Source organism: Molossus molossus, unplaced genomic scaffold (assembly GCF_014108415.1).
Source record: "Molossus molossus isolate mMolMol1 unplaced genomic scaffold, mMolMol1.p scaffold_m16_p_2, whole genome shotgun sequence".
NCBI classification, from domain to species: Eukaryota; Metazoa; Chordata; class Mammalia; order Chiroptera; family Molossidae; genus Molossus; species Molossus molossus.
In genome coordinates this window covers 453,641-597,819 of record NW_023425355.1, presented here as the reverse complement: position 1 = coordinate 597,819, position 144,179 = coordinate 453,641, and the positions used below count along the sequence as shown (strand labels likewise).

Below are 144,179 nucleotides of genomic sequence, written 5' to 3'. Positions count from 1 at the left end.
TGATATTAATTTAAAAATGAGCTTATGACACCTCCAATAACCAGCCCAGACAAAGGACCCTTTGAGGGCCTCTGGGCATCAAGCAAGGCCCAGGGAATTAGCCCTTACTGATGATAATGTTGTTGAATAATGAGAGAAGTACTGAGGGGGTGAGATCCAGAACAGCCCCTTTTGGAGTCTTGCCTCCACTTCGAGGCAGAGGAACCCAGCAGACCCTGTGCCATACCGCCAGGGAAAGAGACGGGAGACTCCTGGCTCTTCTCCCACATTCCTCCCCCCACCCCCAAGGAAGAGGCGGAAGTGGGTGGGTTGGCGGTGGGTGCCCGGGATCTGGCTCAGCTTCTGCCGCCTTCTCTGCCCCACCTGGGGCCCTGCTGCTCCCCAGTAGCCAGAGCTTTGCTCCGGGAGGAGGGGCAGAGGGGCCTGGGGGCAGCAGGTGCGCAGTCCGGGAGCAGCAGGCTTTCTGCGAGGTCAGGAGGAAAGAGCAGCCCACCGCTCCCCCGCTTCCTGAGGGGCGCTGGAAGGAGCCGTGGACGAGAGGGCTGAAACGTCAGGTCCCCTCCGGGCCTCACTTCCCCACCTGTAACACAGGCCCCAGACCAGCGCCTCCCAGAGCTGGGGACAGGGGGGAGCTGATGCGGGAGAGGGGGGCACCTGTGCACTGCACACTGCCGCCCAAAGGGGAGAGAGAGCACCCCGTTCTCACCGAAGGAGGCCTCCTCTGGGTCCAGCTGTGCTTGGGGCTGGGGTGGGGGCAGGCCACCGTGCTCGTGGGGCTGCAGGACGAAGGGGGTGTCTGTGCGGCTGTGCAGGGGCGCGGGGTGGAGAGGAAGCGAGCGAGGAGGAGGCGGCTGGAAGATCGCAGACGGACAGCCGGACACTGGCCCGTGCCAGGCTTTAAGGCACAAGGGGCTGCAAGGCTGGGTCCCCCAGAAGACGGCCCCTTGGGAGCGGGAGGGGCGTGGAGGCGATGCCCTGGCCCCTCCTCGCCCCGCTCGGGCAGAAGAGAGCAGGCTGGGGCCCCTGGAGGGGTGCTGGGCGGGGAGCACATGGAGCAGGGCCGGTCCTGGGACTGCCCGGTCCTTCCTACCACTCCTGGCCGGAAGTCCCGCCAGCTCACAACGGCGAGCTCCCCTGAGGGGACGGAGTCAGCTGCTGGAGGCTCACCGGGCCCGGGTGGGACCCGCGCGCCGCCCTGGGACCGTCGGGGACAGCTCTTCGGGGTCGGGGCGGGGCGGGGCGGGGTGGGGGACGTCGATGGGGGCCAGGGTGGCGCAGAAGCGGTGCCGCTGTGCTGAGCTGCGTGGAGGCGGCGGCCCGCAGGCCCGGCCCGGGGTTCGAGGTCCCAGACAGGGCGAGGGCGAGGGCGGCGGCTGCTCTGGGCCCAGCCCGCCCCCAGGCCCCTCATCCCGGCTGGCCTCGGGCCTGGACGGCTGGGGACCGCCACCAGCTGCTGCCCCGCGCCGCCCTGGAGGCCTGGGGGCCAAGCTGGTCGGGCCGGTCTCCCTCCGCCCGGCCGGGCCCCCTGGAGGCCTCTGGGCCGACGCTGCAGACCCTGGCGGCGGGCGTCCAGGAGCAGCTGAGCCCCGACACAGGCGGCCGCTGTGGGTCCGTGTGGCTCCGGGACCGCTGGGAGCCGGGGCTGGGCCGCCCGCCTCCCTTCCCGCCCGCTCCCCTGGGCGCGGGGCGTGGTTGTCCGGGGCGGGCCGGGCCCACTCGGAGCAGCAGGGACACGCATCTCGGTGGCGCGTCTCGGGGCGATGCCCGGGGGGCCACGGAGGGGCCGGAAGCGACAGCCTCCCGCCCACGGGGACCCGAGGCCAGCGGCTGGACCCGGAGCAGCAGCCCGGGCCCTGTTCCGCCCCCGACAGCCCGATGTCCATCCCCAGGCACCCCCGGGGTGTGGGGTGGCCTGGGGACCTGGTGGACATTGGACGCGTTAGCAGCGCCTCCCGGATCCCCGGGCCCAGGGCGGCGTGGGCGGGCGTGCGGGGGACAGAAGGGTCGCGGTCCCTCTGGTCTCTGCGCCCATCCCTGGGCCGGGGCCAGGGTCTCGGGTGGGACCCGGCAGCCGAGGCGCTGGACGCGGCCCGACGCTGGGGAGGGGTGAGCAATGGGCCACTGTTACCCGGCTCCGGCTCCCCCAGAAACCAGCGCTGAGCAGCGACCCGTTCTTCTGGCGCCTCGGGCCCCACGGACGCCCGTCGGGGGCAACGCTGAGGGGAAACCCTGTGGCCTCCGTCCCGGAAGGGGCCCCTTGCTGTCTCAGAGAGGACCGAGTATTTGTGCTATTTGTGCACAAGTCTGTAGCTCCAGGTCGCTGTAGCCTGTCACTGGAGTCTGGGAGTTTGCCCTGGGACACTGAGGAGGAAAACAGATCTTGGAAATAGGTCCAGTAGAAGGCCCAGGTAGAGAATCACCCCTCTCTAAAAGGAAGGAACGTCTTTCTTGAATTTCTTCAGCATCTCCAGAGCTGGGGAATATGCTGATTTGAGAGCGTGGAGATCAGTAATTCAAAGGGTAGCCAGCTCACCTGTCCTGGGAGGATTAGAAGCAGAGAATGGGCACTGGAACATAAGACCAGGGAAATGATCCAGGAGAGTAAGGGGAAGAGCCCTGGACAGTTACAGAAAGTGGGCAATGATATGATGCATCCTTTCTTCAGGAGGGCTAGCTGTGTGTGTGTGTGTGTGTGTGTGTGTGTGTGTGTGTGTGTGCGCGCGCGCCTTAAATCAGCTGGCTGTGTTTAAAGGACTAGCAGAGATGCCAACACCACCTCCCTTCCTAGGCCACCCTCATTCTGAGCTAGGCCGAACATCCCTGGTGTTGACCAATGGAAGCCCTAGACCCTTTCTGGGGGGCATTCTTGGCTTGGGAGGTGAGAATTACTGACAGTATTTCAGGTCTTCCTTCCTAAACCTTCTCAAACTAGCCCGTTTTCAGATAATAGAAGCCCTGTACTTATTTTCCTCTTTGAATGAAAACAGCTTCATTGTTTGTTCTGAACATAAAAATGACATATTCCATAAGTATTGTTTAATGAAAACAGAAATATATGAGAAAGTATGGATACTGTCCTCCCTCTATTATTATTTTTTTTTGTAAAATAACAACAACAACAAAACAATATATGTGCATATATCTATATAGAATTTTAGGAAGATGGAGAAAATATGGAAGGATATACAAATTTTTTATATAGGTTACCTATGGTAGGGTGGGGAAGTCATGCTACCATGGAAGAGGGAAGGCAGAGAAAAGGAAAGGAAAAAAAGCTACATTTAAAAAGGTATATATGAGCTGGCTGGTGTGGCTCAGTGGACTGAGCATCGGTCCCATGGACTGAGGTCCTGGTTTGATTCCCGGTCAGGGCACATGCCCGGGTTGCAGGCTTGATCCCCAGTGCGGGGTGTGCAGGAGGCAGCGGATCCATGTATCTCTCTCACATCGATGTTTCTATCTTTCTCTCCCTTCCTCTCCCTCTAAAAAATCAATTAAAAAAATAAAAACAGGCATATATGTGATCACATTTATGAACTTATGTGAAAAAGATGCAGGCTCATTGTAGGAACTAACAACAATATATCAAGGTGCAAGAATTAAGTAAAAGTTTCCCTAAATCTTAATTCTTAGCAATAACCTCTAATAACATTTGGTGTGTGTTTTTTCAGCTAGACATACTGTTCTTCATCCTGCTTTTGTATTTTTAAGGAAAATGTTAGTGAAGTACATCATACATACAAAGAAATGCACAAAACATAAATGTACTGCCCAATGATGGTTTTTAATGTTAAGCTGCCCCTATAATCAGTGTCTAGATCACACATAACAGTCCTTGCACCCCAGAAGTCTCCTGTGTCTCTTTTTAGTCCTGTCACTCCCCAAGGGTAACCACTATTATTTCTAAAAAAAAAGCACAGGTTAGTTTTGCTTTCTAAAATTTAATCATAAGCATGTATACTTTTTTATCTATATTCTTTTGCTTGAGGTTATATTTTAAAATTTATTCATATTGTTCAGCAATAGTTCTTTTTTCCTTATTACCATATAAAATTCCATTGTTTGAATATATTAGTTTATTCATCCATTCTATTGTTGATAGACATTTGGGTTGTTTCTAGCTTTTGGATATTATGAAGCTTTTATGAACATTCTTGTACTTAGTTACACATTTTTGTTTGATATATGTCTGAGAATAGAATTGCTAGGTTTAATGGTATGTTTTTATTTTCAGCTTTATTGGCTACTGCCTGTTTTCCAAACCGGTTATATTGTGACAGGTAGGTGAATTTTCCAGTTGTTCCAGCTCCTCAATAATGCTTGATATTTTGATTTATTAAAAAATCATTCTTGCCCTGGCTGGTTTGGCTCAGCGATTAGAGCATTGGCCTGCGGTCCAGAGAGACCCAGGTTCGGTTCCTGCTAAGGGCATGTACCTCGGTTGCAGTTTGTCCCCGGCCCTGGTTGAGTCATGCGGGTGGCAACCACTCGATGTGTCCCTTTCACGTGGATGTTTCTCTCTTTCTCTCTCCCTCCCACTCTATCTGAACAAAATATCGAAAAATGTCTTCAGGTGAGGATAAAAAACAAAACAAAACAAAACCATGATTATGGGAGTGTATTAGTATCTCCCTTTTGTTTTAATTTGCATTTCCCTGATGATTTATGAAGTCAAACACTTTTCTGTATATTCACTGGCCATTTGGATATCTTTTGTGAAGTGCATTTTTCATTCTTTTGCCCATTTTTAAAATTGGGTTGACCTTTTTTTCACATAGATTTGTAAGGATGCTTTTATATTCTGGATGTGCATCCTGTGTCAAATATATCTACTGTGAACATCTTGTCTGAATTGCTGGGTTGCTTTTCAGTCCTAGACACTCCTTTTGAACAAAGAGATGCTTATGACTTTAATGTAGTACAATTGATCAACCTTTTCCTTTATGGAACCAGCTTCATACGAGACTGCCTGGTTATCTATTCTATCATCAGTAATGGGAATTATAAAAACTTTCATGTTTCCATGGCCTGGCAGGTGTGGCTCACTGGTTGAGCGTTGACCCATGCACCAAGAGGTCGCCAGTTCGATTCCCAGTCAGGGCACATGCCCAGGTTGTGGGCCAAATCCCCAGTGGGGAGCATGCAGGGGGTGGCCAGTCGATGTTCTCTCTCATCGACGTTTCTCTCTTTCGCTCTCTCTCTAAAATCAATAAAGAAAAAATATTTAAAATAAAACAAAACAAAAAACTTTTATGTTTCCAATTGGAAAACAGTTTTATTGTTGCTTCAATTTGCACTTATTTACTTAAAAGTGAGGTTGAATGTTTTATATATGTTAATTGATCATTTAGACCTTTTCTATAAATTGCTTGTCAAGTATTTTCCCTCAGCCCTGCAAGTAAGTCTCCTAGGCAGCTGTGGTTTACCAAGGCCTGCCTTACTTGTTCAGCCCCTCTCTCCTGCTTGCTCATCCCAGATGTCCAGCTCCATCTTTCTGATCTGTCATTTCAGAGACCCTGCAAGTAGCTCACCCTTGTCATCTTGTGGCTGGCTTCTTTGCTCTCAGCTTGTTTTATTGTGTGTGTGTGTGTGTGTGTGTGTGTGTGTGTGTGTATCAATTCCTCATGTCACACTAATGACTTTCCAGTGGCACTATCACACATTTTTTGAATGACTATTTAGTGGGTGGGGGGTACAGTGGTGAATGAAATAGACAAGGTCCTGCCCTAGTCGAGCTTATAGTCTGTGTTGTTATTCAAAAAGTCTGATTCTGAGATGCAAGATGTCAGCAGAGTCAGTAGGAGTTACACTCACCTCCTCCCAGGACCAAACTGGAATTACAACTAAATTGTAGAACAAGCAACCTGAATAACCAACTGAAGACTAGCTGAATAGAAGTCTTATGTCTAAGGATTTACAGAAGAAGCCACATTGAGACTGGTAGGAAGGGCAGATATACGAGAAGGGCTGGCTCTGCTCCCGTGAGCAGCAGCTGAGATTCTGGAGGGATTTCCTCTGAGAGGGGTCTCAACCCCATGCTGGGCTCCACAACCTGGAGCACTGTACTGGGAAGAGGAACCAACATAACATCTGGCTGTGAAACCCAGCGAGGATTCTATCCACCTGGGTGAGAAGGGAGTCTGCTAGAAACCCAGGCACCTTCTTGAGGGGCCAGTGCAATAAATCTAATTTGCAGCCACTCACCATGGGCTCCAAGGGAGGGAGGGCAGCTCAGAGTGGACTGGAGTCATACAGGAAGAGACTGTGTTGTGGGGTTTCCGGAAGAGGGCTGGACGAACAGCCACAATGTCCTTGTGCTGAGTCACTCTCCCACACTGCCCACAGATACTATGTTCCTGGTTTGAACACACCCCTCCATATAGCATTAGCCTAGGGTGATACACTAGCTCCACCCTGATGACTCCCTGAGACCCTGCCCTGCCAAGCTTGTATCCTGTAGAGGAATCTGCTGGTTGCAGCCAGTCTGTGTTCATGGTGCACTCTTTCTGGGAAGGATTTTGAGGAGGTCCAGGGACACTCAGAGTATCAGAGATGCATAGGGAGAGACTGAGTTGTTTAGTTCTAGGGCAAGGGCCATTTTCTCCATCATGCCACGACCAGTGCCACTGTTCTTATGCAGAGCCCTTTCTCCACGCAACTAAATCTTACTCTGTTTTAGACTGATGAACTCTACTGACCTCACCCTGATGACTCCCTGAGATGCCACCCCACTACAAAGTCCCCAGACCCCAAGCAGGTGTCAGTTGGCCTTGCTGTACCCTGAGACTTTTGCTGAGTGGCCTCAGACACAGCACTGACACCAAGTTTGAATCTCTATCAAACTGGTAAACACCCATCACCCCTACCTGGTGATTCACTGAAAACCTACCTCATGTAACTTGAATACAACCAGAGACTCTTTCAGTGACTGACTCAGCATGTAGCAGGCAGGCAAAGGCAGATCTTGAGGTGCACTGAGCCTTTTGCTGACCTACCTCCAGGCTCAGTGCTGGTGAAAGCTAATATTAGTACACACTTTGGCCCCTCCTATGTGCACCCAGGACCAGCAGAGGCAGTCACAAACTGTGGATCACTTTGTAGTTCCTAACAGGTAGCTCAGGGCCAGTCACAGGCAACACCTGACATTGACCTGCACCGGAGTCCCTCCCAGGAGTCCCCAAAAGCAATATACTTGGTGGCAGGCTTTAGACCACCTCAGAGCTTGACCCAGTTAGCTTCACAAGCAGCACACCCAAAGGGTGATATCAGTAGGGACCAGACCCTGTTGAGGCAAATTCTGCCTCATGGGGTCAATCCTCACAGTCAGCCAGATTGAGGGTCCACCTCATCCATGGATGGGCCAACAGCAATCAAGTCTCAGCTACAACAGGAGTGCTCCCATAACCCACCCAAAGAACACTTCTTGGGCACCTAGCTCAGGTGAACAGGGACATCGTGCCACTGAGCCCTACAGGACACCTACTATATAAAGCCACAATACCAAGATGGAGAGACATAGCAGATCTCCCTAATACACAAAAACAAATACAGAGAGGCAGCCAAAATGGAGAGACAAAGAAACATGCTCCAAATGAAAGAACAGGAGAAATCCCAAGAAAAATAACTAAATGAAATTGAGGCAAGCAACCTATCAAATACATAGTTCAAAACAATGCTTATAAGGACACTCAAGGAACTTAGGGGAAAAATGGATGAATGTAGTGAAAATTTAAACAGTAGTAAGCATAAAAATGGACATAGAAACCATAATAAAGAATCAGTCAGCCCTGGCCAGTTTGGCTCAGCGGTTAGAGCATCGGCCTGCAGTCCAGAGAGACCCGGGTTCGGTTTCCGCTAAGGGCATGTACCTTGGTTGCAGTTTGTCCCCGGCCCTGGTTGGGTCCTGTGGGTGGCAACCAGTCAATGTGTCCCTTTCACATCGATGTTTCTCTCTCTCTCTCCTTCCCACTCTATCTGAACAAAATATCGAAAAATGTCCTCAGGTGAGGATAAGAAAAAAAAGAATCAGTCAGAAATGAATATTACAATATCTGAAGTGAAGAATATGCTAGAAGAAATCAATAGCAGATTAGATGGAGTAGAGGACTGAATCAGATATTTGAAATACAAGTTAGCAGAAAACAACCAATTAGAGCAGCAACAAGAAAAGATAATTTAAAAAATGAGGCTAGTTTAAGGGACCTCTGGGACAACATGAAACATAACAACATCCACATCATAAATGTACTAGAAGGAGAAGAGAGCGAGAGCACAATAGATTGAGAACTTATTTGAAAAAATAATGACTGAAAACTTCTCTAACCTGGGGAAGGAAAAAGACACACATGTCTAGGAAGTGCAGAGAGTCTCAAAAAAGATGAACACAAAGACACATCATAATGAAAATGGTAAAGGTTAAAGACAATCTTAAATGCAGCAAGAAAAAGACAATTACCTACAAGGGAGGTCTTATAAGATTGTCAAGTGATTTCTCAACAAACACATTTTAGGCCAGAAGGCATTGGCATGAAATATTCATGTGACAGTGCTGAGAGTGAAACCCGAACTTGCCTACTCCCAGTACTCTCTTACCACAAAGTGACATCCTAACTTTTCACCAAATCTTGATGGTGTAAGTCCTTTTGTTGTTATAAGTTTTTTACTAGATTCCAGAGTTTTTCCAAAGCTGATTTTGAGTTTTTCTAGCTCATTAGTTGCTTTTGGGAAGGGTGGTATACCTGAAGTTCCTTACTCCATCATTTTCAGTGACCGATATACTCACTATACTTGCCAAAATAAACAGTTGTGAGTGCTAACGTGTAGCTTGAAGGCTGAAGTGCCTCTAGAATTTCCAAATAAGCAGTTTTTAAGGGTGGCAGAAGGGACTGATTAGAGGAGAGATCTGGGGTACTTTTCTTCAAACTGTGTTTGCAAAGCACATTGCATAAAAATACCTATTGTCAATATCATATGTGTGAAAACTGATAAAAATTGTGGGGCAAGGTGTTAAATCCTTCCCAGGACTCTCTTGGTACTGATTGAGTAGCAAGTGGTTCTTTGATTGGGAAGCTATTTTTGATACTACATGTCAGGATGGGAAGATGAACCTGATCAATCACTTTCTTGAGAGGGGAGTCCAGAAAACTAATCTGAATTTGGAGTTATCCCAGGATTTATTGAGCTTTCCTCTATCATTCTGCTCTTGGGCTGAAGAAGGTAGATAGCCTATAAGGACTTCTCTCAGGTTTATCCCCACTCCAGTCCCCCCAAATCCACAGTCTTTGAGGCTTGTTGAGAGCCACCATGCTCTGGAACTGGCTGTTGTGAACAGATGCTAATCCAGACCAAAAGGAACTCTCTGTCCATACACATTGATGTCTATGGCCACCAGAGGGCAGCTGAATTTTGGAGACTATTACTGCTCTCCCCCTACCCCAATAATTTTGGATGGCAGCTTCCAAATTTCTTCCCACACATTTGCCCTGGAGCCTGAAGTACACTGCAGGCAAGTTGGCAGCTTCTCAAATCACCCAGCTTAAACATAGTCATCAAGTTACCCCTCAGGTCAGGAAAACAACCAAGTCTGGCTGTTGTGATTTAGAGTCTTGGAATATCAGTACTGGGAGGGCTCTTGGGGAATACCTGGGCAAGAGTTTGGAGTTTTTTGTTTTTGTTTTCTCTTCAAATGAAAGGTATAATGCTTTTGGTTAAAGGATAGGGTGGGGGTTGACAGTGGCCCAGCCCTGTCCTGTAATGATGCCTCAGAATTCTAGGACAGTGTTGTCCAACTTCCAGTCACACCCAGAGTACCTGTATCATTTTTACTGTATCTACCAGCCAATGTGCTAATATTTATTTAATATTTTTTAAATTGACTCACTCTTTTTTTAAAAAATAAATTCAGCTGCATCTTATGTAATATCATAGATTTAATATCCTAGGCATAATTTTTCTAATTCATATTAAAGTACATGCACAGCACCTGGCCAGTGTGGCTCAGTGGATTGAGCATCATCCCATGGACTGAGAGGTCCCAGTTCAATCCTGGGTTGCGGACTTGATCCCCAGTAGGGGGCGTGCAGGAGACAGCCGAACAATGTTGATGTTTCTCTCTCACATTGATGTTTCTCTCTCTCCCTCTCTCTCTAAAAAAAATCAATAAAAACATATTTAAAATACATCCACAGCTATTGAAGTTTAACATTTGTTTCTGGTAATACCTAAAATTGTCTCATGTGCTTGTATTACACTTTGGAAAATGACACCAAAGAGCACAGTTGTGACAGTACTTATCCTAGTTTATTCTATTGTCAGGTAAAGACATTAGAGATCCAGAAGAGATAAAGGGCTCACCCAAGGTGACTCAGTGACAGTGCTGAGAGTGAAACCCAAGTTTGTCTACTCCCAGTCTTTTGCTCCTTTCACTATACCAGATTTCAAGGGTATTGGGAAACCCCTCCACCATCTAGTCTGTCCTATAGGAAGGAGGAAAAGAAGGAGGGAATGGATGAAGAAGAAAAAAACTATTTGCTTACTGAATTGGGACTGGCACAGAAGATGTGGTTCAGGAAAGCCAAGGCAAGTGTGAGGTACATGATTTCCCTGTCTCTCTGGGCCAAGTACTTGTGAGGCCCCATCTTCCAAAGCCTGGTCTCATTTGCTCATGTGCTTGAGGACACAGAACAGAGCTCACATTCTAGTGGGTGAAACAGTTCAGTAAACAGCTGATTAAAGTGCTGGGATATGGAGCACAGAGAGATGCAAAAGCACAGAGAAAGGCTTGATGGGAGTGAAGAGGGCAGGAGAGAGGGCACAAGCCTTGTCTTATATCAGTTTAGCAGCCTTACTGCACAGGCTCAATTTTCTCTTCACTCAACCATGAAGACTGATACGTATTCAATACCTTTCAAAGCCCAAGGTTGGATATCTAATGCCAGACAAAGGCCATGGCCATGGCCATAAATTTCTTTGCTTTTTTTTTTTTTTTTTTTTAAAAATCACTGATACTTTTCACCCATGTCCCTTCCTTTACCCTGCTCTTTCATCTCGTATGCAAACACAGAACCCACCCTCAGATGGGAATAAACAAAATGCATGTGGCCAGAAAGTCAACTCCAAGAGTATTGAGCTCTGGGCTGTGGCTCCTCCCATCTCCTTCCCTGTTCAAACCTGTTCATGAGGCATTTCAAAAAGGAAGTATTGGAAATGGGTCTGTAACTGATTAATATGCTCTAATTTTGGTAGCTCTATTTGGCTTTCCCTAGTTGGATGAGAAGCTGGGGACCCACTTCTATCCCCTTCATACATGTGATACTTCCCCAGAAATCTAGACATAGGGATTTTGCTGTTGATTGGCTGTCAGGGCCCTGAGGACTACTTTTACTACCATCTCTGCATGCCCCCTTATACCCACCCCCAAATCTCCTAACCCCTAAAACGAAATCTTCTAATAGGAAAAGGGCCTGCCATATTGTTTCTTTCACAAGTACCCCCTGGATTGTATTCTGCCCAGCCAGGGAGGTGTTCACCCTGAGGGAGCTCTACTGATGTAAGTGCCAGGCTTGGCCCCTCTGCTTAAACTGGGGTTCCCAGTCAATGATTAGGGAAGGGGCAGACCAGCCACAGCACCAGACTCATCTTCAACTGTCTCTGCTCACCTCTTTCTTCAGGATCCTTCTCCCTGTTTGTAGTTTTCTCCCTGGTTCCTTCTAACTCCATTTACTTCCCCAGGCCCCTAAAGTACTCCTACCATCACCAATTTGACAAATTCCTTTGTGATGAAAAAAATTTCTGGATGGAGAAGAGAGAACCTAAGTTCAAGTCTTGGCTTTTTCACTCTTTAGCTGAGTAACTTGGAAGACAATAAGTTCACCTATCTGATCTTCAATTTTCCCTTTGCAAAATGGGCTTGATAATCTCAGAAATGCCCACCTCAGAAAATTGCTGTACAGTTCAAAGGAAATAGTGGACATGAAATTGTATTATAAAGAGCCAATCACAATGCACCTATGAAAGGCTAATTGAGTAAACTGTTTGTGGGACTGGTGTTTTGAAAGAGAATAACTTGAAGGAAGCAGCCACTAATGGAGCATTTTTAAACATCAGGGAAAGACAGAATAGAAGGTGGAGGCTCAGGCCACTTTGTTGACTTATCATTCACTTGAAAACCAATTATTAAACATCTACTATGCATTGGAGACTCTTCTAGATACTGGAGATAAAAATATCTGTCATGCCCGGCTGGTGTGGTTCAGTGGTTGAGCATTGACCCCTGCACCAAGAGGTCGCCAGTTCGATTCCTGGTCAGGGCACATGCCCAGGTTGTGGGCCTGATCCCCAGTGTGGGGCGTGCAGGAGGTGGCCAATCGATGTTTTCTCTCATCGATGTTTCTATCTCTCTCTAAAAACAAATAAAGAAAAAAAAATCTCTGTCACCATGGAGCTGACATTCTAGGAACATGGTAGAGACCTAAGAAAAATAGCTCCTATCTTCCCAGCCTTGGAAAATGAATCCAAGGTCTAGTTTTGAGCCTCAAGGCTATGGAAGCATTTTCACTGACTTGATTTAATCCATCCTGTACAAAGTCTGTCTTAACATTAATTAAACAATATCAACCATTTGCCCTATGCAGATCTAAAGTAATATACATCATGTATTCAACAACAAGTATTTAATTCAACAAATGTATATTAAATGCTCACATGTGCTTGTCACTCTGTAAGTGTGGCAATAGTGAATGGAGAAGGGTGTACAGAATTAAATAAGATGGAGTTTCTGCCTTTGAAGAGTTACCAGCCTAGTAAGGAAGGTAATTTACAGACATAGGTTCCGTGACACAAAGCTGTAGTTGATCTAACAAATAGTTTAAGCCAGTAATGGATGAAAAAAATGCCCAATAAAAGTGAAATTTATAATGGACTATAAAGTGCTATAAGAATTCATTTATATGGCTTAGGGTATGGAGCAAACTTCATCAAAGAGCTGACATTTGTGCTAGACCTAGAAAGTAAAATAGATTTTTAATAAGTAAAAAGGAAGGTAAGTTACCCACCAGAATGGTCACAAGTAACAGGATGACAATTCCAAGAGGATAAAAAATTTTTAATAAACATATGTATCAACCTTTTCATCAAGGAAATGAAATGAAAACTGCAATGTTATTTGCACCAGAATAAATAAAATGAAAAAGGTAAATACTACTAAGTGTTGTTTAAAATATGGAGGTACTAGTGAGCATGCACAGTGAAATAATCACTTCAGAAAGTTGGCAAAATCTACTAAAATATTAAAATATGCATGCTTTATAACCTAGTAGTTCTACTTCTTAAGTATACATCTGTGGGGTTGGGGGGTTGGAAGATGGACGTTTTTTAACCTTGTGTTACGCACTCTCAACCTTGTGTTAATGCATTCTTGGAATCCTAGTGGGAAGAGGGGGGACCTGGCCCACCCAGATGTATTGGGTACTTCATTTGCATGTGAATAGGTTTAAAAAGTTTTTTGGCTTCAAGGTCTCTTCCCATAAAAAGTAAGAGACAAAGCTAGGGTGTATGTTTGCAGTAATGCCATCTCAAGGAAATAATTTACTTAAATCCACTTGTGACCTGCAAATAAATGGGACTGCACCCAGAGATTTGGAGCATTTGCTACCTTGCAAAGCTCCCCCTCACTCCAAGCAGCATGTGCTTGTAGTTTCATTGTGTTGCACTGATCCCGGCAGGCAGTGAGACAGCATACATCTAACAGAAATGCATAGATGTGTACAACAAAAGACATGTTCATAGCAGCACTATTCCTTGTAACTAAACACTGGAAACAACCCAAATGTCCATGTCCAAGTAATGGACAATGAAAATGAATGAATTATTACTGTACACAACATTGATGACTCATAAATATAATGTTGAGAAAGAAGCTAGATACACACAATATATGATTCATTTACATAAGGTGTAAAAATAAGCAAAATTAATCTATGCTATTAGACATCAGGACAGTGGTTACCACTGCAACAGAAAAACAGGTTGTAACTAAGTCAGCACAAAGTAGATTGCTGGTAATGATACGGTTGCTGGGATATGGGGCTGGTTAAATGGGAGTGTTCTATTTGTGAAAATTTAATGAACTTTACATACCTACTTTTCTAAATATGACAGATAACAATAAAAAGCAAAGAAACCAAGGCAATCCAAAGAAGGAAATGGAAGTATTTTCAACAAACAGTACAAGAATAATTAAATATCCATATGAAAAAATGAACCTCAACCCTTCCCTTACACCACACACAGAAATTAATTGGAGATGGATCATAAATCTAAATGTAAAATCTGAAATTATAAAGCTTTTAGCAGAAAACACAGGAGAATATGACTTGGGGTTAGGCAAAGATTTCTTTTTTAAAAAATTTTATTTTATTTTTAAAATTTTCTTTTTTATTTAATTAATAAATTTATTTTTGTTACAGATGTTTCTCCTCCCCCCCCCGCTGATTCCCCTCTCCCCCTCCCTCCTCACCCTGTCCCCAGCTTTGTTGTCCATGCCCATTGTTCATGCATACATGCATACAAGTTCTGTGGTTTATCTCTCCCCCACAACCCCCTCTTCTGGGGATTGTGTCTGTACCCTACTTCCATGTCTCTGGGACTACACTATAGGCAAAGATTTCTTAAACAAGTCACTGAGAGCAATACCCAAATAAGAAAAGAAAAACTAAATCAGACTTTATCAAAATTTAAAATGTCTGTTCATCAAAAGACACTGTCAAGAAAATCATAGACAAACCGCAGACTCGGAGAAAATTTTACAAATCACACATCTGATAAAAGACTGGTATCCAGTATATGTAAAGAACTCCAACAACTCAATAATAAAAAATGAATAACCCTATTACAGAAAGATATATAAATGGTCAATGAAAACATGAAAAAAAAAACCTAAACAAACCCTCAACATTATTAGTCATAAGTGAATTGCAAGTTAAAACCACTATAAATCCACTAGAATGACTAACATAAAAATTTTTAAAAAATGAAAATACCAACTATTGGTGAGGATATGGAGTAACTGAAACTCTTATACACTGTTGGAGTGTAAAAGGGAACAACTTCTTTTGACACAATTTTGGCAGTTTCTTATATAGTTAAATATACATCTTAATATATGACCTAACCGTTCTACTTCTAGGTATCTACCCAAAAGAAATAAAGATATGCCCATGAAAAGACTTATATACAAATATTCATAGCTGCTTTATTCAAAATAGCCCCAAACTACAAACCAGGTGTCCATCAACTTGTGAATACAATCCAAGTACAATGGAATATTATCTAGTACAACACAGCTGAATTTCAAAAGCATGTTATGAAACATGCCATATTCAAAGGGTACATATGGTATATTTTTCCATTTATATAAATCTCTAGAAAAGACACAACTAATCCGTGGAGGTTCTCTCAAGGATGTGGTGGGAGTGTGCTTAACTGGGAAGGGGCTTTAGGGAAGATTCTGGCTTGATGGTAATGTTCTATATCTTTAAAAAAATTTTTTTCTTTATTGATTTTAGAGAGAGAGGAAGGGAGAGGGAGAGAGAGATAGAAACATCAATGAGAGAGAATATTGATTGGCTGCCTCCTGCATGCTACCCACTGGGGATCAGGCCCACAACTTGGACATGTGCCCTGACCGGGAATCGAACCAGCGACCACTTAGTGCACGGGTCGATGCTCAACCACTGAGCCACACTGGCTGGACAATGTTCTATGTCTTGATAGGGGTTCAGGTTACAGAGGGATGTACATTTGTCAAAACTCAGTAAATGTGCCTTTAAGATTTGTGTATTTCATTGTATGCAAATTTTACCTCAAAAGAAAAAAAAAGCTACAAAAAACTTGAACTCTAGTTAATAATATACATACAGAAATATTAGGAGAAAGATGTGTAGTAATGTCTTCAATTTACTTTGAAATACGTTAGAAATAAGATGGATTGATAAATCAATGGAGAACTGGATAGATGGACAGATAAGTGACAAATATAGTAAAATGTTAGTGGTATAATCTATTGGTGGGTATACAGGTGGTAAAATTCTTTCAATTTGGTTCAGGGGAATGGAGAGAGTTGAGAAAAAGGAGACCAGAGTATTTGGGGGCAGTAATGTAGGAAAGAGCTGTGTGCTGCTTCTCTGTGGGAAGTGGCCCAGGAGCCAATTGGAAAGCTGGGATGGCCCAGATAATAAAGGGCCCATGTGGCAGCTCAGGACTTTGGACTTTCCCTTTTAGGTAGTGAGGAATCATCTCAGATTTGTGAGCATTTGAATGACATAATAGGAGGTAGTATGACATGCAGAAATGTCTCATAGTTAGGAGCTAAGAGACAAGGGTTCTGGTCTCACTCAGGGAATGATATGGGGTAAGTGGGTTAACATCTCCAGGTCTCAGCAAAATTCAACAAAGTGCACTAGTTCTTTGTCTCTTCCTCCATCCGTAGAAAGGCCTTGGGAAAACTGCGTTTAATCGGGCATAGAAGGAGCTCTGTAAATATGTACATACTGAAGGAGAAAATCAATTGCCTCTGCTGTGCCCTTACCTTCCACCCAACTCCCTTGCCCCTGCTCTAGTTGAATGATTTTTCCTGCCCTTTAACTGTCATTCTTTATCTGCGAGGTCATCAAGTTGTATTTGAAACTTGACCCCTGAGCCAGAGCACACCAGTCACTGTCCTGTAATTTAGCTGTTGATACTGATTCTGGCCCTAAGGCCCACCACTGTTCCATCTTTCTATCTGTTACTCTCTAGAAACTTCCTGTGTAAGGGCTTTGGGTCCTAAAGGCCCTAGGTCTGTGGCTACCTTGGAGTTTGAGAAGTCACAACCATAGAGGTGGACCAGGCAACGTATGAGAATGCAAGCACCACAATGTCTCCTTCCAGCCTTCCCTCTGCTACCCTAACCTCACCCTGCGCCACCCTACCCAACCCTCACCTTGTCCTCCTTTGGTCTCTATGGTAGTTAGTGTCTTTACCACTGACCTGGTGTCATGGGAGTTATCTTTCTGGATGCATGTGACTTATCTTTTGAGCTAGATGATGAATTCTTTATTTTTGATCCTCACTGGAGGATATTTTCCCACTTATTATCAGATAGAGTGGGAGGGAGGGAGGGAGAGAGAGAGAGAGAGAAACATCAACATCATAGAGCCACATCAACTGGTTGCCTCCTGCATGACTGATCAGGGCCAGGGATTAACTGCAACAGAGGTACGTGCCCTTGACCAGAATCGAACCCAGGACTCACTGGTCCGGGGGTCGATGCTCTAACCGCTGAGCCAAACCAGCCAGGGCAATGAATTCTTATAAAGCCAAATGAGAGGGGGCAGGCCAAGGATATTGTAAGGCCAGAATACTTCTTAAACTGAACAAAACAAAAGACCTACCAAATGTAATACCCCAAAGCCTTTACTGAAAGAAGTCTCTCCGGAGAAACATCTGTAACAAAAATAAATTAATAATAAAAAAAAGAAGTCTCTCCATGTGGTGAGGAACTCCCAGATCTTATCATGTTTCTGACATTTCACTTTCCCCTGAAATTTCTCATTGATTACTATCCTTTTACAGCCTGACCCAAGCATGGACACAGAACCCTATGCTCATTAGAACAGATGAGACTAAGCTAAAATAGTCAAGAAACTAGATAAGGGAAGGAGATGGCAAAAAGGAAATGAACACCAACAGCACCACAGAGCTAGATTATCTGCCTTCAAAGACATGTCGTGTTCTTTTTTTTTTTTAATCCTCACCCGAGGACATTTTTGCATTTATCGTCAGATAGAGCAGGAGGGGGAGAGGGGGAAGAGAGAAAAACATCAATGTGAGAGAGAAATATCGAGTGGCTGCCTCCCACACTACCCAACCAGGGTCGGGGACAAACTGCAACCGAGGTACATGCCCTTAGCAGGAACCGAACCTGGGCCTCTCTGGACCTTAGGCCAATGCTCTAACCCCTGAGCCAAACCGGCCAGGGCATGGCATGTTTTTTAGGGCTAGGAAGTACGGGTGTATAATAGTTGCTCAATGAATATTTGTTAAGTGAATAAATATCTATCCACAATGGAAGTCATACACAGTTTCTGCCCTCAAGGAGCTTTGGTTCTAGTGGAGACACGTTAAATGAGTAATTTTAATATAATTCCATAAGCGCTGTGTTAGAGACATGTGGAGCTTAAAATCACAGACTCAAGCCAGATTGCCACAGTATGACTCATAGGTTTTTGGGCAAATGATTTAATCTTTCTCTGTATCAGTTATCAAATGATGTCCTTATCTTATATATATGTATATCATATTGCCTTCCATTTGATTTTGGAGTAATTAGAAGAAAAAGCTTAGATTATTTATTTTTATTCTATTTTTTAAAATGTGTTTTTATTGATTTTTTAGAGCTAGAGAAAGGGAGAGATAGAAACATTGATGTGAGAGAGAAACATGATCGGCTGCCTCCTGCATGCCCCCTACTGGGGATGGAGCTGGCAACCTGGGCATGTGCCCTGATTGGGAATCGAACCTGGACCTCTTGGTCCATGGGACTGCCACTTAATCCACTGAGCCACACCGGCCAGGCAAAAGCTTAGATAACTTAAACATCACCTTAAGTAAGGGCTTTTCTCTCTTTAGGTTTCAGTTTTCCCATCTGTAAAATGAGGAGATTGGACTTTGTGGAAGGTCCCTTCCAGATCTGACATTCGATGTTCTAGATTTTGGAATTGAATCAATGCCAAAGAACTAGCTTGTTTTCTTTTTCCCATGAAAGCAATCTTCAAACTATCTTGCTCTTAACATTTACTGAACACTTACTACATGACAGGTGCTAAGCTAGATGTTTTTCACATTTCATTTCTAATCCTCACAACAAACCCAAGAAATGAGGCTTATCTCTATTGTTTACAGGCTTTGTTACATCAAGTGGCTAAATGTATGTATGTATGTATGTATGTATGTATGTATATAGTATGTATTTAGAGTACCTTCTCTGTATCAGATATTGTGTTAAATGCTAACGAATCAAAAATAAATAATGCTGACCCTCTTCTCAAGGGGTCACAATCTATTAGAGGATACTGAGATGTAACAATGATGAGGCCCGTTCTCACACTGCATTGTACCCATACATCTGAGACGCCTCTATTCCAGCCCCACCAGAGTTCCACTTCTCAGGATAAGACACTTTTTAGACAGGGTATAGCACAATGTTTAGCACATAGTAGGCTCTAATAAATATATCTTTAATGAATAAAAATAAATGAATAAAAGGCTTAAAAATCCAATTCTGTTTCTCTCTTGGATATAATCATGAAACCAATCCATTTCACCCATCCTCAAACTTCAAGCTTTGCTGTTCTATGCTATCCTTCAGAGGGTTAAGTATTTCTTGTTGTGTTTTCTCTATAATGCTCTATGTCTGCTCTAATAATGGACCAACTATTGAGCAGAATTGCTTCCTTAGCATTCAGGAAGCAGGCTCCATTAATATGGCCAATTGATTTGTTTTTAATGCATCTATTATTATGAATAGCCTGCTGGCTCAAGCTGAAATCAGGTTACATCCAATATCTTTTCCCTTCCATGCCCCCACTTTGGCCACCAGAAAGGTATCAACATTCAAATTTATTTCCCGGTAATCGGGATTCTCATCAGTATTCTTTCATGATCATGGACAACAAAACTGAAATTTTCTGTGCCTTTGGACTTCTTTTGTGGCAAGTAGAGCATTCTGGCTCCTTTTTACACTCAATCTCATTTGGCTCTTGGATCCAAGGTGATGCTGTGTTATCAGAACCCTTAAGTTACCCTCATAGAGATGAATAAATAAAAGTGAATGAAGGAGGGAAATATTTGTACTCACCTTCTTGAAAAACCTCTCAATGTATCATTAATTCTCAAGTAGTTAGGTTGATTTAAGCACAGGGCAGCGGGATAATGCAAATACCTACTGGGTTCTACTTTAGCCAGAAAATTCTGTTGGAGAATAGAAGAAGCCTGAAGCAAAGTGCCTTTGGCGTGAAATAGAGAACATCAGGGATAGAGGGCTTCCAGAGGTCATCTGGTCCAATGAGCCCCAAGCTCGAATTTGCAGACCCCTGACAGTTTGTGACATTTTCATCAGTCTGCTGATACATGGGAAAAATTGTTACCAACTAAACTTTTTTAAAAATTCTCACCCGAGGACATTTTTCCATATTTTGTTCAGATAGAGTGGGAGGGAGGGAGGGAGGGAGGAGAGAGAGAGAGAGAGAGAGAGAGAGAGAGAGAGAGAAACATTGATGTGAAAGGGACACATTGAGTGGCTGCCATCCGCACGACCCAACCAGGGCCAGGGGCAAACTGCAACCGAGGTACATGCCCTTAGTGGGAACCGAACCCGGGTCTTTCTGGACTGCAGGCCGATGCTCTAACTGCTGAGCCAAACTGGCCAGGGCTACCAACTAAACTTTTTAAAGAAAGACTTTCCTTAAAACAAAATAATATTGAATATAAACTGCAATGGGAAAATTAAAAAGAAAAAAGACTTTCCTTAGTAAAAGACTATGTCCTTTTTACATTTTCTATTTTTCAGTATTAAAACATCATTTCATTAATATATGATGATACATGTCTTCGCATGGCAACATTTTTATGTTGGTTCCCAAAGTTTTGGGAGAAATTTTAGAGAAATTGTACTAGTCTTTTTTTTTTTTTTTAATTATTCTTTATTGATTTTAGAGAGGAAGAGAGAGGGAGAGATAGAAACACTGATGAGAGAGAACATGGACTGGCCGCCTCCTGCATGCCCCCCACTGGGGATCAGGCCCACAACCTGGGCATGTGCCCTGACCAGGAATCAAACCGGCGACCTCTTGGTGCAGGGAGGACACTCAGCCCCTGAGCCACACTGGCCGGGCATGTACTAGTCTTTGAGATCCAAATTTTGGGTTATTGTTTTGGTGTAGTGGTTTAAAAACTTTGTAGTGCGTCAATATTACCAGGAACTTTGTTAAAACTATGTATTCCTGGCTCCCACCACCAGATATTCTGAATTGGCAAGTATAAAGTTGGGACCAGGAGTCAGTACTTTTACAGAAGAAAAATAACAGACAGAAAGCCACAGGCACCTCTGACCTGATTCGGCTCCTAATTCCCCATCTCAATTAACACTGTTACCATCCTTTCGTTTACTCAGGCAAGAAATGTCAGCATCATCTTTGCTTCTTCTTTTCCCCTCACTACCCAGACCTGTTCTGTCAACTCTACCATAACAGGGGTTCATCGAGCTATCCTTTTGTCTTCATCCCAGAAGTGAGGACCTTATTTTAGACCAACATTTTTTTTTTTTTTACCTAGTTCATTGCTTAGCTTCCTTACCTCTTTTCTTTCCAAGACAGCATCTTTCCACACTGTTGCCACAGTTTTCCTTCTAAAATGCAGACATGTTAGTCTCCTACTGAAAAATCTGAAGTAGCTCTCTTGTATATCCAAAATAAAGCCTCTACTTTCCAGCACAGCATTTAATAACTCTTTGAAGTCAGTATCAACTTCATTTTGTAGATAACAAAACAACAGAAAACCCGAGTTTCGGAGAGGGAAAACAACTTGCTTAGGATCACACAAGTATGAAGTGGTAGAACCAAGATTAGAATCCAGGTCTCCTTATGCCAGTACTCTAGCCATTATGTTATAACCTGTGGGTCGCAACCCCTTTGGGGGTCGAATGACCCTTTCACAGGGGTCACCTAAGACACAACAGTAGCAAAATTGCAGTTATGAAGTAGCAACGGAAATAATTTTATGGTTGGGGGGTCACCACAACATGAGGAACTGCATTAAAGGGTCGTGGCATTAGGAAGGTTTAGAACCACAGCATTATAAAGTACCTTCTAAAGAGGAGAGAAAGGGTAGATACTGTATGTGCTGTTAAAATGGTGTGATGGCCCTGGCTGGTTTGGCTCAGTGGTTGGAGCATTGGCCTGTGGACCAGAGAGTCCTGGGTTCGGTTCCCGCTAGGGGCACGTACCAAAAAATAAAATAAAAAACAAACAAACAAAAAAAAGGTGGGATAGTGGTTACACAACCCTGTCTCCTGTATGAGACACATATTGTGAGCAAAAATCTCCATCTTACCTATTAATAGGTTTGTACACTTGAACAACCGACAACATCTTAGAGCCTGTTTACTCATAAGACAGACAAATCATTCCAACCTTAAAGGCTTGTTATGAATACTATATGAGATCATGTATGTAAAGGGCTAGGTTCACAGGAGCATCTCAATGAGTGTCATTACCCCTCCTCTGCCCCACTCCAGTGATCTAAAAATCCATTTTGATAATGAGAAAAATAGAGTTTAGACAGTGGGTCTGGGATGGGCTACAAGACTCCAGGGTCTATTCCTAGTTCTGGGTTTGCAGATCACCTTTTTCAGGGTCTTAATCGGGTTCCATGCAAATGGAAACCAAGGCTAGGACTCCCCTGGGAAAACAGTCATGTGTATGGTGAGATCTCTGACTAAAAGCAAATATTAAGCCTTAGTGCCAATAATATCCATGGCTGAAGCAGTGTGGATTTTGATTAAAATGCAAACGTTTCCTGGGAAAGGCAGCATATATAGGGCAAAAGTGGGTTGGTTTACAGTTGTTCGTATGGAAAAGAATACAATAATTAATAAGTAATCAAACAAGAATAAACCCTGTTTTGCCTACTCACAACTGTAAACGTACTTTTGCTCCATCCTCTATATTAACTTTTTGGCCTGATCAGCTTTCACTTATCTGTTTCTATGAGTAGAATCCTTCTATGGCTCTGTGCTTTGTCCCTCTTAGGCAGCCACCCCATCCCCGGTTAAAATCCTTCTCAACATTCAAGGCCCATGTAAGCCACCATCTCCTCAAGAAGCCTACTGTGATGGCTAAGCCGGATCCCGCCTCCCCTTCCCTGTCTCTCCCCCTTGGAGCACGAAGTCCTGGAACCCCTGTGCCGAAGATCAGGGGGTGTGAGAGCTGCGCTGTACGGAGACCTGTCTTGAATTCCAGCTTGTACTTGACCTCGCTGAGCCTCAGATTTACTGCTTGGAAAAAGCAGGTGGTAATAATACCTCAGGGCAGGAAGAGATATGCTGTGTTCGCTGGAGCAACACTTGCTGTGCTGACTAGCATGGCCTCTGTGATTTGCGAATTTGGCCAAGTCCTCTCATGAGACGCCAAGCACCTGGGACACCTCTGTCCTTGCACCCAGCTCAACCCGCCCTCAGGGGCTTAATGACTCCATTCTCTTGAGCAGCTGTTGCAACCCTGATCTGCATTTTCACCGGCCCTGCAGTTTGTCACCCAGCAAGAAGGTTAATGAGATGCTGAGTGGAAAGGGCTTGACGCTCGCTCGCTGGCTGGTGAGAAGCGGAGTAGCCTGGTAACCGCACCGCGGCCTCATGATTAGTGCATTAGACGAGGCCCTGCGGGGAGGCAGCACTTCCCGGGACCGCTGGGCTGACCCCGAGGGCTGAGGCCGAGGCAGCGAGCACTCCGACTGGGCCGCCGCGGGCCAGATCACCCCTCCCCCGCCCTTCCCCCAGGACCGGAATGCTCTCTGGGGAGCAAACTCTCTAACCTCGCGGGGCTGGGGCCTCAGTCTGGGACATGTAGAGGGACTCACAAATCTTATACCAGAAGGGGGCGGTGAGGGCTGGGAAAACATCCCTCCACTAGCGGCTCCGAATCCTGATCGGCCCAGGCCTGGGTGACCAGCCCCGCCGGGATGTCGGGGGGCCGGGCGGCCCTGGCCCAAACTGGAGGCTCAACCTGGAGCCGATTCTAGTTCTCCAAAGCGGGACACACAGCCGGGAGGAGCCCGAGCTGAGCTCCGGCTCCTTCCCCGCCTGGGCCCGGCCCCCTCCAGGGCCACTGCACCTCCCTGCCTTCCTGGCCCGGCCCTCTAACGGCTTCTTTGGGTTCCAGGTTGGCGCAAACAAAGCCCTGATTGACTGCGGAGAGGGGCGGGCCTCGCGGCTGGGCTGCCTCCTCCCCTCCGCGCCCAGCCTGGGATTTGCCTGGAAGGGCGGGGGCGGAGGGGGAGAGACTGGAGAGGGGGTACCCGGGGCGCTGGGGGTCTAAGCCCTCGCGCTGGGGAAGACGCTGTGCTCCCGCTCTGTCGGAAGCCTGGGCTGTCCCCTCCACGTCGCCCCCTTCAAGCCCATTGTGTGGGGGACATAGGAGCTCCCCAGGGCAGGGTGTGTGTGTGTGTGTGGGGTCTCTCACCGGCCAACTGTCGTCCTGAGGTCCCCAGGGCCACCCCAGTTCCAGGCTGCTTGTGTGGAAGGACCGGGGGATCTCCCCTAGGGACTGAATTCACCAATACCCGTTTGGAGCTTGCGGGAGGAGAGAGGAGAGGGACAGGATAGTTCGTGCTCTCGTTTGTTCCCTTTTAGTTCTCCCTTTACTGGACATCTGGACAAGGAGGACAGGATTTAACCATTTTGAAAGGGCGCCGAGGGACGCAGCGGCAGCTAGAGTAGGTAGGCAAGTATGACGAGGAGGAGGAAGGGCTGGGAAGAAGAGAGGCTGTAGCGGCTGCCGGTTGAGGGAGGAAGAGGTGGGGGTGGGGGAGGAGGAGAGGGAGGAGAGAGATGACACGGGACAGGAGGAGGGGGCTTGGAAGGGGGAGGAGAGGGCTCGAGGGACCGTCTGTCGCGGGACGGGCTAGCCAGCTGGAGCGAGGAGCCGGGAGGAGGAGGCAGCGGCAGCAGCAGCAGCGTTTGGAGTGGCAGCAGCAGAAACCAGCACCAGCCACACACAGGCTCCTCCGGCCCGAGCAGCCACAGTCCCCGGGCTGTGATGGCGCTGCAAAGCTCAGCAAGCGAGGAAGCCAAGGGGCCCTGGCGGGAGGCAGACCAGGAACAGCAGGACCGGGTGGGTAGCCCGGAGCCGGAGCCGGAGCCCTTGCCAGTGCCCCCGCCGGAGCCCCAGCCGGAGCCGCAGCCGGAGCCCCAGCCCCTACCAGACCCCGCAACCCTGCCGGATCTGGAGTTTGAGCCTGAGCGGGTGCACGAATCCGAGCCCACGCCCACCGTGGAGACCCGCGGTACGGCGCGCGGCTTCCAGCCCCCCGAAGGTGGTTTTGGCTGGATGGTGGTCTTCGCTGCCACCTGGTGCAACGGCTCTATCTTTGGCATCCAGAACTCCGTGGGGATCCTCTACACCATGCTGCTGCAGGAGGAAAAAGAGAAAAATCGCCAAGTGGAGTTCCAAGCAGGTGAGTGGCCCCGAGCGCCCCACCTGGCATTCAAGGCAAGGGTGTCTGCGCCCACTCCTACCGACCCTATACCTTCTGGTCCGAGTAGCCCTTCCAGCGCGTCACTTCCATTCCTCCCCTTGGCCACTGCCCATGGCGCTGCTAAGCTAAGGCGAGGGTTCAGGGTCTCCGGGTAGCCTTGGCTGTGGAGACTGAGGCGCAAGATGTACTGGGTGGGACCTGGGACATTCATTGATCACAGGCCAGGAATGAACTTTATTGTCCTGGGACACATCCAGATGCATCTTTTGGGTTTGAAGTACCCTGACCCTGTGTACCGGGGAAAAATATTTGCAGAATGTTTTTTTTTTGGGGGGGGGTGCGGGGGAGGCGAAGTCATGGAGAGAGAAGAGAGTTGGGAGGCTAGGAGAACTTTAAAAGAAACTGTACCGCGGACCTGTGCAAGCAATCCTTGTTCCTGTACGGGGAGTGGACACTTTGGGAATCCTGGTGACTCTGAGTGAACAGTCAAACACATGGCAGGCGTGTGCGTCTGCAGCAGAGAGAGGAAGAGAGGGAGGGAGCGCTAGTGGGGGTGTGCGCACGTCTCTCTGCCCGCGTTGGTGCCGGCCCAGACGGCCCGCTTGTCCTCTGCCACTCTGAGGGAGCGAGTGGATCTCTGTGCCCTGTGAGCTGAACCCCAAAGCTGGCAAGGGGCGGTCTCCGAGGTCTCCAGCCCAGAGGGGCGTGAAGCGCCGGCAGGCTGGGCCCTACGGCTCACTCCGCACCGCCCCCAACTTCAGCCATGCCCTCTCAGGCGCCCCGCGCCTCTCCGCTATCCTGGGGGTGCCTCTTTCAGCCGTGGGCATTGCCGGCCTCCACCTCGCCCGCTTTCGTGTGAGGTCAACCTGGTCCTTCTCCCCAAGACCAGCAGGGCCGGGGGGCGTAGTCCTCAGGCCCTAGGCCAGCGGCCAGAAGACCGCGGGCTTGTGCGCTCTTTGCATTTCGCCCACTTGTGAGCTCGGAGAAGTCAGAGGAGCCGTCCCGTTTTCTCGGCAAATCCACCGGCAAAGCCCTCAGCGGTTCTGCTGACGAGTCTCAGGAGGCAGCAGGGGGCTTGGGAGCCCCTTTCCTCAATGCTGGCTTCCTCTGTGGCTCCTCAGGACCTGCTGCATTTGCTGCCGCTGAAAGTTTTCCGCTCAGACTATGAGGCTTCTCGAGGTCGCCCTGAGCTGAAGAGCTGCCTCCCACCCCAAACACCCTTCTGCTGCTCTCTGAGGGGGCTTGGGGGTTACTTAGTGAAAATAGAAACCCTGTATTCTAGGGCGTCCACCTGTGGGTCCCCTGGGCCCTTGGAGAGCCTCTCCTAGGTCCTCAACCAAGGACTCTTGTTTTTTTTGTTGTTGTTGTTGTTTTTAAGTTTTTAGCTTCACTGGGCTGCGCTTGAAGAAGGGGTTTGGGGCTCTTGGTGCCTCTGATCTTGTGACTCATTGATGCTAGTTCGCTGGCCTCACTTGAAAGCCTCAGGCCTGACCAGGATGCTTTGGTGCCTGAGTGGAGCGGGTCCCTGGACTGTATGGAACAACTTCTAGGGGAAGTTCCTGCCACACTCAACCCCCAGACTACCTTTTCCTGCTTTGATGCACTTCAGGGGCTCGGGAAAGCAGCCAGGACAGGGCCTCGGCTGTTGTCTAGGTTACCTGGGAGGGCACCTGCTCAGTATTGCTCTGTGGATGAAGGCAGCCTGTTGGCTTTTGGGGTCAGTGGCAAAATCTGGGCGAAACTTCATGAGAGATAGTGGGGGATGGGCTAAAGCTAGGCCCTGGCATTCATGCGGTATAAGCAGGCCTACAGTTGTGGCCTTAGGACTGTGTAATAAAACTTGGAAAAACCACTATTTTACCAGGAAGAGGTTCACTGCTGGGGAACAAACTTCAAAGTAAGTGATCATAGGGGACTCACAGGGAGGGCTGGTTGGGACTTTCCTGTCAAGACCTCACAGTGCAGCTGGGAAGGGGGGCCTGATGGGCTGTGTGGCTGCTGTGTACTTGACACGGACTAGGTCCACCGAGGGGCTGGGATTACTGGTTTAAATTTTCCTGAGTATAGGTCAGAAAGGGACAGAAAGGAATTTGGTATGTCCCCAGGGTCTCAGAATACTTTGGCTTGGGTCCTTGCTGGGATGTGTCTTGAATTCATGAAAGTTGTTTTTGATACTGAAGGCCCTTGGGAACACCTCAGTGTTTAATTTTAAAAAGTCAAGAACACCCCTAGCACATTCTGAGCTCCTAGAAAATCTCATCCTCAGCACTACCTTTCCTGAGCCCCTCACCTTTCTCAAGCAACCATTCAGATCCTGAGGTTCCAAATGTTGTTCTGCCTCCATACACTTCCCACAGTTGACCCCAACTTTCCCCGCCACCTGTGTCACAGCACTGTTTTCTCCAAGGGCTGGAAGAAGCCCACAGAAGCTTGCTAAAATCTTTACCAGCCGGTATTTGCCCAACGGTTATTCTGGGAAACACAGAAAATCCACCGCCACAGTCAAGGAGGTTGGAGCATTGTCCATTTCTATTAATGTTTGACATGCCTTTCAACTCTAAAATTTTCTGAATTTAATGTTTGGAGGCAACCCACAACCAAAATTTTCTTTGGCTAGGCCTGATATCTTCACAGCCTTAAAGCTGTACTGATTGGCTTAATGGGTCTAGGTTTCTGAAGACGATTTGGACTGTTGTGAGGGAGTCCCAGAAAGATGGTAGTTTTCATGTTTGGGGCTAAATCCACATCAGAGGGGTTTCTGAGCATGAGGAAAAGCCACAGAGAGTAAAAGGGAAGTGAAACCCAGGCCATTCTAGAGCATGCAACATCTAGTCTCTTTGTCCCTTCTCTTCACTTATTTTTAAAGGAAAGTCAATTTTCCTTGCATCTTAGACCTGGGAAGACTGGTAGGCAAAAGTTTCCTGAGACAGAAGCAAATGACCAAGGTCTAATTTAGGGAGGAAAAAAAAAAGAAGAAGACCAGGAGAGAAATGAACCTACACTTTTTGCAGAGCTCGTGGGAAATTTGGGAATCCCTCAACCCAGACCAAGCAGCAGGCAGGACAGGGACAACCAGGCAATTTGATGGAAAGTATAATATGGCTTCCTGGGATGAGAGGGGAGCCTCTTGAAGGAAAGAGAAGCAAGGTGGCATTGGTTGCAGGTCCCAGGTCATTATTAAAACTCCAAATGAGTTAGAGCCGGGGCAGGGTTAGAGTTGGGGGTCCAGGGAACAAAGCAGAACAAACCAGCGTTGTTAGCATTGGCTCCAAGTTTAGGTCTTTTTGAATGTGCTCCATAGTAAACCCATTAGCCTGCACTTTCCACCTCTACTGCCAGTCTAACACTGAACCATAAAACGTGATGGGAGGAGTCTTTTGTTGGGCACTTTATAAGCATGGCCCTTGCAGGCTCCCAGGTGGGGAGAGTATGGTTAGGGCTCTCGCCACCCAGGAACAGGGACAATGGTCAAGAAGGTTGGGCTCAAGCTAGTTCAGGCTCAAGGATTACTCTGTTGAAGACAGAATTTTCTAGGCATGGGAAAATGGTGCCCTCTGTCTTTTGGGCAGAGTTCCAAGGATGGGTGAAGCCAGTGGCACATTAGACTTTCTTTCTCTTCCTCATTTTAGGGGCTTTCATTGCTTGGTTCGGTGTCTCACCGAGCTAATCATTAAATGCTGAATCTGGGAGCCAGATATCTTTTGAACAAATGTTTTGTCTTTGGCTGAAAGCTTTTGCCTACTGTCCAGAGAAGCTAAATCAGGTAGGCTTAGAGCCTGCTATGGAGCTTCAGGCCACAGGGCCATTGGCCAGGCATCTTTCCAGTCAATCTTTCCTGCCTCCTCCTCAATCTAACTGGGTCCCAAACTGAGACATTGACTCATACGGGAAGGGATGAAGAAGAGAGATTGGGCTATTTGGAAGCCAACCAGAGAAGATACTTGTTTGAGTTGGAGTAGCTGGTTGAGGCTGCATTCTTGGCTCACTGTCTAGTAGCCTCAAATGCTCATTCTACATCTAAATGTGGACCCCAAGAGGCTGGTGATCTCAGTAATACTAGCTAAGCAGTGACTATGAGTTAGATGATTTTTATTTTTTATCCTCACCCGAGGACATTTTTCCTTTTTTTGTTCAGATAGAATGGGAGGGAGAGGAAGAGAGAGAGAAACATCAACGTGAAAGGGACACATCGAGTGGCTGCCTCCCACATGACCCAACCAGGGCCAGGGATGAATCGCAACCGAGATACATGCCTTTAGTGGGAACCGAACTGGGCCTTTCTGGACCACAGGCTGACGCTCTAACCACTGAGCCAAACCAGCCAGGGCGAGTTAGATGATTTTTGTTCTTGACTTGCTCTGTGACTTTGAGCAACTGTACCTCAGTTTCTCAGTACCTCAGCTTATCTATCTGTTAAATGAGAGGGTTAGACTAGATGAAACTTCTAGTTCTGCCATTCTAGCTTTCTAGAATTTTGTGATATTCTTTACATTCATGTGGCATAAATTTTGATTCATTAAAACAAATATCTGCCTGAATGAGGGTACAGATGGGTTGAGAGAAGATTGGGAAAGCAATGGAAAGCCATGTAGATATCATTTTCCCATGTGTGTGTAGACTATGATGCTGTTCATGTGTACTGATGTAGTTGAAAAGACCCAAGGCAACTCTGGATGTACAACTGCTTCTTCCAGAATGCCATGCTCAGCATAGAACTGGGACTCTAAGAGGATGCCCTTGACTTGGCCTGCTGCAGACTAGTAGACTGGGTCTGTATGCTGCTGTTTCTTAGCAGTTGAGCATATTCCTGAAAAGCATTAAACTGCAAACATTCCTGTAGGCCTCACTTTCAATTCCTCTCCTGAAACTTAATTTCCCATATCTCATTCTCATTTCTCAGAAATTCATGGTTACTATAACCTTGGTTTGCTGTTAGTTCAAGATAGAAGAGTAAGCCAAGATTCCTAAGTGTTATACAGTGGTTTCCTTCAGGGGGCTTCAGATAGAGGATCTTTATAGCTGTCTCAGGACTGCTGCCTGTGTCCCATTGTGGTGGGTATGGGAAGGCTACCTCTTGTGATCATAGAGAAGTCCCTCTTGGTTATCCACAATCCCCGGTCAACTGGAGCTTCACTGTCAACATTTGCAGAGATATGGAAAGGATGACCTCTGAACCTTTTGAGCAGACCAGTTTCCCAGAAGGGTGTGCTGCCTTTTCCATCAGCATCTTTTTGTTCTGTTGCATTTTGAAAAAAAGAATCATTTACTCTTTTCAGATTGTGTGAAAGATGGAGTGGGATTTCCTGTTTTGAAAAGATCTGTTTCACTTGGGATTGAATGAGTAAACCTTAGAGAAAACCCTTTATTAGTAAAACCTTAGAGAAAAGGTTTGATTAATAATGCGCGCACGCGTGCAAACACACACGCACACACACAATGTACACCTCAAGCCATGGATTATGAATACTTTACCTGAAAAAATCTTTTGCCATCTGTTTATGGAATCAGATTTAATGTAACAGAGGCTTCTGTAGGGGTTATGGGGGACTAGCACAAAGGACTTAGACTGGAAAATTTGTCAGGTGAGAGTGATGAAGAGATATGGCCATCCTGGGTTATATCTTGGCCTGTACCCCTTTGCAACTCTCAGGACTCAAATGGAAGAGGATTGAGGACACTCCAGCCTTCTCCCATCTTAAGGGTGAAAGAGGATTAAGCCTAGGGATATTTAGTCACTTGCCCTGAAGGTGGGTGCTGTGGTAGCTAATGTGAAATCACTTGCCACCTATTTGTGGGTGGTGAATGTGGCCCGTTTGGGTGACTTGAGGAAGTACATGCCTCTTCATTGTGATAGTCTAACCCTCCTTTATCCTATACTTTGTTCCAGTTTCTGGGGTTTGTAGGAGAAGAAAGGATGAAATTGGCTGTCCCTCCCAGCATTGTTCTCTCTCTTCTCTTTCTTTACCTTGCTCAATTAGAGGAACAACTGGGGTTTTGGATGTTGTACAGGCCCAACTTCAGCCTGAATCTCAGGCCCAATCCTACATATCTCAGAGGCATCTCTTCCATTTTCTCCTTTCTCCTCTATCTTATTCTCCACTTTCTGGGGTAAAGGTGACTTTCTATGGAACACTCAAAAGTGTGGAAGCCATCCCTTCTAGATTTTTCAATAAGATAGGTGCTATGAAACTCTTTTTGTAGCTCCCACACCTCTTTTTTTCATAGCCCCAGGGCCCCAACCAAGGAGATAGTATTGTAGCAGGTCTTATCCAATAGTATTAAAAATGTCCTGGTCAGTTGTACCCCTTTTTCTTCAGATCCTCACTATCCTTGTCTCCCATCTTCTGAGCCAACTGGACCTCCTGAGAGTTTAGATGATTGGTTTTCAGTAGCTTCATGAGTTCTGGATGAAACAGAAGTCTTCATTCTATTCTGAGCCACTATCATCACTCTTTTTGCCAAAAAATATTGCAGAATTGATTATAAAGGAGTTGTAGAAGGAAGGGGGGAAGTGAAGCTCCCACATTAGTTGTTTCTCTGGTTCTGTGCAGCTGAAGGGAAAAGGGAAAGGGAACTGTCACTATACAATTGGTCTCCACACAGTCTCTGCCCAACTTATCTTCTGGATCTTACCCAGGTTTAAAGGGTATGTACATGCAACCATGTGTCCAGACCTGTGTGTACTGTGTATAGCTGGGTGTGTGATGTCTGTCTGGGCCAATTAGCTCAATTGCTTAGAACATGGTATTTATGAGACTGAGGTCACAGGTTCAGTCACTTTTTCAGGTCACTGAGCTTCTCACAAAGAAAAAAACTCTTCTGTTTCCTACCTATGTGCCTCATGTCAGGTTGCCAGTAACCCCAAGGGGACTGAGTAGAGGTATGGAGACGACTTTCTATAAGGCCTCCCTGGCACAAGGGAAAAGGCGCAAAGCACACATCCTAGTGTTACGTACAATAATAATAACAACAGTAACAACTAATATTTATTTAGCATTTAGCAAGTATCTCTGTGCCACTTTGCATATATCAACTTATTTTAATTCTCAACTACCCTAAGAGGTAGGTATCGCTATTTTCCCCATTTCTCAGATAAAGAGACAGAGGCACAGAAGTTAATCACCTTGCTTAAGCTTATATAGTAAATAATGGCCGAGCCAGGATTTGAACCCAGTGAGTCTGAGTCCAGAATTCCTGCTTTTAGATAGTATTCAATGTATAGTAAAAATGGGGCAGAGGCAGCTGCTAAGGGGGCCACTATAGTTTTTTATTCCTGTAGCCTCAGAGCATCTTTATGACTAAGGGATAAAAAGAGATGACCACCTATCTCACTGTACCCAGAGTCATGATCCTTGGGTCCAAAAATGGCCAGAGAAATGGTCTCTTCCTAGTTATTTAAGCCTGAACAAGTCATATCAGCATTCAAGTCTTCATTGTTCTCATCTGCACAATGAGATTAACAATATTTACTTTTGTTTTTTGTTATCCTCACCCGAGGACATTTTCCCATTTTTGTTCAGATAGAGTGGGAGGGAGAGAGAGGAAGAGAGAAACATCGATGTGAAAGGGATACATCGAGTGGCTGCCACCCACACGACCCAACCAGGGCCGGGGACAAACCGCAACCGAGGTACGTGCCCTTAGCAGGAACCGAACCCGGGTCTCTCTGGACCACAGGCCGACGCTTTAACTGCTGAGCCAAACTGGCCAGGGCAACAGTATTTACTTTTATAGGACTGTGAGGGTCAAATGAAATTGTATAGGTGAAAGACCTTTGTCAATTTTAAAAGGATCAATGTTGTTGTTATTATTATCCAGTAACCTTACCCAGCCCCTAGAAATTGAGTAGTTGTACCTTTCTCTAAATCAGCAGTTCTAAACCTGTGCGTCGCAACCTCTTTGGGGGTTGAATGACCCTTTCACAGGGGTTGCCTAGGATATAACAGTAGCAAAATTACAGTTATGAAGTAGCAACAAAAATAATTTTATGGTTGGGGGTCACCACAACATGAGGAACTGTATTAAACTGTCATGGCATTAGGAAGGTTGAGAACCACTGCAAATGTTTTTGAAAGAGGAATTGACCTCTCCTCCCTACCTTCTACCTCCCCACTCCATTTCTTCCCCATCTTCCCTCTGTATTCTTCTGCCACTTGACCCGGGTGTCCTGTATCTAAGGACTGGCTGTGTTCTTTTTTGTTGTTGTTCCTCAGTTTTCTAGGAGTACAAGGGGGGAAGGGGGGAGGGCAAATCCCAGGTCATATACATTCAAGGAAATAAGGCATATTGAAATATTTGTAGCTCTTGGCAGGAACTCACAAACCTCTCTGAGTCAAGGCCTGAGCTTTTTTAGTAAGAATTATTAGGAATTGGAGGTGGATGCTGAGTGGAGTCACGGTGTCACTTCCTCCTGGGGGTTTCTCACGGAGCTTCTGTTCTCCTGCAGGTAGTGGAGAAGAAGGAAAGGGATGTTTAGGGTCAGAAGGTCTCGGCCAGGGGCTTTAAACATGGAAGCGGTGTTGCCCTGGCTGGTTTGGCTCAGCAGTTAGAGCATCAGCCCACGGACCAATGAGTCATGGGTTTGATTCCGGTCAAGGGCACGTACCTTGGTTGCAGTTAGTCCCCGGCCCTGATTGGGGTCGTGCGGGAGGCAGCCACTCGATGTGTCCCTTTCACGTCGATGTTTCTCTCTCTCTCTCCTTTCTGCTCTATCTGAACAAAAAATGGAAAACAGGCAGCCTATCGATGGGCTTTGGAATCAAACAGCAATAGAGTCACTTACTTACCACATGGCCAAAGGTTTTAGTTTCTGAAGGCTGAGTTTTCTCATGTATAAAATAAGAATAACCATAATATCTGTCACTATTGGTGTGGATGACACATATAAAAAACATCTAGCATACAGCCTGGCACTTAATCAACAAATAATGAATGTTAGTTGTTTCTCCCCTGCTCACAAGCCCTCCCCATATCCTCCACCTGCAATTTAATTAATGTTCATTTCAAGTTAATAGCTGTTTATTATGTGGTAGGCTGGACCTTGAGTGAGCCAGAGAAGGAAAAGTGTCACTCAAGAAATTTATAATTGCTTTGAGAAGACACACCATACCCAAAAATCATAAATCACTGTTAAGTAGTAAAAACATGTGTATGTATACATAAAATTGAATGCAATTTTTGTGTGGTGATGTGTAAAAGGAGAGATGAGTATGAGGGCCAGAGGAATCAAGGAAGGTTTGCTGATGGAGTTATAACTTGAAATGGAACTTAGCTAAGTGGAGAGGGAGTCTGAATTGAACAGTGGCTCGGTGAAGGTTGAGAACTGGACAGTTTGGTAGTTTCTCAGAGTCTGGGTCTTTGCCCTGTCTGGGAGTCCAGTGAGTCACTGTTTCCCATTAGGCCCTTAGCCAGCAGGTGGGGTGGAGTAGAGGGGCAGGAGGAAAGAAGAATACTGAGGATATTTGGAGAGGAGGGCATGGGGAGCTGGGGGAGATGTTTGGGCATTGGGCCACAGAATAAGTGCCTGCAAATGGCTTGTGGTATAGCCTGCCCAGCCCACGTCACCTGCTCTTCTATGTCAACAGCCCAGGCACTTTTTCTAAGAGATCCAAGAAGAGGAATAAAGGTTCTGAGAGAAGTGGCAGCAGCTGTCAGCCCCTGACCCTGCGTCCCAAACTGGATTCCAGATGCTGTGAGCCCCAGAAAAGGGATAGACTATTGAGTGATAAGGATCTCCTCTTTGTGTGGCACATTGTACTTTACATCTTAGCTGATCTTCTTTTTTTTTTTTTTTATCCTCACCCGAGGACATTTTTTTTTGTTCAGATAGAGCAGGAGGAAGAGAGAGAGAGAGAGCGAAACATCGACGTGAAGGGACACATCGAGTTGCTGCCACCTACACGACCAACCAGGGCCGGGGACAAACAGCAACCGAGGTACATGCCCATAGCAGGAACCAAACCTGGTCTCTGGACTGCAGGTTGACGCTCTAACCGCTGAGCCAAACCGGCCAGGGCCTGATCTTTATCCTTGCAACAGAGAGAGTTACAAAATAAAATACTCAACTGAATCTCATAATGTGCCACCATTTTTGATTACAACAAGTGCTATGTTGACGGGCCCTAAAAAATGAAAAATCAAAGTGGTTTGTATTACTTACGGAAAAGTTCACTGCAGGGAAGTGCTGTATAGAAATTCATGTTCCCATTTTATAGTTGTGGAAATCAGAGAGAAGATTGAGAGCAAGTCACTGGCCTGAGTTCATATTCTTAATATTTAGCACAGCTGAGACTAGAGTCCAGGTCTTCTAATTCCATTTTCCATGGGTGCTGAGATAGCAACCTGGAGTTTAAGTGTATGGGTGAGAAATACTATGATATGATGGAAAACAAATTAACAGACAATTGGGAATCAAAAAGTTAAGAGGGATAGAAACGAGGGTCATGGAAGAAAGAATCTAGGCATAGCTAAGGCCTGCTAGCACTGGATGAAGAAAAATCACTGGACTGGGAGTCAGGAGACCTAAGTTCTGCTTCTGGCTTTGCTAATGTCTTTATAAACCTCACAAGTCCCTTCCTATTTCTCGATCTCCAAGAGACTTAGTGATGCCTAAAACTAACTGTTTCCATAAACCAAAGAGGCCTCCTTGAAAGGAGGTGAGCCCAGCATTTACCTATTCCACCATCTTGACCGAAGTCCTGGGAGGATCTGTTTTACATTTTCATCAGAAAAGTTATTCTCTTACACTCATTAACTTACCATTTCCCATCACCCCTGAACTCTTGCCAGGAAGTACCCACAACCACATCAAAATCACAACTAATTATAGAACAACTACCCTTGAGAGCTACCTGAAGACTATATGAACAGAACTCCTATAATGAAGGATATAAAGTAGGAGCCATGCCCTGGCCAGTTTGGCTCAGTGGTTAGAGCGTCAGCCTGTGGTCCAGAGAGACCTGGGTTTGGTTCCGGCTAAGGGCATGTACCTGGGTTGCAGTTTGTCTCTGGCCCTGGTTGGGTCGTGTGGGTGGCAACCACTCGATGTGTCCCTTTCACATCGATGTTTCTCTCTCTCTTCCTCTTTCACCCTCCCACTCTACCTGAACAAAATATTGAAAAATGTCCTTGGGTGAGGATAAAAAAGAAAGAAAGAAAGAAAGAAAGAAAGAAAGAAAGAAAGAAAGAAAGAAAGAAAGAAAGAAAGTAGGAGCCACGTTGAGACTGGTAGGAGGTGTGGAGACTGGAAATGGGCTGGTTCCACACCCATGTGGTGGTTGAGATATGGGAGGGAGACCTTAGCTGTGGAGGTTCCCCCTGACGAGTCAGGGGTCCCAGCCATACACCAAGCTCCTAAGCCTAGAGCACTAGTACTGGGAAGAGGAGTCCCCACAACATCATTCTGTGAAAATCAATGTGGAGTCTATGCAAATAAGAAGAAGGGCTGCTGTAGACCCATTTGTCCTCTTAAGGAGCCCAAGCACAGAGTTACTCAGTCATGAACACTCACCTTAAGCTCCAGCGAAGGAAAAACAGCTCCAAAAGCTCCAGGAAACTGAATTGTTTGGCTTCAGGGTGAGAGCTGCAGGGTCACCTCTCTCTGGAAAGAAGTGCTAGCAGGTGGCTTTGTTTCTTTGTTAACCACATCCTCACTGAGCCTGAAGCTGCAGGTGGGTACCATATCTGACTATCAACCTGGCTAAAAGCTCTCACTCCACACCAGTGATTTCCTGAGACCCCATCCCACCCAACTCGTGCACCAACCTGAACCTCTTTCAGTGGCAGTTTCTCACAAGCCACTGACCTGCCTCAGCCCACACTGCAGACTTTCTTAAAATCTTGCAAAGATCCACAAACCCCAAACAAGCAGCAGCTGGCCTCGGCGTGCCCTGCACCTCTTGCTAAGTGGTCCCAAGCCTGGTTCTACTGGTACCTGACCTCAGTTTGCAGCATACTGTCTCCCAAGTGCTTCCAAGCCCAACACAGGTAACTACCAACCGTAGATCAGTTTGTAGCTCCTAGCAGAAGGCTCCAGGCCAGGCACAGGTAGCAGCTAACCTTTGCCTACACCAAAGCCCCTCCTTCAAAGCCCCCAAACCAACACAAACAGTGACCAGCTTCAGACCATAGTAGGAGCACCAACAATTAGCTCCACAAGTGACATTCCCAAAGGATGGACTCAGGAGTTATCAAAGCCCTACTAAAGAAAATCCTGCTCTGTGAGGTCAGCCTCTGCAAAGCAATCCATCCAGTCCTCACAGCCAGTTTTTCTGAGAGTCAATCGCACCCACTGATGTGCCAACACCAATCAAGGCTCAAATACAATAAGAGGACACATATAACACACACAAGGGACATCTCTGTAGCATCTGGCTCAGGTGACCAAGGGGATTGTGCCACTGGGCCCCACAGGACACCTACTACAATACACAACACTGAAAAGATAGTGAGCAAATATACCTGATACATAGAAACAAACACAAGGAGGCAGCAAAATGAGGAAATAAAGAAACATGCCCCAAATGAAAGAGCAGGACAAAATCCCCCCCCCCCAAACAACTAAGTAAAATGGAGGCAAGCAGCCTTCCACATACAAAGTTCAAAACACTGGTTATAAGAATGCTCAAAGAATTTAGGGGAAGAATAAATGAACTCTGTGAGAACTTAAAGAAGGAGATAGAAACAGACACGAAGAATACAATAACTGAAATGATGAATAGATTTGAGAAAATCAACAGCAGATTAGTTGAAGCAGAGGACCAAATCAGTAACTTGGAAGACAAGGTAGCAGAAAACACCCAATCAGAACAGTAAAAATAAATCAATAAATCAATAAATCAATAAATCAATAAATCAATAATAAATAATAAATAATGAGGATAGTTTAAGGGACTCCTGGGACAACATCAAGTATACAAATATTTGTATCATAGCAGTATCAGAAAGAGAAGAGAGAGAGCAAGGGATAAAAAATACCTATTTAAAGAAATAATGACTAAAAACTTCACTAATGTGGCAAACAAAATAGACATACAACCAAAGAAGCATAGAAAGTCCCAAACAAGATGAACTCAAAGAGGCCCACACCTATCCTTTTCAATTATTCAAAAAAATTCAAGAGGAGGTAAGAGTCTCAAGCTCATTTTATAAGGCCAGCATTATCCTGATTACAAAACCAGACATTACAAAAAAAGGGAAATTATAGACCAACACCCCTGATGAACATAGATGCAAAAATCCTCAACAAAATATTAGTAAACTTAATCCAGCAATATATGAAAAAGATCATACACCATGACCAAGGTTGCAAGGTTGGTTCAATATCCTGGGATGCAAGGTTGGTTCAATATCCACAATCAATTAAGATGATACACCATATAAACAAAATGAAGGATAACAATCATATGGTCATATGAATAGATGCAGAAAAATCAAGCATCCATTTATAATAAAAACTCACAGCAAAGTAAGGATAGAGGGAACAAACCTATAACAAAGGTCATTTATGACAAATCCCATAGCTAACATCATACTCAATGATGAAAATCTAAAAGTGTTTTCCCTTAGTGTAAGGAGCCTCTGGAACAACTTCAAGCGTGCCAACATTCGCATCATAGGGGTGCCAGAAGGAGAAGAGCGAGAACAAGAAATTGAAAACCTATTTGAAACAATAATGACAGAAAACTTCCCTAACTTGGTGAAAGAAACAAACATACAAGTCCAGGAAGCACAGAGGGTCTCAAACAAGATGAACCCAAAGAGGTCCACACCAAGACACATCATCATCAAAATGCCAAAGGTTAAATACAAAGAGAGAATCTCAAAAGCAGTAAGAGAAAAGCAGTTTGTTACCTACAAAGGAGCTCCCATAAGACTGTCAGCTGATTTCTCAAAAGAAACTTTGCAGGCCAGAAAGGAGTGGCAAGAGATTTTCAAGGTAATGAAAAGCAACGACCTACAACCAAGATTACTCCATCCTGCTAAGCTATCATTTAGAATTGATGGACATATCAAGAATTTTCCAGACAAGAAAAAGCTAAAGGAGTTTATCACCACCAAACCAGTATTATATGAAATGTTGAAGGGTCTTCTTGAAGGATAAGAAGAACAAAAACATGAACAATAAAAGGGCAATAAATACATATCTATCAACAATTGAATCTATAAACAAAATGAGCAAGCAGAACAGAAACAGACTGCTAGATACAGAGAACTTTTTGTTGTTTGCCAGATGGGTGGGGCTGGGGGGGGATGGGTGAAAAAGATGAAGGAATTAAGAAGTACAAATTGATTGTAGACTGATGAACCTCAAAGAGAAGGGGGGAGGGAGGGCGGGATGAGATAAACCAAAGGACTTCTATGCATATATGCATAACCAATGGACATGGAAAATAGTGTGGGGAAGGCAGGAGGGGGGCAGGATTGGGGAGGAGGGGGTCAATGGGAAAAAATGGGGGATATTTGTAATACATTCAACAATATAGATGAGTTTAAAAAAAGTGTTTTCCTTAAGATCAGGTAGAAGACAAGGATGTCCACTTTTCCCATTTCAATTAAACATAGTATTAATAATCTTAGCCACGGCAATCAGAAAAAAATAAATACAAGGTATCCAAAATAGGAGAGAAAGAAATAAAAATGTCATTAGTTGTAGATGACTTGGTACTGTATATAGAGAGCCTTAAAGATTATACACACACACACACACACACACACACACACACACACACACAAATACTAGAACTCATAAATGAATTCAGTAAAGTAGCAGGATACAAAATAAATATCCAGAAATCAGTTGCCTTTTTATATACCAATAATGAAATATCTGAAAGGCAAACTAAGAAGGGAATTGTATTCAGAGCATCAGAAAATAAAATAAAATATGTAAGAAATCATTTAACCAAGGTGGTAAAAGACCTGTACCTGGAAAATGATAAGATACTGTAGGAAAAAAACAAAACAAAAACTCAACAAGATACAAATATATGGAAGCATATATCATGCTCATGGATAGGACTAATTAACATCTTTCAAATGACCATACTACCCAAAGTAATCTATAGACTCAATGCAATCCCTATCAAAATACCAATGACATTTTTCACAAGACTAGAAGAAATAACCAAAAAAAGACCCCAAATATTATCAATAATCATGAGAAGAAGAACAGAGTTAGAGGTATCATGCTGCCTGACATCAAACTCCACTATAAGGTGATCGTAATCAAAACAGCATGGTACTTGCATAAAAACAGGCACATAGACCAATGGAACAGAATAGAGAGCCCAGAAATAAAGACACACCTATATGGTCAATAAATTTATGACAAAGGAGAAAAGAATATAGAATAGGATAAAAACAGTCTATTCAATAAATGGTGTTTGGCAAATTGAATTGATACATGCAAAAAAAATTGAAACTAGATCACTTTCTTAAGCCACATACAGCAATGAACTCAAAACGGATTAAAAATTAAATGTAAAAAAAAATAAAAATTAAATGTAAGACTTGCAACTATAAAACTCCTAGAAAAAACATAGGTAGTAAACAAACTCTGACATTGCTCTTAGTAATATTTTTTATGTCTCCTCAGGAAAAGGAAACAAGAAAAAATAAAGAAATGGGACAACATCAAGCTAAAAAAATGCGCACAGCCCTGGCCGGTTTGCTCAGTGGTTAGAGCGTCGTCCTGTGGTCCTGAGAGACCTGGGTTTGGTTCCCGCTAAGGGCACGTACCTCGGTTGCAGTTTGTCCCCGGCCCTGGTTGGGTCGTGTGGGAGGCAGCCACTCGATGTGTCCCTTTCACGTCGATGTTTCGCTCTCTCTCTCTCTTTTCCTCTCTCTCCCTCCCACTCTATCTGAACAAAATATCGAAAAATGTCCTTGGGTGAGGATAAAAAAAATAAAAATAAGAAAAAAATTAAAATAAATAAAATAGATTTAAAAATGCGCACAGCAAAGGAAACCATCAATAAAATGAAAAAACAATCTGTATGAGAGAACATATTTGCCAAAGATATATCTAATAAGGGGTTAATATCCAAAATTTATAAAAAACTCATATAACCAAACACTTAAAACAAACAAACAGCCCAGCCGGTATGGTTCAATGGATTGAGCATCATCTCATGCATCAAGAGGTCACTGGTTCGATTCTCGGTCAGGACACATGCCCAGGTTGTGGGCTCAATCCCCAGTAGGGAGAGTGCAGGAGGCAGCCGATCGATGTTTCTCTCTCATCCATGTTTCCATCTCTCCCTCTCCCTTCCTTTCTGTCTAAAATCAATAAAAACATTAAAAAAGGAACAAACAATCCAATTAAAAATGGCATAGAACCTGAGTAGACATTTCTCCAAAGAAGACATACAGATGGCCAGTAGATATATGAAAAGATGCTCAATGCCACTAATCATGAGAAATGTAAAATAAAACCACAGTGAGATCTCACCCCACAACTGTCAGAATGGCTACCATCAATAAACCCATAAACAACAAGTGTTGGCAAGGATGTGGAGAAAAGGGAACCCTCGTGCACTGTTGGTGGGAATTCAAATGGTGCAGCCACTGTGGAAAACAGCATGGAGGTTCATCACAAAGTTAACAGATGAATTACATATGACCCAGCAATGCCACTTCTGGGTATTTATCTGAAAAAATCCAAAGTGCTGATTCAAAAAGATATATGCATCCCTATGTTTCTTGCAGCATTATTTACAATAACCAAGATATGGAAGCAACCTAAGTGTCCATTGATAGATGAGTGGATAAAGAAGATGTGGTACATATACACAATGGAATATTACTCAGCCATAAAATTGAACATGGATGGACCTAGAGATTATGATGCTAAGTGAAATAAATCAGACAGAGAAAGACAAATACCATACAATATCACATATATGTGGAATCTAAAACATAAAATGAACAAACAGAACAGGAATAAACTCACAGATACAGAGAACACACTGATAGTTGCCAGATAGAAGGGTTTGGGGTGTTGGATGAACAAGTTGCAACACTCAACAAATACAAATTGGCAGCTTACAAAATAGTCACTGGGATGTAAAGTACAACATAGGGAATCTAATCAATAATATTGTAATAACTATGTATGGTGCCAATTGGTAGTAGAATTTTGGGAGATCACTTTGTAAATTATATAAATCTAATCAGTATGCTGTTCACCTGAAACTAATATAATAATATTAAATGTAAAATGTAATTGAAAAATAAAAATTTAGAAATAGAGATATAAAAAGTAGAAAAAAATTTAAATTAGAAGGGAAAAAAAAGATGCTGCCAGATTTGAGAAAAGATGTGTTTCAAAAAGGATAGCTTTCCTATGGTCTCTACGTATTTTCTTGTAGATTTCCCTCTACGAGAGGCAAAGAAGGAACGTGTGTGCACATATGTGAGCATGTACCTCGATGTGAAGCTGAGATTTGGTAGAACAGATTATGACATGCTGCAGCAACATACCTGGAAGTCTCTCCTGAATATTCTCCACTTTAAGACCACTTTTCTAAGACCTTGGCTTTATTTTTACAAAGGGGTTTGTGTCTTATGGGTGAGGGTACCATTGAGAGTCCTCTCATGGAGCCCTTTTGAGTGAGCATTGACTCTGGAGCCAAATGGTTTGGATAAACACGGTTTGTTTTTTTGTTTTGTTTTGTTTTTTGTTTTTTTTACTGTCAAATTCTGAAACAATCCATTAAAGCTATACTTTTTTTCATTTTGAGGTGGCTCTGCTTCACTAGTGCCCCAAACTCATACTTAATCCACCTGTTGCATATTTGTGTATCGGCTACATCCACCTCTAAGCTCCTCCCTAAGTTCTGGAAGGAACCAATGATTGTGGATGGTCTACATATCCACACACAATAGTTTTGAGCCCAAGCAGCTCCATCCACAACAGGGTGCTCTGTGTCCCACCTTTTAAGTACTAATCTTGCCAAGCCCCATGACCTCTTTGCCTGTTGGGACCTCCCATCCTGTTACTTGGAATGAGTTATTTTCTGGGGCCGGGAGGAAGGGAGGAGATAAATGCCTGGAAGTCCCAATAGGGGATCCCTGTGGGAATTTCTAAACATTAGCAAGTTAAAATTCTGGTGACAAGTTTGAATGGCTGAACACAGTCATAGTAGACATAGTAGAGAATGGAAATGGTGAGAACCTCCTGCCTGCAGGTGGCTAGGAGACAGTCTCCACTCCCCTGAGCCCTGACTTCTTGAAGAACTTCAAATCAGTGATTATGGAACTTTAGAGTCACAATCAATCATTATCTTCATTACTCTTGAGCAGGTTTTAACCATCCAAATGGTGAACAACAGGACAGTTGCGCGTTCCATAGCCACAGTGCTTTTTGCCTTGACCTAGATTCTGCCTATGTAAAGACTAGCTAAACGGAAGTTTTTCTTAAATCTGCTAGCCAACCATCTGGAGTGACCTGGTGGCCATGGTAAGGGAAGTTAGCAAAATGCCAGACAGGTTCACTAGCTACCTTGCCCTGCGATGGCACCACTCATATTCAAGCCTAGCTAAGTCTGTGCTAACTGCCCTCCTCATAGACGATCTCAAACATGGAAGGCTCAGATGGAACTGGTCAGACCAGATGTTGGGAGCCTTTGGCTTTTAGAAAGAGAAAGACAGTCAGCAAAAGGAGAGAATAGGAAGGGACCAAATCTACTGTCCTAGCTTCTCACCCCAAGAAGTACCCCCCCCCCATTAGCTCCAGGGTATCACCAGTAAACACCTGCTCAAGTAGGCAATGGCTCATCTGTGTCTCATGAGTAGAATTGGCTAGTGTCTCCAGGCAGGGCCAGTAACCTGCAGACCGCTCTCCAGACCATGGCTCAACAGAGTGTAATTTGTTTCAGCACTAACAGAGAAGATGACCTTAATGGGAGGTCATGAAGAAGATCCCAAAGTTCAAATCCCCTTTGCCTCATTTCCCCCTGTGCTCTGTAGTATTGAGGAAGGCAGAGGACTTGACATCAGATAGACCACCCTTAGGTTTCTGGCTTTGCCATTTACCTAACCTGCAACCTTGGCAAAGTCACTTAACTTCTCTGAGCCTCCCTTTTCCTATTTGTAAAATGGTGGCAGAGAGTAATAATTTCTATCTCACGCTCTCGTGATGAGGTTCAAATGAAAGGACGGATGTGACAGTTCTTTGAAAACTGCTTTGAAGTCCCTTTGCCCTTGCTGAGGCCTCTTCTCTGCTTCCATCTTGTTTGCAGATTAGCACAGCTGCTGACAAAATTCAAGCTGCAGTATGTGCTATCCACATGTGTGGAGAACATGAATCTTTGTTCAGTTGCCCTCTGTGAATAGCACCACAACTCTATTCTGCACAAAATAATTATAGACTTGTTTTCAAAGAGCTGACAGCATTTTTCTGTTAAAAAACAACACAGTTAATCCAGCCATGAAAATAGTCTCTCTCTCTCTTCCCTCTTCTTTCCTTTTTTTTTTATCCTCACCCGAAGACATTTTTCCTTTTTTTCTTTTGTTCAGATAGAGTGGGAGGGAGAGAAAGGGAGAGAGAGAGAGAGAGAGAAATCGACGTGAAAGGGACACATCGAGTGGCTGCCACCCGCACAACCAACCAGGGCCGGGGACAAACTGCAACGAGGTACATGCCCTTAGCGGGAACCGATCCCAGGTCTCTCTGGACCGCAGGCCGATGCTCTAACCGCTGAGCCAAACTGGCCAAGACCCTTCTTCTTTTTTAAACTCCTTTTTATTCCAAGGATCTCTGAGCCTGGGGTTGGGTGGGGCATAGAGTGCATTTGCCTCAGAGAGAGTTTGGGGTCATCAGGGCTTAATGTTTGGGAATTAAACTGGGTGAGACCAAAAGGAGGAGGTTAATGCCCACTTTGAGGCCAACTAGAATGGCACAGTGCCCCAGCTTCCCTTTAATCACTGGGATATGGGCCAGTAAACTGTTTGCTTATAGGCAAGACTGAAACACTAAAAAGAATTCCTAGTTATAGAATTGAGGAGTTGAGCATGGTTAGAGAGCAAGATGGTTTTCCAGGAAGAGAGCAGGCCCAGGCCTGATGTGACAGGATGGGCTCCATCCCAGGGTGAAGAAAAGTTTAGGTAGGGCTATCAGATAATTTATCATCCACACTGGAATAATTTTGAGAGTGAATGGGGACACTGCTAATATTATGCTGAGACAACAGGCATAAACCAGAATTGTCCCAGACAGAGCAAAATATTTTCGTTTAGGCTATATTGCTCCGGCTTCTCATGAAAAGGCAAAGTGGAAGGGCTCCTCACAAGATGACTTGAAAAGTGTGTGTGTTTGTGGTTTTGTACATTTTGTCTGTCCAATTTTTGAAAGACTTGTATGAATGTGAGTGACAATGAGTATATGTAACTGTGCATGTGTGTGTATATGGACACGGGAGTATATAAATATGGATGTGGTAAGGATAAATGAGAGTATGTGTGTGCACATGAGCATTTGTAGGACAGAGCCAGGCCTGACCCCCTGGTTGATAGAGTTATAGAATCCTTACCCTCCAGAGAGTAATCACATAGACCACCACCTCATTTTACACGTGAGGAAGCTGAGGCACGTATAACGAGACCTAACTTTACTATTTGCTTGGCAGTGGTTGAGGTTAGACTAGAAATAGTCACAATAATCCTGATTGGGAGCCTATTGGCAATAAAGTGGTTTGTTCAAAATAAAACAGCTACTAATGAGGTAATTAGAATGCAACCATAACTCTGCTTGATTAATGGTACTAAATCCATTTACATGTAAAAGAAATTATTGAGAACCCACTGCATGCCAGGCACTATATTAAGATTTTTGGATTATTTTATCTAATCTTCAAAATAGCCCTTTGGGGGGAACACTCCTCTCTTTTTTACAGATAAGGGTGTTTAGGAACAGAAACATTATGTAACTTATGTAAGGTCAGGTGTCAGTGTAGCATTAGTATAACCTGTTAATTCCCAAGCTCAGTGTGTCTCCTCTGTGGATATCAGATTCTCCATCTAGATGATTCCTAAAGTTCCTTCCAGCTCTGATATTCTAGAGGTCAGCAACTCTATGCTAATCTTTCCCCATGAATTCAAGCAGCCTTGAGTCACTTGGCTGAAGTTCCCTGTCATGTTCCCATTCGCACTAGGGTCTCTCCATGTGTGGTACAGAGGAACAGTGGACAAGTGACTCCCAACCAGCTCAAGTTGAGTTGACCTGGGGCTCTCAGTTCCCCCATTCCTGGCCCCAGAGCCTAGGTGAGGTGCTTTCTGTAACAACCTCCAGAAACATCTCTTTGGCTCTAGATCTGGTCATTGTAACTCGTTCCCTCTGTGAAAAACAGGAAATATCTCCTTAAATTGACAAATAAGAAAATCCCGCAAAAGGGGACCAGGGAAGCTGCCTCCATGCCACATGTGACTGTGCCGAGATGAATATTTTGTTTTCTGCCTACTCCATTAGGCTTTTTCCTCTTGAAAGCTCCTGATGAATTTCCCCTCCCTTTCTGAACCTTGAGCAGCATAAGAAAGCAGTGTAGCTCACACACTGATATTAGTCAAGGTCTGGTACCTGGTAGAGGGGGCACTGATATATCCCTTCAGAGGATTACCCAGATGTGCCTACTGTTTAGGATCTGGGATGAGCCAAGTAATTTGTGGAGGTAACATCTGTGGAGGGGCTGTGGTTCAGATACTGTCCCATTCCCCTTTACCTTCCCTCATCTTGATGCTCTCAATCTTCCTTTTCTGTACTGCCTCCACCTCTAAACTTGCTGTCTGGGTACCATATCCTGGCCCCCACTGCTCCACTCTTGTTATTTGGTACATGGGAGGGAGCACTCCACAAGCAACCAGAAAACATGGGTTGTACTACTTACGATCTGCAAATTTCACCACTATCTCCCTGTGTCACTTAACTGCCCAGAACCTCAGTTCCCTCACTTGTAAAACACCAAAAAACAGACTGTATTTTAAAGTTTGACTTGAAATTAAGTGAAAAAAAATGTATGCAAATATATCCAGGACATTTCCATTGCTTGTTTTGAGGATCAAATGAGAGGATAAACTGAAAATACAGAATAAACAAACAAACAAAAAAGTTGCTGTTCACATGGGAGGAGTTGCTGTTATTAATACTCCCTGTTCCCTGGCTGCCTTTCCATACACACAATAATTCAAATTTACCCAGCCTGGCTAAAGTCCTGTCCCCCTCTTGTGTTTGCTCTGCAGGCTAGGTAGTCATCTGCTTCTGAACTGTCTATGTCTATGGTGGGGAATCACAAGGTTTCCACAGAGTCCTCTTTCTTTTCCCAGGGACAAACTTCAGCTGGGATTTCCTGCATAGAAAGGCTTTGTTGTCTCACCCACAGGAGCAATGACCATCTGAAGCCAATGCAAACTAGTAGGAGACATCTATTTGGGAAGATACAGTTTGTCTCAGGATGTTATTATTAGCCCATTATTGTAGATGAAGAAACTAAAGCTAAGAGAACTGAAGTAAAGGGCACATAGATAGTAAGTGGCAGGTTCTAAGGTGTGTATGTGTGTGTGTATGTTTTGGTGTGTTTTGAGGTGAGAAGGAAGTTCATTTGGATGCATATGAGAGGTGAGAAGTCTGGATTAGCTATTAAGATAACTATCAGTCTCCAAGAGTCAAATAAAACCAGGCAGCAAGCCTAATAGCAATTAGGCAGTGCACCAAAAAGATACTGACTGTATAGTACCTTTACATCTCCTTCTCTATTTGGCTTGGGCTCCTGCAAGAACACTTGTTATATTTCACATTTTGCTAGGTGATGTAATTAGAGGGTCAAGGGGAGACAGAGAACTAAGCCTCATGCCTCATGTCTGTATGAACAGGACCAACGATTCAGTACAGTGATTTATAAGGGAAGATGTAGTTATCCCAGCAGTTAACACAATGCACTACAGATAGTAAGTGTTTGATAAATGTGTAGTGAAAGAAATGAGGGCAAAAGGTAGGAGAACATGGGCATGTTTGGGGAAAGTTTAATGCATTTTGGACAAGAAAATCCAAATGGTTCGTACCTGTTACTCTAGGCATGCTAGCTGAAGCCAGGATCCTTTGCTGACTTCTCAGGCCTTATTTGCAAGGCTGCTTTAAAGGTGTGATGTACTTAGATTTATTTTCCAAATCATTGTTTTTAACAACCAAAGTCAGAGTTTTTGGCTCTTCCTTTGACTGCTGACTATGCCCTTCTGCCTAAGAAATCCCACAGGAAACTTTCAAGCTGCATTTTACTCTAAGACACCTGGCTAATGAGCCTCCCCTATCCTTACCATATCTATGGACTCTGATTTTAGTTGTTGGGGCCAAGTTCCCCACCCCTCCTCTTTTCCTTGGGACCAAACAGGTTTCTGAATTCCCGAGTAGAGCCACACTCTCATCTTTTGGCTAAGTCTGGAATTCCCAAAGCAAGGTGTGCCTCATTGGCACTCCAGTTGTAGCTGAACAGGGTACATTTTCTGGACATTGACACTGTCCTTCCTTGGGCAGCCTGGCCTCTTCACCTCCGGTTTGCAGACTCAGCCCAAGTCAATTCTCTGCTTTTATTCCTCTTCATAAGAAAAGCTGGCAGTGGAAATAGGCACCTGTCTTGCCAGCTCAATGACACCTTTGGATGAAGCAAGCAGATTGCATCTCAGGTTCAAGTGGATTCTAAATCACTGTTGCAGATACAGCCCTTGGATTCAGCCTCCTGCCTCCAGTCATGCCAAAGAGATGAAGGTCTCTGTCTATTTTCTTACTGTTGGAAGTTCAGATTTTGACCTGGGGCCCAGGTGAAGATGAGGATGAAAGAATGACAGAGTTATCTAACTGCATTTGAGAATGCATTCCTCCCTACCTGATCTTGTCCCAACTTGTAATGGAATACTTCTCCCTTTGCCCCCCCTCAGTAAGTTTTTGCCCTTCTCTTCCTAAATAAGTTACTGAGTTATTCAACTAAAAGGTCCAATATTTAAGAGACTACAGGTATGTCCTTTGGGTCTGACCATGTGATCAGTTGCAGTCTTTGTGCATTTTCAGAGAGGCCCATGAACTCCTTGTGTGAAATGTGCAGACCTCAGTCATGTGAAGGCAGTTGCAAGATAAAGACTTTGGATGATGACATTGATAATCATGATAAAGTAATTGGTCCACACTTGACTTAGATTCATATAACGTTAGGGCTAGCAGGTCCTCAGCAGTCATCGAGACCAGCGGTTCCTGAACCTGGCTAACCATCCAAATTATCTAGGGAGTGTGTTAAAAATACAGGTTCTCCTGAGCCAGTACATGATAAACCTACTAAATCAGAATGTCTGAGGTGGGGCCCCAAATCTATATTTTAACTTATTTTATTCAGTGATTCTGATAATAGGCTAGGTTTGGGAACTGCTTGGTTGAATCCTTTTATTCTTTTTAGATGAGGAAACTGAGGCTCAGAGGGGCAGTGGCCTTCAGCAAAGTGGCCATACAGGAAAATAAAGGCAAGCCATTTTGTCTCAGTTATCATCACCCCTTCCTTACATAGGACAGCCACAGTACTCTTCCTCATTCTGCCATTATTTATCTTTTCATGTCTCCAGATCTGTGAGTACTTTGATGGTAGGAACATGTTCGATCCATCTATAAATCTTCCAAGTTCTTGAGCTAGATCCTTGAAGCCAGGCTTCCAACATGCCAGACAGGTTAATGTTCTTAGTTCCTGTACCTCCATTTTCCAGGAGTAAAAATTGGGGCAGGAGCCACAGTGACCCCTTCCTTCAAAATGCAGAGCCGACTGCAAAGTTTCAAGTGTGTGTGCTGCCAGGGATCTGTCCAGAGCTGTGTGGGAGCTGGCAGCCCAGTTCTTGTGCTGAGGGAGCCGGAATGTCTAGTGGCAGCAGGTTACCTGAAGCTGGAGCTGAGTGTCTATTTGTTTATCTCTGGCAATTTTGGCCTGATTCCCATTACAGTATTGCCAGTGGCAACCTTAAGTGCAAGGATAATGACACGCTTTGAAAAATGCCTCAACGTCAATTACCCAGCATTGAGACAACTCCTGGGAGTTGTTCCTTCATGTCCACATCTTAAGCTGTGCTTATCACTCTCACAGCCTGATTCTGCAGGTCTGCCCATGGCTTTGGCCTGCTATTCTTCAGGGCCAGGGAGGAAGTAGCATGAAAACCGCTGGTGGAGGGCTGACCTGTAGTTTGCAATTTTGTGCATTGAGATGAGCTCAGTGCCCAGCTGGTAGGAGGAAGAAGCAGTGACTGTCATTAGACACAGATTCTAACCTCACTACTGCTATGTGAGTGTGCAATAGACCTTCAGCCCTCTAACCCCCAGTTTCCCTACCCACACATGAGGAGGTTGGACTGAGAACCTTTCAGTTCTGATTTAATGCTACTAATTCAAAAGCCAGGCTATAGCATCAGGGAGGGGCACCTAATGGGTAATACCCATTTCCTGACCTCGTGGTGCCCTATTGATCTCACATCTTGAGTTCACTCTTGAAAGAGATGTGTTATTATCACAGGCTCAAGATATGACTTCCAAAGCAGTTTGCATAATATGTTCATGCCCTGCCATGCTGGCTTTAGTAGGATTCATCTAGGCAACATCTCAGTGCAGGCTGGTTCCACTGCACTTTGGATATTTCAGCTTCTTGAAGGCAGCTAGTTCAACAGAAAACTGCTTTTCCACTGGATGTGGGTGCCTGAGGATATAGCTGACTCTGCTTTTCAGGATCCCCTTCCCAGTTCTCTCTTGTGCTCTCCAACATTGTGAGGCTTTTTAGCACATTGACTCTCTCAATTACATACCCCTTTAACTGGGTCACCTGCTGGCATTGGTTCAGTGCCAGCAGCCTGTGGTTTCTCTGACTGGAATGGCCTTGATTCATTCTGTTGTGGGTAACTCTTCTGTTTAGCAGTTTTGCTCTGGGGATTTCTTCTCTGCCTAACCCTCAGTGTCCGAACAACCACACTCTCCTCCTCTCCACCCCGTGCCCCAATCTCCTATGGTTAATGGGATGATCTTTGTCTTGGAACAGGGCCCTGTGGTCTACCAGGAAGGCCCACCTTTCTTCTTCCATTGGTGACAGCAACAACTAGCTTGGGAAACTTTAGCATCTGCCAAAGCCATGACTAATAAACTGATAATCTAACCAAAATTCATGTGTTTCCTATGCAAGTCAGCATTAAGATAAATTCTCTAGTCACCTCCTTCCAACTAAATTGCTTTCCTTATGCCCTTCCTATTGAGAAATTATAGACTTCCCTATTGTATGCCGTGGGGCCTAGTACAAAGTCTTGGCTGGCACATAATAGATACTCAGTAAATATTGGTTGATTGAATAATGGCTGAACAAATGAAGACTAAACAGACCTAAAAGTCAAAGGAAATAGTACTAGGTGAGTCAGGAGACCTGGATAAGCCCATCATTTAACCTTGGGCATATCCCTTTCTCTCTGTAGAGTTGGATGCTGAGCTTAATAGTCTTTTATGGATCTTCTATTTCTGGCACTTTATGGCTCTGATCTATACTCCTGCACCAAGTACCTCAATCCCGAAGAAGTAAAAGAAACCTCCATCTAGTCACCAGATAGTGTTGGGTTCATGCTGATAAGAACAACAACAACAACAAAAACTAAACTATGGATTTTGTATTAAGCCAATTTCAGAAAAGCTACTGCCCCCATTCTAACAATTGGGGATTGCTGATTGGGTCTTACTTCCATGACTTAAAGGCACAACATTCAAGGTCCCCTACTTTTTGATTCCCTACCCTGTCTTTGATGGCTAATGAGAAATATGTTATGTAAATGGTGTATCCTGGGCTCTAGTGGTGGTTGAGGTGAGCATGTTCCTGGAGATCAGGGAGTCTCAGTCATGGTAAAACAAAATTTTTGTCTTCTTTTGCTAGTGCATTGGTCTTGATTTTGAAGGTCTCATCTAGCCATAAAAATATATACAGGCCTACTGCTAGATTAAAGGAAACCAGGCAGAAAACCAGAAAAGGTAGAATCTCTCTTAATTAACCTTTCTTTTCTTGTCCCTCTGGATTGGATTTCCATAGAGTTCTGTGAGTGAAGCGCATGAACTTTAAGGACTCTTTTTATTAAGGATAATCTTTAAGAGATCTTCCAATCCTGGAAACCTATGATTCTCTGATTCCAAATATGTAACAAGTATAAAGGTGGTTTGTTTTGTATATGTTCTTTGAGTGTGGTAATTCAGGCTGGAATTGGGGTTAGGCAGTGACCATGTGGTTATATGGTGAGTTTCAGAAGGGAGGTAGAAGCTGCTGTTTAAGGAAAGGCAAAGCATATTTATCAGACAAAGAATGTATACTGCCTAAAACGTATAATCAACAAATTGAAAAGCAGGTCACCTATATCTCCCACACTCCCTCATACATACAGTTAGTCTCCAGGGTCAAATACCAGATTTAAGTAGATAATCTCTGAGATATGCTTCAGTTCTACTGTTCATTCTCTAACTCTGAGATTATCTAGACTTGCAGTACACTTTCCCAATGAGAACCCTGTGGTGACTTTCAATTATCTATTCCAGGCAAGGAACAAATGACCAGTCACATGGCTACACCTTGGTAGGCTTGGTCATAAACTGACATGGAAGGTTGGTGGTCAGTGATAGGTAGCTATGAAGCAGGAAGAACTCTTTGAATCCTTAGGGCCTAGTAACTCAAGAAGAGGTCATAAAGGAAGTGTGTGTATGTGTATAAGGATGGAATTTTCTCATATCGATGTGCCTATTTGCATTGATACCTACTGAACTTGTTGTCTAAAACCCCTAGGTATCTCTCAGACATGTCTCTATTAAGTCATTGCTCCCTTATTCTATACTTGTGCATGTTGGTTTTTAATCCAAGTATTGTAACTGTCATTTATCTTTGTTACAATTTAGCTTTCACGTTGACTCCCCTTTTTTGAAATCCACTTACACATTCCATCCATTATCATTGTCATGCATGTTTAAAATTGGCTTAATTGGCTTGGAGAGAACTGCATTTAAACTCCACATCCCACATAGCTCATGGTCAGCACATCATATATATTTTTCCAGACCATTCCTTTACTGCTCATTTATCTTTTGTCCGTCTGATTCTCATGAATTCCCCACTCCAGCCGAGCTGGTGTCCTCAGTGTTTTCCTCCCTGTACCCCAGGCATACTTCTGCCTCCAGGCTTTTGACTACACTAAGCTGTCATCTTGTGATACCCTCCTTGCTCTAATCTGTCTTTCATGACCTAACTTAAGTCACTTCATCTTCCATGATGCTTTATTCAACAGCTTTAAATCACATTGATCTAACCTCTGAATTTCTCAATTTCTATTGCATTTCCTGTATATTGCTTCATTTTCAATATTACATAAGAATATGTATGTACAAGTTAATATTTTATTGTCTGTATTGGAGGTGTTTGACTGAGTCATATGAGTGGGTTGTATGACTGCCTGGGATCCAATCCAGTTCTACAATTTACTAGTTGTGTGTCCTTGTGCAAATTACTCAGTCTCTCTGGGTGTCTCAGTTTCCTCAAAATCAGAGTAATAACTGTAACATTGCATAAGGTCGACTGGTGGTTTAAGTGATTTGATATATATGAAGTGCTTAGAACTGTGCCTGGCACATATAACCACTCAATAAATATTAACTATCATTAGGATTATATACCATACACTTTCATATATTTTATCTCTCTTGATCTTGGAGGAGGTTAAAGTGGGCATTGTCATCCATCGTTTATAAATGAGTAACTGAAGTTTGAGAGATCAAATGACTTGCTGAAGGTCATACAACAAGTGAGCTGTCTTGGGGTTAATGGAGATTAACTATAAAGTAAAGCAGAAAATGCTAAGGGCCATGGGCGGGGAGACCCTGGGAATTTAAAAGTTCTTCTGGCTAGAGAAGTAGGTAAGGCTTGCTGATGGTGATGAGTGAGCAATGAGGAATGGTTAGGATAGGACTGGCCTTGATGAGAGTCTATCAGGCCATTCCAGACAGAGGAAGCACAAGTGAGGTGAAGGAGTAGCAAAGGAGGTAGGGTGTTGCTCCTCCCACATTATTCTTCTGGTATGAGGGCCTGGGTCAAGGGGAGAATAAATCTAAAGAGCAAATACCAGGAATAGTTCTGTGGCAGAAGTAGGAGTGTGCTGTGTAATGGCAAGCCAAGTTTTGGAACTGTATTCTAAAATACCTACTCACAAAATCCATTAATGTTTGTTTATGGCCTTGAGCTCTTACAATCCTGGATTGATTACCTTTGGCAACTCGATCAGATAACCCAACTGGCTTCTTGTAAAAGGTATGCAATGCCTGCTCAGTTCCGTGTTAAGCTCTAGGAGAGCAAGAAAAAAGAAGAACCAAGGTCACCCTGGCTGGGTGGCTCATTTGGTTGGAGTGTCATCCCATACAACAAAAGGTTGCAGATTTGATTTCCAGTCAGAGCACATACCTAGGTTGCAGGTTTGATCCCTGGTCGGAGTGTGTATGGGAGGCAACTGATCAATGTTTCTCTCTCTCTCATCAATATTTCTCTCTTTCTCTGTCTCTAAAAAATCAGTGAAAACATATCCTTGGGTAAGAATTTAAGAAAAGAAGAAGAACCAAGGTCTCTTTTCCAAGGAACTTCCAGTTTAAGTAACTGACTTATGTGTGAGTTGTGGTTGTGGCATGGTGAAATTGTTATTTAATGGGTTGTGTTCTGTAATTTATGAGTAGGGCTGTGGGGAGAGGCAAGGAATGAAGAAACTGCCAGGAGGCATGAGGGCACCGGTTGGGAAAGGAGGTGTAGGGAAGGGAGATTAGCAATTGGTTTGTAGATGGGAAAAGAATTTTGCTCCCTTCTCAACTAAGACAGCAAGATATTCTTTAAGTCCAGTGTGTGGGCTGAGAATCATGGCCAGGCTTGAGCTTGAAAAACAATGACTTGAAGTATGAGATATCATGTACACTTCTACCTTGGTTCCCTGAGCCTTTGGCTCCCCAGTGGGGGAAATAATAGGAATGAAGAGGACAATGTAGTTGAAGTTTCTGCTCCTTTGGATGCTGCTGCAGACACATTTGAGCTATCATTATTATATGATGGGAAAGCTAGATGTCAAGTTAAGATCATTATTATTACTACTACTAGTAAGAATAATGACATTAATAAACATGTGTGCGATGCCATCAATGGGAGCCTATACTTGGGCACTGCTCCTAACTAGTGGTGCTCACAATTGAGAAGGACCGAAAGACAGTTTCCATGAGTTCCAATTTGGGCTCTATCTGGGTAGTCAGTCAGCTCCCTGGGACCAGCCCTTTCCAGTCAGCTGGATTAACAGTACCCTTTTGAGCCGCCTGAAGCAATCTTTCGCCTCCCCTCCCTTCTCTTGCCTGGTAAATTCATAGAATTTTAAAGAAGTTGGAAGGACCTTATAGGTCATGAAGTCCAACTCCTTTGTACTGGTGGGGATATGGAGGCTCAGAGAAAGAGATAGGGACTTGACCAGGGCCACACAGTAAAGCAGTGTCAGAAACAGGGCCTTGACTTAGGTCTCCTGGTCCACATAGGCCCCGCCCCATCTGTTTTCAGTTCTCCCACATCGAGTCTGCTTCCTAAGCACCAGACATTTAGGGAGAGTTAGCACAGGGCAGGGAGAAGGGGGACACTGGGCACCAGGACCCCTGCTGCCTGTTCAGCTCTTTTCCTGCTGTCTTACTGGCTCTGGGCTCATAGTTATGTGTAAGCTTGACTTGGCCAGTGATGAAAAAGTAGAGATGTGTATCTTTCCCCACACTATCAAATGGTCAGAAAAGTAAGATTTATCAAAATATTCTGCTAGTGCCATGGCTGGTTTGGCTCAGTGGTTACTGCATCAGTCCTGGGACCAAAGTGTTGTGGGTTCAATTTCCAGTCAAGGACACATACTTGGGTTGCAGGTTTGATCCCTAGCCCTGGTTGGGGTCGTGCAAAAGGCAACGAATCTATGTGTCTCTCTCACATCAATGTTTCTTTCTCTCTCTCCTTTCCACTTTCTCTTAAAAAAAAATCAATGGAAAAAATATTCTCAGGTGAGGATTAACAAAATAATTTTCATTAGTAAAATGAAACAATACTAATACTAAATAAACAAAACATCCTATTGGACATACTACATACACCAATCTTCAAATAATCAGGCTGGAAGGGATTATAAATAGTTGTTTGGCAACATAGGTACTTTGCTATGTTGTGAGTAGTTTGATACTTTCCCTTTGTTAGATTTCTGCTCCCTCCTCTACCTCCTTCAACCTATGACTCAGTGCCCAAGAATGTCCTTGTTAAATCTTTTAAGCTGGTATTATGTGAGCTTTTAAAATGTAAAATCAAAGCTACAGCAATAAAGAAATCCCTTTGGGCCAGTGTTGTGGAAGAATAGCCTATTCTGTTCATTACAGTAGGTGGTGGGGTACCTAAAAAGCCAAGATAAGATCCAATCCCTGCCTCACCAGAGATATGACTAGATCCTCTCAAGCCACTTAGAGACGTCTGCTCTGGCCTCTACCTGTAACTGAGCCCTGACCTTGATCCAGGGTTTGCCCTGCCTCTTATCAAGGCCAGAAACTGGGAGACATCCTGGAAAAGTGAGGACATATGTGAGCCACTTACCTAAGTGGCAGAGCCCCTAAACTCGCAATAACCCAGAATTGTAGTGGGACAACCTAAATTTAAGTTGTCCCACTACAATTCGCATTCATCAAGCAAGTACAATAATACCTATGAGGCAGATGTGTGGAGTAATTCAAGTTAGATATGTGTGTGTGTGTGTGTGTGGGGGGGGGGGGTAACAAAATGTTAGGTCCCTAACCTTTCCCTTTCCTGATCCCAATAGCCGCACCCTCTGTTGCAAGATAACAGTTGCATGTGGCACCCTCTCTTACTCTTACCCTACCTTCTTGGTCGTTCTCTGTTTTGCTCTGTTTTCTCTAGACCTGGATGATTAGGAGGCTAGAAAATCAAAGCATAAGGGGTGTCTGTAGCAAGAAAGAATCTGTACATTTAGGCTACCTGGAAAGGCTCCTGGAATTGAATGACTTTGATTGACAAGTAGCATGAGTGGTATGAACATGTTAGCCCATGACAGAGGGCAGGCCATTGAAAGAAAGAGCTATGGCTCACAGTTGGTCTGATTTTAGTGCTTCAGGCAGATTCTCTGGTCCCTGTTTTCTCCTGTCTTTTTTCTCTACAGACTCAAGGCCTCATCCGGGCCTGTGGATATGCTGAAATCAGCTGCAGTTGGGTAAAGAAGGGGTACAGTAGAAGCCAAAATTGGAGTTCTCTGCACCCAAGAGAGTGCCTTTTAGACTTCCAACTCCAAGAAGCCTTATTGACCAATGGTCTTGGCTGCTGCACTTTGAAATCCATCCTAGCATTTTCACTGAGGCACATGCTACACAGCAGAAATATTAAAGTTGGCTCCTTCCTGAGAGACACAGATCTGTTCTCTATATCCATCAGCTCCATTTTGTATATTCATTTGTTTCCGTTTTTTAGATTCTACATATAAGTAAGATCATACGTTATATTTCTGTTTGACTTATTTTACTTAGCATAATGCCCTCAAGGTCCATCCATGTTGTCTCAAATGGCAAGATTTCATAGGTGTGTCTTTCTTTAGTCCAGCTGCAGTATTGCCCAAAAAGCACTCATTTCATCTTGATCTCCATTTTGGATTGAGAATCAGGAAATGTAGCTCCAGGTTTGCCACTGATGAACCTTGTCACCTTGGACAAGTGAGTACACTCTTTGCTCTATGACCTTCTCTTTCTGGGCCTATTTTTCTATGTTTCTTCAGTTCTTTTTTTATCCAAATTGCAGTGTTCAAGTTCTTCTAAAGGACAGCAACATGTTGGAAAAAGGAACGTGTGTGTGTGTTTGTGTGTGTGTGTGTGAGAGAGAGAAAGAGATCTCCTGTTGCAGCTTGTTTTCAGCTTTGCTTGATGATTCCCTCACACGCAGTGTTAGGCAACACATATGGTGACCTACATTTGCAAGAAGGCTCTCTTTGGAGTTATAATGTTTACCTTGCTCCTTGGTTTGTAAAGGGTCTGCCACTAAATGACAGATACAAATGTATGTAACAGAGGATCTGTGGCTCTGGTATTACCAAATAAATTATAAAGTTGAAAGGCATTCTCGTTCTTAGCTTTATGTTGTTGGAAACCACCCTAGAGATTTAAAACTTAATCACTTCCAACTGCTCCTCAGAGAGACTCAGCCTTAATACCATTTCTAGCCTCATCTGGAGAGGCCAGGATGCTTTGTTCCAAGCTCCTGGTTTCTCTAAATCTAATCCTGTTCCTTTCAGTGACCTTCACTCTCTCCTACCCTCAGTGGAGTGTCTCTTCCTGCACTCTTCATCCCAGGCCAGGCCAGCTCCTTTCATAGCTGTCCCTCCCCCTGAACTCCCTCTTCCTGTCTTCTCTTCCCCCTAGTGGCGGAAACTCCACCTCTATTGACCCAGTATCTTTGAAGAGGGTCCGGAGCTGCCCCTCAGAGTTTGGGTGGAGCCCTTTGAAGGCATCCAGAGAGAGATTAGTAATCAAGGTTGTGCTTTTTGGTTCTCAGGCTCCTTTAGTGGCTCGATGTCTTCTTCATTTGCGGTGGTGCTTGTACTGAGGTGCTTGTTTCCTGGGTAGTCTCCTGACTGCTAGTGTTGCTTCACCCAGAGCTCTTAGTTCCAATTTTGTGTTCTTGTCTCAATATGTCACAACTTCACTACCAAACCTTTCCTGCAGACCTGTGGAATATGGTCTTCTCCAGAAGGGAAGAAGAAGGTTCACAAGCCTGGAACACTATCACCAAAGAGAAACAGGACCCAGGAGGGTGGACAAGTAGTTGTGCTTAGGACTAGTACAGCAGAAATTCATTAGTGGTTCAAGATACCTGTGAAGAAACTAAAGAGAAAATACCATCGAAATAAAAGCCCTTCAGAAACACCGCCCACAGGCCCAACACAGAGATCTGGCCTGGGATTCCCAAAGATCTTGGGCCACCAAATTCTGCTTCTGTCTTGTGAAACCATGTGCAGGTCCCTTCATCTCTTCGTGGGTTGATTTCCCCACCTATCAAATGAGAAGACTGGTCTCTATCATTTTTTAGGACAGATAGTGAGATAGTAGGTAGCCTGGGAAAGGGGAGATGTATACAAAACCAGAGATTATTCAGAACCCCTCAGGAAGTACAGAAGAAGAAAAGGATGGATGAAGAGAAAGTAAATGATAAAAATTATCAACTTCTAGTTGCAAGTCTAGAAAAGTATGCATTTAGCTTTTGTAACTTCTCTAATGGTGACAGAAATAGAGAAGAGAGTTGAGTTAGCCCAACAGCATCTGCTACAATGATTTTTTTTGCTCTAAATCTGATGCCATTTTACAGCAAATGAAGTTATAATTGATGTACAATAAACTGTACATGTTTAAAGTATAATTTGGTAAATTTTGACAAATATATACATTCATGAACTCATTGTAATAATCTGGATAATGAACATATCCTTTCACCACCAGCCCCAGGCAACCACTGAACTATTTTTTGTTACTATAAATTATTTGGAATTTTTAATAATTTTGTGTAAATGGAATAATAAAGTATGGATTCTTTATGTCTAGAGAGTCTTTCACTCAGCATAATTATTTTGAGACTCAAAATAATATATGTATCAATATTTCATTCCTTTTCATTGCAAAGTAGTATTCCATTGTGTAAACATAACATAGTTTGTTTATTCATTCACTTGTTGATGGATATTTTGGTCGTTTCTAGTTTTGGACTATTACAAGTAAAAATGTTGTGAACATTTATGTACAAGTCATTTACAAATGCTTTTTAATTTAACTGATTACTTCCATTTTCAAAATGTTTTTAGCAGAAACTGATGGCAAATGTTGTATTTGTGTTTCTCTTTTGTGTTCAAGTTTCTTTTGGCAGTTTTTGGTGGTGATGTTTTACATCCTTTTGATGTAATTACACATTGCTAACCCTATAGTATCACTTCCCCAAGCATGAGCAACAGGTTTCTGAAAACCTATGTAAGAAGAATTTAAGTTGAAAATCTTAACACTCTCTATATAAAGAGTTGTCATGGGGGAAAACAAGAGGCAGAGCACTTGTAAATATTACATATTTACTAAAACTAATCAATATAATATCAAATGAAGACAGTATTAATTTGTTTTTAAACCCACTGTCTTAGACAAAGGCTATGCTCTTTACCAAATTAGGAGAGACTAGAAGCGGTACATGAGACACAATTCTAAGATAATTTCACACCTATTGCTCTGCCATTGAGCCAGGGAATATAGCAACACAGAGGAAACTGGCCTTCAGGGCTGAACTGGCCCATGGCCAGCAAACAGCTGTTGTTTCAGGAAAGGGGTTCAGAAAGTAATTGCATGATATGCATCTGCTAATATGAATGTTAATAGAATGGGATATGAGATCTAGCTCATGTCTTCCTTTCAGGCCTCCCCAAGGAAATGGCCAGCTTTTATTTCATTGTAGTTTATATATCCTTAGTAAAATTTAAAATGGCCCCCTGAAGTATTTGGAAACCAAGGGTGACTCTCAGGCTAGAAGAGACTGTGGCTTGAGGAGATTTTGCCACAGTGTTGAAGGGGTAGCTTGAAATGGGGCATCCAAGCACAAAAATTTTTCTCTGAGCTCTGGAGTCCCTGTGTGTGTCCTTTAGAATGAGTTACTGCACAGAAAGGTAAGAGCAGAATCCTTCAGAAAGTATTGACTCGTCAGCTGCTATAATCCCACAGGTTCTCGCTGCCCTTGGTCTCACCCTCCAGACTCTTCCCCTGGGCCTCAAGTCCACTCAGACCAGCTTGAATAGTATTTTTCTATGCTGGGCTGCTAGAGAGGCTGGGGGGTGGTGTTCAGCCCATCCTGTAGGTCGGAGGCAGTGTTTATGCACCAGGGCAGACCCCAATGGCAAGCAGGAAAGGACTTCAGAGAGCTGGAGAGAGACCTAGTAAGCAGCACACTGTAGTTTTCTTCCTTGGCCAACCCCATATTGCGCAATGAACAAAGCAGTCAAGAGGCTGTGTGAGGGGACAGGATAAAGATGAGGAGGTGGTAGAGGATATCTGGATCAGGAGCCCCTGGGGCTGCCCAGGCGACTGACTGATCTACTTACAAACATTAGAACTTCCCCTCTCCGGCCCTCCCAAACCCCAGGGACTGCAGACTGCTTTGCTCTTCTAGACCAGGAAGAACATGATGTCCTTATCTAGGGTGAGAGGGCTGGTCAATACCACCTCTGAGGAGAGATGAGAAGGGAACAAGGAGACCTGCAAACCCAGCAGGCAACACTATTGGGGGAAGCCTAGGAAGAAGGGTGCAGGCTCCATCCAATGCCCCAGGGTTCCAGGAGTCCGGATGGGCGGTGGATGCAGACTCCATACTGTCTCACCAATGCTTCAAAGCCCTGGTGCTTGGAGCTGGTGCAAACGTTGTACTTTCATTGTCTTTATGAGCTTTTTCTAGACCTGGCTCCTAACTATAAAAGACAAACAGCTGCTTAGGCTACAGAGTTCTCCACCTGCTTCCCTGACTCCCTACTCATCATTCTTCTCATCTGAATGTATTTTTATGTAGGTATGCTGCAGACCTATGCTTCTTCTAGGGTTCAAATTTTCTGTACCTCTCATCACAAAAATTTGACCTATTGTACCTGGTGAAAACAAAGTTGCCCTTCTCTAAATTACTTTACCAAGCTCTACCCTGGCCACAGCCACTCTAAGCACCAGCTCAGTGACATTGGAGACACAATAAAACATCTGTTAATAGGGTTCTGGAAATTCTGGAACTTGTGGTTTGGGTTAAGACCATGATGTTATCCTGATATAAGTTAGGATTGCCATGGGTTTAGCAGGGTTCAGAAGCCCATGCCTTTGTCACAATACTCAATACTTAGTGATATGGCCTTAGAGAGGTTTTAGACTTTTTACCCTAGATTTATAGCTTTTTAGCCTGATTCTGCCAACTCAGATCATTTTATGGCTATGGCATCAATGAAACCAGATACTTTCCTGGCAAAATTGATGGGTTTAGTTCAATTTGACAAACTTTCCCTCCTGGGCCATCTATTTTCAAATATTTTGTTTACCATTAAATATATTGATTACATGATCATTCATTTTCTCATCTTATTAGCCTAAGTCTTAACTGCCAGAATGGTAGAGATTATGATAGTTACAGCAAAAAAAGAAAAAAAACAAACTTCTCAATTTAGTGAACATGGGTTACATGCCACCTTATCCTGGATCAACTTAGAATTTCTTTGAGGGTTTTGGATTAATTCAAATAGTTCTATCCTTCCCTGGACTCCCTTTTTACTACCTTCTATTACTCTCAGCCCTGTGGGTGCATGAGGGAATCAATCCCTGCCACCTTGCCTGCTCCACCCCTACTTGCTGCCTTCAAATCTTGTTCCCAGTTTCTGTGACACCGCTTTCCAAGCAATGGCTCCCCTGAGAGTCAACCCAAGCACCAGGAGGTAGCCGGTTGGCTTACTGGTCAGGGCACATGCTCAGGTTGTGGGCCAAATCCCCATTGGGGGGGGCATGCAGGAGGCAGCCAATCAATGTTTGCTCTCATTGATGTTTCTATCCCTCTCTCCCTTCCTCTCTCTCTAAAATTCAATAAAGAAAAAAATATTTAAAAAAAAGAATATAGTGCCCTGGCCGGTTTGGCTCAGCGGCTAGAGTGTCCGCCTGCGGTCCAGAGAGACCCGGGTTCGGTTCCTGCTAAGGGCATGTACCTCGGTTGCAGTTTGTCCCCGGCCCTGGTTGGTCGTGCGGGTGGCAGCCACTCGATGTGTCCCTTTCACATCGATGTTTCCCTCTCTCTCTCTTCCTCTCTCTCCCTCCCACTCTGTACAAAAAAAAAAAAAAAGAATATAGTAACTGAAATGAATAATATACTGGAAGGAATGAACAATAGATTACATGTAGCAGAAGACTGAATCAGCAATGTGGAAGACAAGGTAGCAGAAAACACCCAATCAGAACAGCAAAAAGAAAAGAAGTTATGAATAAGGCTCTTATAAACATTCTTGCACAAAAAAGTAAAATAAAATAACAGCCTTATTGAGACAAAATTCACATGCCATGCAATCAACCCATTTAAAGTGTACAATTCAATGGACTTTAGTATATTCAAAGAATTGTACAGACATTACCACAATTTTAGAACATTGTCATTTCCTAAAAAGAAACCTATACCCTTTAACTATCGGCCCCTCAAATTTTCCATTCCCTATCCCAGTCCTAGGCAAACACTAATCACCTTTCTATTTATGTTTTTGCATGTTATAGATATTTCATATAAATGGAATTACACTGACTTCTTTCACCTAGCATAATGCTTTCAAGGTTCTTCTATGTTGTAGCATGCATTAGTAATTCATTTCTTTTTAATCCTGAATAGTATTTCATTGTGTGGATATATTATATTTTGTTTATCTGTTCTTTAGTTCATACATATTTGAGTTGCATCCACTGTTTGGCTATTATAAATAATGCTGCCATGATAATTCATGTTCAAGTTTTTTTATAAAGATATGTTTTCATTTGTCTTGGGTATATACCTAGGAGTAAAGTTAAACATTTTTTTAATCCTCACCTGAGGATATTTTTCCATTTATCTTCAGATAGAGAGAGAGAGAGAGGGAAAGAGAGATAAATATCAATGTGAGAGAGATACATCGATTACTTGCCTCCTGCACAACCCCAATGGGGGTGGGGTACAAACCGCAACCAAGATATGTGTCCTTGACCAGAATTGAACACTCAACAGTTTGGTCCACGGGATGACGCTCTAACCACTGAGTAAAACCAGTCAGGGCAAAAATTTAACATTTTAAAGAACTGTCAAAATGTTTTCCAAAGCAACTGAACCATTTTACATCCCCACCAGAAATGCATGAGGATTTCATTTTCTCCTCATCCTCACCAACATTTATTTTCTTTTTAGGTAATAATAACAATTATTATTATTATATCCATCCTAGTGGATATAAAGTGGTATCTCATTTTGATTTTTAAAAATTTATCATCATTGTTGAAAGTATTACAGATATCTCCTCCTTTCCCCCATAACCCCCTGTACCCTACTCCCACACCCACCAGGCCGTCCCCACACTATTGTTTGTGTCCATGGGCTATGCATATATGCATATAAGTTCTTTGGTTAACCTCTTCCCACATCCCTCCTTCCCTCTGACATTCGTCAGTCTGTTCGATGTTTCCATGTCTAGATCTATTTTGTTTGTCTGTTTATTTTGTTCATTAGAGTCCACAATAAGTGACATCATGTGATTTGTAGTTCCCTAATTATGTTGGGCATATTTTAATATATTTATTTGCCATTTGTATAACTTCCTTGGAAAAATGTTTATTCAAACATTTTGCCTGATTTTTAAGACTGTATTTTTAGAGAAGTTTTGGGTTCACAGCAAAACTGAGCAGAAGGTATAGAGATTTCTCATATATCCCTTGCCTCCTGCAAACACATAGCTTCTCCTACTATAAACATTGCACACCAGAGTGATATATTTATTACAATCAATGAACCCACATGGACACATCATTATCACTCAAAGTCCATAGTTTACATTAGATTTCCTCTTGGTGTTGTATGTTCTATGAAATCTGATGAATGTCAAACTCCTCTGCTATAGTATCCCCTATTAGAGTATCATATGGAATAGTTTCATGGTTCTAAAAATTCTGTGTGCCCTACCTATTCATCTGTCTCTTTCTCCCTGAATCCCTGGCAACCACTAATCCTTTTACTGTCTCCACAGTTTTACCTTTTCCAGACTATTATACAGTTGGAATTGAACAGTAGGTAGCCTTTTCAGATTGGCTCCTTTCACTTAGTAATATGCATTTAAGATTCCTCCATATCTTTTTTATGTCTTGATAGCTCATTTCTTTTTAGCCCTGAATAATATTCCCTTGTCTGTGTGTACCACAGTTTATCTATCCATTCACCTTCCAAAGGACATATTAGTTACTTCCAAGTTTAGGTGATTATAACTATAGCTGCTATAAACAATCATGTGCAGATTTTTGTATGGACATATGCTTTTCAAATCATTGAGTTAAATACCAAGGAATACAGTTACTGGATTATATATGGTAAGTTGCATGTTTAGTGTTGTAAGAAACTGCCAAACTGTCTTCCACAGTGGCTGTACCCTTTTGCTTTCCTACCTGCAATGAATGAGAGTTCCTGTTGCTCCACATCCTTGTCAGCATTTGACATTGTCAATCTTTTGGATTTTGGCCATTTGTATAAAGGTGTAATGGTGTCTCAATGCTTTCATTTGTAATTCCCTAATGACACACAATGTAGAGCATCTTTTCATATGCCTATTTGCCATTCGTATATCTTTTTTGGTAAGGTGTCTGTTACCCATTTTTAATTTCTGTTTGATGAGTTTTAAGAGTTCTTTGTATATTTTCTATAACAAACAGTTCTTTATCAGATAAGTCTTCTGCAAATATTTTTCTTCTAGTCTGTGACTTATCTTCTCATTCTCTTCATAGTGTCTTTCACAGAGCAAATATTTTCAGTTTTATAAAACTAAAGTTTATCAATTCTTTCATTTATGGATCATCTAAAAAAATCTTCACCATACTGAGATCATCTAGATTTTTTCCTATATGATTATTATTATTATTTTAGTTGATCCTCACCTGAGGATAATTTCCCATTGGTTTTTAGATAGAGGGAAAGGGAGGGAGGTGAGGGGGGGGGGAGAGAGAGAGAGAGAGAGAGAGAGAGAGAGAGAGAGAGAGAGAGAAATTGATGTGAGAGAGACACATTGATTGGTTGCCTCCCACATGACCCTGACTGGGGCTGGGGATCAGACCTACAACCTAGGTACATGCTGTTGATTGAGAATTGAACCCAAGATCCTTTGGTTTGAGCCAAACCAGCCAGGCTTTCCTATATTATTTTGTAAGAGTTTAGAGGTTTGCATTTTACATTGAGGTTTATGATTAATTTTGAGTTAATATTTGTGTGAAGGATGTAAGGTCTGTGTCTAGATTCTTTTTGTCTAGTTGTTTTGTACCTTTGTTGAAAAGACTATCTTTGCTCCATTGTATGGCATTTGCTTCTTTGTCAAAGATCAGTTGACTATATTTATGTGGATCTATTTCTGGACTCTCTATTCTGTTTTATTGGTCTGCTGGTCTGTTCTTTCACCAATACCACACTGTCTTGAATATTGTAGCTTTACAGTAAGTCTTGACGTTGAGTAGTGACAATCCTTCAACTTTGTTTTTCCCATCAATATTGATTTTAAAAGAGAGCAATACAATTTTATTATTGATTAAGCATTAAACCAAACTGTAATGTGCATCATGAGCAATCTGTTAAGAGACTGCAAAGACAGAAAGAAATTTCACCATTTTATGTAGACAAGCAGATACAACCTATTACATACATGTTCTCAAGATAAACACTAACTAGTCCTCAAGAATACTTGACAGCGCTATCTATCATACATTGTTCTTCCTAAATTTACTTGGTAGTTGCAATATTCTTTTTCAATATTGTGTTGTCTATTTTGGGTCTTTTGCTTCTCCATATAAACTTCAGAATCACCTTGTAAATATCCACAAAATAACCTGCTGTGATTTTATTGAGATTGTATTGATCAAGTTGGGAAGAACTGACATTTTGACACTATTGAGTTTTTCTGTCCATGAACATGGATAGGATATCTCTCCATTTATTTAGTTCTTCTTTCATGAGAGTTTTGTAGTTTTCCTCATATAGATCATTATATGTATAGATTTATACCTAAGGATTTCATTTTTGGGGTGCTATGTAAATGGTATTGTGTTTTTAAACTTCAAATTCTACTTGTTCATTGTTGGCATATAGGAAAGTGATGGACTTTTGTATATTAGCCTTGCTAATAATTGCTTATTAGTTCTAAGAATTTTTGTCAATTTTTTTCAGATTTTCTACATTGACAATTATGTAGTCTGATAACAAAGACAATTTTATTTCTTCCTTCCCAAACAGTATACCTTTCTTTTTCTTGTCTTCTTGCATTAGTTAGGACTTCCAGTACAATGCAGAAAAGGAGTGGTGAGAAGTAATATCCTTCTCTTGTTTCTAATCTTAGTGAGAAAGCTTCTAGGTTCTCATCATTAAGTACAATGTTAGCTATAGGTTTTTAGTAGATTTTCTTCATTAAGTTGAGGAAGTTTTCCTCTATTCATAGTTTGCTCAGAGTTTTTATAGGTGAAGGGTGTTCAACTTTTTCAAATACTTTTCCTCTATCTATTGATATACTCATTTGGTGTTAGTCCTTTAACCTGTTGATGTGATAAATTGCATTAATTTATTTTCTACCATCAAACCAACAATAAATCCCACTTGGTCATGGTCTATACATCTTTTTGGATATTGTTGGATTCTATTTGTAATATTTTGTTGAAAATTTTTGCACATATGTTCATGACAGCTATTGGTCTGTGGTTTTCTTCTAATGTCTCCATCTGGGTTTGGTATTAGCATAATGCTGGCCTCATAGAATGAGTTATAAAGGATTCCCTCTGCTTCTATCTTCTTGAAGAGAATGCCGAGAATTGGTACAATTTTTCGTTAAATGTTTGGTAGAATTCACCAAGGAACCCATCTGTGCCTGGCACTTTCAGTTTTGGAAGGTTATTAACTACTGATTCAACTTCTTTAATAGATACAGGCCTATTCAGATTGTCAATTTATTCTTTTGTGAGTTTTGACAGATTGTGTCTTAACTGCTTCATTTTATCTAGGTTATCACATTTGTGGCAAAGAGTTGTTCATAATATTCCTATATTATTCTTTTAATGCCCATGGGATCTGTAGTGATGTCACCTCTTTAATTTCTGATTTTAGTAATTTGTGTTTTCTCTTTTCTTCTTAGCCTGGCTCAAGTCTTATTACTTTAATGAATCTTTTCAAAGAACCAGCTTTTGTTTTGTTGATTTTCTTAATTGATTTTCTATTTTCAATTTAATTGATTTCTGCTCTAATTTTTATTATTTTTTTTCTTTTGCTAGGTTGGATTTAATTTGCTTAGATGGTAGATTAGATTTTTTATTTCAAATTTTTATTCTTTTCTAACATATGCATTTGATGCTGTAAAATTTCCTTCAAGCATTACTTTCACTGCATTCCACAAAGTTTGATAAGTGGTAATTTCATTTAGTTCAAAATATTAAAAAATTTCTTTAAGCATGATTTCTTTTATCATTTAAACATGTCTATTTATTTATTTTTATTGTTGACATTATTAGATGTTCCCCATTCCCTCCCTTTATTCTTTTAATTCTTTGAACATATTTCTAATAGCTGCTTTGTGATCTAAGTCCAACATCTGGCTCACTCAAAAGTTTCTATTGCCTGCTTTTTTTCCCTGTTTATGGGTCACATTTTTCTATTTTTTTGCATGTTTCATAATTTTTCCTTGAAAACTGGACATTTCAGGTAATATAATGTAACATCTCCAAATACAGTTACTGACTTCTGTACTAGTTTGGTGAAGTTTATCTTGTCTCTGTGGTTCACCTCAGAAGTCACAGCCTTGGACATGTAACCATTATCACTACCACCAGTGATAACTGTAGTTTTAACACAGCCTTCTGTTTCCTTCACCCAGATGCCCATTTAGCTTCTGGCTGATCTATTTCTAGTAGTATCAAACCCAGCTATTAGCCTCCACTTATTGCTTCTTAATTCTACTATTATCTTATCTTAACAATGCCCATGGGCATAAATTGCTGCACAACCCAATCCAATTAAAGTTGCACTCCCAGAGGAGCTAAATAGACACCTCTCCAAAAAGGACATACAAATGGCCAAGAGACATATGAAGAAATGCTCCACATCACTAATCATCAGAGAGATGCAAATTAAAACAACAATGAGGTATCACCTCACACCTATCAGAATGGCCACCATCAACAAATCATCAGACAACAAGTGCTGGCGAGGGTATGGAGACGAGGGGACTCTAGTACACTGCTGGTGGGAATGCAGACTGGTGCAGCCACTATGGAAAACAATATGGTGTTACCTCAAAATATTAAAAATGGAATTGCCATTTGACCCAGTGATCCCACTTCTAGGAATATACCCTAAGAAACCTGAAACACCAATCAGAAAAGATATATGTACCCCTATGTTCATAGCAGGACTACTGACAATAGCTAAGATCTGGAAACAGCTTAAGTGTCCATCAGTACATAAGTGGATAAAAAAGCTGTGGTACAAGTACACAATGGAATACTATGCAGCTGTAAGAAAGAAAGATCTCCTATCCTTTGAGATGGCATGGAAGGACCTGGAGAGTATTATGCTAAGCAAAACAAGCCAAGCAGAGAAAGACAAATATCACATGACCTCACTTATTTGTGGAATATAATGAACTAAAAAAACTGATGAACTAAATTGACCCAGAGACATAGAGGTGGGGTACAGACTGACAAGCCTCAGAGGAGGGAGTTTGAGGGGGGAGAGATAAATCACAGAACTTACACGTATGTATGCATGACCAATGAACATAGACAACAAATCTGGGGATGGGGGGGAGGGGAGGAGGGTGTCAATGGGGGAAAAATGAGAAACATCTGTAACAAAAACAAATTAATAAATTAAAAAATAAAAAATAAAGTTGCACTCCCTTGCAAGGGCAGGTTCTTATCAGTTTTTGAGGCTTGCTGAGACCGTAGTATGGTTCTTCTTAGTTCCGTCTGTCAAACTGGTAGCTGGTCTAGCACTCTATAGTTGCTACTAGAACCATGTTGCTCCCAGTACCCTCTTAATTGCCTACCACCAAGAGCTTCCATTGTTTCTGACAATATCCTTAGGCAAGAACTTCTTCACTCTCATTTTCAAATAAAGTTAGTCCCTTTAGAGAATTCCCTATGGAACTCTCCATTTTTAAAAACCTACCTTTCTGCTGGGCGGTACTTCTTCATTGCATTGGATCTGGAGGTAGGGAGGGCAGGTCATTTCTCCTGGGGTGAAACCTTTGCTCTATGAGCAGGGTGCTGAGCAAAGACAGTAGCTACAGCTTTTCCTGGCAATTCCATCCTATGAATAAGCTGGTACAGAGGTTATCAGAGACACAATGTTGTTGTCCTGCCATGCCTGAAGTAGAGCTTCTACCATGCCAGTAGGAGCTGGGTGGTACAAAGGCTCCCCAGTCCTTTTGGCCCTGCCTGTCTGGAATAAAGCTTCTGCAATGCAGAGCTGGAGGGGAGGGATAAGAGATTCCAGAGTCCTTACATTCCAGACATCAAACTGTAGCTTAGTACTAGGTGCTAGAGGAAAACAGACACCCCTATTATTGGGCACATACACAGACTAGAGCTTTAACACACTGATCTGGGGGGGGGCAGGGATGGGAGAAAATGATGGCTAAAATACTATACTGTAGAGTGTTGATGTTATTAACAAACATATTAGATTTCTTGATTAAATGTTCCTCCATATACTGTATGACATTAGGACAACTTTTAAACAAATTTAAATAATTTCACCACTTATGGCTGTTTTACTAGACAATCTACAGGATTCATAACATGTCCATTCTCCTCTCTATTAGGTTTCTAAACACTCATCCCCCACACCTCACACACATAGTCTTTCTTTTTCCATGTGAAACAAGACTGTACCCGGAGCCAGGCAGTGAGAGAAGCTCGGACTCTGGGCATGAATTGGGTCCTGGACACTCTTGTGTCCTCCTGCTGGCTTGCCCCTGAACGAGGCTAAATACCAGACTAGGGGGAGGGAGGAATCAGATGGCACCCAGTCCTGGCGAAGCCCCCACTCAGTCTGTCCCCTGAGAGGTGGCAAGAGGGGGAAGATGGGGCTCACCGAAGAGGGAGGTGACAGGTCCCTACAGCAAGACAGACTTGGACCTCTGCAGGAAGGAGCACAGGCAGGCTGACCTGGGCATCATGGAACAAAGCACTGTCTCCAGGCGGGCCAGCTTCAGAAAGGGCTGTCACCGGAAGAAGTGAGCGCCGTCACCCTGGGCTGACTATTCAAGCAGACAGCAGAGGGCCACTTTGGAAGGGGCCCATCAAGCTGCAAGAAGTTGGGCCCAGGACGCTTGGGGGCCCAGAGACCCAAAACGCTCCGGTCCCCCCACATTTGGAGGGCAGACCCTGTCCAGCGTTGTGTGCCCTGGTCGGGTGGCTCAGAAATACCCCCAAGGGACTACAGGCCTTTCCTAAGGTTTCAGAAAAGGCAGCATTAGCCAGGATCAGCTCTCTAACTGGCATCTTACTTGCTCATCTCACTCTCGGTCTCCGGGCTCATGTAATGAATACCTGACACACAGCCTCCCACCAACACCCCGCCTGACCTCTCCCTAGGGATCAGTTCCCAGCTGTGCCTCCCTTCCTTTCCCCCACCACCCACTCACCCCCCAACAAAGCTGGGAGGCAAAATGAGCTTCCCCAGGGTATCTGCATTGCACCTTCTCCACCCACCCCCTTTTCCAGTGAGCTCAGGAAATCGGATTTAATCCACTAGGCCCCCGTTGCTTAGCGATGGAAGAGCCTGCTCCTAGCAACCGGGAGCCACAAAGATGCTGCGGAAAGAGGGGGCTGTCTGGGTCTTGCTGTTGCTCAGCTCCTGACTGCTGGCCTCCCTGATGTTTTGTTCATTGGCTACAGGCAGCCTTCCTGTCAGGGCTGCATCTGGAGAGGTTGATCTCTGAGGCAGCTGCTTGACCTCATTCCCCCCCGTCCTGCCAGCCTGGAGCCCCTCTGAATCCCGCCTCCCAGGCCAGCAGGAGAGAGCGCCTGATCCCTGCCTGGGGGGGGGGGTGCGGGTGCTCTAAGAGGTGCACTCACCAAAGAGAGCCAGGTCACTGGCTGGGCCGGTACCTCCGGTCCTGCCTGGTGGGGGAAGAGGGGGGGAGCTGCGTTTTATTTTTTCATTTATTTTTTCGATATTTTGTTCAGATAGAGTGGGAGAGGGAGAGAGAGAGAAACATCGCTGTGAAAAGGACACATCGAGTGGCTGCCACCCGCCCGACCAACCAGGGCCGGGGACAAACTGCAACCGAGGTACACGCCCTTAGCGGGAACCGAACCCGGGTCTCCCTGGACCGCAGGCCGACGCTCTAACCGCTGAGCCAAACCGGCCAGGGCAGAGCTGCATTTTAATACCAGCCCATCTGGGCCTGAAGGGAGGCAAGGGACCAGACATGATACCTCCCCCTCTAAGACCGGGAGACTGAGCGTCAGAGGGGCTCAGGCCCACACCGCCTGTCTGTCGGGGACAGCTGGGTGCGAACCGATGCCAGAAGACGGGCCCCAACAGCCAGCACCCGGGCCACTGCCCCGCCACTGTGCAAACCGCCGCTCCTGCGGCCCTGCCCCCAGGTCAGTGAGGACGGTTTCTCCACCTGAGAAGAGGCCTCCTGCCCCCTGTCTTCTGGGACGGTCCTGGCTCAGGGAGGACGCCGTGCAGGTGCTTCACTCCAAGGGCTGCTTCCCCAGAATTTTCCAACGTGCAGTTCCAGAGAGTCCCGGGAAGCCCCGGGCGTCGGTGGGAAGGACGGGGCCTCGGCGCCCCTTCCCTGACCCGAGCGCAATCGGTTCGATAATAAAACGTACAAACTCTGGAAGAAAGACACCCGAGGCCTGCGCACCCCTCCCCAGGGGGCTTTCCCCGCACAGCGATACAGAGGGCGCTTGTTCAAGGCCAGGGCAGCAGCTGCCGGCCTCGCTGCGGCCACAGTGGCGCCCAGGACAAGAGGTGACCAGAAAGAAGAGTGGGCCGGCATGGCCTCGGTTGAGGAAAAACGAAAAACAAAAACAAAACCAAAAAAAAAAAAAAAACAGCCCTGGCTGGTGTGTGGCCCAGTTGGTTGGGCGTCATCCTTTGCCTTGAGAGGTTGCTGGTTCAATTCCCGGCCTAGATGGACACGACATCTTTAAAGTGCTGAAGAATCATGTCCCCAGTGAAAATACCTTTCAAAAACGCAAGTGACACCCAGAAGCATGAAAGGGCTGTCATCACCAGGTGACCTGCACCACAAGAAATCCTGAAGAAAGTGCCAGCGGCAGAAGAAAATGACCCCCGATGAAAATACTTTTCCACAAAGGAAGAAAGGTACAGAAACTGTAACACAGCGGCTACATGTAAAGACTTTGTTTCTTGTTATTTAAAAGACACTCAACTGATTCAATAAAAGTAACAATGCACAGAAAGAAAGAGTGTCTCGGGAGAGGCCTCCTGCGGCGCTGGCTGTGGGCCTGGGTGCTACCAGGCCTGTGCCCTCACCACACCCCTCACTGGTCTGCACCGGATGCGCACCTGCCTCCCGGTCCTGCTGTGTGGCCTCCAGCCCTGAGGCGGCCCCCCAGGAAGAAGGCAGGACAGGGGGGACTGTGGGACGCTGGCACCCAGCAGGGATGCACACCCTTCTCTCCCCCGCTGGCCAGGCCCCTCGCAAGGAAAGCCTTCCCCTGGGCAACATCTTTGGACCTCCCCCCATTTGCTTCTCTCCCCGCGGTCCCCGCAACCCGTGCCTCCCTCCCAGGGAAAGAGCTCTGGCTCTGGGCTTCCATTGCCTGGCAACCGAACAGGCCGGCACCGGCGCAGATGCTGCCTAATGAGGGGGCTGAGATGAGGGGGTGGAATCTCCGCCTCCAGCATCACCCCTGCCAGCAGTGTCGCCGTGTCACAGTCACACACGTTCTCAAAGGGACGATTGCTGTTCTCCACAAGGAAAAGCTTCCCAGGGTTGAAAACAGAAGCCACACTGGGGTGACCCCTCCTTGATCCGCCCTTCCCATGTTCGCTGAAAGGCTCGTTATGCACAGTGTCCAGCTGATGCCCAGGAGAACGGCACAAGGAGGCCTCTTGGGCACAACACCAGCATCAGCAACTACCAAGTCCTGGGCACACGGCACGTCATTGTGTCTGTATGTATTCAGCATGCAGTTTTGAAACATAAGAATTCTCTTTTTAATTTTGTAAATATGTTTTTACTGATATTTTAGACAGAGAGGAAGGGGGAGAGAGAGAAACATGGATCGGCCGCCTCCTGCACGCCCCCTACTGGGGATCGAGCGCACAACCCAGGCATGTGCCCTGAGCGGGAATCGAACCGGGACCTGCCAGTCCCTGGGACAGTGCTCAACCCACTGAGCCACAGCAGCCGGGCAGGGCAGACTTGTCTTTTTTAGCATAAGGACAGTGTTATCATCACAGCTAAGGTAGTTAACAATAATTCCGTATTCTCAGCCAAAACCCCATCCTGCCTTGTCAGTGTCATAAAGGGATTTCTTATTGCGGGGTGTCTGCGTCAGCCTGTAGGCACCATCTACACACCGACGAACAGATCCCCTTTCCGACACTGCAGTGGAGGGAGGGCTTTGCTCTGCTCTCTTTTGTTTTGTTCTGTTTTTATCCTCACCGAGGACATTTTTGCATTTCTCTTCAGACAGAGCAGGAGGGACAGGGCGCAAGAGAGAGACACACACACATTGATGTGAGAGAGACACATCGAGTGGCTGCCACCCGCACGACCCCACCCGGGACCAGGGACAAACTGCCACCGAGATACGTGCCCTTCGCGGGAACCGAACCCGGGCCTCTCTGGAGCGCAGGCCGACGCTCTAACCGCTGAGCCAAACCGGCCAGGGCGGCTCTACTCTCTTAATTTCAGTAACCGGCGTGGGTGTATTAAACTGATAACAGACAGATTAACGGGAGGAAAAACAGGCCTTATTTATATATTCAACCTCCATATACACAGGAAAACTACTCGATGATACCCCAAAGGGGTGGTTGGAGTTCGGGGCACATCTACCGTCTTAATACTTGAAAGGGGGGACAGGCACTGGCGTGGACGATAACTGACTCTTTGGAGAGAGGCCTGGCCTGTCAGGACAGCAGACACTGGATGAGAACGTGTGTGATAGTGTTGGTCTGTGCTAGTGCGAGTGGTCTTTCTGTCTCCTTCAGGGCCACAAAATCCCCCCTGCAGAAGGGACTTGGGGTACGTTTCACACACAGTCTACCTTCTGGGAGCGCCCCTGCCCTCAGAGGAATTGGGGCAGCCCGACTCCCCAGAAGTTGCTGCTGTCAGTCAGGTAAGGGGAGCCCCAGAAGGCTTTGCCCCTGTTGGCTGCTGGATCTCAATGAGTTCAGCTTAGTAATCTTTGTGCCGACTCTGGGGTTCCAAGTAGGTCTCCCCCCAAGACACTGACATGTCCAGGAAGTGAAATGATCCTGAAAAGCCACTGGCCCCGGGCTCCTCCTGGCAGCCGTGAGCTGCGCCTCGCGCCAGGACAGGCATCGTGAGCGCCCCGAGGAGGAGACTGGCGTCCAGGGCTGTGAAGGGAGGAGCTGGAGATCGCTCAGCTGCCCGCGCACCAGCCCAGGCCAGGGCGTCGTGTCCGGAGTCCCAGCGTGTGTGCCTGACAACCACCCTCTGCGCCCCACCTGTTCTCCCTCCAGAAAGGCGAGGGAAGGCCCCCGCCTGCACCCACTTCCCAGTCCGAGTCCTACCCAGCCTCTGGCACAACCCCATGCGACCCACCTCCCTGAACGCCCTGGCCCATCTCTCCTCCGGGTGGCTGCCCGGGAGCGCACTGGAGCGGCTGTAGGCCCGTCTGCCCCGTGCCCAGAGGCTCCCCCAATGCAGGAACCTCGGGTGTGGAGATCTGTGACTCACCCAGAGCCATTTGGGAGGGGTCCCCCCTGCGGGGCAGGCACACTGCCTGCCTTAGTGAGAGGCCTCCCGAGGGGTGGGCTGGCTGTGCGGTGTCTGGGAGGAGGGACCCAGGCCCGGCAGGGGCAGCCGCCTGGCATTGCAGAGCGACAGGGGTCTCTCTCGTCCTTGGAGGAGGCAGGGAGTGTCCAGGGGGCAGCTGGGCTTGGCAACCTGAGCACAGGGGCCTCTGGCCTCCCCTCCCTGCCATCAGCCATGCACCCTCTGAGGCCTCGGGGAGCCCTGTCTGTGCAGGAAAGACACCCCGCGAGCGGGCCAGGCTGCCCCGTGACTGGAGGCCTCTCCGCGCGGGGGAATGGAGTCGCTCTGGCTGCTGAGCCTTGGCAACAGGGCTGCTGCTCTGCTCTTTCGTTGTGCTGCTCTGTGACCCTGGACGGGCCACATCCTCCCTGGGGTCTCCCCTTCCGTATCTGTACAATGAAAGGCTGCAGCAGAGGGTCTCCAGGGGCCCATTAGCGTCCACGTTTCTATGATCTCCAGGAAGGGGAGACCCACGGCCTTCCTTGGTAAATGGTTGCTGGTCTCAATTAGCTTCGAGTCAGGAGGGTCTTCCTGCCTGTTTCCTACTGTCTCTGAGCCTTATTTCCTCTGGCCCCGGTCCAGGCCTGGAGAAGCATGTTGATTGTCCCAGAGGTACCTGGGTGGGCGTCAGGCATTTTCACCACCAGGCCTCGAGTCACAGGGGTGGGAGAGGGGGTGTGGAGGCCTCCAGCCCTGCTCTGATCCCCGAGGTGTTCAGAGGTGGTGGAGACGAGCCATCGTGGCTCTGATGGGCTCCCTGCCCTGCCTGTACCCCAGCCCCCCGGGTCCCAGGTAAGGAAGCAAAGACGGGTGGGGTCGTGCAGAGCTGGGACAGGGAGGAGCTTGGGGGCAGCACCAGCTAACTCAGGAGGTCACTTTCCTGGGCAGAGGTGGAGATGAAGACCAGAGCCAGTTCCCCAAGGAGCCAAGGTGTGGCGCTCACCGAGACCGGGCTATGACGCCCACCCGCAGGCGTCTCCTGGGTTCTCCGGGGGGGGACACAGGCACACACGCACATGCACACGCATGCTCGCCACAGGACAGGAGGTCACAGCATGTCTGGCTGCCAAGTGCCTGCGCTGGGGCACTGACTGGACCCCGCGACCAGTAGCCACCTGGTGGTCTGGCCCCTTCAGTTCTTCAGCAAACAGTGACCGAGTCCTTGGGCACCAAAGGTGAACCCGTGAGACGTGGGCCCGGCTCTCAGTCTCAGTCCAGCCAGGCGGGCACTGCCCACAGGGAGGTTCTCACCAGGGAGCTCCCCCAGGCCCAAGCAGGCTGGGAGTGCGGGGGCCCAGCAGAGCCCATGCGGGGCTCAGGAACCAGTCCCGTGCTGCAGGCCCTGCCCTGGCAGTGCCCGTTGCTGGCGGAGTCGGTTCTGGGTCGTTGGGAAGGCAGCCCTGGGAAGCAACTGGTCAGGGCCGGCGCGTGTGGTCAAGGGTGCGGAGGACCCTCGGGAACTTTTGTCATCTCAGTGAAAATTGGGCAAATTTTGGGGCTTGGAGGAGATGTGCGGCTCCCCTTCTTCAGAACAGGGGTTCTTGAAGGAGTGGGACCCCAAAGCTCTCTGCTGAGTCTTCAGTGGCTCTTTGCTGGGTTACATTCTGCAACAGAATATGCACATTCTCCATAATCTCTAAGAAACAATTATCAACCTTAATGTAATTCTGAGTTTACCCCTTTTCCTGTCTTTATTCCATTTCACAGATAGGCTAACTGAGTTTCAGCAAAGGGAGGTAATTTGGTTGAAGTTCCACAGCAATCATTTGCAGAGCTGAAATCCAGATTTTTCATAATCGGTAACCTTTATAAATATAACTATATGTCACAGTTTATGAATTTTCCCATTATAATTCTTAAAATTAAAATTATCTCTCAAAATTGGTATGGTTTAGATGATAAAGTATATGTTCCCCTTATTTACATGCCATTTATTTTACTTCATATGCATTATTTTATACAGTTCTAAAATAACCTTATAATGTGACTACTGTTACCCCATTTTACAGGAAATGATGGAGCTAGACACTCAACTGTCAGACTGTTCTTTAGTGTCTGCAGATCAACCTCTTACTGCACAAACCTGGGCTGTGTACAAAACAGCTGGTTGACCTCTATTTGTACTCTGTCAGAGAAGGTGTTTTCCTAGGCTGGGCAGACAAGGCAGAGAGCAAGCAACCCAGGATGGGATAGGTGCAGAGGGTTACTCTCTCCAGGCTGTTTTATTAGCAGCTGATGACAGCAGCACACTCCAGCTGAGTGAGGAGGTTAGAGAGGGTGCAGCTGTAGCCGTTTGCACAAGGGGCAAGATCCAGTGTTGCTGGTGCCACCTCTGGGTGCTCCATCTCTGCTCTGGCTCCCTTTTGTTTCAGTTCCCAGGAAAACCAACTTTGTGAAACTGTCTCCCCCTGGATAAACATTACCTCCTAGCCAGAGAGGTACTGGAAACACCCACTTCCCACCCTGCCCTCTCATGTTCCCTTGTGCAGCCTGGCACTGCAGACTGAGAAAATGTATCCTGAACAGAGCCAATTCTCTCCTACTAAACTCCAAACTTCAAACACATAATTAGTCATTTTATGTACCATATTTATTTCTGAAGGAGTTTGTTTTGGCACAGAGGCTACCCCCTCCAAAGAGCACATGTCTCAACAAACAGCTCCTGCTCCTCTTCACCTTGGTGCTTGGTAGCTTGTTCACCCTGCCCCCACCCTGGCTCTTGGGGATTGCCACCCACATAGAAGAATGGAATAGGCTGCAATGGGAGCTGTGCAGCCTGACTTTTACTGGTAACTGCTGCCCCACCAAAAACCACCAGGCAGGGATCCTTAGCCAGAACTCAGACCAGTCCCTGGCCCACTGTATGGATAGAGCCCCTGGGGTCTTCCAAGCATCCTGGCCTTGGACCTGAGGGTAGGACCTCAGCTACTGTCTTTGGAGTGTTCTCTGAAACATGCCCATCCTCCACAGAATGAGAGGGTCCAGGGAACATCTTTGGGGTAGTATGCCCAAGCACTCTGTCGATGCAGATACATGCTTGAAACCTTGGGGTTCTCAGCTCTCTCCTTCTCACTCTCCAAAAACAGTCCTCTTTCCTTTTATTATCTTAAGTCTTGATGTACTAGAAAAATATAACGTGTTAGTTGAGGCTCTGGTACTAACGGATCCGTGATTTGGGGTGATACACTTTAATCTGGGCCTCATTTTCTCCATGTATGAAATGAAAAGGTTGGTTTAGATGAGCACTAAGTGTTGCTATTAGCAAGTTCCTTCCTGTCCCTCCTAAAGGTTCCATCCATTTTGTGAAGCTGTCTGGATATTTTTAAATGAAAATATGTCAAATTACGATATCAGAAATTATGATGCTTTTGAAATACTTATGTTTAACAACTAAACATTTAAACACACATCATGTGAATATAATGCAATAAATGTAATTCACAAGATAATTACAGGATTAGAAAGACCTACGTTAGAGGCCTTTTGTGAATGAGATGTCCAGTCAAAGGGTCCTTCTAACCACCTCTTCCACTCCCCACTCCCCACAATGGACCCTGACAGTGGACAATTCTAGTTGAGCCAATCCAGACCTTCCCAAATTTGGCAGTGCCCTAGAATTACCTAGGTGTTGCAGATGCAGCCAGCCAAGCAGGAGACTAATAGGCATATAAAAGGAGATTGTCTAGTGATTCCCAGATGCTAGCCACCTCAGACCTTGGTGCCAGACCAAAGCCCTGGCAGGTTCTTAGTCACCGTTGGTTTTGTGGCTGAAGACCAAGGTGGAAATGTGTTTACAGCTCTGCTTGTGTTCCTACCCTTTCCTTGCCCCCTTCAGGGATACCACGGAGCCTCTACAAAAATACACTCCAAAACTTCAAGGTCCTGACATTACCTTCCCTCTACCTCTATCCAAATTATATTTTTGAAACCTCTCTTGTCCTATCCCTGCAGACACCTGACCTTCTCTTCAGCTTCCTCACTTTTATGTCAGCTTCCTTTGTCGCTGCCCTGAGGGTTCCATACCTAAATAAAAGGAGACTGGGAGTATACTGTGTTTATTTTGACCCATTCCGCTTTCTTTGCTACCTCGTGGGCACACGCATAGGTATTCAAGTGAAACAAGCCCAGACTTGATAGTTAAGAACTTCGAGGAATTTCTCTGTTCCTGGTTGGTACAGGCTGTTTGCCTTCTTTGCACCTTGGTTACTTCATCTATTGAGCAGTTATCAAAAAAATAAAATTAAAGTCTGACCTTGCTACAAGATGGGATGTTTACCTGATCTCTGGCATTCCAAGCACATGGTGACCACAGGGCACCTGGGGTATACTACTAATGACTGGGAAGTCATGCCAATGATGATGTGACATACAGTTGAGAATAAGTGAAAGAACACTGGACTGAGTGTCAGAAGGTCCAAAGTTAGGCCTCCTTCTAGTGCTAGCTTGCTTTGCATTCTTCAGCAAGCTACTCAAGCTCTCTGACTCTAATTTCTTCCTTTGAAAAATAGGTTAGCCCTGGCCGGTTTGGCTCAGCAGTTACAGCAGTTAGAGCATCAGTCCACGGATTGAAGGATTGCAGGTTCAACTCCCAGTCATTGGCATGTACCTGCATTGCAGGTTTGATACCCAGCCCCGCTGAAGGCCATGCAGGAAGAAAGCAATTGGTGTGTTTCTCTCATGTCAATGTTTCTCTCTCTCTCTCCCTCCCTCACTTCTACTCTCTCTCTCTCTAAAAAAAAATCGATGGAAAAATATCCTCAGGTGAGGATGAACAAAAAGAATAACAGGTTATGTATAGTATAGTAACTAAGAACAAGGGCTTTAAAGCCAGGCAAACCTGGGTTGGAGTTTCAGCTCTACCACTTACTAGTTGTATGACCTAGTCTAGTCACCAAATCCCTCTTGGTCTGTTAACTTACTTGAGGAAAAGTACTTGGGGACACCAATAGTATTTACTTAAGGAGGTTGTTATGAGGATTACATGAAATGACATAGCTAACATACATAAGGAATTTAACATAGTGCCTCTCATATAGTAAGCCCTATAGAAGTGTCAGCTATTACTACTGCTATGACGAAAAGAAAGACATAGGGGAGGACCTCTGCTGGCCTATCTTACACAGCTGTTATGAAGATCTAATGAGATAAGTGCTGGGAACGTGTTTTGGAAGATAAAAGGATTCCAAAATGAGATGGGATTGAAATTAAAATACAGTAGTACTAGGACCTTCTCCCTCTCGCTGCCAAGAGGTTTATTTTGAGCCTATGAGCTCTGGCTTCCTCAGTGCTGGCATAAGCAGTAATATTGCCTTCCCCTCCCACCCACGCATCCTTACCATGATGATTATGTGCTCTTCCTGGTGGATTGAGTTGGAAGAGGGGATTTGAAACCTTGACCTCCATTCGCTCTGCCAACTCTACCACTTCCAGATGAGGAAACAGGCTTAGACAGATGTGAAGTAAATTGCTCAAGGTCAAACAGCAAGTAAGTAGAACATCTTGTTCTTAAACTCATGTCTATCTATCCCAGAACCTTCCTGTCTCAAGGATGGCCATGCTGAGGCTTAAGGAAATTTCTCAGTTAAGAAGCAAGTTGCCAACCAATGTAATATCCTGTTGCCTATGAGGACTTTTAAATTTCTTTCCTCTGCTCTTTCCCTTATTTCCCCCATCTCTCTCATCTATACTGACACTTAGTCAGTATCCCTGGAAAAGGCATTTAGAAAATTTTAAGTATAGTTGGTATACAATATTAAAAAAAATATATTGTTTATTGATTTTAGAGAGAGAGGAAGGGAGAGGGAGAGAGATAGAAGCATCGATGAGAGAGAACATCGATTGGCCACCTCCTGCATGCCCCCCACTGGGGATCGGGCCCACAACCTGGGCATGTGCCCTGACTGGGAATCAAACCGGCGACCTCTTGGTGCAGGGGTTGATGCTCAACCACTGAGCCACACCAGCCGGACTAGTTGGGATACAATATTAAATTAGTAATATTAGTTTCAGGTGTATAGTATAGTGATTCAACATTTTTATATCTTACAGTGTGATCACCTTAGTAATTCTAATAATCATCTGTCACCATGCAAACTTATCACACTATGATTGACTATCTTCCCCCTCACATTTTAAAAAAGATTTTTTATTGGTTTTTAGAGAGGGAGGTAGATAGAAACATCGATTTGAGAGCGAGACGTCCATCTGATACCTCCTGCATGCTCCCTACTGGAGATCAAGCCTGCAACCCAGGCATGTGCCCTGATCAGGAATCGAACCAGCAACCTTTCAGTGCACGGGACAATGCCCAACCAACTGAGGCACACCAGCCAAGGTTTCCCTTTCACAATGTTTACCTCCCCATCCTCTCTGATCTCTGTTTCTTTGAGTATGTTTTTGTTTTCTTTTAGATTCCAAATATAAGTTAAACCACATGGCATTTGTCTTTCTCTGACTTATTTCACTCAGTATAATACTCTGTAGGTCAATCCATGTTGTCGCAAATGAAAAGATTTTATTCTTTTTAATGCTACATTATCTATATCTATATCTATATCTATATCTATATATCTATATCTATATCTATCTCTACATATATTTCATCTGTTTTATCCATTATTTATCCATGTATTGATGGACACCTAGGTTGCTTCGAAATCTTGGCTATTGTAAATAATGCTGCAATACATATCTACATATATGCATTTACATTACAAATAATGAATATGTATTTTCAAGTAGTGTTTTTGTTTTCTTTGGATAATACCCAGAAGTGGAATTTCTGGGTCCTAGGAGAGATCTAGTTTTAGTTTCTGGGGACTCTCCACACTGTTTTCCACAGTGGCTGCACCAATTTGAATTCCCACCAACAGTGCATGAGTGATGCCTTTTCTCCACATCTTCAACACTTTTTTATTGACTTTTTGATAAAACCATCCTAACAGGTGTAAGGTGATAGTTCATTGTGGTTTTAATTTGCATTTCTCTGATGATTAGTGATGCTGAGCATCTTTTCATGTCTATTGGTCTTCTTTATGTCCTCTTTAGAGAAATGTCTCTTCATGTCCTCTAAACATTTTTGGATTGGATTTTTTTTTTGTCATTGAATTGTATGAGTTTCTTATTTTGGTTATCAGATCCTTATTGGATATATCATTTGCAAATATATTCTCCCATTCAGTAGGTTGTCTTTTTGTTTTGTTGATGGGTTTCCTTCACTATAAATAAATAAATATATATATATTTCATCCTCACCCAAGGACATTTTTGCATTTGTCTTCAGATAGAGTGAGAAGGAGAGAGGGAGAAAGAGAGAGAAACATTGATGTGAGACAGACACCCACACCACCACAACCGGGGCCGGAGACAAACTGCAACCGAGGTACTTGCCCTTAGCAGGAACCGAACCCAAGACTCTTCCGTCCACAGGCTGATGCTCTAACTGCTGAGCCAAACTGGCCAGGGCTCCTTCACGATATAGAAGCTTTATAGTTTGAGGAAGTGTATTTGTTTATTTTTGCTTTTGTTTCCCTTGCTTAAGGGGACACATCCAAAAATATATTAACTCAGACTAATGTCAAAGAGTTTACTACCTATGTTTTCTTCTAGGAGTTTTATGGTTTTAGACTTTACATTTAAGCCTTTAATCCATTTTGGGTTTGTTTTTGTGTATGGTGTAAGAGTGTTTTTACAGTGCCTCCCTCTGCCCTCTTTTCTCTATCTCCATTCCTCTGCTTTGACAAAGAATCCAAGGGTGCTAGTAATTGTCAGCAGATTCCTGCTCTGAGGTGGGAACAAAGCCTAATCTCAAAAGTGAGATTTACTGTGGCTTTGACACTTCATGAAGCCATAGCAGGTGGCCTCTCTCTGTGGAGCCAACATGAGTATTTATCTCAGCTCTGAGAATCGAAGTCTTAGTGATCTTGGCAGCCAGTCTTCCCTGGATTGATTACCTTGTCATTTGTCCCAGGATTTCCTTCCAAGATTTCTTTCCTAATGCTGGACTGCAAGTGTAGGGAGAGCTGCTTCTGGAGACAGTGATCACCTGTCTCCTTGGGTTACCAACTGGAAGGAGCTACCAAAATGGGCTACCTACTTAGTTCAAAAGTGTTCTGAAAGATAAGGGCAGGGCCCTATACAGTTTCAGTCTCAGGGCAGGAAGGGGCTCATTGTTTCAACATTTGTTTCTTGTTTTGGCTCTGTAAAGGCCCTGATACTTCCTGAAAGCAGAGCTTAAAAAATTAGCCATCTAACCCCTGCTGTTCTTCCCTGGTAGTTGGACAGATCATTGGAACAGGCACATATTTCCATGTAGAATGTGAACACTGACCTAGTAGGGAACAGCGGCTGAGCGCTCTACACCTTTGCCAGTCCCAGTTGCGCTCACTCCTTCTCGCCCAACAGCTCTGAGTTCCTTTCCCAACCTCACAGGGTTCTGGTCAAATAATGAATTCAGCTAACCTAGCAGTAACAAGGCAGAGATGCTAAAATGTGAGAGAGCCAGAGAGGGGAATGGGCAGGGAAAGGTGATGCAAGCCATGTTTTCTACCCTGCCATGAACTAGGTCTGTGGGCCTCAGTGTCTTCATCTGTAAACAACAGGAAGATCATTGATCAGCCCTTGCTTAATGCCTCTAAATTGCCCAAGTACTATGGAACAGGGAGCTTGAGGGTGGATGAAGACCCAATATCATGATATGGATCCAGACTGAGAGGCACTGCCCAAGAGTCTAGGAGTGCCAAGTCCACAGAGCCATTGCTTAATTGAACACAGGAAAAGTGCCTCTGAGGCAGGCAAGCATGACTGAGAAGCAACTTGGGATTTGGTTAATGTCTAAGGAGAAAGAGGTCAAAGTAAATGGCCGGTCTGTGGTGGGGCAGGTGGGAATCTCAGGGATTTTCCCATGGACCCCTAGAGGAGAGAAACTCAGTAGAGCAGTGGTTCTCAACCTGTGGGTTGTGACCCCTTTGGGGGTCAAATGACCATTTCACAGGGGTCGCCTAAGATATAACAGTAGCAAAATTACAATTATGAAGTAGCAACGAAAATAATTTAATGGTTGGGGGTCACCACAACATGAGGAACTGTATTAAAGGGTCGGTCGCAGCATTAGGAAGGTTGAGAACCACTGCATTAGAGCAATGGAAGAAGAGATTTGACTAGATCATTCTTACAAGAGCCTGCAGACATCATGGTAGAGGGAAAGGAGTACTACATGGTTTTATTCCAGGCTCATCAATGGACCGCTATGTGTCCTTGAATAGTTTGTGTCCTCTCTGGTCCTCAATTTCGCCATGTAGGATTTTTTGAAGCTTTATTGAGGAAAAATTAACATACAATAAACGACATATATTTAAACTGTAGAATTTGACAAGTTTTAACATATGTACGCATTCATGAAACCATTGCTACCATCAGAGTAATGGGCAAATCCAGCCAAAAGTTTCTTCATATCTCCCTCCAACTGTACTCCTTGCCCCTTCCAAGTTCCAGGCAACTTCTAATATGCTTTCTGTCACTCTAGATCAGTCTATATTTTTAATGACTGGAGTTACACAATATATTTTTTTGGCAGGCTCTGGCTTCTTTTACTCAGCATAATTATTTTAAAATTAATCAATGTTGTTGCCCTGGCCGGTTTGGCTCAGCGGTTAGAGCGTCCGCCTGCGGTCCGGAGAGGCCCGGGTTCGGTTCCCGCTAAGGGCGCGTACCTCGGTTGCAGTTTGTCCCCGGCCCTGGTTGGTCGTGCGGGTGGCAGCCACTTGATGTGTCCCTTTCACATCGATGTTTCCCTCTCTCTCTCTTCCTCTCTCTCCCTCCCACTCTGTCTGTACAAAAAATGGAAAAATGTCCTCGGATGAGGATTAAAAAACAAATTAAAATTAAAATTAATCAATGTTGTTGCATGTATCAATCATTTGTTCTCCTTCCTTCCTCTTTCCCTCCTTCCCTACTCCTTCCTTCTTTCCCCCCTTTCTTCCATTCTTCCTTTTGGGGAGGTGTTTTTGAATTTTATTAACATGGAAAAGTCTCTAAAACATCAGTAAAAATTGTAAAGCAGATTATAAGTGGTATGTACTATATATACTATCTTTGACAAACATATATAGACATATGTATAGAAAAATCTGTAGAAATGCATGCCAAAGTAAAAATACTTGTCTCCAAGTAATTGGGATTGTGGAGATTTTTTTGCCTTCCTTCTCTGTGTTTTTTAATTTTTCAATTGTGAAAATATATAGCTTTTAAAACTAGGAAAATGTTGCCCTGGCCAAGTGGCTCAGTTGGTTGGAAAGTCATCCCATACACCAAAAAGGCTGTAGGTTCAATTCCTGGTCAGGGTGCCTATGAGAGGCAACAGAACAATATCTTTCTCTTTCCTTCCCTTCCTCCCTTCCTCTCTTTCTGAAAATCAACAAACATATCCTATGGCAATAATTTTTTAAAACGTAAGAAAATGTTATTATATTTTTAAACAGCTTTATTGAGGTATGATTAATATACAGTAAACATCCCATATTTAAAGTGCACAATGTGATGTTTTGACATATGTATATAGTGAAACCATCACTGTATTCAAGATAATGAGCATATCTATTATCCTCAAAAGTTCTCTTTCTATCCACAGGCAATCATTGCTCCTCTTTCTGTTGCTACAGATTAGTTTTCATTTTCTACAATTTTATACACATGGAATAAAACTTAGCTATTTTTTAGTCTGGTTTCTTTTACTTACCAAATATATATATATAGAGAGAGATTCACCCAAATTGTTGCATATATCAGTAGTTCATTCCTTTTTATTGCTGAGTACCATTTCTTGGCATGGGTTTATCCATTTACATATAACCATTTACAACACCTCTGTTGTTTCTAGTTTTTTACTATTACAGATATAGTTGCTATACAATTAATGTACATAGTGGCATCTCATTCGGTTTTAACCTTCCCCAATGGCTATTATGATAAGTATCTTTTCATATTTATGTTTATGAAGTCATATATATATATATATATATATATATATATATATATATATATACTTTGTACTCTTTGTGTTCTATTTAAGAAATCTTTGCTTAACCCAACATCAGGTTGGTTTTTCTTATGTTTTCTACAAGTTTTATTTACTTTTTAATTTTTCTTTATTGATTTTAGAGAGAGAGGAAGGGAGAGGGAGAGAGAGAGAGAAACATTGATGAGAGAGAACATCAATTGGTCCCTCCTTTTCATCTCAAAGGATAAGAGATCTTTCTTTCTTACAGCTGCATAGTACTCCATTGTGTATATGTACCACAGCTTTTTTATCCATTCGTCTACTGATGGACATTTGGGCTGTTTCCAGATCTTAGCTATTGTAAACAGTGCTGCTATGAACATGGGGGTACATATATTCTTTCTGATTGGTGTTTCAGGCTTCTTAGGGTATATTCCTAGAAGTGGGATCACTGCATCAAATGGAAGTTCAATTTTTAATTTTTTGAGGAAACACTATATTGTTTTCCATAGTGGCTGCACCAGTCTGCATTCCAACAGTTTTCAAGTTTCTAAAATGTTGTTAAGGGTTTTGCAACTGTGTTTATAAGAGACATTCATTTGTGGTTTTCTTTTCTTGTGATGTCTTTATGTGACTTTGGCATCAGCGTAATAGTGAACTCATAGAATGAATTAGAAAGTGTTCCCTTCTCTTCTATTTTTTGTAAGAGTTTGTATAGTATTGGTATTATTTTTTCCTAACATGTTTGGAATTCACCAGTGAAACCATCTTTGTTACTCCCCTAAGATTCCTGATGTCCTTTGTATGTTAAACATTCTGCAGTTCTAATAAGGCTCGTCATCAATCTTACTGTTTTAGATGTGTGTCTCTTCTGTCTCCTTATTTCTTGTCTCTGTCTGTGGCTCCTGCCTCTTTCCCATAACTCTATCAGATGAATTTCTGACAATCTGAGTCTGTACGGGCTGGCCAGTCCCCTCAGAGAAAGCTGAGGAACCTGTTTCAATTCAAAGTTCCTCTAAACACTGATGGTTTTTTGGTTCAAGAATCACATGTGATATACATTAGCTACTAGAGTAAATAAGTGACCATTGTGCTAAGCCAGTGGTTGCCAAATCAGTGGGCCGTTAAGTAAAAACCAGTCACCCATGAACGACTGGGGCAAGAGTTACAAGGACTGCATTGTCAGACTTCATATGGATGCTCCTAAGTGTGAGTCTCTCTGGGCCTCAGCCTGACTACGTCTCAAATTAGGAACTGAATCCCTCGATCTTCTGATTTAAAAAAATGGAAGTAAATATACAATAAGAGCAGAGAGAAGGAGGCCAAATAACCTAATACGGAAGTAATAAAACAACTTATATATTCAGTGATTATTTGACTTTACAAGTTTTGACACTCAAAAGTAGCCCATTAAAGTTGGTGTTTTGAGACAAGTGTGGAAGCTTAAAAATGAGGTTTGTTTAGATGTAGAAAACTTGAAAAAGACTGTTTTCCAGTATTGCTGTGCCAACCCAGAAAAACACCACCATGTCCTAATGAAGAAAAAAATTAAAACATTTGCAGGATCAAATGCCAGGACAAATATGAAAATACTTTTGGAATTTTTAAATAAAGGCTTGGTACAAATCTGGAGTAAACTTCTACATACAATAGATGAATAGCTACCACAGTAAATGGCCTGGGAGACTCAGAGCTGAAAGAAAGAGCTTCTCAACACAGGGTTTTTCAGAAAATGAAAAAAGGTTTGGAATCAGCCTCCCTGAACAAGAGTATTTCATCTATTCACTGGAAAAAATAACTAGCACTTAACTCTGGGTCCTGCACAAGGCTAGAGAAATAGTTAATAAAAGAAGTTCAGCTGGAGGTCACTCTCTGTCAGCCACAGAGAGAATGGAGATCAGGGCTCCTGCCATCTCAGTCCTCAGAGAAGACCAAGGTGCTGTGTTTCTCCCCTGTGCAGCTCCCCGGCTGACACCTGAAGTGTTCTACCAATGTTTTCAGTCATCTGAGTAACAGGTGCTGATCACCTAGCTATTCTTACCATCCCCACTTATCCCAACTAGATTCAGTATCTTTATCATGTTCTGGGGACCTTGAAGAGGATTAGGGATGGAGCAGAAATAGGGGAATATTTCTGGCAACAGAGGCTCCATTTCACAATGATTTTTTCTCTGGCAGTTGGATAGCTAAGCCTCAGAACATGAGCTCCTAATCATATTTGTTATTCCTTCATAGTACTGTTCACCTTATCAGGAAGCAGGGGCTCTTGAATAGAGCCATCTCTATCCCCATATCATCCCCCTTCACCTCTCTGTATCATCTACTCCTTCCCTAGCTTTGCCTTTTCTTTCGTTTTAGTCAGTCATTCCCTCATTTGAGCTTTCATTAGTTCCCCACAACAGGAATTTGTGAAAGCCTGTAATATATTTGGAGAGTTTGGCTCTTGGAGTATCCTCCCTCCCCCTCTTTCAACTCAGAGGGAGAGCTCAGCTAAGTTGGTTTTTGGCAGCAAAGAAATGAGGAATCTGGTCTCACATTTGAGTTCTTTTCTGAGCAGTCTCCCTGTACTTCAAAGCCTATGAACTTTAGTAATGAGCCAGGGCACTAATTGGGCACTTGAGTGAAAACACTTTTAGCATAAGGAATCTTGAGGGCCAATAGGCCCAGGATGGAACTGGAAAGGTCAAGGCTCTGCTATTGTGTGTCCTAAGCTCAACAGAAGTCCAGCTGGGTGCCTAGAACAGGAAAGAAGGGACATTATATTCACTTCAGGGACAGGCATTTTTTAGACCAATTCTCTGGGAGTACTTAATTCACCTGAGGGTAGTGATTGACACTGAAGAGAACTCAGGGAGCCACTGGATGAAAGCTGTGGATGGTGGGTTTATACACACTTAATCCTCAAAGTCCTAGGGTTTTGTTAGACAGAAAGTTTATTAGTCAGAAATTAGGCATTTGCTTACCACTTAGTATAGCTGTGAGTTTAAATTATGTTCTCTGCCTGAGCAAAAGTGGTGGGATGCCATGTCTGATTTTGCCAGGTTTGTTTAGAAAGGTGACCATCTACATCATTTATTAAAATTGACTTTTCACCTTCCAAACCCTCCCATATCTCACCTGCCTCATCACAATCTCTTTGTGTTCCTCATATAAGAGCAAGAGTAATAAGGTGGACAACAAAAACTCTCTAGCTTTGAGTACAAGGACTGTCAAGAATTCTAGAATACCTCTACCAATGTCTTGTATTTTCCAAAAAAGAAAACTGAGTGCAATAAAGGTAAAAGATAACCGACAGCACTTATTTATCATCAACATGTGTGTAATTATAATTATTATTGTGACTATTGTTTCTCCTTTTTAAAATATAGTCATCCCTTGATTATTTTTCTTCCACTAAATTTCCTGTGATAATGTTTCCTGCTAACAATCTTTTATATACTTTCTCTTATATCATGTTATTCTTGTCACTAACCTTAGCTATTAGAACCTTACATTCCCCTAATATCTTTCATTAAGGGTGTTTGACTTCTCTCAAAATCTTTGAATAGAAAATTTTACTCTGGTGTTGAACCATGAAATTGATAAATTTGATTGCCCTATTTTGTTTTCAATTTTTGTTAATTTATTTTTGTTACAGATGTTTCTCCTTTTTTCCCCCTAGACACCTTCCTCCCCATCCTACCCCCCTGCATTGTTGTCTATGTCCATTGGTTATGCATACATGCATATAAGTTCTTTGGTTCATCTCATCTACCCCCTGGACCCCCTCCTCTGAGGTTTGTCAGTCTGCCCTATTGTTTTTTTTTAAAAAGTGTTTCCTATTCTACTGTAAGATCTTTTAAGACAAAGACTATATGTCATTTATTTAGCATCCTTGATGCTTGTGAGATTGCCATTTGTCTGTACCAGAGAGAATGATAAATAACTGTTGAAGAAATGAATCTCATATATGAATGGCTTCATTTAATACACACACACACACATTTAGCATTTAAAACTATATTAAAGTACTTTTTCCTATTCTCACCACAAAGTGTGGCTAAAAGAAATCTGGATATTATATATGAAACAAATATAAAAAGGCTAAAGGGTAGAGAGTAAAAGGCTAATGGTTTCAGGACTCCAGGACCCAAGGAACAACACAGCAGTGAGTTACCTGGGTTTTCTTTTTGCCTCATATATATCTTAGACCTGGAGCTGAAGAAGCCATCAACCCAGAAATTCCAAGGGGAGCAGAGAAAATATGCCCAATAAAAACCTGATTTATCTAGCCAAAACAAACAAATAACAACAACAACAACAACAACAACAACAACAACAACAAAACCAGGAAAGGGGTGGCCTAGCAAGATAGAAAACTTTTAGACAATAACTGGTCTACTCCAGCCAAATGCCATGGGAAAAATGCATTTCAACTGACCTTTACCAGCTAAGGCCTAGTGGGGAACCTCAACTTCTACACTCACCCAGCTATATCAAAGTGCCTCAACCTGCCCACCCTCTCCCATGCTGAGATAGTGTCAGAGAAAACTGAGTAGGGACTCAGGAATTCTATTCTATTCCTCCCCCATGGAGTCAGTGGAGACCACGCAGGGAGCCTGGACTTTCACCCTTGCCAGACTGTAGCCTCCAACTCTCCTCCCATTCCTGGAGAGGTGCCAAGATGATGTCAGTAAAGGCAAGCAGGAAAATAGGACTTGCACCATTTTTTGGTATTGTATCAGTCCAAGCAATGTAGGAACTAGCAGCAAGGGACGTCTACCTCTTCCAACATAGAAGGTATCAAAGGCAGCCCAGTGGAAATCTTGAACACCAACCCCTGCTCAGCAATAACAAAGCACCCATCTTCTCCAGGGTGTCAGTGGAGGCTAACCAGGGAACATGGACTTCCACACCCATTTCTTCTGCTCCATCTAGCAATAATAAGGTGGGTGCCTTGCTGGTACAGTGTCATGGAAGGCCTACTAAAAAAATAAGATTAAAATAAGATCCAGAGTCTTATTATAAACATCCGAAATGTCTAGGATACAATAGAAAACCACTTGCCACATCAAAGACTAGGAAAATCTCAACTTCAAAACAATTATTGACACCGACACCCAAATGACACATATGTTGGAATTATTTGACAAGGATGTTAAAGCAGCCATCATAAAAATGCTTCAATGAGAAATTACAATCATATTTGAAACAGATGAAAAAATACTAAGTCTTACCAAATAAATAGAAGATATAAAGAAGAAACAAGTAGAAATTTTAGAACTAAAGAACACAACAACTGAAATACTTACAACAAAAAACTTTTACTGAATGAGCTCTACAACAGAATGGAGAGAACAGAGGAAAGAATGAGTGAATTTGAAGATACAACAATAGAAATTATCTAATGTGAACAACACAGAGAAAATAAATTGGAAAAAAAATGAAAAGAGACTCAAGGAACTGTGGGGCTGTAATAAAAGATGTAACATTCCTGTCATCAGAGGAGTCCTAGATGAAGAGGATAAAGGAGGGGCTGAAAAAGTGCTCAAAGAAATAATGGCTGAAAAAATCCACAAATATGGCAAAAGATAAACCTATAATATCTAGAAGTTGAGTGAATGCCAAAGAGGATGAATCAAAGAAATGTATGTCAAAATACATCATAGTCAAAGTTCTGAAATCTAAACATTCACACATAAAATATTCTTGAAAACAGTGAGTGGTACAGGATCCAAGATGGTGCCAAAGTAGATGGAAGTTACACTCACCTCCTCCCAGGATCAAACCAGAATTACAACTAAATTACAGAAAAATCAACCTGAATGAATAATCAACTGAAGACTAGCTGAACAGATGTCTAATAGCCAAGAAGCCACATCTACACTGGTAAGAAGGGCAGAGACATGAAAAAGTCTGGGTCTCATGCAGTAGCTGGAAATTGGGAGAGGTATCTCAGATGCAAAGGTACTTCCTAAAGAGCAAGAGCTCTCAACACCATGCTGAGCTCCCCAGCCCGGAGCACCAGGATGAGAAGAGGTGCCCATATAACATCTCGCTGTGAAAATCAGCAGGAATTCTATCCACCAAGGAAAGACAAGAGTCTGCTACAAACCTAGGCACGCCCTTAAAAGGCCATCGCACAAAATCTCATTCACAGCCATTCACCTTGGGCTCTGGCAGAGGGACGGCAGCTCAGAGTGGACTGGAGTCATACAGGGAGAGATTGGGTTGTACGACTTCCAGGAGAGGGCTAGAGGGACAGCCGCTGCTATTGTCTCTGTGCTGAATCCCTTTCACATACTACCCACAGACACCATATTTCCTGGGTTGAGAACTCCCTTCCTTGCCACGTCAGCCTGGAGGTATGCACTACCCCACTCTCCTAAATCCCTGTGGCCCTGCCATGCCAAGCTTATGGCCTGTGGAGGAGCCTCCTGGCTGCAGCCATCCTGGGCCAAAAGTGAAGGCTTTCTTGGAAGGCTTTTGAGGAGATGCAGTTCCCCCATTACCGATATACCCCAACTTTTGCAACTGTTCCTCTGTAGAGCCCTCCCTCCACATGGCCAAATCTTATTCTGAACTCTACTGGCCTCACCTTGATGACTCTCTGAGACCCCACCCCATTGCAAAGGTTCTCAGGCCCCAGGTGGGTGGTGGCTAGGCACAGTATACCGTGAGACTTTTGTTAAGTGCTCTCAGACCCAGCACTGGCACCAAGTTTGAATCTCTATCAACCTGATTAACACAACTCACCCTTGCCTGGTGACTTGCTGAGAATCTCCCTCATGCAACTCATATATACCAGAGGCTGTTTCAATGACTGACCATAATAGGGAGCAGGCAGGCAGAAGATCTTGGGGTGCATTGGGCCTTTTGCTAACCTGCCCCAGGCTTGGTGCTGGTGGAAGCCAATATTGGTATGCAGCTTGGCCCCTCCCATGGGCACCCAGGCCCAGCAGTGGCAACCACAAATTGTGGATCACGTTGTAGCTCCTAACAGGTAGCCCAGGACCAGTCACAAGCAGTGCCTAATATTAACCTGCACTGGAGTCCCTTCCAAGGGGCTCCAAACAAACAAACTTGGTGGTTGGATTTAGACTACATTAGAGAATGAACCAATTACCTCCACAAGCGAAATACCCAAAAGGAGATTGCGGCAGACACCAAACCCTGCTGGGGTAAATTCCACTTTATGAGATCAACTGCTGCACAGTAACTCCTACATTGTGATTGGCATCAATCCTCATAGCCAGCCAGCCTAAGAGTCAACCCCACCCATGGATGGGACAACAGCAATCAAGACTCAGGTATAAATGGGGGACTCAAATAACACAGAAGAGACATTGCTGGAGCACCTAGTTAAGTGATACGGGAGACTGCACCATTGAGCCCCACAAGACATCTGCTACATTAGGCCACCCAACCAAGACCAGGAGACATAGCAGATCTACCTAACATATAGAAACCAACACAAAGAGGGAGCCCAAAGAAGGAGACAAAGAAACATGTCCCAAATGAAAGAACAAAAGAAATCTCCAGAAAAAGAACTAAATGAAATGGAGGCAAACAATCTACCAGACACAGGGTTCAAAACCATGTTATAAGGATGCTCAAGAAACTTAGGGGAAGAGTGGCTGAAGTCTGTGAGAACATAAAAAGGAGATAGTAAGCATAAAATAGTTAGAAATAATAACAAACAGTCAGAAATTAAGAATAAAATATATGAAATTAAAAATATACTAGAAGGAATCAACAGCAGGTTAGATAAAGCAGAAGATCAGAACAGCAATTTAGAAGATAAGGTAGCAGAAAACACTAAATCAGAACAGTAAAAAGAAAAAAATAATTTTAAAAAAAGAGGATAGTTTAATGGACGTCTGAGACAACATTAAGCATAACAACATTGACAGCACAGGGGTAACAAAAGGAGAAGAGAGAGAGCAAGGGATTGAAAACCCATTTGAAGAAATAATGAATGAAAACTGCCCTAACCTGGTGAAAGAAAAAGACATACAACTCAAGGAAGTGCAGAAAATCACAATCAAGATGAACCCAAAGAGGTCCACACCAAGACACATCATAATTAAGATGCCAAAGTTTAAAGACAAAAAGAGAATCTTAAAAGCAGCAAGAGAAAGGAGCCTACAAGGGAGCTCCATAAAACTGTCAGTTGAGCCCTAGCTGGGTAGCTCAGTTGGTTAGAACATCATCCTGATATGCCAAGGTTGCAGGTTTGATTTCTGGCCAGGTACATATAAAAATCAACCAATAAATGCATAAATAAGTTGAACAACAAATCTCAATCCCTCTCTCTCTGTCTCTTCCCCCTTCCTCTCTGTTTCCCTCTCTCTCCCTAAAGTCAATCAATAAAAATAAATAAATAAATAAATAAATAAATAAAACTGTCAGCTGATTTTCTACAGAAATATTTCAGGCCGGAAGGGATTGGCCTGAAATATTCAAAGTGATGAAAGGCAAGAACCTAAAACCAAGATTACTCTACCCAGAAAGACTATGTTTTAGAATCAAAGGAGAGATAAAGAGTTTCCCAGACAAGAAAAAGCCAAAGGAGTTCATCACCACCAAACCAGCATTATAAGAAATGTTAAAGGGACTTTAATAATAAAAATATTAATAATAAAATATTGCAAAGAAAAAAATTGTCACTGATAAAGGCAAAGACATAATAAAATCAGTGGGTCAACCAACATTAAAACTAGCATAAAGGTTAAAAGACAAAAGTAGGAAGATCATGTATAATTATAACAGTAAATTAAGGAATACACACAAACATAAGAAGTAAAAAGTAATGATGAGACATAAATGTGGATGAGGTGAGTAAAAATATTAGTGATTTTAACTTAAGCAACCATCAACTTAAAGTAAACTGCTATAAACATAGCCTGGTATGTGTGAAGCATGTGGTAACCACAAACCAAAAATCTGCAAGTATACAAGCAATAAAGGGAAAGGACTCCAAATACAATACTATAGAAAGTCATCAATCTACAAGAGAGCAAGAGAATAAGAAAGGAACAGAGAACTACAAAAACAATCAGAAAACAATAAAATGTCAATAACTACATATCTATCAATAATTACTTTAAATGTAAATTGATTAAATTTTCCAATCAAAAGATGAATGGATAAAGAAGATGTGGTACATGTACACAATGGAATATTACCCAGCAGTAAAAAGAATGAAATCTTACCATTTGTAACAATGTGGATGGACTTAGAGGCCATTATGCTAAGTGAAATAAGTCAGAGAAAGACAAGTATATTATGATTTCACTCATATGTGGAGTTTAAAAATAAAATAAACAGAGAAAACAGAAACAAATTCATAGATACAGAGAACAGACTGATGGTTACCAGAGGAGAAGGAGGTTGGGGGCTGGGTACAAAATTTGAAGGGATTAATAAGTACAGTTTGATCATTATAAAATGGGGATATAAAGTATAGCATAGGGAATGTAGTCAATATTTTAATAAATATATATGGTGTCAGGTTGGTGCAAAACTTATTGGGGGGATTACTTTGTAAGTTATATAAATGCCTAATCACTATGCTGTACACCTGAAACTAATATAATATTAAATGTCAACTCTAATTGAAAAAAAAATTTAATTAAAAAAGACAGAGATTAGCAGAGTGGACAGAAAATTTAAAAAGGAATGCCTAAACTATATGCTGTCTTCTAAAAACTCTCTTTAAATATATATCTTCAGGGAATTATGCTAGGTGAAAAAGCCAATCTGAAAAGGTCACATACTATATGATTCCACTTATATAACTTTTTTGAAATAATATTACAGAGATGGAAAACAAATTTGTGGTGATGGAATAGTTCTGTATCTTGATTGGGGGGGTGGTTACATGAACCTACACATGTGATGAAATGATATAGGGAAGGAAGAAATAAAACTGCCTTTGTTTGTAGATGGCACAATCATCTATGTAGAAAATCTGAAAGAATCAACTAAAAATTTTCTGCAAAAGTCCATCACTTTCCTATATTCCAACAATAACCAAGTGGATTTGAAATTAGAAGAAATACCATTTACGTTAGCATCCCCCAAAATGAAATACTTAGGTATAAGTTTAACAAAATATGTTCAAACTCTATATGAGTACAATGACAAAACACTTATGAACAAAATTTAAAAAACTAATTAACTGGAGAAATATTCCATGTTCATGCATAGGGAGATTCATTATTGTCAAGATAATCAGTTCTTCCCAATTTGATCTATAGATTTAGTGCAATCTCAATAAAAATACCAGCAAGTTATTTTGTGGATATCAATGCACTGATTCTAAAGTTTATATGGAGAGGCAAAAGACCCCAAATAGCCAACACAGTATTAGAGGAGATGAGCAAAATTGAAGGACTGTCACTACCCAACTTCATTACTTGCTATAAAGCTACAATATTCAAGACAGTGTACATTGGTTTAAAAATAGAGAAATAGATCAATGGAACAGAATAGAAACCCAGAGATAGACCCATGTAAATATAGCCAACTGAACTTTGACAAAGAAGTAAAAGCAATGCAATGGAGCAAAGATTTTTTTTCTACAAATGGTGCTGGAACAACTGGACATCCACATACAAAGAAATGAATCTAGACACAGACTTAACACCCTTCTCAAAAATCAACTCAAAATTCTAAGTGTCAATTGATAGATGAATGGATAAAGAAGATGTGGTATATTTTATATATATAATGAAATATTACACAACAATAAAAAATGAAATCTTGCCATTTGCAACAACATGGATGGCTCTAGAGTATTATGTTAAGTGAAATAAGTCAGGCAGAGAAAGATAGGCACCACATGGTTTCACTTATATGTGGAATCTAAAAAAACAAAACAAATGAACAAATAAAACAAAAATAGACTCACAGAAACAAAGAACAAAGGGATGGTTACAGAAGGGAGGGGGTGGGGGGATGGGTGGAAAAAGGAATAGGAACACAGTCAATCATATTGTGATAAGTTTGCACAGTGACAGATGATTAATAGCATTAGTGTGGTGATCACATTGTAAGATGTAAAAATGTCAAATCACTATATTGTACACCTGAAACTAATATAACCAATATAATATTATATGATAACTTTAAATTTTTAAAAATTTTAATAAACTCAAAATGGATCACAGACCTAAATATAAAACACAAAACTATAAACATTCTAGATAATAACAGAAGAAAATCTAGATGACTTTGGGTATGGTGACGACTTTTTAGATACAATACAAAGGCATAGTTCATGAAAGAAATAATTGATAAGATAAATTTTATTAAAACTAAAAACTTCTCTGCCAAAAACAATGTCAAGAGAATGAAATGATAGGCCACCAACTGGGGGAAATATTTGCAAAAGACGTATCTGATCAAAGACTGTTATCCAAAATATACAAAGAATTCTTAAAACTCAACAATAAGAAAATGAACAACACAGCTAAAAAATGCAGCAAAGACCTTAACAGACACCTCATCAAAGAAAATATACAGATGACAAACAAGCACAGAAAAGATACTCATCATCATATGTCATCAGGAAAATGCAAATGAAAACAACAATGAGATAGCACTATGTACCTATTTTGGCCTATCAGAATGGCCAAAAAATCCAGAACACTGACAACACCAATTGCTGGTGAGGATGTAGAGCAACAGGAACTCTCATTCATTGCTAGTGGGAATGCAACATGGCACAGCCACTGTGGAAGACAGTTTGGCAGTTTCTTGCAAAACTAAACGTACAACTTAGCAGTCTTGCTCCTTGGTATTTAAACAAATAACTAAAAAAAAATTATATCCATATAAAAATTTGCACATGGATATTTATAGCAGATTTATTCATAATGGTCAAAAACATGGAAGCGACCAAGGTGTCTTTCAGTAGGTGAATCAATCAATAAATTGTGGTACAGCCAGATAACGGAATATTATTTGGTGCTAAAAAATGAGCTATCAAACCACAAAAAGACATATGGGAACTTTAAATACATATTAAAAGGTGAAAGAAGTCAATCTGAAAAGGCAGATTTCCTGAATTTAAATATTTTTCACTTACCTGACAATACACTTGAACTATTTCTTTTTAATCCAGCCAGAATAAAAACACAGACATCATAAATGACATCTCTCACTGACACTTCCTGCTTTGCTGCAAGAAGAGTTTTTTTTTATAACATCAGATTCATTGAGTTATAATTTACATGTGGTAATATTCACTCTTTTCATATGCTCAGTTCTATGAATTTTGACAAAAGAATAGCGCCACTACATTTAAGGTGTTATACAACATTTTATCACTCTAAAAATTCCCTTATACTCCTCTGTAATGAATCCTCGCCCTCCCCCTTCTTCCAGGCACCCACTAATCTGTTTGTACCATAGTTTTGCCTTTTCCAGAATTTCATATAAATGAAATCATTTGTGTCTGCTTCTTTCACTTAGCATAATGCCTTTGAAAGTTGTCCAGGTTGTTGTCTATAACAACAGTTCATTATTATTTATTGCAGAGTTGTATTCCATTGTATTAATGTATATCCACTTGTTTATCCATTCACCAGTTGAAGTATATTTTGAGTTATTGTGAAGTTTTGGCAGTTATGAAAAAAAGCTGCTATTAACATCTAGGTACAGATTTTTGTGTGAACAAAGTTTTTGTTTCTCTTTGGTAAATACCCAGGACTGGGATTTCAGGGTCAAATTGTATGCTTAACTTTATAAGAAGCCGACAAACTATTTTCCAAAGTAAATGTATCATTTTTCATTTTTATCAGCAGTGTATGAGATTTCTAGTTCTTCTACATTCTCACTAGTACTAGGTATTGACATTTTTAAAAAGCCTTTTTAGTGAGTTGTCCAGGGTATTTCATTGTAATTTTACTATGTATTTTTTGAATTACTAATGGTATTGAGCATCTTTTTTTTTTTTTTTTTTATCCTCACCAGAGGACATTTTTTTCCATTTTTTGTTCAGGTAGAGTGGGAGGGAGAGAGAGGAACAGAGAGAGAGAGAGAAACATCGACGTGAAAGGGACACATCGAGTGGCTGCCACCCCCACAACCGACCAGGGCCGGGGACAAACCGCAACCGAGGTACGTGCCCTTAGCGGGAACCGAACCCGGGTCTCTCCGGACCGCAGGCCGACGCTCTAACCGCTGAGCCAAACCGGCCAGGGCTTGAGCATCTTTTTATATGCTTAATTGCCACTCATATTGTGTGTGTGTGTGTGTGTGTGTGTGTGTGTAAATGTCTGTTTAAATCTTTCAGCCATGTTTTAAATTGGATTGTTTTCTTCTTGTTAGTTGTGAGAGTCAACTCACAGTTGCATTCAGAATATGTCTTTCATCAAATGTGTGTGTTGTAAATACTTTTCCCAGTCTGTGGCTTGCCTTTTTATTTTCATAACCATATCTTTCAAAGAGCACAAGTTTCACATTTTGAAGTCTAATATATCAATTTTTTTTCTCTTAAGAATCTTAACTTTTGTAGTTATGAAATTTTTAACTAAAGGTCAGAAAGATTTTCTTCTATACTTTTTTTTTTTTTTACATTTAAGTATATGGTCCATTTGCATTAATTTTTGTATATGATGTGACTATTACTATTTACAAAGCTCTCTTATACATATGACTACGTGTGATCATCATTAAAATAATCTTTGAGGAAGGCCCATCAGGAATTTTAATCCCCATTTTACAGGTGATAAGACTGAGGATTAGAGAAGTGCTGTGTGACTTGTTCAAAGCCCCAGGGCTGATAAGAGGTGAAATTGCAAGGTAAGAAGTAAAACTGTGATGAGAGTTCAGGTGTCCCTGCTGTCCCAGGACAGTACTTTGGGAGCTAGACTCAAGGTGGTGCCCCAGCACAGCAAATTTTCCCATTGGGGATCCGAACAACCTTTTAGGCACCGACATACAAGACGCTGGCAGAGGGCCAGCCCTGATCTCCCTCTGACTGCACTTCTCTGGCGCAATTGAAGAGAGAAGCTGGCACGGTGCTCTGCTCAGGTGATACTCAATGATGCTTTTTGATGATGATGATGAAGACTTGGAATGTGTTCAGAGGAGAGCTCTGAAAGTAATTACAGAGTTACAAATTAAGGCTAAGAAGAAAAGATAAGGGAACTAAGATTATTTAGCCTAGAAAAGAGAAGCCCAAGATGAAACTTAATAACAGCCTTCAAACAAACAAACAAAAACCCTTGGGCTTTCTTTCTGAGGGCTGAGCAAGGAGAAATGGGCTAGAAAAATATAAGTAAAAGGACAAATTTCTTCCTCCCTGGTGAGCATCGTTACAGATACTTAAGAGCCTTTATAAACAGAATAAACTCTTCTTATTCGAGTTTGGAGCCAGGAATTTGCCCTACATGGGCTCCGATAAAGGATTTCAGCATAATGGTTACATAACTCTTGCACAGTGTCCTTAGAAATCTTCGGGTGGCTCCTGAACCTGTCCTGTGTTTGTGGCCTTCCCTGCTCCTTAGTCTTAGTATCTTCATAAGACTGTTACAATGACCAAGATAAGCCTTATCTTAGCTCTTGAAGGCTTAATTGATGCCCATGCTTCTTGGCACTGAAGCCAAGTAGCCAAGTGCCTAAGGCTGTAGATCGGGCTTAGCATCCCTGGAAGGGCCTAAAATGTTGGCTAGTCCAAATATGACCCCTATGCTTGAGTTCCTTGTTTTCTATCTAGCCTCTGGTGCCACACATCCAGTGATGGGAAGCTTAATTGATCCCAATAGAAGATATATAATAATACAATTAACTTTGGACTAGTAATAAGCAGACTTGGGTTTGAGTGTCAGCTCTGCCAGTAACTTGCTGTGTGATCTTTGGTCTCTTCACATTTCTGAACTTGTTTCTTTATCAGTAAAATGGTATTGGAAGGATATCTTTATTTTAGTTTCTGTTGTTTTAACTGTTGTAACAAATGACCATCAAAAATTGAGTGGATAAAAAAGCTGTGGTACATTTACACAATGGAATATGGCTCAGCCATAAAAGAAAAGAAAATCTTGCCTTTCATGACAGCATGGTTGGGCCTGGAGAGTATTATGTAAGTGAAATAAGCCAGTCAAAGAAAGACAAATACCATATGATTTCAGTTATATGTGGAGTCTAATTAATAAAATAAACTTAAAAAAAAAGAAACACACTCATAGATACAGAGAACAGACTGACAGCTGTCAGAGGGGAGGAAGTTGGGGGCTGGGTGAAAAAGGAGAAGAGATTAAGCAAAGAATAACAAACTCATAGGCACAAACAACAGTGTGGTGATTACCAGAGGGAAGAGGGATGGCAGAAGGTAGAAGACTATAAAAGGGGGATAAATGGTAGTGGAAGGAGACTTGACTTAGGGTGGTGAGCACACAATAGAATATACAGATTATGTATTATAGAATTGTACACCTGAAATAATATTATTTAATTTATTTGTATATAATTTTATTAACCAATGTCACCCCAAAAATCTGATAATACATTTAAAAAAGAGGGTGTGATAAAAAATTCATTGTCTTAAAGGATAAGAAATTTTATTTCTTGTGTAACATTCAGTGTAGGGATTCCATATTGGAGAGGGAGGAAGAAGTTTGCTCAATGTAGTTATTCAGGGGCCCACATTCTATTGGTCAGAATTCAGTCACATGGTCATATTAAACAGCCAAAGAGGCTGAGAAATGTATATCCTTGTGGTGGCTAGTTAGGCTTCATCATAAACTTGATCTTTAAAGACCCCCTGTCCCAGCTCTGAAGTTCTGGGTATGTTTATAAACTAGACTCTTGGTTCTCACATTGCCCTGCTACAGGTACTTTGAAAATCACCCAATTTCTCTGGCTACTAGGGAGTAGCTGGTTGGCAGTGCAGGCCAATGCAATGTCCCCTATAAAAGGCCAGGGAAACAGCCCAAATGTCCATCAATTGAACAGATTAAACAAGCTGTGGTACATATATACAATGGAGTACTATGCAGCTATAAGAAAGAAAGATCTCTTATCCTTTGAGACGACATGGAGGGACCTGGAAAGTATCATCCTAAGTGAAACAAGCCAAACAGAGAAAGACAAGTATCATATGATCTCACTCATTTGTGGAATATAATGAACATAACAATCTGAGGATTGAGGTAGTCCCAGAGACGTGGAAGTGGGGTACAGACTGACAATCCCCAGAAGAGGGGGTGGGGGGAAGAGATAAACCCCAGAACTTATATGCATGTATGCATGAACAATGGACATGGACAACAAAGCTGGGGACAGGGCGGGGAGGGAGGGGGTGGGGGGAATCAGTGGGGGGAAAAGGAGAAACATCTGTACAAAAATAAATTAATTAATTAAAAATAAACTAAAATAAAAGGCCAGGGAAGAAGTCAAACCACCAGATACCACATTAAGCTAAGTTATCTTTGTGCTTGTTTTCTCTGCAGCATGGGTAGGAGCCCTCTCAATGGGCATGATCTTCTTCTGTTCTCCCATTGTGAGTATATTTACTGATCGTTTGGGCTGCCGAATCACAGCAACTGCAGGGGCTGCCATCGCTTTCATCGGCCTCCATACTAGCTCCTTCACCAGGTAAGGCTAGTAGTTGCTGGACATTTGCCCAAGCCTGAGGGTTGGCTCCATTCTGGACTTCAACTAGGGACACTCTTCTCATTGGAGAATCCCCTATGGCCCTTTTTATGTTGGGTCCTCATTATCCAATGGGACTCATCTAAGTAGGGTCCCCAGTGCCCCAAAGAGGACCCAAGAGTTCAAAAGTGGTGGACATAGTCTAAGTTTGGAAGTTCATACAGCTGGGCCATGTCCAGTTTTGGCCACTGAACAGCTATGGAACAAGTGATGAGCACCATTCCCTCCTTTTGAGCCTCAATTTCTGTATCTGTAACATGAGAGGATTAGACCAGATGGTCTTTTCACATGTCTTCCACCTCTGCCATTTTATTGTGCCTTCTCGGGAATGAGCTTTTAGAGCAAGCTCATGTGGACACCTACCATTATAGGATTCCTGATGGAATCTTATGCTGAAAAAAAGGTCAGCTGAGCCCAAGGCTGTTTAACATTTCTGGCCCCTTTCAAGATATTTGTGGCTGCAAATGCATAGACAGTTTGGGACACATAAATATTCATATCTTGGGCATGAGAAGGGATATTTAGCAGCATTCCCCCCCCCCCCCCGAGGTCCAAACCTAGCACCCAGCTAACCAGCCAGGCCTAACCTAACTCAATCTCTGGTCCTGTTGGTTCCATTGGCAGAAGTCAGTAGTGTCAGGCAAGAAGCAAGCTACACGTTCGTTTTCTGTTTTGTTTCTGCCGGCCCTGCAGAAGCATGTCTGTAGTTGAGGGGAGAAGTGAAAACTCTCCACCACAGAATGAGAAACATGGGATTCCTAAAGAACTCCAACTTTCTGTCAAAGTTACTTTGAAAGTTATGGTAGCTCCTATTTCCAATCTGCCTGGGCTTGTGTAGGAAGATGCTGGCCTGGAGATACAGTTAATTTGTCAGAGATTTGCTTTCTGAGCTTGGCTCCGCAGAGTAGGACCATGGTTATGTTTTCTAGGCCTAAGGTTCCACTCACATCAGAGAATGGTAGTGGTGTTCTGCCACAACTGGGCCCTTTGAGGACGAACCAGCTTTCTTTATGACTTGTGCATTTCTGGCTGCCCTGCCTACCCTACAGTAGAGTTTGGATCTTGGCTCAGTGCCATCTAATTCAGTCAGAGGAGGGGAAAACCATGTCCTACCTGGAGCCTGCTCAGCCCTCCCAGGGAGGCAGCTCCAAACTCTTTTGGAACTCCTTTAGTGTTTGGCCTCATTTGCCCTCAGCAAGCTGGTATCTGGCTCCTTCTGAGAAGGAGCTAGGCCCTCAAAAGCAGCTCCAGTCTCAGCACTACACAGCAGAAGCCTGTTTTTAAGGCTGAGCATAGCAAAGTGTAAACAAATTAGCAACATACGGATCCCATTTCCCTTCCAATCCACATAAGCTGTTACAGGAGGGAAGGAGCTCAGATGTGTTTTCTTCTGGCACTCTTCTTTAGGCACATTGCAGTAGGCGTTCTGTTCTCCAGTCCCAAACCACTCCCCCAACCCCTTTGCCTTTTCTGTAAGAACATCTTCAGAGCCAGGAAATTTTCTGGATGGCTTCACATCCAGTGGAAAAATGGTTCTGTTTGTGGCTAAGGCTCCAAGTCATCCTTCCTGTTGTCTGAATCAGAGCTCTGAGTTCCTGTGGATGGTGTAAGATGGAGCAGAATACAGGCAGGGCTGGGGAAGACTTGGCAAGTCTATGAAGGGGCCTCCTGCCTTGGGTGTAGATGGAAACAGATCTACCACATAGCATGCTAGACTGAACCCCATGCTTTGCTCCCACTGGTCCTCACTCTGAGGGTTTAACTCCTGTCCTTTAGACAATATCCCTGGCCCAGGCCATCCCAATGAGTCCCTAGAATCTCATGGGAGCAGGCCCCAAGGAATCCTTTAGTATGAGGACTGCCATTATCTATGGGGAGGAACTGGCTGACCATACAAGAGTATTAGGTAATTAAATGGTCAGATAAAAACTATTGCAAAATATGTGAGGCTTCAAAAAAAAAAAAAAAAAAAAAAGATAGAAAAAAAGAAAGAAACAAGATTCCTCCCTGCTGACTACTTTGCTTTCTGTCACAGAGGCTTATGGCCACCACAGGACCTAAGAACTTTAAGACAAAAACCTATCTTACTTTGTGAGACCCATAACTTTTTTGAGGCTCCATTTCTCGTCAAGCAACCATGCTACTCTGGGAAGCTAATCCATACCATGTCTAGCAACAGGAGCCAGGCTCTGAATGTTAAAGGGACTTTTTACATTAGTATCCTCATGGAGATCATCTAGGGCCTGGAGTGAAAGGTCTTGGGATATTTAGATTTTGTGCAGGGTTGGGGATGAAATATTAGCTTCAGAAAGATATTGCAGAGTCCTATGGAGGATCTCAGTCTTCCAGGATCTTGGCTTCTTGCAGACCTTTGTTGATACTTGGGATAAAGCTTTGGCTACCAGCCTACCATGCTGTCTAGGTGAGCAGTAGGTGAAACTGTTCTCTCTAAATCACTGACTTACTCCTTGTAGCCCCACATACAGCCTTTGCATAGGCTGGTTCTGACTTTGTTTTGAACAATCCTCTTTGACTGGGTGTTATACTCAAAATAGAAACACATACTTGGAGTCAAGTTCAACCCTTGCTGGTTCATTATACTACCTTGGGTACATTACTTTACTTCTCCGAGCCTCTGTTTCCCCATCTGCAAAATGGGGATGAGAAGGTCGTGTTCTTTGTTATGAGGGTCATTGGTAAGTGGGGCTGTGGGTTAATGGTGATGGAATGTAAGTCTCAGGAGGGTGAAGGGAAAAGGGTAGGTGGTTTGCTGGTCAGGCTGCTGAGGATAGCTCTTGGTATCTCTCCCACAGCTCACTAAGCCTGCGTTACTTCACCTATGGGATTCTCTTTGGTTGTGGCTGTTCCTTCGCCTTTCAGCCATCTCTCGTCATCCTGGGCCACTACTTTCAACGCCGCCTGGGTCTGGCCAATGGTGTAGTGTCTGCTGGGAGTAGCATCTTCTCCATAGCCTTCCCCCTTCTCATCAAAACGCTGGGGGCTAAGATAAAGCTCGCCCAAACCTTCCAGGTGCTGAGTACCTTCATGTTTATTCTTACGCTGCTTTCCCTCACCTACCGGCCCCTCCTGCCCAGCTCTCAAGACACCCCAAGCAAGAGAGGTGTCCACACCCTGTGCCAACGCTTTCTAGCTCAACTCAGGAAGTACTTCAACATGCGAGTGTTCCGCCAACGTACCTACCGTATCTGGGCCTTTGGGATTGCTGCTGCTGCCCTTGGCTACTTCGTTCCCTATGTACACCTGGTGAGGAATACCAGGGTGGGCCTACCCTACCTGGTCCCAAGAATCTTCCCTTAACCTGTCTGAAATGCAGAGGGTAGGGGTGGAGGACATTGGAAGGGCAGAACTGAGAAGAAACAGTAGTTGGAGAAACTCAGAGTGGGAAAGAGCACAGGTTGAAGGAAGATCTCAGTGGAAAATAAGGAGAATTCCTTAGGGGAAGGCCCATGCCTATGGTTTCTCCTACTGATAAGTCTAGACAGGTATTCAGGAGAAGATAAGCATCACTGGGATGCAGGAGACTGGCTTAGATGACTCCAGGATAGGGTTTTCTAAAAGTGTGTTCTATGCAATGCTGGTTTTTGTTCTCAAATAATTTTGTTTAGGAAATGACATATATTACATCTCTTTGCCTTCAACTTTGTTTAACCAGCATCCACCCAACTTATGTGGCCAAAGAACTGTCAGTTGTAGTCTAGTTATCTTTCATAGACCTCATGTTTCTTAAAACACACTTTTAGGAGTACTACCTGAAAGTTGGTGGATCCTTCTCCCCTAGTGACCTGCTATTTCCCCAGTCTGTCAGATCTGGGTAAGGGAGTGTGGAGATTGTAGAAGACCACTGGAACTTCCTCAGTTGTTGAGCCTGTATTCTGTCCTGCCAGGACTTAGAAGGGGCTTAGAGACACCCACTCCTCTCAGCTGTTGTTCAAAAGCCTAGAATTTAGAGAGCCAGGGGATATGCAGCCTTTTAAGCTCTTAGAAGCAGGCAGGGGGTTTGTCCCAGAGCTAGAGCTACAAGGGAGGAAGTTCTTGCTGTGGTCCAGATAAGTAAACAGTCGAGGGTTCTGGATATGCCAATCGTTAACCAGTCAGCTCCTCTTCTTTCTCTTGTCCTGGGGGGTCTGGTGCTATGCTTTTCAGATGAAGTATGTGGAAGAGGAGTTCTTGGAAATCAAGCAGACCTGGGTGCTCTTGGTGTGTATTGGTGCTACCTCAGGCCTTGGGCGCCTTGTATCAGGCCGTGTCAGTGACTCTATTCCTGGACTCAAGAAGATCTACTTACAGGTGAGTGTGGCTACCCTGTCCACTGCGGGGAAGAATACAGAAAAGTACCAGAAAAGGTCAGATCGCTTCCCTTCTCTAGGTCCCACTCTCCTCATTTGTGCAATGAGAATAATTCTTGCTTTTCCTATCTTACCTCACAGGTGAGGATTAAAAGAAATAAAACAATCTTAGATGAAACAATGAACTGGTTATCCAACTCCCTCATTTCATAAATGAGGAACTGAGGCCCAGAGAGAGAAAGTGACTTGTCCAAATTCATCCTGCTTGTGCTTCAGGCTGAGAGCACAAGATAATGGATAAACTTCTTTCTCTTGAGCTATTCAACATACTCCATCACAAGAATGTGGCCCCTTTCTCCCTGGGTACAGGACCGAGAGAGGAAAGGAGTGTGTATGTAGCTTCAGGTCTTCTGAAGAGCCATCCACTAGACCCTGCGGTTCCTAGTATTGGACAAGACAGGCACATGTATCTGGTGTCAAGCTCCTGGATAGTCTGTTGGAAAGGAAATGGTGACTACCTGCAGGACAGCCTCACTTTGGGCCATTCTTATTTTCTTTATTGATTTTAGTTAGAGAGTAAAGGAGAGGGAGAGAGAGATAGAAACATGGATGAGAGAACATCAATTGGCCGCCTCCTGCGTGCCCCCCACTGGAGATTTGGCCCACAGCCTGGGCATGTGCCCTGACTGGGAATCAAACTGGTGACCTCTTGGTGCATGGGTCAATGCTCAATCACTGAGCCACACTGGCTGGGCTGGGCCAATTCTTGAAGCCTGATTCTCAGTTCCAAGAGAGATTTTTAATTTCCAAACTTTGGCAGGGCCTTACTGAGCATATTAAGAGGCAGCTAGATACAATAGGTAGTAATAAAAGCTGATTGAAATCAGTTAATGGGGTACATTGTGTTATATAATGGTATTAACTATTAATTGCCATACCATTAAGGCTTGGATGTTGATAGGTAGGTCTGGTTTTATCTTATAGTTGTTAATAAATCTCCTAGAGAAGAAGCTGGGGTACCTGGGTTCTTATTCGTAGATTCTGCCTAAATATCCCAAAACAGTCTGGGTAAAGTTTAAAGCTCCCTCAACAAACAGATTTTCTCAGATGACAAGACCATGTCATTTCTTATCCTCTCTAAAAACCAAATGATGAACCCAACAAACCCACTGACAAGAACATAGACTCGCAGTTAAGTAGACTCTCTCTTAAAAACTTTGAATCCTTTAATATAGGACTTAGGGCCTAAGTAACTAACTAGTCCAACTGCTCTCTCTGTTGACACCCCATGGCCCCATTTTATAAATCGTAGAAATGAGGCTCTGAGAAAGAAGGTACGATTTACTGTGTGGTGTTGACTGGCAAGCATAACATGACCAATCTCAGGCCCTTGCTCCTCTAGGTCATCTCCTTCCTGCTCTTGGGCCTGATGTCCATGATGATTCCCCTGTGCCGGGGCTTTGGAGGCCTCATCGTTGTCTGCCTCTTCCTGGGCCTTTGTGATGGATTCTTCATCACCATCATGGCCCCCATCGCATTTGAACTGGTGGGCCCAATGCAGGCCTCACAGGCCATTGGCTACCTCCTGGGCATGATGGCCTTGCCGATGATTGCTGGGCCCCCCATTGCAGGTGAGGCTAATATTACAGGGATGGTATGCATGGGGGAGTCCTGTCTTCCCTGGGCCCTAGCTTTCCTAGTACTTCTACTTAAAATTCCCTTTCTCTTATTCTCTGTGTAAACAGCCTTGTCAGAGTGCATGAAACCCCTTACCACTATAGGTGAAAGAGACTAAGCACAGTATATGTGCATGGATTCATTTTGAGGAATAAGCTTTTCATGGCTGTATATCTGTTTCAGTGAAGTTTTATTGCAGACAGTATGGCTGATTCCAAGAGGGTAGAGAGATAAAAGTGTTTGGTCTTCTTTACCATTCTATTGATTTAGTATCCCCCTTTCTCTTCACAGGCAAGTAATTATTTGTAAGGTAACTAGGCAGGAGGAAAAGAGAAAGTGGGCCCTGGTTTTAGCAAGATATAGAGACACACTCCTCCTCCTCTACTGGCTTCTAACCTAAGCCTATAGAAGAGATTTGATTAAGGCCACATCCTAGGACTGGGCCACTGAGGGTCACTTCCAGTAGGCAGCAAGCAGCAGGCAGCAGGCAGTAGGCAAAATGTTGGCTTACAATGTCTAAGAAGGGTATTGTTGGTACCCCAGGAAATATAGTAAACAAGGAAAACTAATGGAAAGAGAACTATATTTCCTTTCTTTAGGATTTATTTTAAGTATTAATTAATGGGCTAGCTTTTCCTAGGCTGGCCAACTGGGCTAACTCAACAAATATTCTTTGAACACAAATTCTGTGTGCCATGTCTTAAGTTTACTGTTCATGCTGTATAACAGTGGTAAAAACTTCCATTCAGGCCCTATGCTACACTGCCCACTGGGTGAGGGGAGCCTCTACCCAGCCCCTGAGCCGAAAGGTGTGTCCCAAAATTCATATCTCTTTCTAGTTTGATTACCTCCTAAGCAGCCCAATTTACTTGCCTTTACTCAGTAGTGTTTCTGGGTTTATTCATTCCTCCTATGAAGTGGCTCACATTAGCTTCTGAAGGTGAGCAGAGGAGTCCTAGCGTCCCATGCCGAACACATCCATGGTATTCGGAACTTAGAGGAACCCAGAGGTACCGACCATATCTGTAACTTGAAGGAAGGATACACATATAGCCTCCTCTTAGGACAAATGAGAATGTAGGAGAGAGGGTAAATAGGAACCTGGCTGAATTGTTCCACAAGAACACTCACCCAAGTTGGGGCTGGAAGGGTATATCACTGTGAACCAAGACAAGGCTTGGCCATATTCTCTGGACTTCTTTTATTTTTTTATTTTTTATTTTTATTATGAATTTTTATTTATTTTTTTGTTACAGATATTTTACCTTTTTACCCCATTGGCACCCCCCACCCCACCCCCCCTCACCCCGTCCCCGGCTTAGTTGACCATGTCCATTGGTCATGCATACATGCATATAAGTTCTGTGGTTTATCTCTTCCCACCCCCCCCAACCCCCATCCCCTCTTCTGAGGGATGTCAGTCTGTGCCCTACTTCCATGTGTCTGGGTCTACTGTATTCCTCAGACTGTTATGTTCATTATATTCCGTATATAAGTGAGATCATGTGGTATTTGTCTTTTTCTGCTTGGCTTCTTTCGCTTAGGATAATACTTTCCAGGTCCCTCCATGTCGTCTCAAAGGATAAGAGATCTTTCTTTCTTACCGCTGCATAGTACTCCATTGTGTATATGTACCACAGCTTTTTTATCCATTCGTCTACTGGTGGACACTTGGGCTGTTTCCAGATCTTAGCTATTGTAAATAGTGCTGCTATGAACATGGGGTACATATATTCTTCCTGATTGGTGTTTCAGGCTTCTTAGGGTATATTCCCAGCAGTGGGATCACTGGGTCAAATGGAAGTTCAATTTTTAATTTTTTGAAGTAGCACCATAGTGTTTTCCATAGCGGCTGCACCAGTCTGCATTCTGGACTTCTTTTAAATTAGCTTCCCTCTTTTAAATTAACTGCATGCCTAAGAGTGACTAGATGTTATCTGTAGCTTCATGAAAGTCACAAATGGAGAATTGTAAAAGAAATTTCTTTAGCTTCTTTCATAATGAGCATTAGCCTCTAGGGCCTGCAGCCCCAGTATCCCAGAGGAGTCACCTGCTTTTGTAACAGAGGTTAATTTCTCACAATTAGAAGTATTTCAATTGCAGGGGGCTCCTTGGGTCAAGGTAGTTCAGGCAAAAATTCTCTGAATAGGTATTGTGATAGCCCCTAAAAGAGGTAGAGGGCACCTTTGGGCAGTAGGGTAAAGCCGAGCTTAACTTTTCTCTCTTAACTGTTTCAGGCCTCCTCCGCAACTGTTCTGGGGACTACCATGTGGCCTTCTACTTTGCTGGTGTGCCCCCAATAATTGGAGCTGTAATCCTCTTCTTTGTCCCTCTGATGCATCAAAGGATGTTCAAGAAAGAGCAAAGGGATTCCAGCAAGGACAAGATGTTGGCCCCTGACCCAGACCCCAGTGGGGAGCTGCTGCCAGGCTCCCCCACCCCTGAAGAGCCAATCTAATGCCTCTTCCTTGTCATTGTGTGCTCCTCTCCAACCCCTTTCCTTCACCCCACCCTGCTCAGCATTTACATTTTTGCCACCAGCACACTTGTTCCCAAACCTGTGCACACATTTCAGCCACCTGACCATCCCTTTGGAGCCAAAGCTCCAGATGTTCCAAACTCATTAACCAAATTCTCTTCATGAATGCCTTTAAACTTGCCAGGGTCCTTTTTCTCCCATGACCTAGGAAAGCTTGGGATCACACCCTGGCCTTTGGAATCTCTCCCTATACTTTCTAACCCCTAGGGGAGGAGGGTCATGGGACCTCTCTTTCCCCTAGCTTGTTAGTCACTCACTAGAAGCAACTGTCAAAGGTGCTACTGTGTCCCCAGGAGCCTGGTGGGAAGACCCAAGCCTCTGTGTGCCGAGGAGCTCCTTGCTATCTGACCTTAGGAGCCGTTGGTGGAGAGGGTTGGGGGAAGGGCAGAGAGGTAAAATGGAACTATGAGCCTTGTTTAGCCTCAGAGTTTCTGAGTGCTGTAACTTCCCAAAAACTGTGGGTGCTGTTAGTTTATAAGTGTACAGATAGTCTCCCCAATATCCAATTGGTTAACACTCTGCCTCCTTCTTCCCTTCCTCTTTTTTCCCCTCGACTTCCTACTCATTTCTCTTCCCTCTATATTTCTTTTTATGACTGTCAGACACATGGGTGCCTAAAGGAAGGAGGGACCCAGATCTTGGGCCAATAAGCCTTACCTTGGCCTAGTCCACCCCTAATAGTAGCATCAGTCATACTCATCTCAGGCTGAGCCATACCTCACCTTTTGGCTCAAGCTGCTATAATCATAGACTGGAAGAGTAGAATACCATGTAGGGAAGGGGCCTTACAGAGCACTCACTGATTTTTACATATTACCCATGCCAATGCTTTAACCTGCAGGCCCTCCCAAGCAGGGATATGTCAAAATGTGAAGAAATCCCTTTCATCTCAGCAGGCAGAGGAGGACTGATGCCAGGGAGATGACATGGTATGGGGAGAGGCAACTCAACCTGGTGAAGTACCAACTCTTCTATCTCTCATTATTCACGACAGGCCAATATTTCCATCTGGGGTAGGCCATGCTAGGAACTGTTTTAGGCAAAATCCCATTCCCAACTTAGATCCCCAAAAGGTAGAGGCATCAGCTACACCAAAGTTTGGACAGTTTCTTTTAAGAAGGTAAAACCTTGCTAGCCTTTACCAACCAATGTGTCCCTCATGCTGTGTATCTTAGCCCACTCTGATTAGTGGGCATTAAAGGTGCCAGGAAAAGGTAGACTCTGGACCACCTTCACCCCTGTAAAACAGGTATCAGATGATTTCCAATGCCCAGATTCTGGGCAACAGTCTTGCTGAAGAGGATTCCCAGCTAGGCTGTGTCTAGCCAGCGCAGCTCACCTCTTTAGGAGCTCAACCTCTCTCCTCACTCAGCCTCTTCTTGTTCCTTTCTCCCTATTCTGGGCCTTGATCTTTTGTGTTTCTATTACCCAAAGTTTTTCTCATCTTCTTGCCATCCTTGGATGTCACTAAGAGCTAACACTAATGTGCCACTGCAAGCCAGGGCCAGGAGGATGAGATTGCCCCTTGGGGGCTCCAAAGAAGACAGTGACCCCTACCCATGAGTTTTTCCATTACAAATAGGCAGCTGGGGCATTGTTGGCCTCTTATGGCTTCGTTCAAGGCCAAAGTCCTGATCCTCCTCCACTGTCCCAGTTCAGCTCTTATCCATTCCTCAAAGGAAAACACACTGGTTCTTGGCTCTGTAGGTAGGAAGAGGCATAATTACTATCCTATCAGCTCAAACAGCAGTGGAACAGGAGAAGCTGCGCCCCAGGAGCCTTGTAATTCCTAGGAGAGACCACTGAAAATGTTGGAGCCAACAAAACCCCAGCTTCCACTCCTCCCTGCCCCCCCCCCCCCCAGCCAAGTCACTTGTGGGCGGTTCTGCAGGGTCTCCTTGGTTGCACATGGTGTGAATAGCTCTTAAGAATCTGGCTACCACCCGCTTGTCTCCAGATGAAGGAAAGTCATTCACAGGTCCCAAATCTGCCCTATCAGGCACCACATAATACGGCGGGGTGTCAATTCTTACACATGTGCACGTGCGTGTGTGGACTTGTGTGCTTATGGAGAGAATGTTGGTTGGCAAAAGCAGCACAGTATTAATGTTTAGGGTAGGACGCAGCCTCTTATGAATCCATAGTTAAATCTAGGTGAATGAACGAAATTTGGGAGCTTGAGACCTGGTACATTAAATCCTCAAAAGGTTTGGAACAAAATAAACATCTAAAAATCTAGTTTTGTTATGTGAGTTGCCTACAAGGGTGAAATAGTATTAAGCTGAGTAACGGCAGGAATTTGGTTTCAGAACTGAAATCTCATTTGAAATCAAATTTCTACCAGGGTCTACACTGTCTGTGAGAGCAGAAAATTTAAAATGAGCTACATGGGGGTTTGCAATTGGGCAAACTGTTCATGACGGGATTTTAAGGGAGTTCTGAAGGGGAACAGTAGTTGCTTTACAAAATGAGGACATGGTTAGTGGCTGGAGTAGAGGCCCCGCCAAGGCCACACCTTATTACAAACATCCTATGTTGAAAATTAGCAAACACCTAGCAATAATCCAATTCAAGACCCCTTTCCTCTCCCTTGTTACTGATGGGGGAAACTGAAGGGACTGGTACACCCGTATTACACAGCTAGGCAGCAATAAAGACCTTGGTGGTGATGTAGAAGAGACCTACAACAATGACAAAGCTGGAAATAAACTTCTAGTCTCCCAGGTCTATACTCCGCAGTAAATTGAAGTGGGGGAACTAAGGCTTAGGGATAGGAAGGGACTACAGCATGTTCACATAGTTCATCAGTGATGGGGCAGGCTGACACTTGAACTAGGTGGCTGACTTCCAGTCCAGACCAAACCCCTCATTTTACAGATGAGGAAAACTGATCCAAGGAGGGGAAACTGAGTTGCCTACTTCACTCAACAAATATGCAGTGAGACCATTTCCACCAGAATGTCAGCAGGAACATCTCCAAGCAAAAATAAAATCTAATGAGCCAAGTGTCACTTTTAGTATACCCCATCTTTCCATGATTATTCTCATTCTCAAATGACACATATTCTTGGTATTCTCTCTTCATGCAGCCTTGGCTTTGGAGAGCTGTTCCCACCTACTGCCCTTTCACCTCCCAAAACGAAAAAGATTCAAATAAAATCCATCTCCTTAAGGCCACACACTGGGCAGGGCAGAGGCAAAGAAAGGAGACTACTTTTCTTTGAGAGAGGCTGGTTCAACACCCAGCTCTTGGCTATTGTCCATTTCTCCCCTGACTCAGTGCAGACATCCTTGGGATGCTAGCCTCTCATTGAGACTAATTATTTTACCCTGCTGCCTGGCTCCAGGCTCTCTCACCCAAGGTTGCCTGCCCCTCAGTCACCCCCGCCCATTAGCCCTAGGGCCCCAGTCTGTGCTTGAACACTCAAGATTAGATTTCAAAGCGGTGGAGTCCCATAATTTTTATGAGCATCTTTCCTCCAGGGCCTTTTGATGTCTGAAGAGGCAGTCAGCAGCTCCCTGCCACATCACAGAAGCAGAGCGGGCCAGCTGACAGTAGTTACAGGTGCCCCCAGCGAATCCCTGCCATCTAACAGCTAGTACCTAGATAGCGTAGGTGCTGGTTTCAAGCAGAGCAAGACGTAAGTTATGAAATTCTGATAAGCTGAAATGAACAGGAGACTCCAGAGGTTTTTAGATTCCTGCCTTTCAGCTCTCTCTAGTGGTCACCAAAGGCAGAGTTGTGTGCCTGATTTCCAAGTCATTTCAGCAATATTTTCCAGGGACCTGTTTTGTGTCAGTCTCTCTGCTAGAACTCATGGATGTCAGGAATGATAGGAACAGAGATGGAGAAAACAGAGAACACACACAAGGAGGAATTTGTACTATATTGTTACCAAGACGCATTTTCTTCTTGTGGACCCCAGTGGCCCTGAGCATACCACAACCCACTTGGAGCAGCAAGGGGCCCCCTCCGGGACGGAGGCCACAGGGTTTCCCCTCAGCGTTGCCCCCGACGGGCGTCCGTGGGGCCCGAGGCGCCAGAAGAACGGGTCGCTGCTCAGCGCTGGTTTCTGGGGGAGCCGGAGCCGGGTAACAGTGGCCCATTGCTCACCCCTCCCCAGCGTCGGGCCGCGTCCAGCGCCTCGGCTCCCGGGTCCCACCCGAGACCCTGGCCCCGGCCCAGGGATGGGCGCAGAGACCAGAGGGACCGCGACCCTTCTGTCCCCCGCACGCCCGCCCACGCCGCCCTGGGCCCGGGGATCCGGGAGGCGCTGCTAACGCGTCCAATGTCCACCAGGTCCCCAGGCCACCCCACACCCCGGGGGTGCCTGGGGATGGACATCGGGCTGTCGGGGGCGGAACAGGGCCCGGGCTGCTGCTCCGGGTCCAGCCGCTGGCCTCGGGTCCCCGTGGGCGGGAGGCTGTCGCTTCCGGCCCCTCCGTGGCCCCCCGGGCATCGCCCCGAGACGCGCCACCGAGATGCGTGTCCCCGCTGCTCCGAGTGGGCCCGGCCCGCCCCGGACAACCACGCCCCGCGCCCAGGGGAGCGGGCGGGAAGGGAGGCGGGCGGCCCAGCCCCGGCTCCCAGCGGTCCGGGAGCCACACGGACCCACAGCGGCCGCCTGTGTCGGGGCTCAGCTGCTCCTGGACCCCCGCCGCCAGGGTCTGCAGCGTCGGCCCAGAGGCCTCCAGGGGACCCGGCCGGGCGGAGGGAGACCGGCCCCGACCAGCTTGGCCCCCAGGCCTCCAGGGCGGCGCGGGGCAGCAGCTGGTGGCGGTCCCCAGCCGTCTAGGCGGGAGGCCAGCCGGGATGAGGGGCCTGGGGGCGGGCTGGGCCCAGAGCAGCCGCCGTCCTCGCCCTCGCCCTGTCTGGGACCTCGAACCCCGGGCCGGCCTGCGGGCCGCCGCCTCCACGCAGCTCAGCACAGCGGCACCGCTTCTGCGCCACCCTGGCCCCCATCGACGTCCCCCACCCCGCCCCGCCCCACCCCGCCCCCGAAAAGCTGTCCCCGACGGTCCCAGGGCGGCCGGCTGCTGGGCGCCCCCTCTCAGGCCGCACGCGGTGCGCGGGTCCCGCCCGGGCCCGGTGAGCCTCCAGCAGCTGACTCCGTCCCCTCAGGGGAGCTCGCCGTTGTGAGCTGGCGGGACTTCCGGCCAGGAGTGGTAGGAAGGACCGGGCAGTCCCAGGACCGGCCCTGCTCCATGTGCTCCCCGCCCAGCACCCCTCCAGGGGCCCCAGCCTGCTCTCTTCTGCCCGAGCGGGGCGAGGAGGGGCCAGGGCATCGCCTCCACGCCCCTCCCGCTCCCAAGGGGCCGTCTTCTGGGGGACCCAGCCTTGCAGCCCCTTGTGCCTTAAAGCCTGGCACGGGCCAGTGTCCGGCTGTCCGTCTGCGATCTTCCAGCCGCCTCCTCCTCGCTCGCTTCCTCTCCACCCCGCGCCCCTGCACAGCCGCACAGACACCCCCTTCCTCCTGCAGCCCCACGAGCACGGTGGCCTGCCCCCACCCCAGCCCCAAGCACAGCTGGACCCAGAGGAGGCCTCCTTCCGTGAGAACGGGGTGCTCTCTCTCCCCTTTGGGCGGCAGTGTGCAGTGCACAGGTGCCCCCCTCTCCCGCATCAGCTCCACCCTGTCCCCAGCTCTGGGAGGCGCTGGTCTGGGGCCTGTGTTACAGGTGGGGAAGTGAGGCCCGGAGGGGACCTGACGTTTCAGCCCTCTCGTCCACGGCTCCTTCCAGCGCCCCTCAGGAAGCGGGGGAGCGGTGGGCTGCTCTTTCCTCCTGACCTCGCAGAAAGCCTGCTGCTCCCGGACTGCGCACCTGCTGCCCCCAGGCCCCTCTGCCCCTCCTCCCGGAGCAAAGCTCTGGCTACTGGGGAGCAGCAGGGCCCCAGGTGGGGCAGAGAAGGCGGCAGAAGCTGAGCCAGATCCCGGGCACCCACCGCCAACCCACCCACTTCCGCCTCTTCCTTGGGGGTGGGGGGAGGAATGTGGGAGAAGAGCCAGGAGTCTCCCATCTCTTTCCCTGGCGGTATGGCACAGGGTCTGCTGGGTTCCTCTGCCTCGAAGTGGAGGCAAGACTCCAAAAGGGGCTGTTCTGGATCTCACCCCCTCAGTACTTCTCTCATTATTCAACAACATTATCATCAGTAAGGGCTAATTCCCTGGGCCTTGCTTGATGCTCAGAGGCCCTCAAAGGGTCCTTTGTCTGGGCTGGTTATTGGGAGGGCATGTGAGGAGCAATTCTCGGGAGGCTCTGCTTTCACAGGAAAAGATTCATGTGTCTACGTGGTCTACACAAGTAGCTCAGAGGCTCCCTCTCTACTCGAGTTCCAGTGCTTTTCCAAGCTACAGAGTAACAAATACATGCAATTAAATGAGGGTAACTCCCAAGGCAGCATTTGGGGAAAGAGAAAGTGGAGAACATGCCTAAATCTCTGCTCCCACCCCTCAGTGAGGTAGACTTGTCCCCTATATGCCTCTCAGCAACTGTGGTGATTACCATCCCTCATCTCCCTTGTCCAGTCAAGAGATTCCCTCTACCTGCAGGGGAGCTTGGTTTCATCTAACAGCCCCCACCCCTTAGTACCACATTATTTGGTGGGCTCTAAATTCCCAGATCCCAGTAAGTACTAGCCTAAGCCTTTCCTTCAGGAGAACAGCTTCAAAAATCCAAGCCACGTCCTCCAAGGTTCTCAGTCACCTGTCGACCACAATGGCTGGGTCTGGAATGCAGGGAGAGCCAAGTTTCATGGACAATCAAGTTCTAGGCAAAAGTAGTTCCTTTCAGTAAATCTGTAAATAGTTGTAACTAGTGAACTGCAAGAGAATTTGAAGCCAAAGAGTCTACAAACAAACTTACCTTAATTCCCTTTTTCTAGCCAACTGAGTTCTTTCTTCACAATCCTTGGTTAACACAGTTAAGGGCTGTCCTACCAGGAAGAAATAAAAAACCCAAAAAAGGCCAGAGTTGAAAGGTTGGACAGCTGCATTCTGTGACTCGGGCAGTTTCAGAGGCAACTCAAAGTCCACTACAATTTCTGTGACTTAACTGATTTTTCCCTATTCCTCTCATGAATAACACCTAAAAATGCTAATTATTATATATAAAATAAACCTAAGAAGACTCTGAAAGGTTGAGACAAGAAGGCAGACCACCTAGGGACCTCAAAACCTGAGGTGAGCGTTCTAGGTTTCCTTTTCTGCCTTATATATCCCAGAGTTGGTGCTGGAGAAGCCAGAAATCCAGAAATGCAAATAGAAATTGATGTAAAAATCCCAAGCAAATTTCTCTTTCTCTAACCAAACAATCTGGAAAGGGACAGCCTAGAAAGGTGGGCAACTTTTACACAATAGCCATTGTACTCCAAACACCATGGAAAAAACCATGGACTCACCCTTATCCCAGCCAGCAAAGGCAAAGTGAAGACTCTAGATTTCCACTTTCATCACGCACCTCTTCCCTCCATCACCATTGTGTTGTCACAGAAGGCCAAGAATGGGGCCCAGACTTTCATCCCAGCCATGCAGAAACATGTGGGGGACAATAATGAGGCATCCCTGTTCTTGCAGCCCTGGTGGTATCAGAGGAAACCGAGTGGTGTACCTTAATTCTCACCTCCACAAAATAGTAATGAGTCTCTCACAACCTGAGTGTTAACAGAGGCCCAGTAGGGAACCTGGACTTCTACCTTGACTTCCTGATGATGTAGTTCACTCACTGGCATGCTGTCAGAGGAGGCCTGCTGACATAGAATATTATAAATAAGACCCGTAGTTCCACTACATACTACTAAAAATATCTAGGTTTCAATCCGAAATCACTTGTCACACCAGGACGTCATACTCAAACCAGGAAAATATCGACTTGAATGAAAAACAGTGACAATGCCAACAACAAGATGGCCCAACAAGGAACTTAAAGCAGTCATCATAAAAATGCTTCCAAAATCCAGCCAGTGTGGCTCAGTTGGTTGAGCACTGTCCTATGCACTGAAAGATCACCAGTTTAATTCCAGGTCAGGGCACATGCCCAGTTCGCGGGCTCAATTACCAGTAAGGGGCACACAGGAGGCGGCCAATCTTTCATCAATGTTTCACACTTTCTCGCTCCTCTCCCTTCCTCTCTCTCTAAAAATCAATAAAACATCTTTTGGAAAAAAAAAATGCTTCCATAGGTGTCTATGAACATGCTTTAAATAATTGAAAAATTAGAAAGTCTCAGCAAATAAAATAGAAGATATAAATGGAGACCAAATGAGAGTTTTAGAACTTAAAGAGACATTAACTGAACTAAAAAAAAACTCAATGGAGAAGCTCCACAGCAGAATTAAGATGACAGAAGAAATCTAAGTTATCTAGTCTGAACAAGAGAAAGAGAATAGACTGGAAAAAAAATTAGAACAGCGTCGCAGGGAACTGTGGGGCTACACCAAAAATATCTAATATTGATGTCATTGGAACCCCAGAAAAAGAAAAGAAAGGTGAGGCTGAAAAAAATTCAAATAATTAATGGCTGAAAACTCCCCAAATTTGGCAAAAGATATATTCCTACAGGTTTAAGATACTGAGAAAAATCTCAAACAATAAACTCAAAGAAATCTATGCTAAGACATATAACATCAAATGTGAAAACAAAACAAAAAACAAACAGAAAAGATCTTGAAAGCAGAGAAAGAAAAATGACCTTAATAATAGTGGGAAAACAATCAGAATGACAGTGACTTTCTCATCAGAAGCCATGTAGGAAAGAAGGAGTCATAATTTTTTTGAAGTATGACAAGGAAAGAACTGTTAACCAAAAATTGAATATCAAGCAAAACAAAAAACCTCGAGGAATAAGAGGAAATAAAGTCATTCTTACATGAAGGAAAACTAAGAGAATTTGTTGCCAGCAGACCTCCCCTAAAAGAATGGCTCAAGGAAGTTCTCCAAACAGAAAAGGAACAAAAGAAGGAATCTTGGAACATAGGAATAAAGTACAATGAAAAGTGTAAACTTATGAATAAGTAAATTTCAAGCCGATAAGGTTTTTCTTATCGGCTTGAAATTTCTAAATTGTGTTTAACAGTTGAAGCAAAAATGATAACAATGTCTGATCTAACTCTCAAGGTATGTAGAATAATTATTTAAGACATAATATAAATGGGGGAGAGTCAAGAGACAAAAAAAAGAGGTAAGTTTTCTACACTTCAGTCAAACTGGAGAAATATGAACACCAATAGACTGTAATAAGTTATGTAAATATAATGTAATACTTAGATCAACCACTAAGAAGCTACCCAAAAAGACACTCTCAAAATTACTATAGATAAATAAGAGAATTCTAAAAAAGTTAAAAGTAACATACAGGAGCCCTGGCTGGTTTGGCTCAGCGGTTAGAGCGTTGGCCTGTGGACCAGAGAGTCACGGGTTCGGTTCCCGCTAAGGGCACGTACCTCGGTTGCAGTTTGTTCCCGTCCCTGGTTGGGGTCGTGTAGGTGGCAACCACTCGATGTGTCTCTCTCACATCAATATTTCTCTCTCTCTCTCCCTCCCACTCTATCTGAAGATAAATGCAAAAATGTCCTCAGGTGAGGATAAAAAAAAAGTAACCTACAGCACAACAGGAATAAAACCCAGAAATGAACAGAGAGAACAAACAGAAAAGAAACAATAAAATGGCAGACTTAAGCCTTAACATACATACATTATGTGTAAATGATGTAAATACATCAATTACAGAGGTTAGCAGAGTGGATTAAAAATGACACAACTACAGTGTATTTAGACTTTCAAGTATCTTAACTCATTTCTGGACATGTAACGTGTTTATTTGCCTCCTGATTTCTAGCAACATATAAAAAACACCTGCTATTAAAAACGCAAGTTCCACTCACTGTCAGTCATTGCTGATATGTTTCAAGCTTTCAAGATATCCTGAACTTTATAAAAAGTTGGTCCACTAGTTGTAGCTGATGGATGTAAATTTGCCTCCTACTTCACTTTTGGTCAAGAGCTAAAACTGTGAACCTAACTTTCTTTTATTGGTGGGTAATGACTGAAAATAAAGATTTTATTTTCATGCTAAAAATATGACACAACTATATGTGTTCTACAGGAAATGAATCTGAAATATATAATGATAGGTAGCTTGAAAGTAAAAGGATGGGAAAAGATATGGTATATATATTAATTTTAAAAGTGAGTGTGGCTGTATTAATTTTTGACACAGTAGATTTCAGAGAAAAGTAAATTACCAGAAAAAAAAAGGACAAAACATAATGATAAGAGGATTAGCCTAATGTATGCATGACCAATGGACATGGACAACAAAGCTGGGGACAGGGTGGGGGGGAGAAAAAGGAGGGTGTCAATGGTGAAAAGGAGAAACATCTGTAACAAAAATAAATTAAATAAATAAATAAATAAATAAATAAAATGGTTAAAAAAATCAGATTGATGCAACGATCCATAATGAACAAAATAGCACAATTTTAAATAAAGACAGAATCTGGCTGTACACTTTTTTAAAAAAAGGATTAGACTACAAGAAAGATATATCAATTCTAAACAGTGCTAAAATTAGTTCAAGCAAAAACTGAGAAAACAAACAGGAAATAAAAAAGCCCACAATACAATCAAAGACTTCAACAGTGTATCTCAAAAATGAATAGAAAAATCAGTAAGGACATAGAACTAAAAACGCCATCATCCAAGATAAATGCATTTTTGCATTTATCTTCAATATTTTGGTAACACATTTTAGTAACACGGTACCTCACAACAGCAGAATACACATTCTTTCCAAGCACCTGTGAAACATATACCAAGATAGACCAGACCATATCCTTCACCATAAAACCAACTTTGACAAGTTTGAAATAACTGAAATCTGAGATCCAAGATGTCAGCAGAGCAGGTGGAAGTTACACTCACCTCCTCCCAGGACCAAACTGGAATTACAGTTAAATTACAGAACAATCAACCTGAATAACCAACTTAAAAGTAGCAAAACAGATGTCTCACAATCAAGGATTTACAGAAAAAGCCACGTGGAGACCGGTAGGAAGGGCAGAGACATGAAAAGGACTGGTCCTGCTCCCACAGGCAGCCACTGAGAATCCAGAGAAAGGTCTCAGCTGCAAGGGTCCCCCTCGTGAAGAAAGTGGTCTCCAGCCCATGCTGGGCACCCCAGCCCAGAGCCACAGAGCCTGGAAGAGGCGCCATGTAACACCCAGCTGTGAAAATCAGCAGGAATTCTGCATGCCAGGGAGAGACTGGAACCTGCTAGAAACCTAGGTGCTCCCTTAAAGGGTCAGGGCACAAATCTCCCCCACAGCCACTCACCCTGGGCTGCAGCAGAGGGAGGTCAGCTCAGAGCAAACTGGAGTCCTGCATGGAGAGACTGGGTTGTGAGTCTCTGGGGAGAGAGCTAAAGGGACAGTCACCAGGGTCCCTGTGCTGAGTCACTGTCCCACACCACCCACAAACGTCATCTTTCTTGGGTCAAGTACTCCTCTCCATACGGTATCAGCCCCGGGTTGCAATAGTCTCAATCTCCTGACTGCCTGTCCCGCCCGCCCCCCCCCTTCCCCCCCCCCCCCCCCCCCCCCCCCCCCCCCGTGCAGAAGTCCAGGTGGAGTCAGGGGATGTCAGAAACTGAATTGTGTGGCTCTGGGGCAGGGGCCATTCCCCTGCTTCCCATGAGCCTGGCAGACGAACCCCGCCCCCAAAAGATACACTAGCCCTCTCCTCCCTACTATAGACTGCCCTACCATGTAGGTCTCAGGCTCTCCAGGAGGTCTGGGCAGAATCCAAGAGAGACTGAGTTGTGTGTCTCTAGGGTGTGGGACATTTTTCCTGCCCATGCCTGACTGGCACCACCATTCCTGTGCAGAGCCCTTCCTTTACACGGCCAAATCTCATTGTCTTTGGGCCTGATGAGCCCTCTGGCCTCACACTGAAGACTCTCTGACACCCTGCCCAACTACAAAAGTCAGAAGTCACCCAGCAGGTGGCAGCTGGTTTTGGTACACCCTGAGACTTTTGCTGAGTGGCTTCAGACCCAGTCCTGGCACTGAGTTTGAACTTGTACAAGTCTGGTGAACACCACTCACCCCTACCTGGTGACTCACTTCATGCAGCACATGTACCTCCAGAGGCTCTTTCAGTGACTGAGCTTAATGAGCAGCTAGCAGGCAGTGGCAAATCTTGGAACCTTGGGCCTTTTGCTGACCCACCTTCAGTCTCGGTGCCGGTGGGAACCAGCCTTGGTGCACGCACAGCTTGGTCTTTCCCACGCATAACCAGGCCAAGCAGAGGCAACCACAAACTGTGGATGGCTTTGTAGCTACAAACAGGTAGCCCAGGGCCAGTCACAGGCAATTTCTTACATTAGCTTGCACCAGAGTAGCTCCTAAGAGGCCCAGAACCAACACACCCAGTGGCCAGCTTCAGACAACATCGGAACAGGATCCAGTAAGCTTCACAAGCGGCATACCCAAAGGAGATCTCAGCAGGCACCAAACCCTGCTGAAGCAAAGGACACTTCGTGTGGTCAGCACCTGCATAGCAGATCACACACCATGGTTGGGGTTGAGCCTCACAGCCAGCCACCCTGAGGGTCGATCCCACACAAAAACAGGTCAATAGCAATCAAGAATCTATTACAACAGGGGGGCCCACATAACCCACACATGGGGCATTCCTGGGGCACCCAGGTCAGATAATCAAGGAGACTGCACCACTGGACCCTCCAGGATACCTACTACATAAGGTCACCCCACAAAGACTGGGAGTCATAGCAGATCTATCTAATACATAGAAACAAACACAAAGAGGCAGCCAAAATGGGGAGATAAAGAAACAGGCCGCAAATGAAAGAACAGGAGAAATCTCCACAAAAAGAGCTAAATGGAGACAAGCAATTTACTAGATATAAAGTCCAAAAAGAAAATAGTTATAAGGATGCTCAAGGAACTTAGAGAAAGAATGAACTCAGTGAGAACTTAAACAAAGAGACCGTAAACATAAAAACCATTAAAAAGCAGTCAGAAAAAACACATCTGAAATTATACACTAGAAGGAATCAACAGTAGTTTAGGTGAAACAGAGGATTCAAGACAGATTTGGAAGGCAAGATAGCAAAAAACACCCAAATTGAACAACAGAAAGTAAAAAGAATTTTTAAAAATGAGGATAGTTTAGCCCTGGCCGGTTTGGCTCAGCGGTTGGAGTGTCCGCCTGCAGTCCGGAGACACCCGGGTTCGGTTCCCGCTAAGGGCACGTACCTTGGTTGCAGTTTGTCCCCGGTTGCCCTGGTTGGTCGTGCGGGTGGCAGCCACTCGATGTGTCCCTTTCACGTAGATGTTTCCCTCTCTCTCTCTTCCTCTATCTCCCTCTCACTCTATCTGAACAAAAAATGGAAAAATGTCCTCGGGTGAGGATAAAAAAAAAAAATTAGGATAGTTTAAAAGATCTTTGGGGCATGATACGAAACAACATCTGAATCATAGGGGTACCAGAAAGAGAAGAGGCAGAGTAAAGGACTGAGAATGTCTTTGAAAAAATAATGACCAAAAATTTCCCCAACCTAGTGAAGAAAAAAGATACACAAGTTTAGGAAGCACCGAGAATCCCAACCAAGATAAACCCAAAGAGGCCCACGCAAAAGCACATCATAATTAAAATAGCCAAGTTTAAAGACGGATAAAATCTTAAAAGCAGCAAGAGAAAAAGTTACCTATAAGAGAGCTGATTTCTCAACAGAAACATTTCAGGCCTGAGGGAATTGGCATGAAATATTCAAAGTGATGAAAAGCAAGGACCTACAACCAAGATTACTCTATCCAGCAAAGTTATCATTCAAAATGGAAGGAGAAATAAAGAATTTCCCACACAAGAAAAAGGTAAAGGAGTCCATCAACAGCAAACCAGTATTAAAAAAAGGATAAAGCCCTGGCCGGTTTGGCTCAGCCGTTAGAGTGTTGGCCTGAGATTCAGAGAGACCCGGGTTCGGTTCCCGCTAAGGGCACGTACCTCGGTTGCAGTTTGTCCCCGGCCCTGGTTGGGTCGTGTGGGAGGCAGCCACTCGATGTGTCCCTTTCACGTCGATGTTTCTCTCTCTCTCTCTCCCTCCCACTCTATCTGAACAAAATATCGAAAAAAGTGTCCTCGGGTGAGGAAAAAAAAAAAGGATAAAAATCATATGATCATATCAATAGATGCAGCAAAAGCATTTGATAAAATCCAGCACCCATTGATTTGTTGCTTTTTACAGGCAAGTAGGTATAATCCTAGTTTACCTGGGAAGACAGGAACCTGTTATATGAGCTTTTTTGTTTTTGTTTTTTTACTGTATTACAATGAACGGGCCCTATCTTATTCTAGAATAACTGTGTCTGTCTCCCTGCCTGTCTCCTTCACACACACCTAATAGGCTTATTTGGGCATCCAAAGAACATTGGGCAGATACATTCAATTTTATTGAAGCTGATTTCCCAAACCACATGCTCAGTGTTTTACAAAGTCATATGTACAGACTTCACAGCCATTAGAGGTTGACTCAGCCATCTCACACTGGGCAATAATGTTTTCCTATCTTATTAATATCTCAGTGGAATGTTCTCCCCATTAAAGTGCTAAGGAATTTGCCTATGTAATCTCTAAGTTTCTGAACAAAGTAGATATCATTATTCCTGCTTTGCAGAAAGGAAAATTGAGACTCAAAAAAAGATAAGTGTCATCTAAAACCACACAGCTTGTGAGAGGCATATGAAACTAAGTCTGGCTCTTAAATCTATGTTCTTTTTACGGTACATTTAGGTCACAAATCCCTCTCCCATGGGCCATTTGCTGAATAGGATCATTGTTGCCCATTACTTTAAAGCCCTGGATTGCCTTTTTTTTTTAATCCTCATTCGAGGACATTTTTCCATTTTTCATTCAGGTAGAGTGGGAGGGAGAGAGAGGAACAGAGAGAGAGAGAGAGAAACATCGACGTGAAGGGACACATCGAGTGGCTGCCACCCGCACAGCCAACCAGGGCCCGGGACAAACTGCAACCGAGGTCCGTGCCCTTAGCGGGAACCGAACCCGGGCCTCTCTGGACCGCAGGCCGACGCTCTAACCGCTGAGCCAAACCGGCCAGGGCTGCCTTTTTTTTTATCCTCACCTGAGGACATTTTTTTTTTCATTTATCTTCAGATAGATTGGGAAGGGAAAGAGGGAGGAAGAGAGAGAGAAACATCAATGTGAGAGAGACACATGGAGTGGTCGCCACCCACACGACCCCAACCGGGGCCAGGGACAAACTGCAACCGAGGTACGTGCCCTTAGCGGGAACCGAACCCAGGACTCCACGGCTGACACTCTAACCACTGAGCAACCGGCCAGGGCCTGGATTGCCTCTTAAAACAAGTTCCTAGAGCCATGTGTCCTTATCTAGACACAATTTTAATAATTCAGTTGGATCTCAAGGTGAATACATATTTTGGTTTTGTTTGTTTTGTTCAGATAGAGTGGGGGGGAGAGAGAGAGAGAGAGAGAGAGAGAGAGACATCGACGTGAAAGGGACGCATCGAGTGGCCGCCACCTGCACGACCCAACCAGGGCCGGGGACAAACTGCAACCGAGGTACCTGCCCTTAGCGGGAACTGAACCTGGGACTCTCGGGACCGCAGGCCGACGCTCTGACCGCTGAGCCAAACCGACCAGGGCTGAATACATTATTTTGAAGGATCAAAGATAGGGGAAAGTCTCAGAGGGAAAAAGCCACCAGGAATTTACTTCCCCAGGTGAGTATCTCATAGAGGACTACGGTCCATATGAAATATGCTATTTGTACAGCCCTTTGTCACAGCAACTTAGGACAAAATTAAAATCAGTAAGTATTTCCACATCCGTTGAACTAGGCAATAATGTCTCTGCCCAAAACTTGTTGCTTAGCTTGAGAAGCCACCTCCGCAGACGAGTCAGGCTCCATGTGTACTCACCTGCAGCCCTGGAAATTCCTCAACTTTCCTGAGGCCCAGTAGAAATATGGCAACGAAGTTCCCATCAGACCCATCCCAACAGTTAGTGATGACACGGCAGAGAGATGAGGTAGGACTGCAACATGCACCTGCTAACTAGCCTAGGGCAGCAACCTATGCCGCCGCCACCACAAGCAGAAAAGGAGCCAACTTCCATGTAGCTTGGCCTGGTTTCTATGCTTCTAGCCTGCAACTGCCTTTCCTTTGGCTTCTTGCTTCTAAATCTGAAACCCAGAAGGTGAACTAGGGTTTTCGACACTGAGGTTGGGGCCCCTATACTCGTGGTTCGGTTGGGGGCCCATATTCCCTCAATCAGTGGAAGCATCCAATCCAGAGTCTCCAATTTTTCAACCACCAATTCTGTCTCAGGTTTGAATGGAGACCTGCCTAGATGCAGGCAGCTGAACTATGTGACTGTCAATCATAAAATGCTAGGTCATATTAGCTAATCCAGAAATGTATGTTAAACTTACTAGATTCACCTTGGCCAGTTTGGCTCAGCGGTTAGAGCGTCGGTCTGCGGTCCAGAGAGTCCCGGGTTCGGTTACCGCTAAGGGCACGTAGTTGAGTTGCAGTTTTTCCCCGGCCCTGGTTGGGTCCTGCGCCCTGGTTGGGTCGTGCAGGAGGCAGCCACTCGATGTGTCCCTTTCACATCAGTCCCTGGTTGGGTCCTGCGCCCTGGTTGGGTCGTGCAGGAGGCAGCCACTCGATGTGTCCCTTTCACATCAGTCGATGTTTCTCTCTCTCTCTCTCTCTTCCTCTCTCTCCCTCCCGTTCTATCTGAATAAAAAATGAAAAAATGTCCTCGGCTGAGGATAAAAAAACACATACTAGATTCATCTGAGTTTGCTGAATTTAGTCTACCCATCAGTAAACGTACAAGAAGTCACCAAGAGGCATGCAATGGAAAGGGTTTCAGTAATCACCTTTAAAAACAGCTGTCCCTTTGGTTCATTATATGGGCAACCCTGCCCCCTACAGGTATTAGCCAAGTAAAACAAGCAATGCTGGCCCCGTTGTCAGTGAGAAGCTTGTTCATTTTGTTTGTCATTGGGTCCCATTATTTGAGGATTTGGAAGCCTAAAAAAAAGAAACCAAAAGCTTAGAATACTACAGAGTCCTCTCCAGGGTACTGACACCTGGATTTCATGCCCTCTGCTTGTGGACAGGAAGGAACAGGGAAGGGAGTCTTCTGTAGAGTCATGGAACATGCAGCAGCCCTAGAATCAGATCTGATTCCACCACTTAGTAGTTATTTAAGTTAGAACCTTTCACTTCCATGGACAAGACTCCAACAGCTTTTCATCTTAGGATAAAATCCCATTTCCTTTCCATAGGCTATAAAACCCTCATAGCCCAGCCAGTGTGACTCAGTGGTTGAGCATCGACCTTGCACCAAGAGGTCACTGGTTTGATTCCTGGTCAGGGCACAAGCCCAGGTTGTGGGCCCGATCCTCAGTGGGGGGAGTGCAGGAGGCGGCCAATTGATGTTCTGTCTCATCAATGTTTCTCTCTCTCTCTAAAATCAATAAAGAAAAATCAAACCCTCATGAACTGGCCCCTGACTCACCTCACCCCCTCTTCAACACTGCTCCTTTTCCTCCCTCCAACTACTGAGTCAAGCTCATTGCCAGGAGCTAAAATGTTCTGCTTCCTATTCATTCAGGTCTCTGCGGTGTCACCTACTCAGAAAGGTCTTCTCCAGCCACAGTCACATCACACCATGTTATTTTTCTTCTCATCCTTTAATTACTGTCTTAATTTGTATTTACACTCCAACGGAAGTTCCAGTGTGAGCTCCACGGAGGGTGATCACCACAGCATCCCCTACAGCCGGAATGGCACTTGGAATGTAGATTCTAATACATTGTGTGTGTGTGTGTGTGTGTGTGTGTGTGTGTGGATCATCAATACTAGCAGCATGTCACTTAATCTCTGACTGATTCTATTTTGGTTATAAGATGCAAATATTCTATTGCCCTGATTGTTTTTATTTTATTTGGTCTGAAATAAGAGAATATAAAAAGGCCCAGCCCAGTGGCCAATAAACAGATAGGCATTCAACACATCTTATTAATCTCAATCTATAACCATTTCTCCACCTTCTCTTCCCTTTCAGGATCAGGCAGGCAGTTCACAGCCTTTCGGTGGAATCAGAGTGTGTACACAACGCTGGTGACTGGAGGGTGGCTGGGGTAGGTCACAGAACCCCTCTGGGACAGTCATAGGTAGATATTTCAGTCATTCACAAAGATTTAGGGGTCAGGAATCTAGTGCACTCAACTTTCTAGGCATTTTAAACAGGAAATAAGGCCTAGGCTAGTCCTAGTTAATATAAGCTGAACAGTTAGTTAACTTATAAAGTGTTCAAAATCAAATGTACCAGTAATGTGAACTGAAGGTAACACCTTGGGGTGGGATGGAAAACACACACACACACACACACACACGCACACACACAGGGCCCAGCTAGTGCCCATGTTTGTACAAGGACTGTTAGATATCTACACAAAAATGAAGCTTGCCATGTATTTTTATTTAGCATATTAGGCTGAATAATTTTTCTGTCTTAAAATGTAGGTGGTCCCCAAATATGGATTAACTCAGATCTGGAGAAGGCAACATAATTAGGGAGAAGTTGTTTTTGTTTCTGTCATTACAGCAATAGGACAGAATTCAGGTTTAGTTGCCGAGTCGGTCTCTGTTCCTTAGTACCTTCGTGCTGTCACACCCTCAGATACTGTTCCATTCTTTTCTTCCCCCTAGGAAAGGGCAGCGCCAAGACAAAACAGAAGGACTCTTCCTGAATTTTCACCTTTAATTTAGGAGGGCTGCACCCAATATTCCAAAAACATAAAAAAGCTGGGCCCAGCCGGTATGGCTCAGTGGTTGAGCGTCCACCCATGCACCAGGAGGTCACCAGTTCAATTCCTGCTCAGGGCACATGCCCAGGTTGTGGGCCCGATCCCCAGTGGGTGGCATGCAGGAGGCGGCCAATCAATGTTCTCTCTCATCCATGTTTCTATCTCTCCCTCTCACTTCCTCTCTCTCTAAAATCAATAAAGAAAAAAATTAAAAAAATTAAAAAATAAATTAAAAAGCTGGGTGATATGCTCCTCTAGCCTCTTTCATATAAAGCAGATTCACATGCCAGAGATAGATTTGAGTCACCCATGCTAGAAACCAATATTCACCCTCTACTACTAAATGGGTTTTCAGATTCCTAAATGAAAAGGCCACACAAAGTGTTATATTCACACAGAAAACACAAGCCAAGCCAAATGAATCAGCTTTTCCCAAAACCTCAAATCCAAAGGCTCTTTTTTTTTTTCCACAGGAGTTAATAATTTACTCCATGTTGCCAAATAAAATAAACTTTCAGCAATGGCATCAGACTCTGTGTTGGGAAGGAAATGCTTCCTTCACTGTGGCTGAAGTCTGATTTGGTAGCTTATATTCATTCGCATGTTGTCAACTTCCCCCTTCTAGCTCCAGACACTAAACATGTTTTATCACTTACGAACTACAATGTAGAAACAGATTGTAAATCCAGGTTAGCTGTTTCTAACAAATGCCAGGAATATTCAAATGTGAAAATTATTTATTTGTACAATTTTTAACATAACTGAACGAAGAAAAGTCCACATAAAACATTGGGTGCTTGTTCCTGAAATACATAAATGTAACAATCGCTATTAGCTGCTACATAATGCTCCAGTTGTGATAGGCGTCCCTAGATTTGAATCATGGGGCCTTCAACGCACTAAGGTCGTTTGCTAATTCTTAATAGTTAGATTTCAAGTTTTGGTAGGGAGTGTACTTTTTTTAACCTCAAAGGGGGGAAAGAAACATGGTAGTTTTGTAAGCTTGGATATAGTATAAGCCACAACTTTGACACACAAAAGAATGATGCCTATTTAGTTCCAGAGTAGTGTGGGTGAGCAGATAAGGTGTGTATATCTAGAAGTGAACTTTTAAAACATTGCTATTTGCATCCTACCCATTGTAATCACTCTCTCCCAGATTGTTCTAGAACTGCACTGCCCAATGTGGTAGCCGCTAGCCACTTGTTGGTATAGAACATCTGGAATGTGTGTTGTCAAAAATGAGATGTACTTTGAGTGTAAAATACCAGATTTTCAAGGCTCGACATGAAAAAAAGATGAACATTTCTCAGTAACAATCTTTATATGGATTACATGTTAAAATATTTTGACCTTATTGGGTTAAATAAAATTAACTTCTTTTTTGCTTTCATAATGTGGCTGCTAGAAATTTTTAAATTATGTGACTTTCATTATATGCCTACTGGACAGTACTATTCTAGAATATTTAGTGCAGACAGGGACCAAGTGTGAATCTTTTTAACAAGTGGGTACATCACAGTCACTAACACAATGCCTAGAAGCCTAGAACGTAGTGGGAGCCCAATACACACTTATCTCCTATTAGCTGAGGACACACTCTAAAGAGCCCTGGCTCTCCCCATTACTCCTCGCTGCTCCTTTCAAATATCATTTGAATGGGGATGGATAACTATAGTATGTACATTTTTTAAGGTTTTGGTAATACTTTATCAGCTATTTACACATCTCCCCGCTAATGCCTGCTTCTGAGATTGTCTTTCTCCCTGTGCTTCAAATGTCGAATGAGGTGTGATAATCTTCTCAAAATACTCTCCTCCATAGCCATTTACTTACTGTAAACACTACTGCACCTATTATTTCACATGCTTTGTTTGTAATTGCCTTTAGAGTGAATAGTACATTCTTCTGAATATGCTTAAGTGTAGCAAATCTCCAATCCACTGGGGAAGACATAATTTTTGGGAACAGCCAAGACTGCTATCAAGGGTGGCAAATAACATGAACATACTGAAGAGGGCTGCATCTCTGTTACTCATATTTGTTCTGATAGCAATTTTAATGCAGTTCCAAATATTTTCTGAGCAATGACATGCTTGGAATGCCTATGTCTCCCCAAGGTAACTTTAAAGGGCATTTACTTGGATGCCAATAAGCTAGCTAGCATCCTTTTAAAAAGCTGAAATTTTCTAAGTCATATTTTTGAATCAAGTCTTAACTGGGACCAACAGCACATATAAGGGCCCGAGATGACTACTGACATTAAAGATTCCCAAACCTATTCTAAACCCCTTCCAAACTTTCAGAAATGAAAGGCCTTGATATAGTACTAAGGTGTATTTGGTAATGCTCAAAGACATTTAATGAAATTTATAATATGTAACCTTTAATCCTCTTCAGATTTGCCCTTTAAATTTTCCTTGGCAAACTAGCCAAAACCAATGTTTGGTCTAAGAAATCATACCTCATAAGTAACCTAATCTAGGACTTGGGATAAATATTAAAAACAAACAAAAACCAAACAAATTGGGGGCCATATGGTAGCAGGAATCAGAGATCTGCCTAGAAATACTCTGCCACTTACTGGGTGATCTTGGGCAAATTACCAAATGTATCTTTCTCAGCTACATCACCTATAAAACAGGGTGGTAATAATACACCTCAGAATCACTGTGAGGATTCAATAATTTATATAGTGCTTAATACAATGCCTGATAGCAATCAGAAAAAAAAAATGTAGCTATTAGTAATCCATTTGCAAGGCCTTCAATTTTAATCTTGCCTGAATTCAAAGACTTCAAAGAAACGGGACCCTGGCTTTCATTTCCTATTTTTCAAATGGCCATTAACAATATAGTTTATAACCTGCTCCAATTTACCAGATCCTGTTCTCGGTAACGGCCCTTTGTCACTGAATATTCCTCAAAAGATGCTTGTGCGCTGGCTTACTCTGTTGTCTAGGATGGAAACATTTCAGTGGTGTACTTGACTTTCAGAGAACGGAATCATGAACGGCACTAACAGTAAAACCCTGGGAAGATCACGAGGCTAAGAGTTGACCACCCCAAAATTATCACAAGTAACTGAATTCCTATGCCCATGACAAGGCTCTGCAGGAACCAGAGGAAATAAAATAATAAAATCAGCTAAAATATTCACCAGCTAAATGAATTCCAATACCAAGGGGAACGGTCACCCAGGTATCAGAATGGGACAACCTACTTAAAAACAAGGACATCTTAGTGGCTTAGGCAACATGTTTAAGAGGTTGGAAGTATCAATGGAAGACAGAAGCTACAAGAGCATACATGCACACCTAGACAAGATTTTGTATTTAGAGGTCAAGCAAGGGAGTGGTCGGGGCTACGGTGAAAATACAATAGCGAAGATGCATCTATTAAAATGTCATTTATGTAAATCTTTCCAGGATTCTTGTATTGGAATATACTTTAATCTTTTATTTTACCACTGCAAGATTAAGATATTAAACTATACAACACGGAATGAAAGTTATATCCCATAAACCAGTGCCTGCCCACTCATACCAGTGAGGGGAATAAAAAAATCAAGGTTGTGCTGTAATTCCACTTGATTCTAAAAATCAAGTCCATTTGACATCAATTTGAAACAGAACCTTTATCAAATTCCCCTTTAAGAAAAAACCCAAGGAGAGATGATCAAGCACAAATGATCACTTCATGCATTTTATTGATAGTCTATATTTTAAATCTGCAGTATGACATCTTACATAGGGAGAAAGCTTCTTCCTAAAAGATAACTATTCATAATCAAACCAGCTTTCATATGACTGACCTTTCAAGGTCTTGTTTTGCATTAAACAAGTTAATCTTTAGCAGGTATAAAGCACTGTACAAAAAAAAAAAAAAAGAAAAAAAAAGAAAAAAAGGAAAAAGAAAGAAAGAAAAAAAAAAAGGAAACTGGGTACATTCTCAGATTTTCAGACAGGGCTTCCCAACCAGGAGTTTGCCGGCTACACACTGGAGAGGGGTGTGATGTTTAGGGTTAAATCGAAAGAAAATGAGAAACCAGGTAAAGCAAGCTCACCAAATTCACTTCGCTTTGTGCTCCTAGAGGTCAGGAAGCCCTGGTGTAACAATCACTTTAGTCTTTACAGAACATACATTTATGTGCTTCGTGTTCAAAGACATAAAAGCAGCCTTTGTTGCTATTCCCCCTCCAAATCCCTTCAGGTTCTCGGACTTCAGAAAGCTTTCCAAGATTGCTGCCCAGTTCTTTATGTGAACCAAAGTAAACATCTATACCAAAGCAGCTCTTCCTGGGAGCAGATAAAACAGGCACAGATACATATCCAGGCCAACTGCGTACCTACGAAACTTGATACCTGATCACATGGCCCTACATATTTAAAAGCAGCACCAAGGACAAATGGACCTATCAAGAGGTAAAATCCAAACATTGGACAGTTAAAACACATACAAACCAATCAGTTAAAAGGATGTTAGCAGAGGGGTACTAAATGGAGTTAAGGCTGGGCAGCTGGTTCAACCATACCTTGGTATTGGAATAAATCTGCAAGATGAGGAACCCTGAAATAATTAGGCACAGTGGTATCATGGGGTTCACTTTCACTGCATGTCTTTAAGATATCGGTCACTCAGTCCAAGTGACTATAAAGCAGCTTGTGGGTTTTTAGCAAGAAAAAAAATCATTAAAAACAAATAACTCACTACAATTTTATGAGTTAGAGGGTGTGTCTATTTCCTTTAAATTTGAATTACAACACCTATATAGAAATGAGAATAATCATAAAACTGATAAACTGTTGTTATCCCTTTTAAGTTCCAGCACTTCAATAACAGCTCTATTTTATGTTGTATTTTAGATATAAAATGGGTTTACTTAAATCAAGTGAGATCACCACTTGTTGGGAATACTAGATATTATTTTAGAAATGTTCCAGTTAAGAACTCAATTTCAGAATGCTAAAATTTTTACAGCTGTTTTCATGGCTGTTTCTTAGTTGCTTATTAAAATTTGATTTAAAAATAAGTTAAAATACTAATTCAGACCTTGCACTTTAATTTTACAAATAAAGCACGTTATGTTGATTTACATTTTCAAATGTTGTTTTCAAAAGCATACAATTTACTAAGTTAACTCAATGAATTACAACACTGTTACTGAATATAAAACATCCTGAAGAATTATACTAAGGAAGAAAACGCCTGACACTTTGACACGTGCCTTTTCAATCTCTTGCATTACTAAGGTACAGAATATTTTAGAAAGTAGCATAGTCTTATAAGCCAAGAATAAAAGTGCCCTGCAAAGGTGGCTTCTAAGTACTTAATCTTGGTAATACATTTGACAGGGAAACCAGTAAAGTAAAACTTAAAATTCAAATAAGGTAGATTATAAATACTTTTCCTTCATTAAAAAACAAAAAACAAAAAACAAAGGAGAAGAAGGGGTGTGCGTGTAAAAATATCCTCTATCTTTAGAAGTATCAACAGCAACAAGGTGCCACTGTATTCTAACAAGCTGTGAAAATGGCCTTTTAAGAGGCATTTTGCAACATTCACCTCCCTATCACATGGGTACTTTGGGAACTGACTGAAAGTCTTGGCCGTCTTGGACATCTGGGAAGCAGGTGGTTAAAAATAAAGCATATTAAGTGATAACCCTTCATAAATATAATTTGAGACACTGAATACTTGGCATGGAAAGGCCATGTTTTCCCGGGGGGTAAATTACTTGAGGTAACACTTACAGATAACCAGTTTCCTAATCTTTACGCTTGGATAAACTCCAGTGACCATGTTTTTTAGAGATTTTGTATACATAAAATGGTGCTAAACATTTTTCTTGTTAACTGTACAATTATTCCCCATATTCCACACTAATATGAACACTTTTCTCAATCCCCACCTCCATTAATCACTAACACCACTGAGGTAAAACTAATGTTTTCTTTTTAGAGCAAATATTCCGAATTGAAAACATGGCCCATCTTCTAGTGTTGCTACAAAGTCTGCAAACTTGAAACTTAACTTACTCAATTTTGTCTTTAGTAGTAATAAATCGCAACCTTGTCAGCTGCTTGGAGTTAAACAATGGAACACCTTAAATGTCTCAGATTACTAAGTGGCTTTTTAAAAAAATACCTGAAATAGTCAAGGAAATTCGGTTTTTAGTACTTTCCCCTATGCTTTGAACACTGTAAACTCCCAACATTGTTTTTTTTTCTTGTTCCTATTATTGCATTAAGTTCCAGGACAGAACCTTTCTTTAATTAAGAAAAAGTGCAAAGATACAAAATGAAATGTAAAGTGTTTTGTAAGAAAATGCTCCCTCAAGGGAATAAGTGTTTAGATGTTGGTGGGGAAAAAAGATCTTTCTTCTCCATTGTACATCTGACACTTACAAATGACCTGTCTTCAATGTCCACTAGTAACTACATATTAGTCATGGACTTTGCACGAAAAAAAAAAAAGTAAATTCCACTAAAATTTTGTATTCATTCTATACAATCCAATGGAAATAATTGAGTGCTATTGAAAAAGGTGTCCACATGCACATGCCCCATATGTGCATTCTACTGAGGGCTAAAAACTTAAAATTCTATTTCCAGTGTTTATGAATAGGTTCAATATCTATCTTCATAACCAGAATTCTGCACGAGTTACTTCTTACTTTAATACTTCACAAATGGGTAATATATCTTGGGAGGTTAGGGAGATAACTGTTAACTTTTATGCTTAAAATGAGCTGCAGCTGTTTTTAAACTAGAAAATGAACACGCCTATAGTAATGGGACATCGTATACCAAGAGGAAAATGGGTTTGTTTTTAGCCAATCGGGACTACCCTGCAGATCTGAAAACCATCGATTACACACCCTTAGGAAAGGCGACAAGGAGGCTCACAAATATAAAGGAATCCTGACTTTTACATGGACAATTTTTTAAAAAGATAAAATGTATTATATAAGCGCCATAAACAGTGATTTCTGTTTATATTAAAAAAAATAAGTGAAGCTTTGTTTGAACATTATTTCCTTGCAAGAGCAGTACATATCCTTAGCAAACAACTACCATATTTACAAGTTAATTCCTTGATTCTTAGGTAGGATTGAAAGCGAGAGGAAAACATGAAAGTATGAGCATTGAAATAATCTTTACAGCTAAATTTATAGCAGTTAAGGTAAACAGATAGTTCCTTAAAGCAGTCTTATTTATTTTGTTGAGCATCTGATTATGCCTGGGTAGTCAGCTCACTTTATTAAAGGCCCATTAGGTTTTCCCAGAAAAACAAACACAGTCTTCCACAGTCAGACTAATCCTAACCCCAACCAGCCTCAAAAGAAAATTTCGGCAAGAGTACTGAGGTTCTTCACAAACCTATTGTCACTATTAAGGAAATAGCATCAAGTGCATGTCCCATGGATCATAAGTCAGCGGTCTCATCTTCAGATATGGGCAGCACAATTGAAATTTGCATTTCAAATAACCCAACAGGACTCACTGTCAACAAAAAATAAAAATCTCTCAACTAATTATTCAACTGGTCTTTAAATGTGAAATGTTAAGTCTGTGTTAGAGATAGTAATGAAATATTAACAAGTGTGCACTGGTACCTTAAATGACAAATCTCAAAAACAACATCTGTACCAATTCTTATGCTAAAAATGATTTATGGTCTCCTTCTTCCACTTTCTTCTTCTTCTTTTTGAGTAGCAGACTTGTAAAAACAACAATGTAAATTGTGCTAGGTGGTAGTGGCTTGTTTTCTTAAACCAAAGCTCTGCCTAATTTGTTCATCTACTTCATGAGCTCAAGTAGAATACTGTGTCAAAGATCTCATCATATGAATCCAGTATGATTACTGTCTTCATGAAAAGTTTACATTCTTCCAGAGTAGTTTTCTCCTCCTGTCTTTCATTGCCTGCCTAAATCCAAGTTAAAATACACAATTTCCATTGGTCTTCAACGCAGTTCAATTCTGCACTCTGACCTTTCCTTTGCATGTCACAGTAGCTGTTCACATACATTAAATATTATAGATATGTTCTGCTCTTGACATGTACACACTTACAAAAGGAGCTTTGTACTTTGTTTGGTGTGTGTTTTTGTTTTTTACTATGTTGGCTCACGAAAAGCAGTTTTTTCATTTCTATGCATGGTACTTTACAATTTTTAATGCATTATTACAACAGTGCATTGGAAAAGTACTGAGCCTCTACAAAATAGCTTTACATTTTTAAACAAATGAATGTGATTTTTTTCACTTACACAAGCATAGGCTTTTTTAATATTTCCACAAGATAAATATCTCAATTAAACTATAAGCTCACTCTACAGTGTGCCACAGTGATGGGCTTAGGAGACAGTCATACACTTAGAAGATCTAGCCTTAGTGTTATTTACACTGACATGTCCAATATCACCTTGTCTGAAAGGTGAACAAATGATATTCAGCATGTAGCTGAATTTGTGCCAACTAATAACTGGAAATGGTATAGCTTTAAGCAATCACTTATAAAACATGTACTGTAACTTAGTCTAAACTGATCATTTCCTTAGCCCCTCTCTCCTATGGCATGGGAAACTCTAAAGATCAACATGAAACAAATAAGAGCCACTGCTAAGGCAGATCTTTTAAGGTAACAAAGGAGAAACTGATAAACATATATAATAAATCATTAGTAATATCAATTACTAATACTGAAATTAGATTTTATGTCCTAAAACATTGCTTTTTAAATATTTCCTTTTATTCTGGAACAGAAATTGGAGAAAGGACAATGATTCATTCAGAAAGCAATGACTCAATTCAGGTTGCAACTTTACATTTAAGCACCACTCAAAAAGTGGACATAAAGCAAGTGATTCCTGTTTGCCCATCACTATACCAGGTACACAGCCGGGAGCTCAGACCTCAATTACACAACGCTTTCTCTGTTACCGGAAGCCAAGACTGCCCTACGACAAATAGGACAAGTAGAATTTTCAGATAACCAGCGGTCGATGCAGTGGACATGGTACTCATGGGAACAAGGTAGTTTACGAAGTTTGTTGCCTTCTGTATATTCTGTAATGCAAACACTACAGGTTTTTAATGCATCATTTTCACCAAAACTTCTCATTGCCAAGTTGTCAATCTGTTCTTTGGTGAGTCCTCTAGGTTGATCATCATCATCCTCATTTAAGAGGAAAAACTGAGCCAGGCTAAGGAAGGGCAAAGAGCCACTTTCATCAAACGTTACTGGGGCCCTGTGTCGAACCTCTCGCCTGGCACCTGAGCCTGATGATGAGCTTCCTTCATTACTGCCTTCAAACACCTCTGAGCTAGTCTCTGAACTTTCACCACTGGAAATGGAACTAGAACTTGAACTCGAACTGGAACCAGAACTGCTACCACCACCAGAACCCCCTCTTCCATTCCGTGACTCTGCCCTTTCCACATTTTGACTTGAGACTGAGCCACTAGGCTCTGAATCACTATCACTGTACATAAAGTAGCTTAATTCACCAAAACCTGTCATTATTTGCCTTAACATGGTTTGAATTGCAACAGATGTAGTCTCACTTAAACCAGTATTTAAGATTCTACGAATTGGAATTCTGATGGTACTGACATAGGTTCTCACACCTGCCCGCTCAGAACGTGAAAATGTACGCCTAAAACCTCCTCGTTCACTTTCATAAGTGACAGTGTTGTTTGGTGTCTGAGACCTTGACCGAGTTCTGCTAGCTATGCTATCTCTCTGCCGATACTCTCCAGGACGGACTCTTCTCACTTGAAGATCTAGAACTATGGTTGGAGGCCTCTGTCCTGATCCTGTAGATTCGCCATTACCAGTTGTGTCTGCAGAACCTGCTCCTTGTGAGGCATTTCTTATTCCAGAAGCTGCAAAAAGACCTCTACTTAGCAGGTCAGGTCCACTTATTTGCTGTCTCAGTGTCACATGGTGCCGGGTTCTAGAACTTCCCTCAGTCTCATTTACCAAAGGATGCTCAAAAGTCTGAGATGAAATACTATGATGAGATCTTCGTGGAATTTCACTCATTGGATGCAGAGGTGACCTACTTCTTTCAGCTCTTGCTCGGGTTCTCCGGTGGTCTGGGCTCCTGCTCCTTGCCCTTCTCTGACCCCTAGTAGGTGGGCCTTCTCCCGTTAACGCTTCAGTTGAATTTCGTTCTGATCTGGATGGCCCTGCAGATGTTGATTCAGATCGTGGATTTTCCACTTGCCTTTGGCTGTTGTTATCCATGTTTTCTCCAGTAGAACGTCTTGCAGATGGCTCATTTTCATTCTCTGGATTCTGACTCCCATTATTACGGTTAACATTGATCTCTAGACTGAATCTAAAATCACCACTGTTTGGATTAGTCCGGCTCACTGCTCTCCAAGATTGGTTTCCTCTCTGTCCGCTTCTTGTTGTATTTCCAGTTTGTCTGACAGAGTTAAGCCAGTCTATTATAGAGTCACCATTAGACACATCATCTGAAGATTCTCCACCTGTTTGTAAAAGAGGGAAAAAAGAAAAAAGAACGACTAAAATTAGCACAATCATATAACAGTACTCAGAAACTTTGTATTAGGGGGGAAAAAGATTCTGAAAAGATTTCACATTTACAGATTTTTGTTAACTATTTTACATAGACTTGCAAGTAAAGGCAGGAAAATGTCCATTTGATTTCAAAAGAGCAAGCTAATCCAAGAAAAATTTAGAGAATTTTCTTAACGGGAATCTGGAAGAAGTCTATTTCAATAATTCATTACATACAGAGCCTAGTATACAACTGTGGATTGTCAGAAGACAATATTTTTCAGTTCATTTTCAAAACACTCTTGGTATCAAACAAGGTAAACACCAGTTAAGGTATAGGGCTAGTATTTTAGTTGAAATTACATTTCTGTCAAATTTTCATTAATTTGTAACATTTCTTCTAGGCTGTTGACTTAAGTGCCTTTGATAATATAGGACGTTTAAAAATACAAGACTGCGCCCGGCCAGTGTGGCTCAGTGGATGAGCGCTGACCCATACACCAAGAGGTCGCCAGTTCAATTCCCGGTCAGGGCACATGCCCAGGTTGTGGGCCCCATCCCCAGTGGTGGGTATGCAGGAGGTGGCCAATCAATGTTCTCTCTCATCGATGTCTCTATCTCTCGCTCCCTCTCCCTTCCTTTCTATATAAAATCAAGAAAAAAAAATTTTAAATACAAGACTGCTATAATAGCCATTGCAAAAATATAATATAAATAAGGTTTATAGGTTTGAAAGTATTTGAGTACTTCTTCATATTACCAAGATTTTAAGTTAACATGAAATTGGAGATCAGACCAAATGAATAGTCTGAACCTAGCACAGTACATATAATGGCACATTCAAGACCAGACTGTTATTATAGTTTCTTAGGTTAGATAGTGAAATTCTCTACTTCACATAGGGAGAGAAACATCAGGATGCTAGGATGTTTAACTGTATCCCTGGCCTCCACCGCTGATGCCAGCAACAAATACCCAGTATTGACAAACAAAAATCTCTCCAGGCATTTCTAGTGTCCCATAAGGGGCAAAATTATACCCTGTTGAGAAACACTAGGTTAGAGGATACAGCATTTCTTTCTGCTGGTGAGAAACCCACATGTTCATAAAAAATTTAAAAAAGGAATAATTCAGTAGGTAGAAGGAAATTTCAACAGATGTGGAAAATTAAGGAAAAAAAAAATACATTTAAATAGGCCATTTCTTACTATGTTCCAATGAACACAAACAACCCAAAGGTGAAGAAGGGGAAAAAAAACCCAAAAAAACAAATTCACATTTTAAAAAAATATCAAGAAAATGCCATTGTTCTTTTTAGGAGCAGTTATTTAACACCAAATTAATTTATGCCTTTTCTGGAAAATCTTTGGCTGACATTTACTGTTAAAAAGTTCTTTATCCACTCCATCCTCTACCCACCCCCTGCAAAGCAAAATATACCTCTATTTTCATCTGAGTTTTGTGGTGGTGGGCCCTCTTTAATTTGTTGTAATCTTCTCAGCAACTCTTCCTCAGTACTTTCACCTGAAAATAGTTTTAAAATGTTTGCCAAATTATAAATAAAAATCAATGACTTACTCATCTGAGATGAAAAGCAATGAGTAGGGAACCTGGGTAAAATTCATTTCTTTGGGAGCATGACATTACAATTTATACTCGTACAAAATTTTTTTAGTTTACTATATGCTTTTGCATATAATACCTCATTCTTTAAGTCTGCAACTCTGGGAGGTAGATATTACTACCTGTATTTTAAACCAAGACTGAGTGAGAGACTGACATACCAATAAATGAGAGTCAGAAGGTCAACTTAAATATTCGGATTGAAATGCGGTACTGATGGTTCAAAATGCACTTCCTTTCATTAACTAACACCTGACCTTTTAAAATGCAAGGAATCACTGAACAACTGGTATTAAATAGAAATAAGGACATTGGGAGATAATGAATTTTAACTAGGATCAAATGGGACCTAATTGGGCAGAAGAATAACCAAGCACAAAGTTCTGAATAACTGAACATTTTACCCAGGGCTAGCTCTGGAGGACTGATTGGGACATATTCAGAAATCAGAGATGACAAGACAGAGTAAGTCTGTCCTAGGAACTAAAGTTCTCATTAGCTCTTCCACACTTAAGACTCATGTCTGGTAAGTTAAATAAGAAAAAAAAAAAAAAAAAGGTTCAGCTCCATTCTTTTCAAATCAGCTTACAATAAGTTCATAACTAAAAACATGATATAGCATAATTCCAAATAAGAGTGAACAGAGTTAAGTAATAAATACAGCAGTAAATGTCATTCTATATACCTTGCATTAAAATCACACTTCATAAATGGCTAAAGAAACTGATTTTCAAAACAGGCTATTTTTAAAAGACCAACAAATTACATATATAAATTCTTAAAGTACATATTGCAGCATACCTGGGGTGCCTAGCAAATTGTTATCCCTCATAAGCCTATAATCTTCTTCACTCAG

The 144,179-nt window shown here is 43.5% G+C and overlaps 2 protein-coding genes across 4 annotated transcripts in view; one reads left to right on the top strand and one right to left on the bottom strand.

Moving 5' to 3' along the window:
• The first annotated feature begins 24,750 nt into the window (after window positions 1-24,750).
• SLC16A2 (solute carrier family 16 member 2) lies at window positions 24,751-114,104 on the top strand. The gene is made up of 6 exons (XM_036270912.1): window positions 24,751-25,266; window positions 103,567-103,711; window positions 106,582-107,032; window positions 107,933-108,076; window positions 109,478-109,706; window positions 111,990-114,104. Exons 1-6 carry the CDS (start codon window positions 24,849-24,851, stop codon window positions 112,208-112,210), a joined length of 1,608 nt encoding a protein of 535 aa, XP_036126805.1. The 5' UTR covers window positions 24,751-24,848; the 3' UTR covers window positions 112,211-114,104.
• Window positions 114,105-137,630: 23,526 nt separating this feature from the next.
• The window catches only part of RLIM (ring finger protein, LIM domain interacting), a 22,949-nt gene continuing 16,400 nt past the window's right edge, over window positions 137,631-144,179 (bottom strand). For all 3 annotated transcript variants that reach the window (XM_036270974.1, XM_036270975.1, XM_036270977.1), the window contains exons 2-4: window positions 144,125-144,179; window positions 143,141-143,224; window positions 137,631-141,669 (exon numbers count right to left, since the gene is read on the bottom strand). The exon at window positions 144,125-144,179 is cut by the window's right edge and continues 138 nt beyond it. In XM_036270974.1, the coding sequence (XP_036126867.1) occupies window positions 140,090-141,669; window positions 143,141-143,224; window positions 144,125-144,179 (1,719 nt within the window). In that variant the 3' untranslated portion in view covers window positions 137,631-140,089. The remainder of the gene's footprint in view (window positions 141,670-143,140; window positions 143,225-144,124) is intronic.

Bases quoted from the DNA above. Each gene is read 5' to 3' on its own strand.
- SLC16A2 (XM_036270912.1), top strand. From the start codon at position 24,849: ATGGCGCTGCAAAGCTCAGCAAGCGAGGAAGCCAAGGGGCCCTGGCGG. The intron at 107,033-107,932 runs GTGAGGAATACC...TATGCTTTTCAG, and splicing joins TCGTTCCCTATGTACACCTG to ATGAAGTATGTGGAAGAGGA. The intron at 108,077-109,477 runs GTGAGTGTGGCT...TTGCTCCTCTAG, and splicing joins TCAAGAAGATCTACTTACAG to GTCATCTCCTTCCTGCTCTT.